Raw genomic sequence first — 144,179 nt, 5'->3', positions numbered from 1 at the left:
TATGTGCGCAATGACTTAACCTGCTCTCGTGCCCATGCTCTTGAATCTTCCGAGTTTTCCACCATCTGGCTACGACTACAGAGTCATTCTCATACTAAATTTATCTGTGCTGTATACCTCTCACCTAACTCCTCTGACTATAAGAAATTCTTTGACTACTTAACTTCCAAAGTGGAGCACATTCTGACCCTCTTCCCTTTTGCAGAGATCTCCATTCTTGGAGACTTCAATGTTCACCACCAGCTTTGGCTTTCCTCTCCCTTCACTGACCATCCTGGTGAACTAGCCTACAACTTTGCTATCCTCCATGACCTAGAGCAATTGGTGCAACACCCTACTCGTATTCCTGACCGTCTTGGAGATATGCCCAACATTCTTGACCTTTTCCTGACCTCTAATCCTTCTGCTTATGCTGTTACCCTTTCTTCTCCATTGGGCTCCTCCGATCACAATCTCATATCCTTATCTTGTCCTATCACTCCAATCCCTCCTCAAGATCCCCCTAAGCGAAGGTGCCTCTGGCGTTTTGCCTCTGCTATTTGGGGGGACCTGAGGAGGTATTTCGCTGATTTTCCTTGAAATGACTACTGCTTCTGTGTCAGAGACCCGTCTTTGTGTGCTGAGCGCATAACAGATGTGATAGTGTCTGGCATGGAGGCGTACATTCCTCACTCTTTTTCTCGTCCTAAACCTTGTAAACCTTGGTTTAACACAGCTTGTTCTCGTGCTATACATGATAGAGAGGTGGCCCACAAAAGGTACTTAAGCCTTCCATCACCAGAATCTCATGCACTTTATATTTCTGCCCGGAACCATGCCAAGTCTGTTCTCCAACTAGCCAAAAACTCCTTCATTAACAGAAAATGTTAAAACCTTTCAAGATCTAACTCCCATCGTGATTTCTGGCATCTAGCCAAAAATATCTCCAATAACTTTACTTCTTCTTCTTTCCCTCCTCTACTTCAACCAGATGGCACCACTATCACATCTATTTCTAAAGCTGAACTCTTTGCTCAAACCTTTGCTAAAAACACTACCTTGGACGATTCTGGGCTTGTTCCTCCTTCTCCTCCACCCTCTGACTACTTCATGCCACCTATTAAAATTCTTCGTAATGATGTTTTCCATGCCCTCGCTGGCCTAAACCCTCGGAAGGCTTATGGACCTGATGGGGTCCCTCCTATTGTTCTCCGAAACTGTGCCTCCGTGCTTGCACCTTGCCTAGTAAAACTCTTTCAGCTCTGTCTGTCAACATCTACCTTTCCTTCTTGCTGGAAGTTTGCCTACATTCAATCTGTTCCTAAAAAGGGTGACCGCTCTAATCCCTCAAACTACCGTCCTTTTGCTTTAATTTCCTGCTTATCTAAAGTTTTTGAATCTATCCTCAACAGGAAGATTCTTAAACATCTATCACTTCACAACCTTCTATCTGATCGCCAGTATGGGTTCCGTCAAGGCCGCTCTACTGGTGATCTTCTGGCTTTCCTTACTGAGTCTTGGTCATCCTCTTTTAGAGATTTTGGTGAAACTTTTGCTGTTGCCTTGGACATATCAAAAGCCTTTGATAGAGTCTAGCACAAAGCTTTGATTTCCAAACTACCCTCTTACGGTTTCTATCCTTCTCTCTGTAACTTCATCTCAAGTTTCCTTTCTGACCTTTTTATTGCTGCTGTGGTAGACGGTCACTGTTCTTCTCCTAAATCTATTAACAGTGGTGTTCCTCAGGGTTGTGTCCTGTCACCCACTCTCTTCTTATTATTAATTAATGATCTTCTAAACCAAACTTCTTGTCCTATCCACTCCTACGCTGATGATACCACCCTGCACTTTTCCACGTCTTTTCATAGACGTCCAACCCTTCAGGAGGTAAACATATCACGCAGGGAAGCCACAGAACGCCTGACTTCTGATCTTTCTAAAATTTCTGATTGGGGCAGAGCAAACTTGGTATTGTTCAATGCCTCAAAAACTCAATTCCTCCATCTATCAACTCGACACAACCTTCCAGACAACTATCCCCTCTTCTTCAATGACACTCAGCTCTTCCCCTCTTCTACACTGAACATCCTCGGTCTGTCCTTTACTTATAATCTGAACTGGAAACTTCACATCTCATCTCTAGCTAAAACAGCTTCTATGAAGTTAGGTGTTCTGAGACGTCTCCGCCAGTTTTTCTCATCCCCCCAGCTGCTAACTCTGTACAAGGGCCTTATCCGTCCATGTATGGAGTATGCTTCACATGTCTGGGGGGGTTCCACTCATACTGCTCTTCTAGACAGGATGGAATCAAAAGCTTTTCATCTCATCAACTCCTCTCCTCTAACTGACTGTCTTCAGCCTCTCTCTCACCGCCGCAATGTTGCATATCTAGCTGTTTTCTACCGCTATTTTCATGCTAACTGCTCTTTTGATCTTGCTAACTGCATGCCTCCCCTCCTTCCGCGGCCTCGCTGCACAAGACTTTTTTCTTTCTCTCACCCCTATTCTGTCCACTTCTCTAACGCAAGAGTTAACCAGTATTCTCAATCATTCATCCCTTTCTCTGGTAAACTCTGGAACTCCCTGCCTGCTTCTGTATTTCCACTTTCCTATGACTTGAATTCCTTCAAGAGGGAGGTTTCAAGACACTTATCCACCAATTTTTGACCACTGCTTTGACCCTTTTATGGGACTGGCATTTCAGTAGGCATTTTTTTTATTAAATTTTTGTTGTCTTGGCCAGTATCCCTCCTACATAAAAAATAAATTAATTAAAAAAAAAACGCTTAAATACATGCAAAGAACCTTATGCTTGCGAAACGAAAGAACATTACGAGAAATGTGTATTATAAGTGTTTTTAAGTTCCTTAAGTACCAAAAAGACCAAAACGATAATTCGCATGAATAGCGTTTTATATGGAAAAGGGAACAGCATTATCAAAAACATGTATTTTGAGTGTTGTTTCACTTTCTAGGGTTTAAAAACGCCAAAATTCATGTTAATCACCCTTTATTCGGATTTGAAAATCCATTTCCAGGAATATGTCTTTTGAGTGTGTTTTGATACTTGTTAGGCATGAAAACACTAAAACGCACGGAAGACACATTTTATATATATAAAAAAAAAAACAACTCTTTTGAGACGCTAAACAGCATACAAAAATAATATAGAGAAAACATTAACAAAAAAGTGTATTTTCAACGTTTTTAAGCTTGTTACGTACAAAACCGCAAATATGTATTGAAAGTACACAACATCGGTAAACAATAGAACATTACAAAAGACGTATATTTTTAATATTTTTTGAGCTTCTTAGTTACCAAAAACGCTAAAATGCATGACTGGAAAAACGAAACATTACAAAAAAATTGTATTTTGTGTGTTTTCATAATGTTAGACATCAAAATGCCAAAATGTACGCAAACCAACCTCTACGGTGAAATTAATCGAATTTTCAAGAAAAGTATCATATGAGTGTTTTTCTCCATATTTGACAACAAAACGCTAAAAAGCATCGAAAGCACCCTATATATGAAAACAAAACATTACCAAAAAAAAGTACTCTATGTGTGTATTTGAAGTACTTACCTACCCACAATGCTTAAACTCATGCCAAACTCCCTTTATTCAGATACAGGGTAACATTGCTAGAAACAAGTATTATGAGTGTTTTTTAAAGTTGTTACATAAATAAACGCCAAAATGCATGCAAAGTAATTTATATGGGAATAAGTAAGGACATTACGAAAAACGTTTATAAGGAGAGTTTTTTTTTTTAGCATTTTAGGTACCAAAAAACGTGAAAACGCGTTAAATAGCATGATATGAAGAAGCAGAAAAAAAAAAAAGAAAATTGAGTGTATTGAAGTATTTGAGTGTACCAAAACGCCAAAATGCATGCAATGTACCCTGTATTAGGAAACGAAACGATATTACAAGAAACGAGTGCTTCTGATCTTCTTCGGTCCCAAAGCTCTAAAATGCGTTAAAAACACTCTATATGGAGAAACAGATCAACATTACGAAAAAAGTGTGTTTTCATTGTTTTACACTTGTTAGGTAACAAAACGCCAAAATGCCTACAAATCAAATGATCCGAGAAATAGAACAATGTTACCAAAAGCGTGTATTGTGTGTTTGAACTGGTTAGATAATAAAACGCCAAAATGCATGTACACTGGGAATCTAAAAGACATTATAAAAAAAGTGTATAATGAGTGTTTCTAAACTTCTTTTTGTATCAAAACACAAAAAAAAAACGCGTGAAAAACTCCATATGAAAAAAAACATTAAAATAAAACGTATTTTGTGTTTTTCACAGTTAGGTACCAAATCGCTAAAATGCATGATAAGCACTCTATATGAGAAAACGAAATGACATTACCAGAAACAATTCGTTTTAGTTTTTGAGGGTTTCAGGCACCAAAACGTTGAAAAACATGGAAAACACTATACTGTATTTTGGAATTGAAAACAAAATTACCAAAAAATGAGTCTTTTGTGTGTTTTTTGAGCTTTTTTTTAAGTACCAAAACGCTAAAACACATTCAAAACTCATTTTAAGGAAAAACAAAAAGAACATTACCAGAAACGTCACTTTTCATTGCTTTGAAGGTAGTTACGTACCAAGACGCTCAAATGCATGCAAAACACTCTTTATGGAGACACATAATGAGAAAACGAAAGGATATTACGAGAAACGTGTATTTGGAATGTTCTTGAGCATCATCTTAATAGCACTCTATATGGAGGAACAGAAAATCATTAACAAAAACGTGTATTTTGATTTTTTTTTTTTTTTTTTACATTTTTAGGTACCAAAATGCTAAAATACATGCAAAGTTTCATATTTGGGAAAACTAAAAAGATATTACAAGAAACGTATTTTTTGAGTGTTTTATGCATGTTAGACAACAAAACGAAAAAAAAAAATGCATGGAAAGCACTCTATATGGGAAAACAAAAAACGTGTCTTTTGAGTGTTTTTTAGCTACTTACGTACAAAAACGGAAAAACACATTCAAAACACTCTTTATGGAGTAAAAGCTAACATTACCAAAAACAAAAATTTTAAGTATTTTGAGATTATGTACAAAAATGTCAAAAAAGATGCAAAATACTCAATAAGGGGAAATAAAAAGAAACTTTTAAAAACGTGATTTATGTATGTGTTTGAGCTTCTTAAGTACTAAAACGCTGAGAAGCATGAATAGGTCTTTATATAGAAAAACAGAACATTACCAAAAATATGCATTTTGATTGTATTTCACATTGTTAGGTTACATAACCTTATCTAAAGTTTTTGAATCTATTCTCAACAGGAAGATTCTTAAACATCTATCACTTCACAACCTTCTATCTGATCGCCAGTATGGGTTCCGTCAAGGCCGCTCTACTGGTGATCTTCTGGCTTTCCTTACTGAGTCTTGGTCATCCTCTTTTAGAGACTTTGGTGAAACTTTTGCTGTTGCCTTGGACATATCAAAAGCCTTTGATAAAGTCTGGCACAAAGCCTTGATTTCAAAACTACCCTCCTACGGTTTCTATCCTTCTCTCTGTAACTTCATCTCAAGTTTCCTTTCTAACCGTTCTATTGCTGCTGTGGTAGACGGTCACTGTTCTTCTCCTAAATCTATTAACAGTGGTGTTCCTCAGGGTTCTGTCCTGTCACCCACTCTCTTCTTATTATTCATTAATGATCTTCTAAATCAAACTTCTTGTCCTATCCACTCCTATGCTGATGATACCACCCTGCACTTTTCCATGTCTTTTCATAGACGTCCAACCCTTCAGGAGGTAAACATATCACGCAGGGAAGCCACAGAACGCCTGACTTCTGATCTTTCTAAAATTTCTGATTGGGGCAGAGCAAACTTGGTATTGTTTAATGCCTCAAAAACTCAATTCCTCCATCTATTAACTCGACACAATCTTCCAGACAACTATCCCCTCTTCTTCAATGACACTCAACTGTCCCCCCCTTTTACACTGAACATCCTCGGTCTGTCCTTTACTTATAATCTGAACTGGAAACTTCACATCTCATCTCTAGCTAAAACAGCTTCTATGAAGTTAGGTGTTCTGAGACGTCTCCGCCAATTTTTCTCACCCCCCTCAGCTGCTAACTCTGTACAAGGGCCTTATCCGTCCATGTATGGAGTATGCTTCACATGTCTGGGGGGGTTCCACTCATACTGCTCTTCTAGACAGGGTGGAATCAAAAGCTTTTCGTCTCATCAACTCCTCTCCTCTAACTGACTGTCTTCAGCCCCTCTCTCACCGCCGCAATGCTGCATATCTAGCTGTCTTCTACCGCTATCTTCATGCCAACTGCTCTTCTGATCTTGCTAACTGCATGCCTCCCTTCCTTTCGCGGCCTCGCTGCACAAGACTTTCTTCTTTCTTTCACCCCTATTCTGTCCACCTCTCTAACGCAAGAGTTAACCAGTATTCTCAATCATTCATCCCTTTCTCTGGTAAACTCTGGAACTCCCTGCCTTCTTCTGTATTTCCACCTTCTTATGACTTGAATTCCTTCAAGAGGGAGGTTTCAAGACACTTATCCACCAATTTTTGACCACTGCTTTGACCCTTTTATGGGACTGGCATTTCAGTGGGCATTTTTTTTTTTTATTAGATTTTTGTTGCCCTTGGCCAGTATCCTTCCTACATAAAAAAAAAAAAAAAATAACGCCAAAATTCATGCAAAGCACCCTATATAAGGAAACAAAAATACATTATGAAAAACGAGTTTATAAGTGTTTTTCAGTTTCTTAATTATCAAGACTCTAAAACTTGTAAATAGCACTATATCAATATATATCTATATCAATATATAGATATATATCTACATCTATAGCACTATATCAATCACTATATATTCTCTTCATTAGCATTGTTATTCTGTTTTTGCATAGAATGTGCTTTGCAAGCGTTTTAGGGTTTTGGTAAGTTAGAAGATCAAAAACACTCAAATAAAAAAGTTTTTGGTAGTTTTCTATTCTCGTACAGGATGATATCAATGTTTTTTTTAATTTTTTTAATTACGTTTTAGTGCCAAACACGTAAAAAAAAAAAAGACATGTTTCTAGTAATTTCGTTTCGTTTTCCAAAATGAAACAGATTTACAAGCATTTTTGAGTTTTCCTACCAAGCAATGTGAAATACACTTAAGATACACGTTTTTGGTAGTGTTCTGTTTCTCGATATTGAGTGATATTCATGAATTTTATCGTTCTGGTAGCTAAGATCAAAAACATTCAACACCTTTCTCGTAATGTCATACATACTCCTTTCTCGTAATGTCCTTTCGTTTTCCAGTATAAGGTACTTTCCATGCCTTGCCTTTTATACGTAAAAAAGTTCAAAAACATTCAAAATACTTCTTTTAGATAATATTATTGTCTTTTTTCCATAAAAGGCATTTTGCATGTGTTTTAGGGCTTTGGTACGTAAATTGCTAAAAAAAAAAAAAAAAGTTACGTTTTTCATGTTTTCTTTTACTGTATAGAGTGCTTTATGAATATTTGAAATACACTCAAAACACACGTTTTTGTTAATAATGTTATGTTTCTCTATATATTCATGCCTTTTAGCTTTTTGGTACCTAAAAAACAAAACAAAACAAAAAAACACTCATTATATACGATTCTCTTAATCACTTTTTGTTTTCCAATATAAGGTAAATTGCATTCATTTTAGCAATATAGTAATTAACAATGTGAAATTCACTCAAAATACAAGTTTTTTCGTAATGTTTTTTTCGTTTCTTGATATAGTGCTATTTACAAGTTTTAGAGTCTTGATAATTAAGAAACTGAAAACACTTATAAACTCGTTTTTCATAATGTATTTTTGTTTCCTTATATAGGGGGCTTTGCATGAATTTTGGCGTTATGTCACCTAACAATGTGAAATACAATCAAAATGCATATTTTTGGTAATGTTCTGTTTTTCTATATAAAGACCTATTCATGCTTCTCAGCGTTTTAGTACTTAAGAAGCTCAAACACATACATAAATCACGTTTTTAAAAGTTTCTTTTTATTTCCCCTTATTGAGTATTTTGCATCTTTTTTGACATTTTTGTACATAATCTCAAAATACTTAAAATTTTTGTTTTTGGTAATGTTAGCTTTTACTCCATAAAGAGTGTTTTGAATGTGTTTTTCCGTTTTTGTACGTAAGTAGCTAAAAAACACTCAAAAGACACGTTTTTTGTTTTCCCATAGAGAGTGCTTTCCATGCATTTTTTTTTTCGTTTTGTTATCTAACATGCATAAAACACTCAAAAAATACGTTTCTTGTAATATCTTTTTAGTTTTCCCAAATATGAAACTTTGCATGTATTTTAGCATTTTGGTACCTAAAAAAGTAAAAAAAAAAAAAAAAAAATCAAAATACACGTTTTTGTTAATGGTTTTCTGTTGCTCCATATAGAGTGCTATTAAGATGATGCTCAAGAACATTCCAAATACACGTTTCTCGTAATATCCTTTCGTTTTCTCATTATGTGTCTCCATAAAGAGTGTTTTGCATACATTTGAGCGTCTTGGTACGTAACTACCTTCAAAGCAATGAAAAGTGACGTTTTTGGTAATGTTCTTTTTGTTTATCCTTAAAAGGAGTTTTGAATGTGTTTTAGCGTTTTGGTACTTAAAAAAAAAGCCCAAAAAACACACAAAAGACTCATTTTTTGGTAATTTTGTTTTGAATTCAAAACACAGTATAGTGTTTTCCATGTCTTTCAACGTTTTGGTGCCTAAAACCCTCAAAAACTAAAACGAATTGTTTCTGGTAATGTCATTTTGTTTTCTCATATAGAGTGCTTCTCATGCATTTTAGCGATTTGGTACCTAACTGTGAAAAACACAAAATACGTTTTATTTTAATGTTTTTTTTTTTTCATATGGAGTTTTTCACGCGTTTTTTTTGTGTTTTGATACAAAAAGAAGTTTAGAAACACTCATTATACACTTTTCTCCTAATGTCTTTTAGATTCCCAATGTACATGCATTTTGGCGTTTTATTATCTAACCAGTTCAAACACACAATACACGCTTTTGGTAACATTGTTCTATTTCTCGGATCACTTGATTTGTAGGCATTTAAGCGTTTTTATAGATAACATGATCAAAAACACTCAAAATACAAGGTTTTGGTAATGTTATTCTGTTTCTCCATAAAGTGTGTTTTGCATGCCTTTTAGCAGTTTTGTATATAAGGAGATCAAAACACTTAAAGGCAAGTTCTTGGTAAAAAATGGTTTTATTCCAATGTAATGTGATTGCCTTGCTTTTGAGTGCTTTATAACCAATCACGCTGAAAAACACTCAAAAGACACTTTTCTGGTAAAGTTTTTTTTCCCAAAAAAGCTATTTTCGTATGTAATTTGGGGTTTTTGGTAAATAAGTATGTGAAAAGCACTCAAAATACACGCATTTAGTAAGGTTGTTCTGTTTTTCAATTAAGAGTGTTATTCATGAGTTTCAGCATTTTGGTATCTAGTAAATCTCTCCATATACACAAGTTTTTGCGTTGTTTGCTTTGTGGTTCTTTTGAATTATAAAAAAAACACTCATTATACACTTTCCTTGCAATTTCTTTTTGTATCCCAATATAGAGTGCTTTCCATAAATTTTCGCGTTTTAGTAGGTAAAAAGCTCAAAAACACTCAAAATATACCTTTTTGGTAACGTTTTTCTATTTCTTGATATTGGTTGGTTTGCATCCGTTTTAACGTTTTTCTACGGAAAACACTGAGAAGACACGTTTTCAATAACTTTGTTTTGGATTCCCAATTGATTCCCAATTCTTTTGGATTCCAATGGATTCTCAATTCTTTTAAAACTTTAAAACACTAATTATACACGTTTCTCGTAATGTTCTTTTGTTTCCTAATATAGAGTGCTTTACATCCATTTTTGCATTTTTTGTAGGTAACAAGCTCAAAAACACTCAAAATATATCTTTTTGGTAATGTTATTCTATTTCTTCATATAGGATGGTTTGCTTGCGCTTTAGCGCTTTTCTACGTAAAACACTGAAAAGACGTTTTCAGTAATTTTGTTTTGGATTCACATATTGACTGATTTTCATATTATTTATCGTATTGGTGCATAACATGCTGTAAAACACTGAAAACACAAGTTTCTGGTAAAGTCGTTTAACTTCCCTATATAGGTGGCTTTGCATGCACTTTGGGTTTTGGTACATAACAATCAGAAAAAAAGCTATAATTAACTTTCATGATAATGTTCTTTTTTCCACATAAATTCTCTGAATTTTGGCAGAATTTTGGCAATTCGGTACCTATAAAGATGAAAAAAAAAAAAAAAAAATTCCCATTATTTTTTAATTTTTTTATTTATTAATTTTTTTTTTAAAGTGCTATTTGTGGGTTTTAGCTTTTTGGTAGTGAAGGAACTTAAAAAAAAAAAACTCATAATACACGTTTTTTGTAATGTCCTTTCGTTTCCCAAACATAAGGTTCTTTGCATGTATTTAAGCGTTTTTATAGATAACATGATCAAAAACACTCAAAATACATGTATTTGGTAATGTTATTCTGTTTCTCCATCAAATGTATTTTGCATGCGTTTTAGCATGTAAGGAGCTCAAAAACACTTAAAGGCAAGTTCTTGGTAAAATTTGGTTTTATTCCCATGTAATGTGAATGCCCTGGCTTTTAGTGCTTTATTGCTTAACACGCTCAAAAACACTGAAAAGACATTTAAAGCTTCCCATATGAGGAAATTAAAGACCTTACCAGAAATTTGTCTTTTGAGTGTTTTTCAGGATGTTAGGCACCAAAACGATAAATAATAAGGAATTCACGCTATGTGGGAATCCAAAAGAAAATTACTGAAAACGTATTTTCTCAGTGTTTTACGTAGAAAAACGAAAAAAAACTGATACAAACCAACCAATATCAAGAAGCAGAAAAACATTACCAAAAATGTATATTTTGAGTGTTTTTTCAGCTTTTTACCTACAAAAAAAAACGCAAAAATTGATACAAAGCACTCTATATTGGGAAACAAAGGGACATTGCGAGAGTGTTATTTGTGGGTTTTAGCTTTTTTGGTACTTAAGGAACTTAAAAACACTCATAATACACGTTTCTCGTAATGTCCTTTCGTTTCCCCAAAATAGGGTTCTTTGCATATGTTTAAGCGTTTTTATTGGTAACATGATCAAAAACACTCAAAATACATGTTTTTGGTAATGTTCCTCTATTTGACCATAAAGTGTATTTTGCATGCGTTTTAGTGTTTTGGTATATAAGGAGCTCAAAAACACTTAAAGGCAAGTTCTTGTTAAAAAATTGGTTTTATTCCAATGTAATGTGTTTGCCCTGCATTTTAGTGTTTTATTGCCTAACACGCTCAAAAACACACAAAAGACATTTTTCTGGTAATGTAATTTTTTTCCCACATAAAGCTGGTTTCGCATGAAATTTGGGATTTTGGTAACTAAGAATGTGAAAAGCACTCAAAATACAGGCATTTAGTAAGATTGTTCTGTTTCTCAATTAAGAGTGTTGTTCCAGAGTTTCAGCATTTTAGAATGTAAGAAACTTCTCTATATACACGAGTTTTTGCGTTTTTTGCCCTCTAGTTCTTCTGAAACTATAAAACACTCATTATACATGTTTCTCGTAATATCCTTTTTCTTCCCAATATAGAGTTCTTTCCATCCATTTTCGCTTTTTTTGTAGGTAACAATTTCAAAAACACTCAAAATATACCTTTTTGGTAATGTTATTTTATTTCTTCATATTGGTTGGTTTGCATCCGTTTTAGCGTTTTTCTACGTAAAACACAGAAAAGACACGTTTTTAGTAATTTTAGTAATATAAGGAGCTTAAAAAACACTTAAAGGCAAGTTTTTTGTATAAATTGGTGTTATTCCAATGTAATATGATTGCCCTGCTTTTTAGTGGTTTATTGCCTATCACGCTCAAAAACACTTAAAAGACACTTGTCTGGTAATTTTTTCTCACATAAAGGTGGTTTCGCATGTTATTTTGGGTTTTGGTAACTAAGAATGTTAAAAGCACTGAAAAAACACGCATTTATTAAGGTTGTTCTGTTTCTCAATTAAGAGTTTTATTCATGAGTTTCAGCATTTTGGTATCTAGGAAGTCTCTCCATATACACGAGTTTTTGCGTTTTTTGCTTTATGGTTCTTTTCAACTATAAAACACTCATTATACACTTTTCTTGTAATGTCCTTTTCTTTCCTAATATTGAGTGCATCACATCAATTTTCGCGTTTTTTGAGCTTTTTAGCTCAAAAATAATCAAAATATATCTTTTTGGTAACGTTTTTCTATTTCTTGATATTGGTTGGTTTATATCCGTTTTAACGTTTTTCTACGTAATACACTGAGAAGACACGTTTTCAGTAACTTTGTTTTGGATTCCCAAATAGAGTGAGTTCCTTATTATTTATCGTTTTGGTGCCTAACTTGCTAAAAAACACTCAAAACACAGATTTCTGGTAAGGTCGTTTAATTTCCTCATATTGGAAGCTTTGCATTTATTCATTTTGGAATGTTAGAAATGTCTCTATATACACAATTTTTTTGGGTTGTGGTTCTTTTAAAACTATAAAGCACTCATTATACACGTTTTTCGTAATGTCCTTTTGTTTCCTAATATAAAGTTCTTTACATCCATTTTTGCATTTTTTGTAGGTAACAAGCTCAAAAACACTCAAAATATATCTTTTTGGTAATGTTATTCTATTTCTTCATATAGGATGGTTTGTATCCGCTTCAGCGTTTTTCTACGTAAAACAGTGAAAAGACACATTTTCAGTAATTTTCTTTTAAATACACATATTGACTGACTTCCATATTATTTATCGTTTTGGTGCCTAACATGCTGAAAAACACTGAAAAGACAGGTTTCTGGTAAAGTCGTTTAATTTCCCTATATACGTGGCTTTGCATGCACTTTAGGGTTTGGTACATAACAATCCGAAAAAAAAGCTTTTATGATAATGTTCTATTTTCCACATAAATTCCCTTACTTTTAGCAGAATTTTGGCATCTCGGTACCTATGAAGATGAATAACAAAAAAAAAAAAACATTTTTTTTTTTATTTATTTATTTTTTTCTAAACAGTGTTTTTTGTGGGTTTTAGCTTATTATTACTGAAGGAACTTAAAAATAAATCATAACAAACGTTTCTCGTAATGTCCTTTCGTTTCCGAAACATAAGGTTCTTTGCATGCATTTAAGCGTTTTTATAAATAACATGATCAAAAACACTCAAAATACATGTATTTGGTAATGTAGTTCTGTTTCTCCATAAAATGTATTTTCCATGCGTTTTAGCGTTTTGGTATGTAAGAAGCTCAGAAATATTTAAGGCAAGTTCTTGGTAAAATTTGGTTTTATTCCCATGTAATGTGATTACCCTGGCTTTTAGTGCTTTATTGCGTAACACGCTGAAAAACACTGAAAAGACATGGAAAGCCTCCCATTAGAGGAAATTAAAGACCTTACCAGAAATCTGTCTTTTGAGTGTTTTTCAGCATGTTAGGCACAAAAACGATATATAATAAGGAACTCATTCTATGTGGGAATCTAGAAGAAAAATACTGAAAACGTGTCTTCTCAGTGTTTTGCGTAGAAAAACGCTAAAACTGACGCAAACCAACCATTATCAAGAAGCAGAAAAACATTACCAAAAATATATATTTTGAGTGTTTTTGAGCTTGTTACCTATAAAAAAAAAACGCTAAAATGGATACAAAGCACTCTATATTGGGAAACAAGGGAATATTGCGAGAAAAGTGTATAATGAATGTTTTATAGTTCAAAGAAACCACAAAGCAAAAAACGTAAAAACTCGTGTATATGCTGAAACTCATGAATAACACTCTTAATTGACAAACAGAGGAACCTTACTAAATGCGTGTCAAAAACACTAAAAGAGGAGTTCTCCGTAAAAGTTGGTTTTATTCCCATGTAATGGAATTGCTCTGCTTTTTAGTGCTTTATTGCCTAACACGCTCAAAAACATTCAAAGACACTTTTCTGGTAATGTCATTTTTTTCCCACATAAAGCTAGTTTCGCATGGAATTTGCGGTTTTGGTAACTAAGAATGTAAAAAAAACACTCAAAATACACGCGTTTAGTAAGGTTGTTCTGTTTCTTGATTAAGAGTGTTATTCATGAGTTTCAGTATTTTCGTATCTTAGAAACTTCTCCATACAGTCGAGTTTTTGCGTTTTTTTCCTTGTGATTCTGGTGAAACTATAAAACACTCATTATACACGTTTCTCGTTATGTCCTTTTTTTCCCTTATATAGAGTGCTTTGCATCCATTTTTGCGTTTTTTTTTTTTTTTATGTAACAAGTTCAAGAACACACAAAATATATTTTTTGTGTAAGGTTATTCTATTTCTTCGTATTGGTTCGTTTGCATCCCTTTTAGCGCTTTTCTACGTAAATCTTTTAAAAGACACTTTTCAAGTAATTTTGTTTTGGATTTCCATATAGAGTGACTTTCATATTATTTATCGTTTTGGTGCATAACATGCTTTTTGGTGCCTTTTCCTTCCCAATATAGAGTGCTTTTCATCCATTTCCGCTTTTTTTGTAGGTAACAATTTAAAAAACACTTAAAATATACCTTTTTGGTAATGTTATTTTATTTCTTCATATTGGTTGGTTTGCATCCGTTTTAGCGTTTTTCTACGTAAAACACTGAAAAGACACGTTTTTAGTAATTTTGTTTTGGATTCCTTTATAGATTGATTTCCATGTTATTTATCGTGTTGGTTCCTTAGATGCTGAAAAACACTCATAAGACCGTTTTCTTGCAAAGACGTTTAATTTCCCCATATAAGTGGCTTTGCATGCACTTTAGGGATTTGGTACATAAATGTCCGAAGAAAAAAGCTAAATTTAACTTTTTTGATAATGTTTTCATTTCACATAATTTCCTGAATTTTGCCCGAATTTTGGCATCTCGGTACCTGTGAAGATGAATAAGAAAGAAAAAAAATATCGTATTTTTTTTTATTTATTTATTGTTTCTCAATAAAGTGTGTTATTTGTGGCTTTTAGCTTTTTGGTAATTAATGAACTTAAAAACACTATTAATACACGTTTCTCGTAATCTCCTTTCATTTCCCAAAAATAGTGTTCTTTACATGTATTTAAGCGTTTTTATTGGTAACATGATCAAAAAACACTCAAAATACATGTTTTTGTTAATGTTATTCTATTTCACCTTAAAGAGTGTTTTTGCATGCGTTTTAGTTTTTTGGTATATATGGAGCTCAAAAACACTTAAAGGCAAATTCTCTGTAAAAATTTGTTTTCCTCCAATGTACAGTGATTGCCCTCCTTTTTAGTGCTTTATTGCGTATCACACTCAAAAACACTCAAAAGACACTTATCTGGTAAAGTCTTTTTTTTTTTCCAGAAATCTATTTTCGCATGCAATTTGGGGTTTTGGTAACTATGAATGTGAAAAGCACTCAAAATACATGCATTTATTAAGGTTGTTCTATTTCTCAATTAGGAGTGTTATACATGAGTTTTAGCATTTTTGTATCTAGGAAACCTCTCCATATACACGAGATTTTGCGTTATTTGCCTTGTGGTTCTTTTGAACTATAAAACACTTATTATACACTTTTCTTGCAAAGTCCTTTTGTTTCCCAATGTAGAGTGCTTTTCATCAATTTTCGCGTTTTTTTGTAGGTAACAAGCTCAAAAACACTCAAAATATACCTTTTTAGTAACGTTTCTCTATTTCTTGATATTGGTTGCTTTTGATATTGGTTGCTTTTGATATTGGTTGCTACGTAAAACACTGAGAAGACACGTTTTCAGTAACTTTGTTTTGGATTCCCATATAGAGTTCCTTATTATTTATCGTTTTAGTGCCTAACATACTAAAAAACACTCAAAACATAGATTGCTGGTAAGGTCGTTTAATTTCATGATGCAAAGTGCTTTGCATGCACTTTAGGGATTGGTAAATAACAGTCGAAAAAAAAAGCTGAAATTAACTTTTTTGATAATATTCTTTTATCTTATGATTGCCCTGAATTTTCCCAGAATTTTGACATCTCGGTACCTATGAAGATGAATAACAAAAAGAAAAAAAATCTTATTTTTTTATGTTTTATTTGTGGGTTTTAGCTTTTTGGTACTTAAGGAACATTCCTCGTAATGTCCATTCATTCCCAAACATAGGGTTCTTTGCATGTATTAAAGCGTTTTTATTGGTAACAAGCTCAAAAACACTCAAAATACATGTTTTTGATAATGTTATTCCCATGTAATGTGATTGCCCTGCTTTTTAGTGCTTTATTGCCTAACACGCTGAAAAACACTAAAAAGTTACTTTTCTAGTAATTTCATTTTTTTCCACAGTTTAGCATGTTATTTGGGGTTGGACCACTAAGAATGTGAAAGAAAAACACTCAAAATACACTCATTTCCTATGATTGTTCTGTTTCTCAATTAAGAGTGTTATTCATGAGTTTCATCATTTTGGTATCTAAGAAACTTCTCCATATATACGAGTTTTTGCGTTTTTTCCCTTATGGTTCTTAAAAACTATTAACACATTCATTATACAATTTTCATGTAATATCCTTTTGTTTCCCAATATAGACTGCTTTGCATTCATTTTTTGCGTTTTTTGTAGGTAACAAGCTCAAAAACACAAGTTTTTTGTAATGTTATTCTATATCTTCATATTGATTGGTTTCCATCCGTTTTAGCGTTCTACGCTAAAACTGAAAACACACATTTTCAGTAATATTGTTGAAATTGCTGAAAACACCCAAAGACACGTTTCTTGTAAAGTCGTGTAATTTCCCCATATAGGTGGCTTTGCATGCACTGCCGGGTTTCGTACATAACTCCGGAAAAAGCTAAAATTATTTTTTTTTTTCACATAATTTCCCTGAATTTTCTCAGAATTTTGGCATCTCGGTACTTATGAAGATGAAAAACAAAAAAAAAATTTTTTTTTTCTCTATAAAAAGAAAATTTGTGGGTTTTAGATTTTTGGTACTTTAGGAACTTAAAAATACCTATAATACACGATTTTCGTTATGTCCTTTCGTTTCAGAAACATAGGGTTCTTTGCATGTATTTAAGCGATTTTATAGGTAACATGATCAAAAAAACTCAAAATACATGTTTTTGGTGATGTTATTCTGTTTCTCCATAAAGGTTGTTTTGCATGCGTTTAGCGTTTTGGTATGTAAGGAGTTAAAAAACACTTAACGGCAAGTTCTCGTAAAATTTGGTTTTATTCCAATGTAATGTAATTGTTCTGCTTTTTAGTGTTTTGTTGCATATAACGCTCAAAAACACTCAAAAGACACTTTTCTGGTAATGTCATTTTTTCACACATAAAGCTAGTTTTGCATGTATATAATTTGGGATTTTCGTAACTAAGAATGTGAAAAACACTCAAAATACACACATTTGGTAAGGTAGTTTTGTTTTTTAATTAAAAGTGTTATTCATGAGTTTTACCGTTTGGTATGTAGGAAACTTCTCTATATACACGAGTTTTTGCGTTTTTTGCCTTGTGGTTCTTGTGAAACTATAAAACATTCACGTTTCTCGTAATGTCCTTTTCCTTCCCAATATAGAGTGCTTTCCATCCATTTGCGCGTTTTTTGTAGGTAAAAAGCTCAAAAACACTTTTTGGTAATGTTATTCTATTTCTTCATATTTGTTGGTTTGCATCTGTTTTAGCGTTTTTCTACGTAAAACACTGAAAAGACACGTTTTCTGTAATTTTGTTTTGGATTCTCATATTGACTGACTTCCATATTATTTATCGTTTTGGTGCCTAACATGCTGAAAAACACTGAAAAGACAGGTTCCTGGTAAAGTCGTTTAACTTCCTTATATAGGTGGCATGCACTTTAGAGTTTCGTACATAAAATCCGAAAAAGAGCTATAATTAACTTTTTTGATAATGTTCTTTTTTCCACATAAATTCCCTTAATTTTGGCAGAATTTTGGCATCTTGGTACCTATGAAAATCAATATAAAAAAAAGTTTTTTTTTTGATTTATTTATATTTTTCTCTATAAAGAGTGTTATTTGTGGGTTTTAACGTTTTGGTACTTAAGGAACTTAAAAACGGTCCTAATACACGTTTCTCGTAATGTCTTTTCGTTTCTCAAGCATAGGGTTCTTTGCATGTATTTAAGCGTTTTTATAGGTAACATGACCAAAAACACTTAAAACACATTTTTTTAGTAATGTTATTCTGCTTTTCCATAAAGGAGTTTTTTGCATGCGTTTTAGCGTTTTGGTTTGTAAGGAGGTCAAAAATACTTCAAGGCAAGTTCTTCGTATAAATTGGTTTTATTTCCATGTAATGTGATTGCCCTGTTTTTTTTTTTTGTGTGATTTATTGCCTAACACGCTCAAAGACTCTCAAAAGACACTTCTGGTAATGTCATTTTTTTCCAACATTATTTCGCGTGCTATTTAATGTTTTGCTAAGCATGTGAAAAACACTCACAATACATGCATTTGGTAAGGTTGTTCTGTTTCTCAATTAATATTGTTATTCATGAGTTTCAGCCTTTTGGTATCTAAGAAACTTCTTCATATACACGAGTTTTTGCGTTTTTTGCCTTGTGGTTCTTGTGAACCAGAAGTTCGTTTGCTCAAAAATAATAAGACACTCATTATACACGTTTCTCGTAATGTCCTTTTCTTTCCCAATAGGGAGTGTTTTGCATCGATTTTCGCGTTTTTTGTAGGTAAGAAGCTCAAAAACACTCAAAATGTACCTTTTTGGTAATATTATTTTATTTCTTCTTATTGGTTATTTGCATCCGTTTTTTCTACGTAAAACACCGAAAAGACGCGTTTTCAGTAATTTTGATTTAGATTCCCAAATAGAGTGACTTGCATGTTATTTACCGTTAAGGTTCCTAACAAGCTGAAAACAATCATAAGACAGTTTTCTGGCAAAGATGTTTAATTTCCCCATATAGGTGGCTTTGCATGCACTTTAGGGTTTGGTACATAACAGTACAAAAAAAAAGCTAAAATTAACTTTTTTGATGATTGACTCATAATTTCCTAAATTTTGCCCAGATTTTGGCAAAATGTAAGGAGCTCAAAAACACATATTGGCAAGTTCTTGGTAAAAGTTGGTTTTATTCCCATGCAATGTGATTGCCCTGCTTTTTAGTATCGCAATGTCCCTTTGTTTCCCAATATAGAGAGCTTTGTATCAATTTTTGCGTTTTTTTTTGTAGGTAACAAGCTCAAAAACACTCAAAATATACCTTTTTGGTAATGATTTTTTTTTCATTTCTTGATATTAGTTGGTTTGCATCCATTGTTTTTCTACGTAAAACACTGGGAAGACACATTTTCAGTAATTTTGTTGTGGATTCCCATATAGAGTGAGTTCCTTATTATTTATCATTTTGGTGCCTAACATGCTGAAAAAAACACTCAAAAGACAGATTTCTGGTAAAGTCGTTTAATTTCCTTATATAGGAGGTTTTGCATGCAGTTTAGCGTTTGGTACATAACAATCCGAAAAAAAAGCTAAAATCAACTTTTTTTTGATAATATTCTCTTATCGTATAATTGCCTTGAATTTTTTCCAGAATTTTGGCATTTCGGTACCTATGAAGATGAATACCAAGAAAAAAAAATCCTATTTTTTTTTTATTTATTTATTTTTCTAAATAAAGAGTGGGTTTTAGGTTTTTATGTACTTAACAAACTTAAAAACACTCATAATATACGTTTCTCGTAATATCCTTTTGTTTCCCAAACATAAGGATCTTTGCATGTATTTAAACGTTTTTATAGATAACATGATCAAAAACACTCAAAATACATGTTTTTGGTAATTTTATTCTGTTTCTCCATAAAGTTTGTTTTGCATGCGTTTTAGCGGTTTAGTATATAAGTAGCTCAAAAACACTTAAAGGCAAGTTCTTAATAAAAATTGGTTTTATTCAAAATGTAATGTGATTGCTCTGCTTTTTAGTGCTTTATTGCCTATCAGGCTCAAAACCACTCAAAAGACATTTTTCTGGTAATGTCATTTTTTTCTCACATAAAGCTGGTTTCGCATGCAATTTGGGGTTTTGGTAACTAAGAATGTGAAAAGCTCTCAAAATACACGCATTTAGTAAGGTTGTTCTCTTTCTCAATAAGAAAAGTTATTCATGAGTTTCAGCATTTTGGTATGTAGAAAACTTCTCCATATCCACAAGTTTTTGCGTTTTTTGTCTTTTGGAAGAAAATAACAAAAATAAAAATCCTTTTTTTTATTTTTTATTTATTTTTCTAAATAAAGAGTGTTATTTGTGGGTTTTAGCTTTTTGGTACTTAAGAAACTAAAAAACACTCATAATTCATATTTCTCGTAATGTCCTTTCGTTTCCTAAACATAAGGTTCTTTGCATGTATTTAAGCGTTTTTATAGATAACATGATCAAAAACACTCAAAATACATGTTTTTGGTAATGTTATTTTGTTTGTCCATAAAAGGTGTTTTGAGTTTTTGAGTTTTTTGCCTTGTGGTTCTTGTGAAACTATAAAACACTCATTATACACGTTTCTCGTAATGTCCTTTTGCTTCCCAATATAGAGTGCTTTCCATCCATTTTCGCGTTTTTTTGTAGGTAACAATTACAAAAAACACTCAAAATATACCTTTTTGGTAATGTTATTCTACGAGTATATCTTCATTTTGGTTGGTTTGCATCCGTTTTACCGTTTTTCTACGTAAAACACCGAAAAGACACGTTTTCTTTTCTTTTTTTTTATGTAGGAAGGATACTGGCCAAGGGCAACAAAAATCTAATAAAAAAAAATGCCCACTGAAATGCCAGTCCCATAAAAGGGTCAAAGCAGTGGTCAAAAATTGGTGGATAAGTGTCTTGAAACCTCCCTCTTGAAGGAATTCAATCATAGGAAGGTGGAAATACAAAAGAAGGCAGGGAGTTCCAGAGTTTACCAGAGAAAGGGATGAATGATTGAGAATACTGGTTAACTCTTGCGTTAGAGAGGTGGACAGAATATGGGTGAGAGAAAGAAGAAAGTCTTGTGCAGCGAGGCCGCGGAAGGAGGGGAGGCATGCAGTTAGCAAGATCAGAAGAGCAGTTGGCATGAAAATAGCGGTAGAAGACAGCTAGATATGCAACATTGCGGCGGTGAGAGAGGGGCTGAAGACAGTCAGTTAGAGGAGAGGAGTTGATGAGACGAAAAGCTTTTGATTCCACCCTGTGTAGAAGAGCAGTATGAGTGGAACCCCCCCAGATATGTGAAGCATACTCCTTACATGGACGGATAAGGCCCTTGTACAGAGTTAGCAGATGGGGGGGTGAGAAAAACTGGCGGAGACGTCTCAGAACACCTAACTTCATAGAAGCTAGAGATGAGATGTGAAGTTTCCAGTTCAGATTATAAGTAAAGGACAGACCGAGGATGTTCAGTGGAGAAGAAGGGGACAGTTGAGTGTCATTGAAGAAGAGGGGATAGTTGTCTGGAAGATTGTGTCGAGTTGTTAGATGGAGGAATTGAGTTTTTGAGGCATTGAACAATAACAAGTTTGTTCTGCCCCAATCAGAAATTTTAGAAAGATCAGAAGTCAGGCGATCTGTGGCTTCTCTGCGTGATATGTTTACCTCCTGAAGGGTTGGACGTCTATGAAAAGACGTGGAAAAGTGCAGGGTGGTATCATCAGCATAGGAGTGGATAGGACAAGAAGTTTGGTTTAGAAGATCATTAATGAATAATAAGAAGAGAGTGGGTGACAGGACAGAACCCTGAGGAACACCACTGTTAATAGATTTAGGAGAAGAACAGTGACCGTCTACCACAGCAGCAATAGAACGGTCAGATAGGAAACTTGAGATGAAGTTACAGAGAGAAGGATAGAAACCGTAGGAGGGTAGTTTGGAAATCAAAGCTTTGTGCCAGACTCTATCAAAGGCTTTTGATATGTCCAAGGCAACAGCAAAAGTTTCACCAAAGTCTCTAAAAGAGGATGACCAAGACTCAGTAAGGAAAGCCAGAAGATCACCAGTACAGCGACCTTGACGGAACCCATACTGGCGATCAGATAGAAGGTAGTGAAGTGATAGATGTTTAAGAATCTTCCTGTTGAGGATAGATTCAAAAACTTTAGATAAGCAGGAAATTAAAGCAATAGGACGGTAGTTTGAGGGATTAGAGCGGTCACCCTTTTTAGGAACAGGTTGAATGTAGGCAAACTTCCAGCAAGAAGGAAAGGTAGATGTTGACAGACAGAGCTGAAAGAGTTTGACTAGGCAAGGTGCAAGCACGTAGGCACAGTTTCGGAGAACAATAGGAGGGACCCCATCAGGTCCATAAGCCTTCCGAGGGTTTAGACCAGCGAGGGCATGGAAAACATCATTACGAAGAATTTTAATAGGTGGCATGAAGTAGTCAGAGGGTGGAGGAGAGGGAGGAACAAGCCCAGAATCGTCCAAGGTAGTGTTTTTAGCAAAGGTTTGAGCAAAGAGTTCAGCTTTAGAAATAGATGTGATAGCAGTGGTGCCATCTGGTTGAAGTAGAGGAGGGAAAGAAGAAGAAGCAAAGTTATTGGAGATATTTTTGGCTAGATGCTAGAAATCACGAGGGGAGTTAGATCTTGAAAGGTTTTGACATTTTCTGTTAATGAAGAAGTTTTTGGCTAGTTGGAGAACAGACTTGGCATGGTTCCGGGCAGAAATATAAAGTGCATGAGATTCTGGTGATGGAAGGCTTAAGTACCTTTTGTGGGCCACCTCTCTATCATGTATAGCACGAGAACAAGCTGTGTTAAACCAAGGTTTAGAAGGTTTAGGACTAGAAAAAGAGTGAGGAATGTACGCCTCCATGCCAGACACTATCACATCTGTTATGCGCTCAGCACACAAAGACGGGTCTCTGACACGGAAGCAGTAGTCATTCCAAGGAAAATCAGCAAAGTACCTCCTCAGGTCCCCCCAACTAGCAGAGGCAAAACGCCAGAGGCACCTTCGCTTAGGGGGATCCTGAGGAGGGATTGGAGTGATTGGATAAGATAAAGATATGAGATTGTGATCGGAGGAGCCCAATGGAGAAGAAAGGGTGACAGCATAAGCAGAAGGATTAGAAGTCAGGAAAAGGTCAAGAATGTTGGGCGTATCTCCAAGACGGTCAGGAATACGAGTAGGGTGTTGCACCAATTGCTCTAGGTCATGGAGGATAGCAAAGTTGTAGGCTAGTTCACCAGGATGGTCAGTGAAGGGAGAGGAAAGCCAAAGCTGGTGGTGAACATTGAAGTCTCCAAGAATGGAGATCTCTGCAAAAGGGAAGAGGGTCAGAATGTGCTCCACTTTGGAAGTTAAGTAGTCAAAGAATTTCTTATAGTCAGAGGAGTTAGGAGAGAGGTATACAGCACAGATAAATTTAGTATGAGAATGACTCTGTAGTCGTAGCCAGATGGTGGAAAACTCGGAAGATTCAAGAGCGTGGGCACGAGAGCAGGTTAAGTCATTGCGCACATAAACGCAGCATCCAGCTTTGGATCGAAAATGAGGATAGAGAAAGTAGGAGGGAACAGAAAAGGGGCTACTGTCAGTTGCCTCAGACACCTGAGTTTCAGTGAGGAAAAAAAGATGAGGTTTAGAAGAGGAGAGGTGGTGTTCTACAGATTGAAAATTAGATCTTAGACCGCGAATGTTGCAGAAGTTAATGAAGAAAAAGTTGAGGGGGGTGTCAAGACACTTAGGGTCGTCGACGGAAAGGCAGTCCGACCTGGGGACATTTATGGTCCCCTCCCCAGATGGGGACTCCGAGGCTGGTGTAGGAGTCGCCATGATTTTAAAATTTTTGAGTGAAGGGTGTGTGTGTTATTAGGTGCTTGTAGTTTTGTGTGGAGGAAGAGAGTTGTCTTTAGAGGGCAGGCTGTGACTACCCCATTGTGTTGTGAGACACAAAGGGAAACGTTCAGTGAGGTCACAGCTGGGTTTAATGATAAGTTCACAGCACCCCCTGAACAGTGCTTTAGACCTCACTGGGAGTAATTATCGTTTCGGAAGGTGTCTACTGCCTCCTCAGTAATGTGTTTTGGATTCCCATATAGATTGACTTCCTTGGGTTTTATCGTGTTAGTAATTGTGTTTTGAATTCCCATATAGATTGACTTCCTTGGGTTTTATCGTGTTGGTTCCTAACATACTGAAAAACACCTATAAAACAGTTTTCTGGCAAAGAGGTTTAATTTCCCCATATAGGTGGCTTTGCATGCACTTTAGGGGTTTGGTACATAACAATCCGAAAAAAAAGCTAAATTTAACTTTTTTGATAATGTTCTTATTTCATATAATTTCCTGAACTTTGCTCCAATTTTGGCACCTCGTTACCTGTGAATATGAATAAGAATGAATAAAAAAAATATCGTATTTTTTTATTTATTTATTTATTTTTCTTAATAAAGAGTGTAATTTGTGGCTTTTTCCTTTTTCGTACTTAATGAACTTAAAAACACTCATAATACACATTTCTAGTAATGTCCTTTCCTTTCCCAAAAATAGGGTTTTTTGCATGTATTTAAGCGTTTTTATTGGTAACATGATCAAAAACACTCAAAATACATGTTTTTGGTAATGTTATTCTGTTTCACCATAAAGTGTATTTTGCATGCGTATTAGTGTTTTGGTATATAAGAAGCTCAAAAACACTTAAAGACAAGTTCTTATTAAAAATTGGTTTTATTCCTATGTAATGTGATTACCCTGCTTTTTAGTGGTTTACTGCCTAACACGCTCAAAAACACCCAAAAGACATTTTTCTGGTAATGTCATTTTTTTCCCACATAAAGCTGGTTTCACATGCAATTTGGGGTTTTGGTAACTAAGAATGTGAAAAGCACTCAAAATACACACATTTAGTAAGACTGTTCTGTTTCTCGATTAACAGTGTTCATGAGTTTCAGCATTTTCGTATCTAAGAAACTTCTTCATATACACTAGTTTTTTGCATTTTTTGCCTTGTGGTTCTTTTGAACTATAAAACACTCATTATGCACTTTTCTTGCAATGTCCTTTTCTTTCCCATTATAGAGTGCTTTGCATCAATTTTAGTGTTTTTTTATAGATAACAAACTCAAAAACACTCAAAATATACCTTTTTGGTAATGTTTTTCTATTTCTTTATATTGGTTTGTTTGCATCCATTTTAGTGTTTTTCTACGTAAAACACTGAGATGACACGTTTTCAGTAATTTTCTTTTGAATTCCCATATAGAGTGAGTTCCTTATTACTTATTGTTTTGGTGCTTAACATGCTGAACAACATTCAAAAGAGATATTTCTGATAATGTCGTTTAATTTCCTCATATAGGAGGCTTTGCATGCACTTTAGGGTTTGGTACATAACAGTCCGAAAAAAAAGCTAAAATTAATTTTTTTGATAATATTCTTTTATCATATAATTGTCCTGAATTTCGGTACCTGAAGATAAATAAAAAAAATCCTATTTTTCTATTTTTTATTTATTTATTTATTTTTCTCAATAAAGAGTGTTATTTGTGGGATTTACCTTTTTGGTACTTAAAGAACTTAAAAACACTCATAATACACGTTTCTCGTAATGTCCTTTCGTTTCCCAAACATAAGGTTCTTTGCATGTATTTAAGCGTTTTTATAGATAACATGATCAAAAACACTCAAAATACAAGGTTTTGGTAATGTTATCCTGTTTCTCCATAAAGTGTGTTTCGCATGCGTTTTAGCAGTTTTATATATAAGGAGCTCAAAACACTTAAAGGCAAGTTCTTAATAAAAAATGGTTTTATTCCAATGGAATGTGATTGCCTTGCTTTTGGGTGCTTTATTACCTATCACGCTGAAAAACACTCAAAAGACACTTTACTGGTAAAGTAATTTTTTTTTCCCCACAAAGCTATTTTCGCATGTAATTTGGGGTTTTTGGTAACTAAGAATGTGAAAAGCACTCAAAATACACGCATTTAGTAAAGTTGTTCTGTTTTTCAATTAAGAGTGTTATTCATGAGTTTCAGCATTTTGGTATCTAGTAAATCTCTCCATATACACAAGTTTTTACGTTGTTTGCTTTGTGGTTCTTTTGAACTATAAAACACTCATTATACACTTTTCTTGCAATGTTCTTTTGTTTCCCAATGTATAGTGCTTTCCATTAATTTTCGTGTTTTTGTAGGTAAAAAGCTCAAAAACAATCAAAATATACCTTTTTGGTAACGTTTTTCTAGTTATTGATATTGGTTGGTTTGTATCCGTTCTAACGTTTTTCTACGTAAAACACTGAGAAGACACGTTTTCAATAACTTTCTTTTGGATTCCCAATTATTATTATTTATCGTTTTGATGCCAAACATGCTAAAAAACACACAAAACACAAATTTCTGGAAAGGTCGTTTAATTTCCTCATATTGGAGGCTTTGCATACAGTTTAGGGTTTGGTACATAACAGTCCGAAAAAAAAGCTGAAATTAACTTTTTTTTTATAATATTGTTTTATCATATGATTGCCCTGAATTTACCTAGAATTTTGGCATCTCGGTACCTGTGGAAATGAATAACAAAAAAAAAAAAAAAAATTCCTATTTTTTATATTTTTTTATTTTTTTTATATTCTAAATAAAGAGTGTTAATTGTGGGTTTTAGCTTTTTGGTACTTAAGGAACTCATAAAAACACTCATAATACACGTTTCTCGTAATGTCCTTTTGTTTCCCAAACATAATGTTCTTTGCATGTACTTAAGCGTTTTTATAGATAACATGATCAAAAACACTCAAAATACATGTTTTTGGTAATGTTATTCTGTTTCTCCATAAAGTTTGTTTTGCATGAGTTTTAGCGGTTTGGTATATAAGGAGTTAAAAAACACTTAAAGGCAAATTCTTCGTAAAAGTTGGTTTTATTCCCATGTAATGTGATTGTTCTGCTTTTTAGTGCTTTGTTGCATATCACGCTCAAAAACACTCAAAAGAAACTTTTCTGGTAATGTCATTTTTTTTCTTTACATGAAGCTAGTTTCGCATGTAATTTGGCATTTTCGTAACTAAGAATGTGAAAAACACTCAAAATACACAATTTGGTAAGGTAGTTCTGTTTATCGATTAAAAGTGTTATTTATGCATATCATCATTTTGGTATGTAAAAATTTCTCTATATACACGAGTATTTGCGTTTATTGCCTTGTGGTTCTTTTAAAACTATAAAACACTCATTATGCACGTTTCTCGTAATGTCCTTTTGTTTCCTAATATAGACTGCTTTACATCCATTTTTGCATTTTTTGTAGGTAACAAGCTCAAAAACACTCAAAATTTATCTTTTTGGTAATGTTATTCTATTTCTTCATATAGGATGGTTTGCATCCGCTTTAACGTTTTTCTACGTAAAACACTGAAAAGACACGTTTTCAGTAATTTTGTTTTGAATTCACATATTGACTGATTTTCATATTATTTATCGTATTAGTGCCTAACATGCTGAAAAACACTGAAAAGACAGGTTTCTGGTAAAGTCGTTTAACTTCCCTATATAGGTGGCTTTGCATGCACTTTGGGTTTTGGTACATAACAATCAGAAAAAAATAGCTATAATTAACTTTCATAATAATGTTCTTTTTTCCACATAAATTCTCTGAATTTTATCAGAATTTTGGCTATTCGGTACCTATAAAGATGAAAAACAAAAAAAAAATCCCATTTTTTTTAAATTTTTTTATTTATTTATTTTTTCTAAAAAGTGTTATTTGTGGGTTTTAGCTTTTTGGTAATGAAGGAACTTAAAAAAACACTCATAATATACGTTTCTTGTAATGTCCTTTCGTTTCCTAAACATAAGGTTCTTTGCATGTATTTAAGCGTTTTTATAGATAACATGATCAAAAACACTCAAAATACATGTATTTGGTAATATTATTCTGTTTCTCCATAAAATGTATTTTGCATGCGTTTTAGCGTTTTGGTATGTAAGGAGCTCAAAAAAAATTAAAGGCAAGTTCTTGGTAAAATTTGGTTTTATTCCCATGTAATGTGATTGCTCTGGCTTTTAGTGCTTTATTGCGTAACACGCTCAAAAACACTGAAAAGACATTTAAAGCCTCCCATATGAGGAAATTAAAGACCTTACCAGAAATCTGTCTTTTGAGTGTTTTTCAGCACGTTAGGCACCAAAACGATAAATAATAAGGAACTCACGCTATGTGGGAATCCAAAAGAAAATTAATGAAAACGTGTCTTCTCAGTGTTTTACGTAGAAAAACGCTAAAAGTGATACAAACCAACCAATATCAAGAAGCTGAAAAACATTATCAAAAATGTATATTTTGAGTGTTTTTGAGCTTGTTACCTAGAAAAGAAAGGCAAAAATTAATAAAAAGCACTCTATATTGGGAAACAAAGGGACATTGCGAGAAAAGTGTAAAATGAATGTTTAATAATTCCAAAAAAAACACAAGGCAAAAAACGCAAAAACTCGTGTATATGGAGAAGTTTCCTATATACCAAAATGCTGAAACTCAAGAATAACACTCTTAATTGAGAAACAGAGCAACCTTACTAAATGCGTGTCAAAAACACTAAAAGGCAAGTTCTTTGTAAAAGTTGGTTTTATTCCCATGTATTGTGTTTGCCTTGCTTTTTAGTACTTTATTGCCTAACACGCTCAAAAACACTCATAGACACTTTTCTGGTAATGTCATTTTTTTCCCACATAAAGCTAGTTTCGCATAGAATTTGGGGTTTTGGTAATTAAGAATGTAAAAAAACACTCAAAATACACGCATTTAGTAAGGTTGTTCTGTTTCTTGATGAAGAGTGTTATTCATGAGTTTCAGTATTTTGCTATCTTAGAAACTTCTCCATACAGTCGAGTTTTTGCGTTTTTTGCCTTGTGATTCTGGTGAAACTACAAAACACTCATTATACACGTTTCTCGATATGTCCTTTTTTTTCCTTATATAGAGTGGTTTGCATCCATTTTCGCTTTTTTTTTTTTATGTAACAAGCTCAAAAATACACAAAATATACTTTTTTGGTAATGTTATTCTATTTCTTTATATTGGTTGGTTTTCATCCGTTTTAGCGTTTTTCTACGTAAATCTTTTAAAAGACACGTTTTCAGTAATTTTGTTTTGGATTTCCATATAGAGTGACTTTCATATTATTTATCGTTTTGGTGCCTGCAAAACATGCAAAAAAACACTCAAAAGACAGGTTTCTTGTAAAGTCGTTAAATTTCATCAGATAGGTGGCTTTGCATACACTTTATGGTTTGGAACATAACTCTGAAAAAATAGGTAAAATTAAGTTTTTCGATAATGTTTTTTCCACATAATTTCTCTGAATTTTGGCAGAATTTTGGCATGTTGGTAGATATGAACATCAATAACAAAAAAATAAAAATGCTATTTTTTTATTTATTTTTTTCTCTATAAAGAGTGTTATTTGTAGGTTTTAACGTTTTGGTACTTAAGGAACTTAAAAACATTCATAATATACATTTCTCGTAATGTCCTTTCGTTTCCCAAATATGGAGATCTTTGCATGTATTTAAGCGTTTTTATAGGTAACATGATAAAAAACACTCAAAACACTTGTTTTTGGTGATGTTATTCTCCTTCTCTATTAAGGAATGTTTTGCATGCGTTTTAGCAATTTGGTATGTAAAGAGCTCAAAAACACTTCAAGGCAAGTTCTTGGCAAAATTTGGTTTTATTCCAATGTAATATCATTGCCCTGCTTTTTAGTGCTTTATTGCCTAACACGGTCAAAAACACTGAAAAGACACTTCTGGTAATGTCATTTTTTTCCCACATCAAGCTAGTTTCGGATGTTATTTAGGGTTTTGCGAAGAATGCGAAAAAAAACACTCAAAATACACGCATTTGGTAATGTTGTTCTGTTTCTCAATTAAGATTGTTATTCAAGAGTTTCAGCGTTTTCGTATCTAAGAAACTTCTTTATATACACGAGTTTTTTGCGTTTTTTGCCTTGTGGTTCTTGTGAAGCACAAGTTATTTTGCCCGAAAATAATAAGACACTCATTATACATAATTCTCGTAATGTCCTTTTCTTTCCCAATAGGGAGTGCTTTGCATGAATTTTCGCGTTTTATGTAGGTAACAAGCTCATAAACACTCAAAATATACCTCTTTGGTAATGTTATTCTATTTCTTCATATTGGTTGGTTTTCATCTGTTTTAGCGTTTTTCTACGTAAAACACCGAAAAGACACGTTTTCAGTAATTTTGTTTTCGATTCCCAAAGAATATTGCCAGAATTTTGGCATCTTAGTACCTATAAAGATGAATAACAAAAAAAAAAAAATTATATTTTATTTTATTTTACTTTATTTTTTTCTAAATAAAGAGTGTTATTTGTGGGTTTTAGCTTTTTTGGTACTTAAGGAACTTAAAAACACTCATAATACACGTTTCTCGTAATGCCCTTTCGTTTCCCAAAAATAGGGTTCTTTGCATGTATTTAAGTGATAACATGATCAAAACCACTCAAAATACATGTTTTTGGTAATGTTCTTCTGTTTCACCATAAAGTGTATTTTGCATGCGTTTTAGTGTTTTGGTATATAAGGAGCTCAAAAACACTTAAAGGCAAGTTCTTGTTAAAAATTGGTTTTATTCCAATGTAATGTGTTTGCCCTGCTTTTTATTGCTTTATTGCCTAACACGCTCAAAAATATTCAAAAGACATTTTTCTGGTAATGTAATTTTTTTCCCACATAAAGCTGGTTTCGCATGAAATTTGGGATTTTGGTAACTAAGAATGTAAAAAGCACTCAAAATACAGGCATTTAGTAAGATTGTTCTGTTTCTCAATTAAGAGTGTTCTTCCAGAGTTTGAGCATTTTAGAAAGTAAGAAACTTCTCTATATACACGAGTTTTTTGCGTTTTTTGCCCTGTAGTTCTTGTGAAACTATAAAACGCTCATTATACATGTTTCTCGTAATGTCCTTTTGCTTCCCAATATGCTTTCCATCCATTTTCGCATTTTTTGTAGGTAACGATTTCAAAAACACTCAAAATTTTGGTAATGTTATTTTATTTCTTCATATTGGTTGGTTTGCATCCGTTTTAGCGTTTTTCTACGTAAAACACCGATGAGACACGTTTTTAGTAATTCTAGTAATATAAAGAGCTTAAAAACACTTAAAGGCAAGTTTTATGTATAAATTGGTGTTATTCCAATGTAATATGATTGCCCTGCTTTTTTTTCAGAGCCTATCACGCTCAAAAACACTTAAAAGAAACTTTTCTGGAATGTCATTTTTTTCTCACATAATGGTGGTTTCGCATGCAATTTGGGGTTTTGGTAACTAAGAATGTGAAAAGCACTCAAAATACACGCATTTATTAAGGTTGTTTTGTTTCTCAATTAAGAGTTTTATTCATGAGTTTCAGCATTTTGGTATCTAGGAAATCTCTCCATATACACGAGTTTTTGCGTTTTTTGCTTTGTGGTTCTCTTGAACTATAAAGCACTCATTACACACTTTTCTTGCAATATCCTTTTGTTTCCTAATATAGAGTGCTTCGCATTAATTTTCGCGTTTTTTGTAGGTAAAAAGCTCAAAAACAATCAAAATATACCTTTTTGGTAACGTTTTTGTATTTCTTGATATTGGTTGGTTTCCATCCGCTTTAACGTTTTCAGTAACTTTGTTTTGGATTCCCAAATAGAGTGAGTTCCTTATTATTTATCGTTTTGGTGCCTAACATGCTAAAAAATACTGAAAACACAGATTTCTGGAAAGGTCGTTTAATTTCCTCATATTGGAGGCTTTGCATTTATTCATTTTGGAATGTTAGAAATATCTCTATATACACGAGTTTTTGCGTTGTGTTTCTTTTAAAACTATAAAACACTAATTATACATGTTTTTCGTAATGTCCTTTTGTTTCCTAATATAGGGTGCTTTATATCCATTTTTGCATTTTTTGTAGGTAACAAGCTCAAAAACACTCAAAATATATCTTTTTGGTAATGCTATTCTATTCCTTCATATAGGATGGTTTGTATCCGCTTCAGCGTTTTTCTACGTAAAACAGTGAAAAGACACGTTTTCAGTAATTTTCTTTTGAATTCACATATTGACTGACTTCCATATTATTTATCGTTTTGGTGCCTAACATGCTGAAGAACACTGAAAAGACAGGTTTCTGGTAAAGTCGTTTAACTTCCCTATATACGTGGCTTTGCATGGACTTTAGGGTTTGGTACATAAGAATCCGAAAAAAAGCTATAATTATTTTTTATGATAATGTTCTTTTTTTTCACATAAATTCCCTGAATTTATTTTATAAAGATAAATAAAAAAAAAATAAAAAAAATCCTATTTTTTATATTTTTTTTAATTTTTTATTTATTTTTTCTAAAGAGTGTTATTTGTGCATTTTAGCTTTTTGTTACTGAAGGAACTTAAAAATCACTCATTATAAACGTTTCTCGTAATGTCCTTTCGTTTCCCAAACATAATGTTCTTTGCATGTATTTATGCGTTTTTATAGATAACATGATCAAAAACACTCAAAATACATGTATTTGGTAATGTTTCTCCATAAAATGTATTTTGCATGCGTTTTAGCGTTTTGGTATGTAAGGAGCTCAAAAACACATAAAGGCAAGTTCTTGGTAAAATTTGGTTTTATTCCCATGTAATGTGATTGCCCTGGCTTTTAGTGCTTTATTGCGTAACACGGTGAAAAACACTGAAAAGACATGGAAAGCCTCCCATATGAGGAAATTAAAGACCTTACCAGAAATCTGTCTTTTGAGTGTTTTTCAGCAAGATAGGCACCAAAACGATATATAATAAGGAACTCACTCTATGTGGGAATCCAAAAGAAAATTACTGAAAACGTGACTTCTTAATGTTTTACGTAGAAAAACGCTAAAACTGATACAAACCAACAAATATCAAGAAGCAGAAAAACATTACCAAAAATATATATTTTGAGTGCTTTTGAGCTTGTTACCTACAAAAAAAAAAAACAAAAAAAAAACGCTAAAATGGATACAAAGCACTCTATATTGGGAAACAAGGGAACATTGCAAGAAAAGTGTATAATGAATGTTTTATAGTTCAAAAAAAACAAAAGGCGAAAAACGCAAAAACTCGTGTATATGCTGAAACTCATGAATAACATTCTTAATTGAGAAACAGAGCAACCTTACTAAATGCGTGTCAAAAACACTAAACCAAGTTCTCCGTAAAAGTTGGTTTTATTCCCATGTAATGAGATTGTCTTGCTTTTTAGTGCTTTATTGCCTAACACGCTGAAAAACACTCAGACACTTTTCTGGTAATGTCATTTTTTTCTCACATAAAGCTAGTTTCGCATGGAATTTGGTAACTAAGAATGTAAAAAAATACTGAAAATACACGCATTTAGTAAGGGTGTTCTGTTTCTTGATTAAGAGATTAAGAGTTTCAGTATTTTCGTATCTTAGAAACTTCTCCATACAGTCGAGTTTTTGCGTTTTTTGCGTTGTGATTCTGGTGTAACTATAAAACAATCATTATACACGTTTCTCGTTATGTCCTTTTTTTCCTTATATAGATTGCTTTGCATCCATTTTCGCGTTTTTTTATGTAACAAGCTCAAGAACGCACAAAATATACATATATTTTTTTAAGGTTAGTCTATTTCTTCATATTGGTTGGTTTGCATCCCTTTTAGCGTTTTTTCTACGTAAATCTTTTAAAAGACACGTTTCCAGTAATTTTGTTTTGGATTTCCATATAGAGTGACTTTCATATTATTTATCGTTTTGGTGCCTAACATGCTTTTTGGTGCCTTTTGCTTCCCAATATATAGTGCTTTCCATCCATTTTCGCGTTTTTTGTAGGTAACAATTTCAAAACACTCAAAATATACCTTTTTGTTAATGTTATTCTATATCTTCATTTTGGTTGGTTTGCATCCGTTTTAGTGTTTTCTACGTAAAACACCGAAAAGACACGTTTTCATTAATTTTGTTTTCGATTCCCATATAGATTGACTTCCTTGGGTTTTATCGTGTTGGTTCCTAACATGCTGAAAAACACTTATAAGACCGTTTTCTGGCAAAGACGTTTAATTTTCCCATATAGGTGGCTTTGCATGCACTTTAGGGGTTTGGTACATAAGTCCGAAAAAAAAGCTAAATTTAACTTTTTTTGATAATGTTCTTATTTCATATAATTTAATGAACTTTTCCCGAATTTTGGCACCTCGTTACCTGTGAAGATGAATAAGAATGAAAAAAAAATACCGTATTTTTTTATTTATTTATTTTTTATTTTTTTTTCTCAATAAAGAGTGCAATTTGTGGCTTTTAGCTTTTTCGTACTCAATGAACTTAAAAACACTCATAATACACGTTTCTCGTAATGTCCTTTCGTTTCATAAAAAAATGGTTCTTTGCATGTATTTAAGCGTTTTTATTGGTAACATGATAAAAAACACTCAAAATACATGTTTTTGGTTATGTTATTCTGTTTCACCATAAAGTGTATTTTGCATGCATTTTAGTGTTTTGGTATATCAGGAGATGAAATACACTTAAAGGCAAGTTCTTGTTAAAAATTGGTTTTATTCCAATATAATGTGATTGCCCTGTTTTTAGTGCTTTATTGCCTAACATGCTCAAAAACACTCAAAGGACATGGTAATGTCATATTTTTCCCACTTAAAGCTGATTACGCATGCAATTTGGGGTTTTGGTAACTAAGGATGTGAAAAGCACTCAAAACACACGCATTTAGTAAGATTGTTCTTTTTCTCAATTAAGAGTGTTGTTCCAGAGTTTCAGTAATTTGGAATGTATGAAACGTCTCTATATACACGAGTTTTTTGCGTTTTTTGTCCTGTAGTTGTTGTGAAACTATAAAACACTCATTATACATGTTTCTCGTAATCTCCTTTTGCTTCCCAATATAGAGTGCTTTCCATCCATTTTCGCTTTTTTTGTAGGTAACAATTTCAAAAACACTCAAAATATACTTTTTTTGGTAATGTTATTCTATTTCTTCATATTGGTTGGTTTCCATCCGTTTTAGCGTTTTTCTACGTAAAACACCGAAAAGACACGTTTTTAGTAATTTTGTTTTGGATTCCTATATAGATTGATTTCCATGTTATTTATCGTGTTGGTTGCTAAGATGCTGAAAAACACTCATAAGACCGTTTTCTTGCAAAGACGTTTAATTTCCCCATATAAGTGGCTTTGCATGCACTTAAGGGGGTTTGGTCCGAAAAAAAAGGTAAATTTAACTTTTTTGATAATATTTTTATTTCTCATAATTTCCTTAATTTTGCCCGAATTTTGGCGTCTCGGTACCTGTGAAGATGAATAAGATAGAAAAAAAAAATCATTTTTTTTTATTGATTTATTGTTTCTTAATAAAGTGTGTTATTTGTGGCTTTTAGCTTTTTGGTAATTAATGAACTTAAAAACACTATTCATACACGTTTCTCGTAATATCCTTTCATTTCCCAAAAATAGTGTTTTTTACATGTATTTAAGCGTTTTTATTGGTAACATGATCAAAAACCACTCAAAATACATGTTTTTGGTAATGTTATTGTTTAACCATAAAGAGTGTTTTGCATGCGTTTTAGTTTTTTGGTATATAAGGAGCTGAAAAACACTTTAAGACAAATTCTTGTGATTGCCCTCCTTTTTAGTGCTTTATTGCCTATCACACTAAAAAACACTCAAAAGGCACTTTTCTGGTAAAGTCATTTTTTTTTCCCAGAAATCTATTTTCGCATGCAATTTGGGGTTTTGGTAACTATGAATGTGAAAAGCACTCAAAATACATGCATTTATTAAGGTTGTTCTGTTTCTCAATTAGGAGTGTTTTACATGAGTTTTAGCATTTTTGTATCTAGGAAACCTCTCCATATACACGAGATTTTGTGTTATTTGCCTTGTGGTTCTTTTGAACTATAAAACACTTATTATACACTTTTCTTGCAATGTCCTTTTCTTTCCCAATGTAGATTGCTTTGCATCAATTTTCGCGTTTTTTGTAGGTAACAAGCTCAAAAACACTCAAAATATACCTTTTTAGTAACGTTTCTCTATTTCTTGATATTGGTTGTTTTTTATCCGTTTTAGCGTTTTTCTACGTAAAACACTGAGAAGACACGTTTTCAGTAACTTTGTTTTGGATTCCCATATAGAGTGAGTTCCTTATTATTTATCATTTTAGTGCCTAACATGGTAAAAAATAACACTCAAAACATAGATTTCTGGTAAGGTCGTTTAACTTCCTCATGCAAAGTGCTTTGCATGCACTTTAGGGTTTGGTACATAACAGTCCGAAAAAAAAAGCTGAAATTAACCTTTTTGATAATATTGTTTTATCATATGATTGCCCTGAATTTTCCCAGAATTTTGGTTTCTCGGTACCTATGAAGATGAATAACAAAAAAAAAAAAAAATCCTATTTTTTTTATTTTTTATTTGTGGGTTTTAGCTTTTTGGTACTTAAGGAACTAATAAACACTCATAATACACATTCGTCGTAATGTCCTTTCATTCCCAAACATAGGGTTCTTTGCATGTATTTAAGCGTTTTTATTGGTAACAAGCTCAAAAACACTCAAAATACATGTTTTTGATAATGTTATTTTTCCATAAATGGTGTTTTGCATGGGTTTTAGCGTTTTGGTATGTAAGGAGCTCAAAAAAACTTAAAGGCAAGTTCTTGGTAAAAGTTTGTTATATTCCCATGTAATGTGATTGCCCTGCTTTTTAGTCCTTTATTGCCTAACACGCTGAAAAACACTAAAAAGTTACTTTTCTAGTGATTTCATTTTTTTTCTAGTTTCGCATGTAATTTGGGGTTGGACCACTAAGAATGTGAAAAAAACACTCAAAATACACTCATTTCCTATGATTGTTCTGTTTTTAAATTAAGAGTTATTCATGAGTTTCATCATTTTGGTATCTAAGAAACTTCTCCATATATACGAGTTTTTGCGTTTTTTGCCATATGGTTCTTAAAAACTATTAAAACATTCATTATAAAATTTTCATGTAATATCCTTTTGTTTCCCAATATAGACTGCTTTCCATTCATTTTTGCGTTTTTTTGTAGGTAACAAGCTCAAAAACACAACTTTTTTGTAATGTTATTCTATATCATCCATTTTCGCGTTTTTTATTGGTAACAAGCTCAAAAACACTCAAAATATACATTTTTTTGGTAATGTTATTCTATTTCTTCATATTTGTTGGTTTGCATCCGTTTTAGCGTTTTTCTACGTAAAACACCGAAAAGACACGTTTTCAGTAATTTTGTTTTCGATTCCCAAAGAATATTGCCAGAATTTTGGCATCTTAGTACCTATGAAGATGAATAACAAGAAAAAAATATTATTTTTATTTTATTATTTTTTTCCTATAAAGAGTGTTATTTGTGGGTTTTAGCTTTTTTGGTACTTAAGGAACTATAAAACACTCATAGTACACGTTTCTCGTAATGTCCTTTCGTTTCCCAAACATAAGGTTCTTTGGATGTATTTAAGCGTTTTTATAAATAACATGATCAAAAACACTCAAAATATATGTTTTTGGTAATGTTATTCTGTTTCTCCATAAAGTGTGTTTTCCATTTGTTTTAGCGTTTTGGTATATAAGGAGCTCAAAAACACTTAAAGGCAAGTTCTTGGTAAAAATGTTTTTTTTTTCGAATTTAATGAGATTACCCTGCTTTTTAGTGCTTTATATCCTATCACGCTCAAAAACACTCAAAAGACACTTTTCTGGTAATGTCATTTTTTCCCACATAAATTTTGTTTCGCATGCAATTTAGGGTTTTGGTAACTAAGAATGTGAAAAGCTCTCAAAATACACGCATATAGTAAGGTTGTTCTGTTTCTCAATTAAGAGTGCTATTCATGAGTTTCAGCATTTTGGTATCTAAGAAACTTATCCATATATACGAGTTTTTACGTTTTTTGCCTTGTGGTTCTTGTGAAACCATAAAACGTTATACACGTTTCTCGTAATGTCCTTCTGTTTCCCTATATGGAGTGCTTTGCATCCATTTTCGAGTTTTTTTGTGGTTAACAGGCTCAAAAACACTCAAAATATACCTTTCTGTTAATGTTATTGTATTTCTTCATATTGGTTGGTTTGCATCCGTTTTAGCGTTTTTCTACGTAAAACACGGAAAAGACACGTTTTCAGTAATTTTGTTTTGCATTCCCATATTGAGTGACTTCCATATTATTTATACTTTTGATGCCTAACATGCTAAAAAAGAAAACACTCAAAAGAGAGGTTTCTGGTAAAGTCGTGTAATTTCTCCATATAGTGCTTTGGATGCACTTTAGGGTTTGGTACATAACAGTACAAAAAAAAAAAGCTAAAATTAACTTTTTTTGATAATGTTTTTTTCACATAATTTCCCTGAATTTTGCCAGACTTTCAGCGTTTCAATACCTATGAATATGAATAACAAAAAAAATTGCTATTTTTTTCTTTATTTATTTTTTTTATTTTTTTTTTCGAAAAAGAGTGTTATTTGTGGCTTTTAGCTTTTTGTTACTTCAGAAACTTAAAAACACTCATAATACACGTTTCTCGTAATGTTTTTTTTTCGTTTTCCAAACATGTATTTAAGTGTTTTTATAGGTAACATGATCAAGGATTCACATGTTGACTGACTTCCATAATATTTATCGGTTTGGTGCCTAACTTGCTGAAAAACACTGAAAAGACAGGTTTCTGGTAAAGGCGTTTAATTTCCTCATATAGGTGGCTTTGCATGTACTTTAGGGTTTGGTAAATAACAATCCGAAAAAAAGCTATAATTAACTTTTTTGATAATGTTCTTTTTTCCACATAAATTCCCTGAATTTTAGCAGAATTTTGGCATCTGGTACTTATGACAATCTATAAAAAAAAATGCTATTTTTTTTTATTTATTATTTGTATTTTTTTTATTTCTCTTTAAAGAGTGTTATTTGTGGGTTTTAACGTTTTGGTTCTTAACTTAAAAACAGTCATGATACACGTTCCTAGTAATGTCCTTTCGTTTCCCAAAGATAGGGTTCTTTGCTGGCAATTAAGCGTTTTTATACGTAACAGATCAAAAACACTGAACATTCATGTTTTTCGTAATGTTATTTTGTTTCTCCATAAAGGGTGTTTTGCATGCATTTTAGCTTTTTTGTATGTAAGGAGCTGAAAAACACTTAAAGACAAGTTCTTGGTAAATGTTGGTTATATTCCCATGTAATGTCATTGCCCTGCTTTTTTGTGCTTTATTGCCTAACACGCTCAAACACACTCAAAAAACACTTTTTTTTTTGGTAATGTCATTTATTTCCCACATAAAGCTAGTTTTGCATGTAGTTTCGGGTTTTGGTAACTAAGGATGCAAAAAAAAAACACTCAAAATACCCGCTTTTGGTAAGGTTATTTTTTTATTTTGAATTTTTTTTTAAATTTTTTAAATTTTTGAATTTTTGATTTTTTTTTTAATATTTTTGTTATTTATGAATTTCAGCATTTTGGTATCTAAAAAATATCTCCATATACACGAGTTTTTGCTTGTTTTGCCTTGTGGTTCTTGTAAAACTATAAAACACTCATTATAAACGTTTCTCGTAATGTCCTTTTGTTTCCAAATATAGAGAGATTTGCATCCATTTTCGCTCAAAAACACAAAAAATACCTTTTTGGTAATATTATTCTATTTCATGATATTGGTTGATTTGCATTCGTTTTAGCGTTTTTCTACGTAAAACACTGAAAAGACACGTTTTCAGTAATTTTGTTTTGGATTGCCATACAGAGTGACTTCCATATTATTTATTGTTTTGGTGCTTAACATACTGAAAAACAGGCAAAAGATAGGTTTCAGGTAAAGTCGTTTAATTTCCAAATATAGGTGGCTCTATATGCACTTTAGGGTTTGGTACATAACGGTCTGAAAAAAAAAAGGTAAAATTAACTTTTTTGATATTCTTTATTCACATAATTTCCAGAATTTTGCCAAAATTTTGGCATCTCGGTACCTAAGAAGATCAATAACAAAAAAAAGCTGTTTTTTTCATTTATTTATTTATTTTTTCCCCATAAAGAGGGTTATTTGTGGGTTTAAGCTTTTTGGTATTTAAGGAACGTAAAACACTCATAATACTCGTTTCTCGTAATGTTCTTTTGTTTCCTAAAGATAAGATCCTTTGCATGTATTTAAGCGTTTTTATAGGTAACATGATCAAAAACACTCAAAATATACCTTTTTTGTAATGTTACTCTATTTCTTCATATTTGTTGGTTTCCATCCGTTTTAGGGTTTTTCTACGTAAACCACAGAAAAGACACGTTTTCAGTAATTTTGTTTTGGATTCCCATATAGAGTGACTTCCATGTTATTTATCGTTTTGATGCCTAACATGCTGAAAAACACTCAAAAGACAGGTTTCTTGTAAAGTCGTATAATTTCCCCATATAGGTGTCTTTGCATACACTTTAGGGTTTTGTACATAATAGTCCGAAAAAAAGCTGAAATTAACCTTTTTCATAATATTCTTTTTTTTTCACGTAATTTTCCTGAATTTTGCCAGAATTTTGGCATCTCGGTACCTATGAAGATCAATAAAAAAAATGTTATTTTTTATTAATTTTATTTTTTTTTTCTCTGTAAAGAGTGTTATTTGTGGGTTTTAGCTTTTTGGTTCTTAAGGAACTTATAAACACTCATAATACACATTCCTCGTAATGTCCTTTCATTCCTAAACATAGGGTTCTTTGCATGTATTTAAGCGTTTTTATTGGTAACAAGCTCAAAAACACTCAAAATACATGTTTTTGATAATATTATTCTGTTTTTCCATAAAGGGTTTTTTGCATGGGTTTTTGCGTTTTGGTACGTAAGGAGCTCAAAAAAACTTAAAGGCAAGTTCTTGGTAAAAGTTGGTTATATTCCCATGTAATGTGATTCCCCTACTTTTTAGTGCTTTATTGCCTAACACGCTGAAAAACACTAAAAAGTTACTTTTCTAGTAATTTAATTTTTTTCCACATTTTCGCATGTAATTTGGGGTTGGACCACTAAGAATGTGAAAAAACACTCAAAATACACTCATTTCCTATGATTGTTCTGTTTCTCAATTAAGAGTGTTATTCATGAGTTTCAGCATTTTGGTATCTAAGAAACTTCTCCATACGAGTTTTTCCGTTTTTTTGCCTTATGGTTCTTAAAAAATTTAAAACATTCATTATACAATTTTCTTGTAATATCCTTTTGTTTCCCAATATAGAGTGCTTTGCATTTATTTTTGCGTTTTTTGTAGGTAACAAGCTCAAAAGCACTCAACTTTTTTGTAATGTTATTCTTTTTCTTCATATTGAATGGTTTGCATCTGTTTTAGCGTTTTACGCTAAAACTGAAAAGACACGTTTTTAGTAATATTGTTGAAATTGCTGAAAACACCCAAAGACACGTTTCTTGTAAAGTCATGTAATTTCCCGATATAGGTGGCTTTTCATGCACTTTCGGGTTTTGTACATAACTCCGGAAAAAGCTAAAATCATTTTTTTGTTTTTTTTTTCACATAATTTCCCTGAATTTTCTCAGAATTTTGGCATCTCGGTACCTATGAAGATGAATAAGAAAAAAAAATCTATTTAAAAATTTTTTTTTTCTCTATAAAGAGAAAATTTGTGGGTTTTAGATTTTTGGTACTTAAGGAACTTAAAAATACCCATAATACACGATTTTCGTAATGTCCTTTTGTTTCACAAACATAGGCTTCTTTGCATGTATTTAAGTGATTTTATAGGTAACAAGATCAAAAACTCTCAAAATACATGTTTTTGGTAATGTTATTCTGTTTCTCCATAAAGATTGTTTTGCATGCGTTTAACGTTTTGGTATGTAAGGAGTTAAAAAACACTTAAAGACAAGTTCTTCGTAAAATTTGGTTTTATTCCAATGTAATGTGACTGTTCTGCTTCTTAGTGTTTTGTTGCATATAACGCTCAAAAACACTCAAAAGACACTTTTCTGGTAATGTCATTTTTATTCCCACATAAAGCTAGTTTCGCTTGTAATTTGGGATTTTCGTAACTAAGAATGTGAAAAACACTCAAAATACACACATTTGGTAAGGTAGTTCTGTTTTTCAATTAAAAGTGTTATTCATGAGTTTTAACGTTTTGGTATGTAAGAAACTTCTCTATATACACGAGTTTTTGCGTTTTTTGCCTTGTGGTTCTTCTGAAACTATAAAATACTCATTATACACGTTTCTAGTAATGTCCTTTTCCTTCCCAATATAGACTGCTTTCCATCCATTTGCGCGTTTTTTTTTGTTGGTAAAAAGCTCAAAAACACTTTTTGGTAATGTTATTCTATTTCTTCATATTTGTTGGTTTGTATCCGTTTTAGCGTTTTTCTATGTAAAACACTGAAAAGACAAGTTTTCAGTAATTTTGTTTTGGATTCACATATTGACTGACTTCCATATTATTTATCGTTTTGGTGCCTAACATGCTGAAAAACACTGAAAAGACAGGTTTCTGGTAAAGTCGTTTAACTTCCTTATATAGGTGGCATGCACTTTAGAGTTTGGTACATATAAATCCGAAAAAGAGCTATAATTAACTTTTTTGATAATGCTCTTTTTTTTTACATAAATTCCCTTAATTTTGGCAGAATTTTGGCATCTTGGTACCTAAGAAAATCAATATAAAAAAATGTTTTTTTTATTTATTTATTTTTTTCTCTATAAAGAGTGTTATTTGTGGGTTTTAACGTTTTGGTACTTAAGAAACTTAAAAACGGTCCTAATACACGTTTCTCGTAATGTCCTTTCGTTTCCCAAACATAGGGTTCTTTGCATGTTTTTAAGCATTTATATAGGTAACATGATCAAAAACACCTAAAACACATGTTTTTAGTAATGTTATTCTGCTTTTCCATAAAGAAGTTTTTTTGCATGCGTTTTAGCGTTCTGGTTTGTAAGAAGGTCAAAAACACTTCAAGGCAAGTTCTTGGTGAAAGTTGGTTTTATTCCCATGTAATGTGATTGCACTGTTGTTTTGTTATTTATTGCCTAACACACTCAAAAACACTGAAAAGACACTTCTGGTAATGACATTTTTTTCAACATAGTTTCGCGTGCTATTTGGGGTTTTGCTAAGAATGTAAAAAACACTCAAAATACACGCATTTGGTAAGGTTGTTCTATTTCTCAATTGATATTGTTATTCATGAGTTTCAGCATTTTGGTATCTAAGAAACGTCTTTATATACACGAGTTTTTGCGTTTTTTGCCTTGTGGTTCTTGTGAACCACAAGTTCGTTTGCTCAAAAATAATAAGACACTGATTATACACGTTTCTCGTTATGTCCTTTTGTTTCCCAATAGGGAATGTTTTACATCTATTTTTGCGTTTTTTGTAGGTAAGAAGCTCAGAAACACTCAAAATGTACCTTTTTGGTAATGTTATTTTATTTCTTCTTATTGGTTATTTGCATCCGTTTTATCGTTTTTCTACGTAAAACACCGAAAAGACACGTTTTCAGTAATTTTCTTTTAGATTGCCATATAGAGTGACTATTATTATATATATAATATATACCCATATAGAGCATGTTATTTACCGTTAAGGTGCCTAACAAGCTCAAAAAAACTCATAAGACAGTTTTCTGGCAAAGAAGTTTAATTTCCCCATATAGATGGCTTTGCATGCACTTTAGGGTTTCGTACATAACAGTACGAAAAAAAAAAGGAGCTAAAACTAACTTTTTTGATAATTGACTCATAATTTCCTGAATTTTGCCCAAATTTTGGCATCTTGGTACCTGTGAATATGAAACAAAGAAAAAAAAAAATCGTATTTTTTTTTTATTTATTTATTGTTTCTCAATAAAGAGCTTTTTGGTAATTAATGATCATAAAAAACACTCATTATTACGTTTCTCGTAATGTCCTTTCGTTTCCCAAAAATAGGGTTCTTTGCATGTATTTAAGCGTTTTTATTGGTAACATGATCAAAAACACTCAAAAATATATGTTTTTGGTAATGTTATTATTCTCTTTCTCCATAAAGTGTGTTTTGCATGTGTTTTAGCGTTTTGGTATATAAGGAGCTTAAAAACACTTAAAAGCAAGTTCTAGGTAAAATTTGGTTTTATTCCCATGTAATGTGATTGCCCTGGCTTTTAGTGCTTTATTGCGTAACACGCTCAAAAAACAGTGAAAAGACATGCAAAGCCTCCCATATGAGGAAATTAAAGACCTTACCAGAAATCAATCTCTTGAGTGTTTTCAGCATGTTAGGCACCAACACGATAAATAATAAGGAACTCACTCTATGTGGGAATCCAAAAGAAAATTACTGAAAACGTGTCTTCTCAGTGTTTTACGTAGAAAAACGCTAAAACTGATACAAACCAACCAATATCAAGAAGCAGAAAAACATTACCAAAAATGTATATTTTGAGTGTTTTTGAGCTTGTTACCTACAAAAAAAAAAAAAAAAACGCGAAAATGGATACAGAGCACTCTATATTGGGAAACAAAGAGACATAATACACATTTCTCGAAATGTTCTTTCGTTTCGCAAACATAAGATTCTTTGCATGTATTTAAGCGTTTTTATAGATAACATGATCAAAAACACTCAAAATATATGTTTTTGGTAATTTTATTCTGTTTGTCCATAAAAGCGTTTTTGGTATGTAATGAGCTCAAAAACACTTAAAGGCAAGTTCTTGGTAAAGGTTGTTTTTATTCCCATGTAATGTGATTGCCCTGCTTTTTAGTGCTTTATTGCCTAACACGCTCAAAAACACACAAAAGACACTTTTCTGGTAATATCATTTTTTTTTCCCACATGAAGCTAGTTTTGCATGGAATTTGAGATTTTGGTAACTACGAATGTGAAAAAAAACTCAAAACACAGGCATTTAGTAAGGTTGTTCTATTTCTTAATTAAAAGTGTTATTCATGAGTTTCAGCATTTTGGTATGTAAGAAACTTTTCTAATACACACATTTGGTAAGGTATTTATGTTTCAAAATTAAAAGTGTTTTTCGTGAGTTTCAGCTTTTTGGTATGTAAGAAAATTCTTTATGTACACGAGTTTTTGAGTTTTTTACCTTGTGGTTCTTGTCAAACTATAAAACACTGATACACGTTTCTCGTAATGTCCATTGCTTTGATAATATAAAGTGCTTTCCATCCATTTTTTTTTTTTTTTTTTTTAGGTAACAAGCTCAAAAACTCATCAAAATATATCTTTTTGGTAATGTTATTCTATTTCTTCATATCGGTTGGTTTACATCCGTTTTAGCGTTTTTCTACTTAAATCACTGAGAAGACACGTTTTTAGTAATATTGTTGAAATTGCTGAAAAACACTCAAAAGACAGGTTTCTGGTAAAGTCGTGTAATTTCCCCATATAGGTGGATTTGCATGCACTTCAGGGTTTGTACATAACTCCGGAAAAAAGCTAAAATTTTTTTTTATAATGATTTTTTTTTTACAAAATTTCCATGAATTTTGCCAGAATTTAGGCATCTCCGTACATATGAAGATGAATAACAAAAAAAAAAAATTTTCTCGCTATAAAAAGTGTTATTTGTGTTTTTTTAGCTTTTTGGTATTTAAGGAACTTAAAAACACTCATAATACACGATTTTCGTAATGTCCATTTGTTATACAAACATAGGGTTCTTTACATGTATTTAAGCGTTTTTATAGGTTACATGATCAAAAACACTCAAAATATTTGTTTTTGGTAATGTTATTCTGTTTCTCCATAAAGGGTGTTTTGCATGCGTTTTAGCGATTTAGTATCTAAGGAGTTAAAAAACACTTAAAGGCAAATTCTTCGTAAAAGTTGGTTTTATTGCCATGTAAGGTGAGTGTTCTGCTTTTTAGTGCTTTGTTGCATATCACGCTCAAAAACACAAAAGACACTTTTTTGATAATGTCATTTTTTTTTCCCACGTGAAGGTAGTTTCGCATGTAATTTGGCATTTTCGTAACTAAGAACATGAAAAACACTCAAAATACAAAATTTGGTAAGGTAGTTCTGTTTATCGATTAAAAGTGTTATTAATGCATTTTATCATTTCGGTATGTAAGAAATTTCTCTATATACGCGAGTTTTTGCGTTTATTGTTTTGTGGTTCTTTTAAAACTATAAAACACTCATTATACACGTTTTTCGTAATGTCCTTTTGTTTCTTAATATAGAGTGCTTTACATCCATTTTTGCATTTTTTTGTAGGTAACAAGCTCAAAAACACTCAAAATATATCTTTTTGGTAATGTTATTCTATTTCTTCATATAGGTTGGTTTGGATCCGCTTTAGCCTTTTTCTACGTAAACACTGAAAAGACACGTTTTCAGTAATTTTGTTTTGTATTCACATATTGACTGACTTCCATATTATTTATCGGTCAGGTGCCTAACATGCTGAAAAAACACTGAAAAGACAGGTTTCTGGTAAAGTCGTTTAATTTCCTCATATAGGTGGCTTTGCCTGCACTTTAGGGTTTGGTAAATAACAGTCCGAGAAAAAGCTATAATTAACTTTTTTGATAATATTCTTTTTTCCACAGAAATTCCCTGAATTTTGGCAGAATTTTGGCATCTCGGTACTTATGACAAAAAAAAATGCTATTTTTTTATTAATTTTTTATTTATTTTTTTTCTCTTTAATGAGTGTTATTTGTGGGTTTTAACGTTTTGGTACTTAAGGAACTTAAAAACAGTCATAATACACGTTTCTCGTAATGTCCTTTCATTTCCAAAAGATAGGGTTCTTTGCATGTATTTAAGCGTTTTTATACGTAACAGATCAAAAACACTGAAAATTCATGTTTTTCGTAATGTTATTTTGTTTCTCCATAAAAGGTGTTTTGCATGCATATATGCGTTTTGGTATATAAGGAGCTGAAAAACACTTAAAGACAAGTTCTTGGTAAATGTTGGTTTTACGAGTATTCCCATGTAATGTCATTGCCCTGCTTTTTTGTCCTTTATTGCCTAACACGCTCAACCACACTCAAAAGACACTTTTTTTTCTGGTAATGTCATTTATTTCCCACATAAAGCTAGTTTCGCATGTAATTTCGGGTTTTGGTAACTAAAAATGTAAAAAACACTCAAAATACACGCATTTGGTAAGGTTGTTCTGTTTTTCAATTAAGAGTGTTATTTATTAATTTCAGCATTTTGGTATCTAAGAAACATCTCCATATACACGAGTTTTTGCTTGTTTTGCCTTGTGGTTCTTGTGAAACTATAAAACACTCATTATAAACGTTTTCTCGTAATATCCTTTTGTTTCCCAATATAGAGAGATTTGCATCCATATTCGCTCAAAAACACAAAAAATACATTTTTGGTAATATTATTTTATTTCATGATATTGGTTGATTTGCATTCGTTTTAGCGTTTTTCTACGTAAAACAGTGAAAAGACACGTTTTCAATAATTTTTTTTTTTTGGGATTCCCATACAGAGTGACTTCTATATTATTTATTGTTTTGGTGGCTAACATGCTGAAAAACAGGCAAAAGACAGGTTTCAGGTAAAGTCGTTTAATTTCTCCATATAGGTGGCTCTAAAGTGCATATACATGCACTTTAGGGTTTGGTACATAACGGTCTGAAAAAAAGCTAAAATTAACTTTTTTGATATTCTTTTTTTAAATAAATTCCCTGAATTTTGCCAGAATTTTGGCATCTAGGTACCTATGAAGATCAATAACAAAGAAAAACCTATTTCTTCATTTATTTATTTTTTCTCTATAAAGAGGGTTATTTGTGGGTTTAAGCTTTTTTGTACTTAAGGAACGTAAAAACACTCATAATACTCGTTTCTCGTAATGTCCTTTTGTTTCCTAAAGATAAGATCCTTTGAATGTATTTAAGCGTTTTTATAGGTAACATGATCAAAAACACTCAAAATATACCTTTTTTGTAATGTTACTCTATTTCTTCATATTTGTTGGTTTCCATCCGTTTTAGCGTTTTTCTACGTAAACCACAGAAAAGACACGTTTTCAGTAATTTTGTTTTGGATTCCCATATAGAGTGACTTCCATGTTATTTATCGTTTTGATGCCTAACATGCTGAAAAACACTAAAAACACAGGTTTCTTGTAAAGTCGTTTAATTTCCCCATATAGGTGTCTTTGCATACACTTTAGGGTTTTGTACATACGAGTAACAGTCCGAAAAAAAGCAAAAATTAATCTTTTTCATAATATTCTTTTTTTCACGTAATTTTCCTGAATTTTGCCAGAATTTTTGCATCTCAGTACCTATGAAGATCAATATCTTCATAGGTATCGATGTAATGAAACTCTATAAAAAGTGTTATTTGTGGGTTTTAGCTTTTTGGTACTTAAGGAACTTATAAACACTCATAATACTCATTCCTCGTAATGTCCTTTCATTCCCAAACATAAGGTTCTTTGCATGTATTTAAGCGTTTTTATTGGTAACAAGCTCAAAAACACTCAAAATACATGTTTTTGATAATGTTTTTCTGTTTTTCCATAAAGGGTGTTTTGCATGGGTTTTAGCGTTTTGGTATGTAAGGAGCTTAAAAAAACTCAAAGGCAAGTTCTTGGTAAAAGTTGGTTATATTCCCATGTAATGTGATTGCCCTGATTTTTAGTGCTTTATTGCCTAACATGCTGAAAAACACTAAAAAGTTACTTTTCTGGTAACTTCATTTTTTTCCACAGTTTCGCATGTAATTTGGGGTTGGACCACTAAGATTGTGAAAAAAAAACACAAAATACACTTATTTCCTATGATTGTTCTGTTTCTGAATTAAGAGTGTTATTCATGAGTTTCATCATTTTGGTATCTAAGAAACTTCTCCATTTATACGAGTTTTTGCGTTTTTTCCCTTATGGTTCTTAAAAACTATTAAAACATTCATTATACAATTTTCATGTAATATCCTTTTGTTTCCCAATATAGACTGCTTTGCATTCATTTTTGCGTTTTTTGTAGGTAACAAGCTCAAAAACACAACTTTTTTTAATGTTATTCTAAATCTTCATATTGGTTGGTTTGCATCCGTTTTAGCGTTCTACGCTAAAACTGAAAAGACACGTTTTCAGTTATATTGTTGAAATTGCTGAAAACACCCAAAGACACGTTTCTTGCAAAGTCGTGTAATTTCCCCGTATAGGTGGCTTTGATGCACTTCCGGGTTTCGTACAAAACTCCGGAAAAAAGCTAAAATGATTTGTTTTATGTTTTTTTTTCACATAATTTCCCTGAATTTTTTCAAAATTTTGGCATCTCGGTTCCTATGAAGATGAGTAACAAAAAAAATCTATTTTTTTATTATTTTTTTTCTCTATAAAGAAAAAAATTGTGGGTTTTAGATTTTTGGTACTTTAGGAACTTAAAAATACCCATAATACACGATTTTCGTAATGTCATTTCGTTTCAGAAACATAGGGTTTTTTTGCATGTATTTAATCGATTTTATAGGTAACATGATCAAAAAAACTCAAAATACATGTTTGTGGTAATGTTATTCTGTTTCTCCATAAAAGTTGTTTTGCATGCGTTTAGCGTTTTGGTATGTAAGGAGTTAAAAAACACTTAAAGGCAAGTTCTTCGTAAAATTTGGTTTTATTCCAATGTAATGTGATTGTTCTGCTTTTTAGTGTTTTGTTGCATATAACGCTCAAAAACACTCAAAAGACACTTTTCTGCTAATGTCATTTTTTTCCCACATAAAGCTATTTTCGCATGTAATTTGGGATTTTCGTAACAAAGAATGTGAAAAACACTCAAAAAACACACATTTGGTAAAGTACTTTTGTTTTTCAATTAAAAGTGTTATTCATGAATTTTAGCGTTTTGGTATGTAGGAAACTTCTCTATATACACGAGTTTTTGCGTTTATTGCCTTGTGGTTCTTGTGAAATTATAAAACACTCATTATACATGTTTCTCGTAATGTCCATTTCCTTCCCAATATAGAGTGCTTTCCATCCATTTGCGCGTTTTTTATATGTAAAAAGCTCAAAAAACACTTTTTGGTAATGTTATTCTATTTCTTCATATTTGTTGGTTTGCATCCGTTTTAGCGTTTTTCTACGTAAATCACTGAAAAGACACGTTTTCAGTAATTTTGTTTTGGATTCACATATTGACTGACTTCCATATTATTTATTGTTTTGGTGCCTAACATGCTGAAAAACACTGAAAAGATAAGTTTCTGGTAAAGTCGTTTAAAAAAGAGCTATAATTAACTTTTTTGATTATGTTCTTTTTTCCACATAAATTCCCTTAATTTTGGCAGAATTTTGGCATCTTGGTATCTAATAAAATCAATATAAAATAAAGCTATTTTTTTATTTACTTCTTTTTTTCTCTATAAAGAGTGTTATTTGTGGGTTTTAACGTTTTCGTACTTAAGGAACTTAAAAACGGTCCTAATACACGTTTCTCGTAATGTCCTTTCGTTTCGCAAGCATAGGGTTCCTTGCATGTATTTAAGAGTTTTTATAGGTAACATGACCAAAAACACTTAAAACACATTTTTTTAGTAATGTTATTCTGCTTTTTCCATAAAGGAGTTTTTTGCATGCGTTTTAGCGTTTTGGTTTGTAAGGAGGTTAAAAATACTTCAAGGTAAGTTCTTCGTAAAAGTTGGTTTTATTCCCATGTAATGTGATTCCCCTGTTTTTTTTTTTTTTGTGATTTATTGCCTAACACGCTAAAAAAAAACACTCAAAAGACACTTCTGGTAATGTCATTTTTTTCCAACATTGTTTCGCGTGCTATTTGGTGTTTTGCTAAGAATGTGAAAAACACTCAAAATACACGCATTTGGTAAGGTTGTTCTGTTTCTCAATTGATATTGTTATTCATGAGTTTCAGCATTTTGGTATCTAAGAAATTTATACACGAGTTTTTGCGTTTTTTGCCTTGTAGTTCTTGTGAACCAGAAGTTCGTTTGCTCAAAAATAATAAGACACTCATTATACACGTTTCTCGTAATGTCCTTTTCTTTCGCAATAGGGAGTGTTTTGCAACGATTTTCGCGTTTTTTTGTAGGTAAGAAGCTGAAAAACACTCAAAATGTAACTTTTTGGTAATATTATTTTATTTCTTCTTATTGGTTATTTGCATCCGTTTTTCTACGTAAAACACCGAAAAGACACGTTTTCAGTAATTTTGTTTTAGATTCCCATATAGAGTGACTTGCATGTTATTTACTGTTAAGGTGCCTAACAAGCTGAAAAACACTCATAAGACAGTTTTCTGGCAAAGACGTTTAATTTCCCCATATAGGTGGCTTTGCATGCACTTTAGGGTTTCGTACATAACAGTACAAAAAAAAAAGCTAAAATTAACTTTTTTTGATAATTGACTCATAATTTCCTGAATTTTGCCCAAATTTTGGCATCTCCGTACCTGTGAAGATGAAAAAGAAAGAAAAAAATTATCGTATTTTTTAATTTTTTTATTTTTTTGTCAGTAAAGAGTGTTATTTGTGGCTTTTAGCTTTTTGGTAAATAATGATCTTAAAAACACTCATAATACACGTTTTTCGTAATGTCCTTTCGTTTCCCAAATATAGGGTTCTTTGCATTTATTTATGCGTTTTTATTAGTAACATGATCAATAACACCCCAAAATATATGTTTTTGGTAATGTTATTCTCTTTCTCCATAAAGTGTGTTTTGCATGCGTTTCAGCGTTTTTGTATATAAGGAGCTCAAAACACTTAAAGGCAAGTTCTTGGTAAAATTTGGTTTTATTCCTATGTAATGTGATTGCCCTGGCTTTTAGTGCTTTATTGCGTAACACGCTCAAAAACACTGAAAGGACATGCAAAGCCTCCCATATGAGGAAATTAAAGAGCTTACCAGAAATCTGTCTTTTGAGTGTTTTTCAGCATATTAGGCACCAAAACGATAAATAATAAGGAACTCACTCTATGTGGGAAACCAAAAGAAAATTACTGAAAACCTGTCTTCTCAGTGTTTTACGTAGAAAAACGCTTAAAACTTATACAAACCAACCAATATCAAGAAGCAGAAAAACATTACCAAAAATTTATATTTTGATTGTTTTTGAGCTTGTTACCTACAAAAAAAACGGGAAAATGGATACAAAGCACTCTATATTGGGAAAGAAAGAGACATTGCGAGAAAAGTGTATAATGAATGTTTTATAGTAAAAAAAAAACACACACAAGGCAAAAAACGCGAAAACTCGTGTACATGCTGAAACTTATGAATAACACTCTTAATTGAGAAACAGAGCAACCTTACTAAATGCGTGTCAAAAACACTAAAAGGCAAGTTCTTCGATAAAGTTTGTTTTATTCGCATGTAATGTGATTGCCCTGCTTTTTAGTGCTTTATTGTCTAACACGCTCAAAAACACTCAAAGACACTTTTTTGGTTATGTCATTTTTTTCACCCATAAGGCTAGTTTCGCATAGAATTTGGGGTTTTGGTAATTAAGAATGTAAAAAAAAAAAACACTCAAAATACACGCATTTAGTAAGGTTGTTCTGTTTCTTGATTAAGAGTGTTTATTCATGAGTTTCAGCATTTTGGTATCTTAGAAACTTCTCCATATAGTCGAGTTTTTGCCTTTTTTACCTTGTGATTCTGGTGAAACTATAAAACACTTATTATACACGTTTCTCGTTTTGTCTTTTTTTTTCCTTATATCGAGTGCTTTGCATCCATTTTCGCGTTTTTTTTTTATGTAACAAGCTCAAGAATACACAAAATATATTTTTTTGGTAATGTTATTCTTTTTCTTCATATTCGTTGGTTTGTATCCGTTTTAGCGTTTTTCTACGTAAATCTTTTAAAAGACACGTTTCCAGTAAGTTTGTTTTGGATTTCCATATAGAGTGACTTTTATATTATTTATCGTTTTGGTGCTTAAAATGCTTTTTGGTGCCTTTTGCTTCCCAATATAGAGTGCTTTCCATCCATTTTCGCGTTTTTTGTAGGTAACAATTTCAAAAACACTCAAAATATACATTTTTGGTAATTTTTGGTAATTTCTTCATTTTGGTTGGTTTGCATCCGTTTTAGCATTTTCTACGTAAAACACCGAAAAAACACGTTTTCACTAATTTGGATACCCATATAGATTGACTTCCTTGGGTTTTATCGTGTTGGTTCCTAATATGCAGAAAAACACTCATAAGACAGTTTTCTGGCAAAGACGTTAAATTTCCCCATATAGGTGGCTTTCCATACACTTTAGGGGTTTTGTTCATAACAGTCCGAAAAAAAAAGCTATATTTACTTTTTTTATATAATTTCATATGATTTCCTTAACTTTGCCCAAATTTTGCCACCTCGTTACTTGTGAAGATGAATAAGAATGAAAAAAAAAATATCGTATTTATTTTATTTATTTATTTATTTTTTTTTTTCAATAAAGAGTGTAATTTGTGGCTTATAGCTTTTTCGTACTTAATGAACTTAAAAACACTCATAATACACGTTTCTCGTAATGTACTTTCGTTTCCCAAAAATAAGGTTATTTGCATGTATTTAAGCGTTTTTATTCGTAACATGATCAAAAACACTCAAAATACATGTTTTTTGGTAATGTTATTCTGTTTCACCATAAAGTGTATTTTGCAAGCATTTTAATGTTTTGGTATATATGGAGCTCAAATACACTTAAAGGTAAGATCTTGTTAAAAATTGGTTTTATTCCAATGTAATGTGATTGCCCTGCTTTTAATGCTTTTTTGCGTAACACGGTCAAAAACACTCAAAAGACATTTTTCTAGTAATATCATTTTTTTCCCACATAACGCTGGTTTCGCTTGCAATTTGGGGTTTTGGTAACTAAGGATGTGAAAAGCACTCAAAATACACGCATTTAATAAGATTATTCTGTTTCTCAATTAATAGTGTTGTTCCAGAGTATCAGCATTTTGGAATGTAAGAAATTTCTGTATGTACACGAATTTTTGCGTTTTTTGCCTTGTAGTTCTTGTGAAACTATAAAACACTTATTATATACGTTTATCGTAATGTCCTTTTGCTTCCCAATATAGAGTGCTTTCCATCCATTTTCGCGTTTTTTGTAGGTAACAATTACAAAAACACTCAAAATATATCTTTTTGGTAATGTTATTCTGTTTCTTCATTTTGGGTTTTTTGCATGTATTTAAGCTTTTTTATCGATAACATAATCAAAAACACTCAAAATACATGTTTTTGGTAATGTTATTCTGTTTCTCCATAAAGTTTGTTTTGCATGAGTTTTAGGGGTTTGGTATATAAGGAGCTCAAAAAACACTTAAAGGCAAGTTTTTTGGTGTAAATTGGTGCTATTCCAATGTAATATGATTGCCCTGCTTTTTAGTGATTTATTGCCCATCACGCTCAAAAACACTTAAAAGAGACTTTTCTGGCAATGTCATATTTTTCTCACGTAAAGGTGGTTTCGCATGCAATTTGGGGTTTTGGTAACTAAGAATGTGAAAAGCAATCAAAATACACGCATTTAGTAAGGTTCTTCTTTTTCTCAATTAAGAGTGTTGTTCATGAGTTTCAGCATTTTGGTATCTAGGAACCTTCTCAATATACACGAGTTTTTGTGTTTTTTGGCTTTTGGTTCTTTTGAACTATGAAACACTCATTATACACTTTTCTTGCAAAGTCCTTTTGTTTTCTAATATAGAGTGCTTTGCATCAATTTTCGCTTTTTTTTTTTTTGTAGATAAGCTCAAAAACACTCAAAATATACATTTTTGGGAATATTTTTCTAATTCTTAATATTGGTTGGTTTGCATCCGTTTTAGTGTTTTTCTACGTAAAACACTGAGAAGACACGTTTTCAGTAATTTTGTTTTGGTTTGCCATATAGAGTGAGTTCCTTATTATTCATCATTTTGGTGCCTAACATGCTGAAAAACAGTCAAAACAGAGATTTCTGGTAAGGTCGTTTAATTTCCTCATATGGGAGGCTTTGCATGCACTTTTGTGTTTGGTACATGACAGTTCAAAAAAAAAAGCTAATATCAACTTTTTATATATTTTCGTATCATATAATTGCCCTAATTTTTAACAGAATTTTGGCATCTCGGTACCTATGAAGGTGAATAACAAAAAAAAAAAAAGGAAAGTCATTTTATTTTTTTTTTTTTTATTTTTTTTTATTTTTTCTAAATAACGAGTCTTATTTGTGGGTTTTAGCTTTTTGGTAGTTAAGGAAATTAAAAACACTCATAATACACGTTTCTCGTAATGTCCTTATGTTTCCCAAACATAAGGTTCTTTGCATGTATTTAACCGTTTTTATAGATAACATTATCAAAAACACTCAAAATACATGTTTTTGGTAATGTTACTCTGTTTTTCCATAAAGTTTTTTTTTTTTCCATGCGTTTTAGCGGTTTGGTATGTAAGGAACACAAAAACACATATTGGCAAGTTCTTGGTAAAAGTTGGTTTTATTCCCATGTAATGTGATTGCCCTGCTTTTTAGTACTTCATTGCCTAACACGTTCAAAAACAGTTAAAAGACACTTCTATTAAAAATACACTCATTATACACTTTTCTCGCAATGTCCCTTTGTTTCCCAATATAGAGTGCTTTGTATCAATTTTAGCGTTTTTTTTTTTTGTATGTAACAAGCTCAAAAACACTAAAAATATACCTTTTTGGTTATGTTTTTTTTATATTTCTTGATATTAGTTGGTTTGCATCCATTTTAGCGTTTTTCTACGTAAAACACTGGGAAGACATGTTTTCAGTAATTTTTTTGTGGATTCCGATATAGAGTGAGTTCCTTATTATTTATCATTTTGGTGCCTAACATGCTGAAAAAACACTCAAAAGACAGATTTCTGGTAAGGTCGTTTATTTTCCTTATATAGGAGGTTTTGCATGCAGTTTAGCGTTTGATACATAACAATCCGAAAAAAAAAGTTAAAATCAACTTTTTTGTTAATATTCTCTTATCGTATAATTGCCTTGAATTTTCCCAGAATTTTGGCATTTCGGTACCTATGAAGATGAATACCAAGAAAAAAAAAATCCTATTTTTTTATTTTTTTATTTATTTATTTTTCTGAATAAAGAGTGGCTTTTAGGTTTTTGGTACTTAACAAACTTAAAAACACTCATAATATACGTTTCTCGTAATGTCCTTTTGTTTCCCAAACATAAGGTTCTTTGTATGTATTTAAGCGTTTTTATAGATAACATGATGAAAAACATTCAAAATACATGTTTTTGGTAATTTTATTCTGTTTCTCCATAACGTTTGTTTTGCATGCGTTTTAGCGGTTTAGTATATAAGGAGCTCAAAAATATTTAAAGGCAAGTTCTTTATAAAAATTGGATTTATTCAAAATGTAATGTGGTTGCCCTGCTTTTTAGTGCTTTATTGCCTATCAGGCTCAAAACCACTCAAAAGACATTTTTCTGGTAATGTCATTTTTTTCTCACATAAAGCTGGTTTCCCATGCAATTTGGGGTTTTGGTAACTAAGAATGTGAAAAGCTCTCAAAATACACGCATTTAGTAAGGTTGTTCTCTTTCTCAATTAGAAAAGTTATTCATGAGTTTCAGCATTTTGGTATGCAGAAAACTTCTCCATATCCACAAGTTTTTTGCGTTTTTTGCCTTTTGGTTCTTTTGAACTATAAAACACTCATTATACACTTTTCTTAGAATGTCCTTTTATTTCCTAATATAGAGTGCTTAGCATCAATTTTCGCGTTTTTTTATATTAAACAAGCTCAAAAACACTCAAAATATACCTTTTTGTTAATGTTTTTCTATTTTTTTTTTAATATTGGTTGGTTTGCATCCGTTTTAGCTTTTTTCTACGTAAAACACTGAGAACACACGTTTCAAGTAATTTTGTTTTCGATTCCCATATAGAGTGAGTTCCTTATTTATTGATCGTTTTGGTGCCTAACATTCTGAAAAACACTCAAAAGACAGATTTCTTTTAAGGTCGTTTACTTTCCTCATATAGAAGGCTTTGCATGCACTTTAGGGTTTGGTATATAACAGTCCGAAAAAAAAGCTAAAATTAACTTTTTTTTATAATTTTCTTTTATCATATAATAGCCCGGAATTTTCCCAGAATTTTGGCATCTCAGTACCTATGAAGAAAAATAACAAAAATAAAAATCCTTTTTTTTACTTTTTATTTATTTATTTTTCGAAATAAAGAGTGTTATTTGTGGGTTTTAGCTTTTTGGTACTTAAGGAACTAAAAAAACACTCATAATACATATTTCTCGTAATGTCCTTTCGTTTCCCAAACATAAGGTTCTTTCCATGTATTTAAGCGTTTTTATAGATAACATGTTTTTGGTAATGCTATTCTGTTTGTCCATAAAAGGTGTTTTGAGTTTTTGAGCTTTTTGCCTTGTGGCTCTTGTGAAACTATAAAACACTCAATATACACGTTTCTCGTAATGTCCTTTTCTTTCCTAATATAGAGTGAGTTTCATCCATTTTCGCATTTTTTTGTAGGTAACAAAAACATCAAAATATACAATTTTGGTTATGTTATTCTATTTCTTCATATTGGTTGGATTGCATCCGTTTTAGCGGTTTTTCTACGTAAATCACTGAAAAAAAAATGTTTTTAGTAATATTGTTGAAATTGCTGAAAAAACACTCAAAAGACAGGTTTCTGGTGAAGTCGAGTAATTTCTCCATATAGGTGGCTTTGCATGAACTTCAGGGTTTGGTACGTAACTCCGGAAAAAAAAAAGCTAAAATTATTTTTTTATAATAATTTTTTTTTTACAAAACTTCTCTGAAATTTTCCAGAATTTTGGTATCTCGGTACCTATGAATAACAAAAAAAAAATTTCTCTCTATAAAGTGTTATTTGAGAGTTTTAGCTTTTTGGTACTTAAGGAACTTAAAAACACTCATAATACACGATTTTCGTAATGTCCTTTTCTTATACAAACAGAGGTTCTTTACATGTATTAAAGCGTTTTTATAGGTAACATTATCAAAAACACTCAAAATACATATTTTTGGTAATGTTATTCTCTTTCTCCATAAAGGATGTTTTACATGCGTTTTAGCATTTTAGTATATAAGGATTTAAAAAACACTTAAATTTAGGCAAGTTCTTCGTAAAAGTTGGTTTTATTCCCAAGTAATGTGATTGTTCTGCTTTTTAGTGCTTTGTTGCATATCACGATCTAAAACACTTAAAAGACACTTTTCTGGTAATGTCGTTTTTTCCCACGTAAAACTAGTTTTGCTTGTAATTTCGGATTTTTGTAACTAAGAATGTGAAAAGCACTCAAAATACACGCATTTAGTAAAGTTGTTCTGTTTGTCAATTAAAAGTCTTATTCATAAGTTTCAGCATTTTGGAATGTAAGAAACTTCTTTATATACACGAGTTTTTGCGTTTTTTGCCTTGTGGTTCTTGTGAAAATATAAAACACTTTAATACTATAAACTATAAAACTATAAAACACTATAATACACGTTTCTCGAAATGTCCTTTTGCTTCCCAATATAGTGTGCTTTCCAATCATTTTCGCGTTTTTTCTAGGTAACAATTACAAAAAACACTCAAAATATACCTTTTTGGTAATGTTATTCTATTTCTTCATTTTGGTTGTTTTGCACCCGTTTTAGCGTTTTTCTACGTAAAACACCGAAAAGACACGTTTTCAGTAATTGTGTTTTCGATTCCCATATAGATTGACTTCCTTGGGGTTTATCGTGTTGGTTCCTAAAATACTGAAAAACACTCATAAAACAGTTTTCTGGCAAAGAGGTTTAATTTCCCCATATAGGTGGCTTTGCATGCACTTTAGGGGTTTGGTACATAACAGTCCGAAAAAAAATGATAATGATAATGTTGTTAATGTTGATAATGTTTTTATTTCATATAATTTCCTGAACTTTGCCCCAATTTTGGCACCTCGTTACCTGTGAATATGAATAAGAATGAAAAAAAAATTATCGTATTTTTTTATTTATCTATTTATTTTTCCTCAATAAAGAGTGTAATTTGTGGCTTTTAGCTTTTTCGTACATAATGAACTTAAAAAACACTCATAATACACGTTTCTAGTAATGTTCTTTCGTTTCCCCAAAATAGGGTTCTTTGCATGTATTTAATCGTTTTTATTGGTAACATGATCAAAAACACTCAAAATACATGTTTTTGGTAATGTTATTCTGTTTCACCATAAAGTGTATTTTGCATGCGTATTAGTGTTTTGGTATATGAGGAGCTCATGATGATTACCCTTCTTTTTAGTGCTTTATTGCCAAACACGCTCAAAAACACTCAAAAGACATTTTTCTGGTAATGTCATTTTTTTTCCCACATAAAGCTGGTTTCACATGCAATTTGGGATTTTGGTAACTAAGAATGTGAAAAGCAATCAAAATACACGCATTTAGTAAGACTGTTCTGTTTCTCAATTAAGAGTGTTGTTCATGAGTTTCAGCATTTTCGTATCTAAGAAACTTCTTCATATACACTAGTTTTTTTGCATTTTTTGCCTTGTGGTTCTTTTGAACTATAAATCACTCATTATACACTTTTCTTGCAATGTCCTTTTCTTTCCCATTATAGAGTTCTTTGCATCAATTTTCGTGTTTTTTTTAAAGGTAACAAGCTCAAAACACTCAAAATATACCTTTTTGGTAAAGTTTTTCTATTTCTTGATATTGGTTTGTTTGCATCAGTTTTAACGTTTTTCTACGTAAAACACTAAGAAGACACGTTTTCAATAATTTTGTTTTGAATTGCCATATAGAGTCAGTTCCTTATTATTTATTGTTTTGGTGCCTAACATGCTGAACAACACACAAAAGAGAGATTTCTGATACGGTCGTTTAATTTCCTCATATAGGAGGCTTTGCATGCACTTTAGGGTTTGGTAAATGACAGTCCGAAAAAAAGCTAAAATTAACTTTTTTGATAATATTCTTTTATCATAAAATTGTCCTGAATTTTCCCAGAATTTTGGCATCTCGGTACCTATGAAGATAAATAAAAAAAAAATCCTTTTTATTTTTTATTTTTTTATTTATTTTTTCTCAATAAAGAGTGTTATTTTTGGGATTTACCTTTTTAGTACTTAAGGAACTTAAAAACACTCATAATACACGTTTCTCGTAATGTCCTTTCGTTTCCCAAATATAAGTTTCTTTGCATGTATTGAAGCGTTTTTATAGATAACATGATCAAAAACACTCAAAATACAAGGTTTTAGTAATGTTATTCTGTTTCTCCATAAAGTGTGTTTTGCATATATATATATATATATATATATATATATATATATATATATATATATATATATATATATATATATATATATATATATATATATATATATATATATATATATATATATATATATATATATATATATATATATATATATATATATATATATATATATATATATATATATATATATATATATATATATATATATATATATATATATATATGTATATGAGGAGCTCAAAACACTTAAAGGCAAGTTCTTGGTAAAAAATGGTTTTATTCCAGTGTAATGTGATTGCCCTGCTTTTGAGTGCTTTATTACCTCTCACGCTGAAAAACACTCAAAAGACACTTTTCTGGTAAAGTAATTTTTTTCCCCACAAAGCTATTTTCGCATGTAATTTGGGGTTTTTGGTAACTAAGAATGTGAAAAGCACTCAAAATACAAGCATTTAGTAAGGTTGTTCTGTTTTTCAATTGAGAGTGTTATTCATGAGTTTCAGCATTTTGGTATCTAGTAAATCTCTCCATATACACAAGTTTTTGCATTGTTTGCTTTGTGGTTCTTTTGAACTATAAAAAACACTCATTATACACTTTTCTTGCAATGGACTTTTGTTTCCCAATATAGAGTGCTTTCCATCAATTTTCGCGTTTTTGTAGGTAAAGAGCTCAAAAACACTCAAAATATACCTTTTTGGTAACGTTTTTCTATTTCTTGATATTGGTTGGTTTGCATCCGTTTTAACGTTTTTCTACGTAAAACACTGAGATGACACGTTTTCAATAACTTCGTTTTGTGTTCCCAATTTTAGTGAGTTCCTTATTATTTATCGTTTTGGTGCCTAACATGCTAAAAAATACACAAGACACAAATTTCTGGTAAGGTCGTTTAATTTCCTCATATTGGAAACTTTGCATGCACTTTAGGGTTTGGTACATAAGAGTCCGAAAATTTTTTTTTTTTATAATATTGTTTTATCATATGATTGCCCTGAATTTACCTAGAATTTTGGCATCTAGGTACCTATGAAAATGAATAACAAAAAAAAAAAAAATCCTTTTTTTCTAAATAAAGTGTTATTTGTAGGTTTTAGCTTTTTGGTACTTAAGGAACTCATAAAACATAATGTTCTTTGCATGTACTTAAGCGTTTTTATAGATAACATGATCAAAAACACTTAAAATACATGTTTTTGTAATGTTATTCTGTATCTCCATTAAGTTTATTTTTCATACGTTTTAGCGGTTTGATATATAAGGGGTTAAAAAACACTTAAAGGCAAATTCTTCGTAAAAGTTGGTTTTATTCCCATGTAATGTGATTGTTCTGCTTTTTAGTGCTTTGTTGCATATCACGCTCAAAAACACTCAAAAGACACTTTTTTGGTAATATCATTTTTTTCCCCACATGAAGCTAGTTTCGCATGTAATTTGGCATTTTCGTAACTAAGAATGTGAAAAACACTCAAAATACACAATTTGGTAAGGTATTTCTGTTTATCGATTAAAAGTGTTATTCATGCATTTCATCATTTTGGTATGTAAAAAATTCTCTATATACACGAGTATTTGCGTTTATTGCCTTGTGGTTCTTTTAAAACTATAAAACACTCATTATACGCGTTTCTCGTAATGTCCTTTTGTTTCCTAATATAGAGTGCTTTACATCCATTTTTGCATATTTTGTAGGTAACAAGCTCAAAAACACTCAAAATATATCTTTTTGGTAATATTTTTCTACTTCTTCATATAGGGTGATTTGCATCCGCTTTAGCGTTTTTCTACGTAAAACACTGAAAAGGCACGTTTTCAGTAATTTTGATTTGGATTCACGTATTGACTGATTTTCATATTATTTATCATATTGGTGCCTAACATGCTAAAAAACACTTTAAAGACAGGTTTCAGGTAAAGTCGTTTAACTTCCATATATAGGTGGCTTTGCATGCACTTTAGGTTTTGGTATATAACAATAAAAAAAAAAGCTATAATTAACTTTCATGATAATGTTCTTTTTTCCACATAAATTCTCTGAATTTTGGCAGAATTTTGGCAATTCGGTACCTATGAAGATGAAAAACAAAAAAAAAAAAATTCCATTTTTTTAAATTTTTGAAGGAACTTAAAAAAAACACTCATAATACACGTTTCTTCTAATGTCCTTTCGTTTCCCAAACATAAGGTTCTTTGCATGTATTTAAGCGTTTTTATAGATAACATGATCAAAAACACTCAAAATACATGTATTTGGTAATGTAATTCTGTTTCTCCATAAAATGTATTTTGCATGCGTTTTAGCGTTTTGGTATGTAAGAAGCTCAAAAACTCTTAAAGAGAAGTTCTTGGTAAAATTTGGTTTTATTACCATGTAATGTGATTGCCCTGGCTTTTAGTGCTTTATTGCCTAACACGCTGAAAAACACTGAAAACACATGGAAAACTTCCCATATGAGGTAATTAAAGACCTTACCAGAAATCTGTCTTTTGAGTGTTTTTCAGCATGTTAGGCACCAAAACGTTATATAATAAGGGACTCACTCTATGTGGGAATCCAAAACAAAATTACTGAAAACGTGTCTTCTCAGTGTTTTACGTAGAAAAACGCTAAAACTGATACAAACCAACCAATATCAAGAAGCAGAAAAACATTACTAAAAATATATATTTTGAGTGTTTTTGAGCTTGTTACCTACAAAAAAAAACGCTAAAATGGATACAAAGCTCTCTATATTGGGAAACAAGGGAACATTGCGAGAAAAGTGTATAATGAATGTTTTATAGGTAAAAAAAAACAATACAAAAAACGTAAAAATTCGTGTATATGCTGAAACTCATGAAAAACACTCTTAATTGAGAAACAGAGCAACCTTACTAAATGCGTGTCAAAAACACTAAAAGGCTAGTTCTCCGTAAAAGTTGGTTTTATTCCCATGTAATGGGATTGCCCTGCTTTTTAGTGCTTTATTGCCTAAAAAGCTCAAAAACACTCAAAGACACTTTTCTGGTAATGTCATTTTTTTCCCACATAAAGCTAGTTTCGCATGGAATTTGGGGTTTTGGTAACTAAGAATGTAAAAAAAACACTTAAAATACACGCATTTAGTAAGGTTGTTCTGTTTCTCGATTAAGAGTGTTATTCATGAGTTTCAGTATTTTGGTATCTTAGAAACTTCTCCACACAGTCGAGTTTTTGCGTTTTTTCCCTTGTGATTCTGGTGAAACTATAAAACACTCATTATACACGTTTCTCGTTATGTGCTTTGCATCCATTTTCGCATTTTTTTATGTAACAAGCTCAAGAACACACAAAATATATATATATTTTTTTAAGGTTATTCTATTTCTTCATATTGGTTGGTTTGCATCTCTTTTAGCGTTTTTCTACGTAAATCTTTTAAAAGACACGTTTCCAGTAATTTTGTTTTGAATTTCCATATAGAGTGACTTTCATATTATTTATCGTTTTGGTGCCTAACATGCTTTTTGGTGCCTTTTGCTTCCCCATATAGAGTGCTTTCCATCCATTTTCGCGTTTTTTGTAGGTAACAATTTCAAAACACTCAAAATATACCTTTTTGGTAATGTTATTCTATATCTTCATTTTGATTGGTTTGCATCCGTTTTAGCGTTTTTTACGTAAAACACCGAAAAGACACGTTTTCAGTAATTTTGTTTTGGATTCCCATATAGATTGACTTCCTTGGGTTTTATCGTGTTGGTTCCTAACATGCTGAAAAACACTCATAAGACAGTTTTCTGGCAAAGACGTTTAATTTTTGCATATAGGTGACTTTGCATGCACTTTAGGGGTTTGGTGCATAAGTCCGAAAAAAAAAAAGCCAAATTTAATTTTTTGATAATTTCATATAATTTAATAAACTTTGCCCAAATTTTGGCACCTCGTTACCTGTGAAGATGAATAAGAATGAAAAAAAAAATATCGTGTTTTTTTTATTTTCTTATTTTTTTTCTCGATAAAGAGTGTAATTTGTGGCTTTTAGCTTTTTCGTACTTAATGAACTTAAAAACACTCATAATACACGTTTCTCGTTTCCCATAAATATGGTTCTTTGCATGTATTTAAGCGTTTTTATTGGTAACATGATCAAAAACACTCAAAATACATGTTTTTGGTAATGTTTTTCTGTTTCACCATGAAGTGATTTTGCATGCATTTTAGTGTTTTGGTATATAAAGAGCTCAAATACACTTAAAGGCAAAATATATTTAAAAATTGGTTTTATTCCAATGTAATGTGATTGCCCTGCTTTTTAGTGCTTTAGTGCCTAACACGCTCAAAAACACTCAAAGGACATTTTTCTGGTAATGTCATTTTTTTCCCACATAAAGCTGGTTTCGAATGCAATTTGAGGTTTTGGTAACTAAGGATGTGAAAAGCACTCAAAACACACACATTTAGTAAGATTGTTCTTTATCTCAATTAAGAGTGTTGTTTCAGCAATTTGGAATGTAAGAAACGTCTGTATATACACGAGTTTTTGCGTTTTTTGCCCTGTAGTTCTTGTGAAACTATAAAACACTCATTATACATGTTTTTCGTAATGTCCTTTTGCTTCCCAATATAGAGTGCTTTCCATACATCTTCGCTTTTTTTGTAGGTAACAATTTCAAAAACACTCAAAATATACCTTTTTGGTAATGTTATTTTATTTCTTCATATTGGTTGGTTTGCATCCGTTTGAGCGTTTTTCTACGTAAAACAACGAAAAAACACGTTTTTAGTAATTTTGTTTTGGATTCCTATATAGATTGATTTCCATGTTATTTATCATGTTGGTTTCTAAGATGCTGAAAAACACTCATAAGACCGTTTTCTTGCAAAAACGTTTAATTTCCCCATATAAGTGGCTTTGCATGCACTTTATTGGTTTGGTACATAACAGTCCGTAAAAAAAGCTAAATTGAACTTTTTTGATAATGTTTTTCTTTAACATAATTTCCTGAATTTTGCCTGAATTTTGGCTTCTCGGTACCTGTGAAGATGAATAAGAAAAAAAAAATATCGTATTTTTTTTTTATTTATTTATTGTTTCTCAATAAAGTGTGTTATTTGTGGCTTTTAGCTTTTTGGTAATTAATTAACTTAAAAACACTATTTATACACGTTTCTCGTAATCTCCTTTCATTTCCCAAAAATAGTGTTCTTTACATGTATTTAAGCGTTTTTATTGGTAACATGATCAAAAACACTCAAAATACATGTTTTTGTTATTGTTATTGTGTTTCACCTTAAAGAGTGTTTTGCATGCATTTTAGTTTTTTGGTATATAAGGAGCTCAAAAACACTTAAAGGCAAATTCTTGGTAAAAATTCGTTTTTCTCCAATGTAATGTGATTGCCCTCCTTTTTAGTGCTTTATTGCCTATCACACTCAAAAAAACTCAAAAGACACTTTTCTGGTAAAGTCATTTTTTTTCCCAGAAATCTATTTTCGCATGCAATTTGGGGTTTTAGTAACTATGAATGTGAAAAGCATTCAAAATACATGCATTTATTAAGGTTGTTCTGTTTCTCAATGAGTTTTAGCATTTTTGTATCTAGGAAACCTCTCCATATACACGAGATTTTGCGTTATTTGCCTTGTGGTTCTTTTGAACTATAAAACACTTATTATACACTTTTCTTGCAATGTCCTTTTGTTTCCCAATGTAGAGTGCTTTTCATTAATTTTCGCGTTTTTTGTAGGTAACAAGCTCAAAAACTCTCAAAATATACCTTTTTAGTAACGTTTCTCTATTTCTTGATATTGGTTGCTTTTTATCCGTTTTAGCGTTTTTCTACGTAAAACACTGAGAAGACACGTTTTCAGAAACTTTGTTTTGGATTCCCATATAGAGTGAGTTCCTTATTATTTATCGTTTTAGTGCCTAACGTGCTAAAAAAAATACTCAAAACATAGATTTCAGGTAAGGTCGTTTAACTTCCTCATGCAAAGTGCTTTGCATGCACTTTAGGGTTCGGTACATAACAGTCCGAAAAAAAAGCTGAAATTAATTTTTTTTATAATATTCTTTTATCATATGATTGCCCTGAATTTTCCCAGAATTTTGGCATCTCGGTACCTATGAAGATGAATAACAAAAAGAAAAGAAAATTCTTATTTTTTTAATTTTTTATTTGTGGATTTTAGCTTTTTTTTACTTAAGGAACTTATAAACACTCATAATACACATTCCTCGTAATGTCCTTTCATTCCCAAACATAGGGTTCTTTGCATATATTAAAGCGTTTTTGTTGGTAACGAGCTTAAAAATACTCAAAATACATGTTTTTGATAATATTATTCTGTTTTTCCATAAAGGGTGTTTTACATGTGTTTTAGCGTTTTGGTATGTAAGGAGCTCAAAAAAACTTAAAGGCAAGTTCTTGGTAAAAGTTAGTTATATTCCCATGTAATGTGATTGCCCTGCTTTATAGTACTTTATTGCCTAACACGCTGAAAAACACTAAAAAGTTACTTTTCTAGTAATTTCATTTCTTTTCCACAGTTTAGCATGTAATTTGGGGTTGGACCACTAAGAATGTGAAAAAAAAACACTCAAAATACACTCATTTCCTATGATTGTTCTGTTTCTGAATTAAGAGTGTTATTCATGAATTTCATCATTTTGGTATCTAAGAAACTTCTCCATATCTACGAGTTTTTGCGTTTTTTCCCATATGGTTCTTAAAAACTATTAAAACATTTATTATACAATTTTCATGTAATATCCTTTTGTTTCCCAATATAGACTGCTTTGTATTCATTTTTGCGTGTTTTATAGGTAACAAGCTCAAAAACACAAACTTTTTATAATGTTATTCTATATCTTCATATTAGTTAGTTTGCATCGGTTTTAGCGTTCTACGCTAAAACTGGAAATACACGTTTATTTTTTTTCTCGATAAAGAGTGTAATTTGTGGCTTTTAGCTTTTTCGTACTTAATGAACTTAAAAACACTCATAATACACGTTTCTCGTTTCCCATAAATATGGTTCTTTGCATGTATTTAAGCGTTTTTATTGGTAACATGATCAAAAACACTCAAAATACATGTTTTTGGTGATGTTTTTCTGTTTCACCATGAAGTGATTTTGCATGCATTTTAGTGTTTTGGTATATAAAGAGCTCAAATACACTTAAAGGCAAAATATATTTAAAAATTGGTTTTATTCCAATGTAATGTGATTGCCCTGCTTTTTAGTGCTTTAGTGCCTAACACGCTCAAAAACACTCAAAGGACATTTTTCTGGTAATGTCATTTTTTTCCCACATAAAGCTGGTTTCGAATGCAATTTGAGGTTTTGGTAACTAAGGATGTGAAAAGCACTCAAAACACACACATTTAGTAAGATTGTTCTTTATCTCAATTAAGAGTGTTGTTTCAGCAATTTGGAATGTAAGAAACGTCTGTATATACACGAGTTTTTGCGTTTTTTGCCCTGTAGTTCTTGTGAAACTATAAAACACTCATTATACATGTTTTTCGTAATGTCCTTTTGCTTCCCAATATAGAGTGCTTTCCATACATCTTCGCTTTTTTTGTAGGTAACAATTTCAAAAACACTCAAAATATACCTTTTTGGTAATGTTATTTTATTTCTTCATATTGGTTGGTTTGCATCCGTTTGAGCGTTTTTCTACGTAAAACAACGAAAAAACACGTTTTTAGTAATTTTGTTTTGGATTCCTATATAGATTGATTTCCATGTTATTTATCATGTTGGTTTCTAAGATGCTGAAAAACACTCATAAGACCGTTTTCTTGCAAAAACGTTTAATTTCCCCATATAAGTGGCTTTGCATGCACTTTATTGGTTTGGTACATAACAGTCCGTAAAAAAAGCTAAATTGAACTTTTTTGATAATGTTTTTCTTTAACATAATTTCCTGAATTTTGCCTGAATTTTGGCTTCTCGGTACCTGTGAAGATGAATAAGAAAAAAAAAATATCGTATTTTTTTTTTATTTATTTATTGTTTCTCAATAAAGTGTGTTATTTGTGGCTTTTAGCTTTTTGGTAATTAATTAACTTAAAAACACTATTTATACACGTTTCTCGTAATCTCCTTTCATTTCCCAAAAATAGTGTTCTTTACATGTATTTAAGCGTTTTTATTGGTAACATGATCAAAAACACTCAAAATACATGTTTTTGTTATTGTTATTGTGTTTCACCTTAAAGAGTGTTTTGCATGCATTTTAGTTTTTTGGTATATAAGGAGCTCAAAAACACTTAAAGGCAAATTCTTGGTAAAAATTCGTTTTTCTCCAATGTAATGTGATTGCCCTCCTTTTTAGTGCTTTATTGCCTATCACACTCAAAAAAACTCAAAAGACACTTTTCTGGTAAAGTCATTTTTTTTCCCAGAAATCTATTTTCGCATGCAATTTGGGGTTTTAGTAACTATGAATGTGAAAAGCATTCAAAATACATGCATTTATTAAGGTTGTTCTGTTTCTCAATGAGTTTTAGCATTTTTGTATCTAGGAAACCTCTCCATATACACGAGATTTTGCGTTATTTGCCTTGTGGTTCTTTTGAACTATAAAACACTTATTATACACTTTTCTTGCAATGTCCTTTTGTTTCCCAATGTAGAGTGCTTTTCATTAATTTTCGCGTTTTTTGTAGGTAACAAGCTCAAAAACTCTCAAAATATACCTTTTTAGTAACGTTTCTCTATTTCTTGATATTGGTTGCTTTTTATCCGTTTTAGCGTTTTTCTACGTAAAACACTGAGAAGACACGTTTTCAGAAACTTTGTTTTGGATTCCCATATAGAGTGAGTTCCTTATTATTTATCGTTTTAGTGCCTAACGTGCTAAAAAAAATACTCAAAACATAGATTTCAGGTAAGGTCGTTTAACTTCCTCATGCAAAGTGCTTTGCATGCACTTTAGGGTTCGGTACATAACAGTCCGAAAAAAAAGCTGAAATTAATTTTTTTTATAATATTCTTTTATCATATGATTGCCCTGAATTTTCCCAGAATTTTGGCATCTCGGTACCTATGAAGATGAATAACAAAAAGAAAAGAAAATTCTTATTTTTTTAATTTTTTATTTGTGGATTTTAGCTTTTTTTTACTTAAGGAACTTATAAACACTCATAATACACATTCCTCGTAATGTCCTTTCATTCCCAAACATAGGGTTCTTTGCATATATTAAAGCGTTTTTGTTGGTAACGAGCTTAAAAATACTCAAAATACATGTTTTTGATAATATTATTCTGTTTTTCCATAAAGGGTGTTTTACATGTGTTTTAGCGTTTTGGTATGTAAGGAGCTCAAAAAAACTTAAAGGCAAGTTCTTGGTAAAAGTTAGTTATATTCCCATGTAATGTGATTGCCCTGCTTTATAGTACTTTATTGCCTAACACGCTGAAAAACACTAAAAAGTTACTTTTCTAGTAATTTCATTTCTTTTCCACAGTTTAGCATGTAATTTGGGGTTGGACCACTAAGAATGTGAAAAAAAAACACTCAAAATACACTCATTTCCTATGATTGTTCTGTTTCTGAATTAAGAGTGTTATTCATGAATTTCATCATTTTGGTATCTAAGAAACTTCTCCATATCTACGAGTTTTTGCGTTTTTTCCCATATGGTTCTTAAAAACTATTAAAACATTTATTATACAATTTTCATGTAATATCCTTTTGTTTCCCAATATAGACTGCTTTGTATTCATTTTTGCGTGTTTTATAGGTAACAAGCTCAAAAACACAAACTTTTTATAATGTTATTCTATATCTTCATATTAGTTAGTTTGCATCGGTTTTAGCGTTCTACGCTAAAACTGGAAATACACGTTTATTTTTTTTCTCGATAAAGAGTGTAATTTGTGGCTTTTAGCTTTTTCGTACTTAATGAACTTAAAAACACTCATAATACACGTTTCTCGTTTCCCATAAATATGGTTCTTTGCATGTATTTAAGCGTTTTTATTGGTAACATGATCAAAAACACTCAAAATACATGTTTTTGGTGATGTTTTTCTGTTTCACCATGAAGTGATTTTGCATGCATTTTAGTGTTTTGGTATATAAAGAGCTCAAATACACTTAAAGGCAAAATATATTTAAAAATTGGTTTTATTCCAATGTAATGTGATTGCCCTGCTTTTTAGTGCTTTAGTGCCTAACACGCTCAAAAACACTCAAAGGACATTTTTCTGGTAATGTCATTTTTTTCCCACATAAAGCTGGTTTCGAATGCAATTTGAGGTTTTGGTAACTAAGGATGTGAAAAGCACTCAAAACACACACATTTAGTAAGATTGTTCTTTATCTCAATTAAGAGTGTTGTTTCAGCAATTTGGAATGTAAGAAACGTCTGTATATACACGAGTTTTTGCGTTTTTTGCCCTGTAGTTCTTGTGAAACTATAAAACACTCATTATACATGTTTTTCGTAATGTCCTTTTGCTTCCCAATATAGAGTGCTTTCCATACATCTTCGCTTTTTTTGTAGGTAACAATTTCAAAAACACTCAAAATATACCTTTTTGGTAATGTTATTTTATTTCTTCATATTGGTTGGTTTGCATCCGTTTGAGCGTTTTTCTACGTAAAACAACGAAAAAACACGTTTTTAGTAATTTTGTTTTGGATTCCTATATAGATTGATTTCCATGTTATTTATCATGTTGGTTTCTAAGATGCTGAAAAACACTCATAAGACCGTTTTCTTGCAAAAACGTTTAATTTCCCCATATAAGTGGCTTTGCATGCACTTTATTGGTTTGGTACATAACAGTCCGTAAAAAAAGCTAAATTGAACTTTTTTGATAATGTTTTTCTTTAACATAATTTCCTGAATTTTGCCTGAATTTTGGCTTCTCGGTACCTGTGAAGATGAATAAGAAAAAAAAAATATCGTATTTTTTTTTATTTATTTATTGTTTCTCAATAAAGTGTGTTATTTGTGGCTTTTAGCTTTTTGGTAATTAATTAACTTAAAAACACTATTTATACACGTTTCTCGTAATCTCCTTTCATTTCCCAAAAATAGTGTTCTTTACATGTATTTAAGCGTTTTTATTGGTAACATGATCAAAAACACTCAAAATACATGTTTTTGTTATTGTTATTGTGTTTCACCTTAAAGAGTGTTTTGCATGCATTTTAGTTTTTTGGTATATAAGGAGCTCAAAAACACTTAAAGGCAAATTCTTGGTAAAAATTCGTTTTTCTCCAATGTAATGTGATTGCCCTCCTTTTTAGTGCTTTATTGCCTATCACACTCAAAAAAACTCAAAAGACACTTTTCTGGTAAAGTCATTTTTTTTCCCAGAAATCTATTTTCGCATGCAATTTGGGGTTTTAGTAACTATGAATGTGAAAAGCATTCAAAATACATGCATTTATTAAGGTTGTTCTGTTTCTCAATGAGTTTTAGCATTTTTGTATCTAGGAAACCTCTCCATATACACGAGATTTTGCGTTATTTGCCTTGTGGTTCTTTTGAACTATAAAACACTTATTATACACTTTTCTTGCAATGTCCTTTTGTTTCCCAATGTAGAGTGCTTTTCATTAATTTTCGCGTTTTTTGTAGGTAACAAGCTCAAAAACTCTCAAAATATACCTTTTTAGTAACGTTTCTCTATTTCTTGATATTGGTTGCTTTTTATCCGTTTTAGCGTTTTTCTACGTAAAACACTGAGAAGACACGTTTTCAGAAACTTTGTTTTGGATTCCCATATAGAGTGAGTTCCTTATTATTTATCGTTTTAGTGCCTAACGTGCTAAAAAAAATACTCAAAACATAGATTTCAGGTAAGGTCGTTTAACTTCCTCATGCAAAGTGCTTTGCATGCACTTTAGGGTTCGGTACATAACAGTCCGAAAAAAAAGCTGAAATTAATTTTTTTTATAATATTCTTTTATCATATGATTGCCCTGAATTTTCCCAGAATTTTGGCATCTCGGTACCTATGAAGATGAATAACAAAAAGAAAAGAAAATTTTTATTTTTTTAATTTTTTATTTGTGGATTTTAGCTTTTTGGTACTTAAGGAACTTATAAACACTCATAATACACATTCCTCGTAATGTCCTTTCATTCCCAAACATAGGGTTCTTTGCATATATTAAAGCGTTTTTGTTGGTAACGAGCTTAAAAATACTCAAAATACATGTTTTTGATAATATTATTCTGTTTTTCCATAAAGGGTGTTTTACATGTGTTTTAGCGTTTTGGTATGTAAGGAGCTCAAAAAAACTTAAAGGCAAGTTCTTGGTAAAAGTTAGTTATATTCCCATGTAATGTGATTGCCCTGCTTTATAGTACTTTATTGCCTAACACGCTGAAAAACACTAAAAAGTTACTTTTCTAGTAATTTCATTTCTTTTCCACAGTTTAGCATGTAATTTGGGGTTGGACCACTAAGAATGTGAAAAAAAAAACACTCAAAATACACTCATTTCCTATGATTGTTCTGTTTCTGAATTAAGAGTGTTATTCATGAATTTCATCATTTTGGTATCTAAGAAACTTCTCCATATCTACGAGTTTTTGCGTTTTTTCCCATATGGTTCTTAAAAACTATTAAAACATTTATTATACAATTTTCATGTAATATCCTTTTGTTTCCCAATATAGACTGCTTTGTATTCATTTTTGCGTGTTTTATAGGTAACAAGCTCAAAAACACAAACTTTTTATAATGTTATTCTATATCTTCATATTAGTTAGTTTGCATCGGTTTTAGCGTTCTACGCTAAAACTGGAAATACACGTTTATTTTTTTTCTCGATAAAGAGTGTAATTTGTGGCTTTTAGCTTTTTCGTACTTAATGAACTTAAAAACACTCATAATACACGTTTCTCGTTTCCCATAAATATGGTTCTTTGCATGTATTTAAGCGTTTTTATTGGTAACATGATCAAAAACACTCAAAATACATGTTTTTGGTAATGTTTTTCTGTTTCACCATGAAGTGATTTTGCATGCATTTTAGTGTTTTGGTATATAAAGAGCTCAAATACACTTAAAGGCAAAATATATTTAAAAATTGGTTTTATTCCAATGTAATGTGATTGCCCTGCTTTTTAGTGCTTTAGTGCCTAACACGCTCAAAAACACTCAAAGGACATTTTTCTGGTAATGTCATTTTTTTCCCACATAAAGCTGGTTTCGAATGCAATTTGAGGTTTTGGTAACTAAGGATGTGAAAAGCACTCAAAACACACACATTTAGTAAGATTGTTCTTTATCTCAATTAAGAGTGTTGTTTCAGCAATTTGGAATGTAAGAAACGTCTGTATATACACGAGTTTTTGCGTTTTTTGCCCTGTAGTTCTTGTGAAACTATAAAACACTCATTATACATGTTTTTCGTAATGTCCTTTTGCTTCCCAATATAGAGTGCTTTCCATACATCTTCGCTTTTTTTGTAGGTAACAATTTCAAAAACACTCAAAATATACCTTTTTGGTAATGTTATTTTATTTCTTCATATTGGTTGGTTTGCATCCGTTTGAGCGTTTTTCTACGTAAAACAACGAAAAAACACGTTTTTAGTAATTTTGTTTTGGATTCCTATATAGATTGATTTCCATGTTATTTATCATGTTGGTTTCTAAGATGCTGAAAAACACTCATAAGACCGTTTTCTTGCAAAAACGTTTAATTTCCCCATATAAGTGGCTTTGCATGCACTTTATTGGTTTGGTACATAACAGTCCGTAAAAAAAGCTAAATTGAACTTTTTTGATAATGTTTTTCTTTAACATAATTTCCTGAATTTTGCCTGAATTTTGGCTTCTCGGTACCTGTGAAGATGAATAAGAAAAAAAAAATATCGTATTTTTTTTTTATTTATTTATTGTTTCTCAATAAAGTGTGTTATTTGTGGCTTTTAGCTTTTTGGTAATTAATTAACTTAAAAACACTATTTATACACGTTTCTCGTAATCTCCTTTCATTTCCCAAAAATAGTGTTCTTTACATGTATTTAAGCGTTTTTATTGGTAACATGATCAAAAACAATCAAAATACATGTTTTTGTTATTGTTATTGTGTTTCACCTTAAAGAGTGTTTTGCATGCATTTTAGTTTTTTGGTATATAAGGAGCTCAAAAACACTTAAAGGCAAATTCTTGGTAAAAATTCGTTTTTCTCCAATGTAATGTGATTGCCCTCCTTTTTAGTGCTTTATTGCCTATCACACTCAAAAAAACTCAAAAGACACTTTTCTGGTAAAGTCATTTTTTTTCCCAGAAATCTATTTTCGCATGCAATTTGGGGTTTTAGTAACTATGAATGTGAAAAGAATTCAAAATACATGCATTTATTAAGGTTGTTCTGTTTCTCAATGAGTTTTAGCATTTTTGTATCTAGGAAACCTCTCCATATACACGAGATTTTGCGTTATTTGCCTTGTGGTTCTTTTGAACTATAAAACACTTATTATACACTTTTCTTGCAATGTCCTTTTGTTTCCCAATGTAGAGTGCTTTTCATTAATTTTCGCGTTTTTTGTAGGTAACAAGCTCAAAAACTCTCAAAATATACCTTTTTAGTAACGTTTCTCTATTTCTTGATATTGGTTGCTTTTTATCCGTTTTAGCGTTTTTCTACGTAAAACACTGAGAAGACACGTTTTCAGAAACTTTGTTTTGGATTCCCATATAGAGTGAGTTCCTTATTATTTATCGTTTTAGTGCCTAACGTGCTAAAAAAAATACTCAAAACATAGATTTCAGGTAAGGTCGTTTAACTTCCTCATGCAAAGTGCTTTGCATGCACTTTAGGGTTCGGTACATAACAGTCCGAAAAAAAAGCTGAAATTAATTTTTTTTATAATATTCTTTTATCATATGATTGCCCTGAATTTTCCCAGAATTTTGGCATCTCGGTACCTATGAAGATGAATAACAAAAAGAAAAGAAAATTCTTATTTTTTTAATTTTTTATTTGTGGATTTTAGCTTTTTTTTACTTAAGGAACTTATAAACACTCATAATACACATTCCTCGTAATGTCCTTTCATTCCCAAACATAGGGTTCTTTGCATATATTAAAGCGTTTTTGTTGGTAACGAGCTTAAAAATACTCAAAATACATGTTTTTGATAATATTATTCTGTTTTTCCATAAAGGGTGTTTTACATGTGTTTTAGCGTTTTGGTATGTAAGGAGCTCAAAAAAACTTAAAGGCAAGTTCTTGGTAAAAGTTAGTTATATTCCCATGTAATGTGATTGCCCTGCTTTATAGTACTTTATTGCCTAACACGCTGAAAAACACTAAAAAGTTACTTTTCTAGTAATTTCATTTCTTTTCCACAGTTTAGCATGTAATTTGGGGTTGGACCACTAAGAATGTGAAAAAAAAACTCAAAATACACTCATTTCCTATGATTGTTCTGTTTCTGAATTAAGAGTGTTATTCATGAATTTCATCATTTTGGTATCTAAGAAACTTCTCCATATCTACGAGTTTTTGCGTTTTTTCCCATATGGTTCTTAAAAACTATTAAAACATTTATTATACAATTTTCATGTAATATCCTTTTGTTTCCCAATATAGACTGCTTTGTATTCATTTTTGCGTGTTTTATAGGTAACAAGCTCAAAAACACAAACTTTTTATAATGTTATTCTATATCTTCATATTAGTTAGTTTGCATCGGTTTTAGCGTTCTACGCTAAAACTGGAAATACACGTTTATTTTTTTTCTCGATAAAGAGTGTAATTTGTGGCTTTTAGCTTTTTCGTACTTAATGAACTTAAAAACACTCATAATACACGTTTCTCGTTTCCCATAAATATGGTTCTTTGCATGTATTTAAGCGTTTTTATTGGTAACATGATCAAAAACACTCAAAATACATGTTTTTGGTAATGTTTTTCTGTTTCACCATGAAGTGATTTTGCATGCATTTTAGTGTTTTGGAATATAAAGAGCTCAAATACACTTAAAGGCAAAATATATTTAAAAATTGGTTTTATTCCAATGTAATGTGATTGCCCTGCTTTTTAGTGCTTTAGTGCCTAACACGCTCAAAAACACTCAAAGGACATTTTCCTGGTAATGTCATTTTTTTCCCACATAAAGCTGGTTTCGAATGCAATTTGAGGTTTTGGTAACTAAGGATGTGAAAAGCACTCAAAACACACACATTTAGTAAGATTGTTCTTTATCTCAATTAAGAGTGTTGTTTCAGCAATTTGGAATGTAAGAAACGTCTGTATATACACGAGTTTTTGCGTTTTTTGCCCTGTAGTTCTTGTGAAACTATAAAACACTCATTATACATGTTTTTCGTAATGTCCTTTTGCTTCCCAATATAGAGTGCTTTCCATACATCTTCGCTTTTTTTGTAGGTAACAATTTCAAAAACACTCAAAATATACCTTTTTGGTAATGTTATTTTATTTCTTCATATTGGTTGGTTTGCATCCGTTTGAGCGTTTTTCTACGTAAAACAACGAAAAAACACGTTTTTAGTAATTTTGTTTTGGATTCCTATATAGATTGATTTCCATGTTATTTATCATGTTGGTTTCTAAGATGCTGAAAAACACTCATAAGACCGTTTTCTTGCAAAAACGTTTAATTTCCCCATATAAGTGGCTTTGCATGCACTTTATTGGTTTGGTACATAACAGTCCGTAAAAAAAGCTAAATTGAACTTTTTTGATAATGTTTTTCTTTAACATAATTTCCTGAATTTTGCCTGAATTTTGGCTTCTCGGTACCTGTGAAGATGAATAAGAAAGAAAAAAAATATCGTATTTTTTTTTATTTATTTATTGTTTCTCAATAAAGTGTGTTATTTGTGGCTTTTAGCTTTTTGGTAATTAATTAACTTAAAAACACTATTTATACACGTTTCTCGTAATCTCCTTTCATTTCCCAAAAATAGTGTTCTTTACATGTATTTAAGCGTTTTTATTGGTAACATGATCAAAAACACTCAAAATACATGTTTTTGTTATTGTTATTGTGTTTCACCTTAAAGAGTGTTTTGCATGCATTTTAGTTTTTTGGTATATAAGGAGCTCAAAAACACTTAAAGGCAAATTCTTGGTAAAAATTCGTTTTTCTCCAATGTAATGTGATTGCCCTCCTTTTTAGTGCTTTATTGCCTATCACACTCAAAAAAACTCAAAAGACACTTTTCTGGTAAAGTCATTTTTTTTCCCAGAAATCTATTTTCGCATGCAATTTGGGGTTTTAGTAACTATGAATGTGAAAAGCATTCAAAATACATGCATTTATTAAGGTTGTTCTGTTTCTCAATGAGTTTTAGCATTTTTGTATCTAGGAAACCTCTCCATATACACGAGATTTTGCGTTATTTGCCTTGTGGTTCTTTTGAACAATAAAACACTTATTATACACTTTTCTTGCAATGTCCTTTTGTTTCCCAATGTAGAGTGCTTTTCATTAATTTTCGTGTTTTTTGTAGGTAACAAGCTCAAAAACTCTCAAAATATACCTTTTTAGTAACGTTTCTCTATTTCTTGATATTGGTTGCTTTTTATCCGTTTTAGCGTTTTTCTACGTAAAACACTGAGAAGACACGTTTTCAGAAACTTTGTTTTGGATTCCCATATAGAGTGAGTTCCTTATTATTTATCGTTTTAGTGCCTAACGTGCTAAAAAAAATACTCAAAACATAGATTTCAGGTAAGGTCGTTTAACTTCCTCATGCAAAGTGCTTTGCATGCACTTTAGGGTTCGGTACATAACAGTCCGAAAAAAAAGCTGAAATTAATTTTTTTTATAATATTCTTTTATCATATGATTGCCCTGAATTTTCCCAGAATTTTGGCATCTCGGTACCTATGAAGATGAATAACAAAAAGAAAAGAAAATTCTTATTTTTTTAATTTTTTATTTGTGGATTTTAGCTTTTTTTTACTTAAGGAACTTATAAACACTCATAATACACATTCCTCGTAATGTCCTTTCATTCCCAAACATAGGGTTCTTTGCATATATTAAAGCGTTTTTGTTGGTAACGAGCTTAAAAATACTCAAAATACATGTTTTTGATAATATTATTCTGTTTTTCCATAAAGGGTGTTTTACATGTGTTTTAGCGTTTTGGTATGTAAGGAGCTCAAAAAAACTTAAAGGCAAGTTCTTGGTAAAAGTTAGTTATATTCCCATGTAATGTGATTGCCCTGCTTTATAGTACTTTATTGCCTAACACGCTGAAAAACACTAAAAAGTTACTTTTCTAGTAATTTCATTTCTTTTCCACAGTTTAGCATGTAATTTGGGGTTGGACCACTAAGAATGTGAAAAAAAACACTCAAAATACACTCATTTCCTATGATTGTTCTGTTTCTGAATTAAGAGTGTTATTCATGAATTTCATCATTTTGGTATCTAAGAAACTTCTCCATATCTACGAGTTTTTGCGTTTTTTCCCATATGGTTCTTAAAAACTATTAAAACATTTATTATACAATTTTCATGTAATATCCTTTTGTTTCCCAATATAGACTGCTTTGTATTCATTTTTGCGTGTTTTATAGGTAACAAGCTCAAAAACACAAACTTTTTATAATGTTATTCTATATCTTCATATTAGTTAGTTTGCATCGGTTTTAGCGTTCTACGCTAAAACTGGAAATACACGTTTATTTTTTTTCTCGATAAAGAGTGTAATTTGTGGCTTTTAGCTTTTTCGTACTTAATGAACTTAAAAACACTCATAATACACGTTTCTCGTTTCCCATAAATATGGTTCTTTGCATGTATTTAAGCGTTTTTATTGGTAACATGATCAAAAACACTCAAAATACATGTTTTTGGTAATGTTTTTCTGTTTCACCATGAAGTGATTTTGCATGCATTTTAGTGTTTTGGTATATAAAGAGCTCAAATACACTTAAAGGCAAAATATATTTAAAAATTGGTTTTATTCCAATGTAATGTGATTGCCCTGCTTTTTAGTGCTTTAGTGCCTAACACGCTCAAAAACACTCAAAGGACATTTTTCTGGTAATGTCATTTTTTTCCCACATAAAGCTGGTTTCGAATGCAATTTGAGGTTTTGGTAACTAAGGATGTGAAAAGCACTCAAAACACACACATTTAGTAAGATTGTTCTTTATCTCAATTAAGAGTGTTGTTTCAGCAATTTGGAATGTAAGAAACGTCTGTATATACACGAGTTTTTGCGTTTTTTGCCCTGTAGTTCTTGTGAAACTATAAAACACTCATTATACATGTTTTTCGTAATGTCCTTTTGCTTCCCAATATAGAGTGCTTTCCATACATCTTCGCTTTTTTTGTAGGTAACAATTTCAAAAACACTCAAAATATACCTTTTTGGTAATGTTATTTTATTTCTTCATATTGGTTGGTTTGCATCCGTTTGAGCGTTTTTCTACGTAAAACAACGAAAAAACACGTTTTTAGTAATTTTGTTTTGGATTCCTATATAGATTGATTTCCATGTTATTTATCATGTTGGTTTCTAAGATGCTGAAAAACACTCATAAGACCGTTTTCTTGCAAAAACGTTTAATTTCCCCATATAAGTGGCTTTGCATGCACTTTATTGGTTTGGTACATAACAGTCCGTAAAAAAAGCTAAATTGAACTTTTTTGATAATGTTTTTCTTTAACATAATTTCCTGAATTTTGCCTGAATTTTGGCTTCTCGGTACCTGTGAAGATGAATAAGAAAAAAAAAATATCGTATTTTTTTTTTATTTATTTATTGTTTCTCAATAAAGTGTGTTATTTGTGGCTTTTAGCTTTTTGGTAATTAATTAACTTAAAAACACTATTTATACACGTTTCTCGTAATCTCCTTTCATTTCCCAAAAATAGTGTTCTTTACATGTATTTAAGCGTTTTTATTGGTAACATGATCAAAAACAATCAAAATACATGTTTTTGTTATTGTTATTGTGTTTCACCTTAAAGAGTGTTTTGCATGCATTTTAGTTTTTTGGTATATAAGGAGCTCAAAAACACTTAAAGGCAAATTCTTGGTAAAAATTCGTTTTTCTCCAATGTAATGTGATTGCCCTCCTTTTTAGTGCTTTATTGCCTATCACACTCAAAAAAACTCAAAAGACACTTTTCTGGTAAAGTCATTTTTTTTCCCAGAAATCTATTTTCGCATGCAATTTGGGGTTTTAGTAACTATGAATGTGAAAAGAATTCAAAATACATGCATTTATTAAGGTTGTTCTGTTTCTCAATGAGTTTTAGCATTTTTGTATCTAGGAAACCTCTCCATATACACGAGATTTTGCGTTATTTGCCTTGTGGTTCTTTTGAACTATAAAACACTTATTATACACTTTTCTTGCAATGTCCTTTTGTTTCCCAATGTAGAGTGCTTTTCATTAATTTTCGCGTTTTTTGTAGGTAACAAGCTCAAAAACTCTCAAAATATACCTTTTTAGTAACGTTTCTCTATTTCTTGATATTGGTTGCTTTTTATCCGTTTTAGCGTTTTTCTACGTAAAACACTGAGAAGACACGTTTTCAGAAACTTTGTTTTGGATTCCCATATAGAGTGAGTTCCTTATTATTTATCGTTTTAGTGCCTAACGTGCTAAAAAAAATACTCAAAACATAGATTTCAGGTAAGGTCGTTTAACTTCCTCATGCAAAGTGCTTTGCATGCACTTTAGGGTTCGGTACATAACAGTCCGAAAAAAAAGCTGAAATTAATTTTTTTTATAATATTCTTTTATCATATGATTGCCCTGAATTTTCCCAGAATTTTGGCATCTCGGTACCTATGAAGATGAATAACAAAAAGAAAAGAAAATTCTTATTTTTTTAATTTTTTATTTGTGGATTTTAGCTTTTTGGTACTTAAGGAACTTATAAACACTCATAATACACATTCCTCGTAATGTCCTTTCATTCCCAAACATAGGGTTCTTTGCATATATTAAAGCGTTTTTGTTGGTAACGAGCTTAAAAATACTCAAAATACATGTTTTTGATAATATTATTCTGTTTTTCCATAAAGGGTGTTTTACATGTGTTTTAGCGTTTTGGTATGTAAGGAGCTCAAAAAAACTTAAAGGCAAGTTCTTGGTAAAAGTTAGTTATATTCCCATGTAATGTGATTGCCCTGCTTTATAGTACTTTATTGCCTAACACGCTGAAAAACACTAAAAAGTTACTTTTCTAGTAATTTCATTTCTTTTCCACAGTTTAGCATGTAATTTGGGGTTGGACCACTAAGAATGTGAAAAAAAAACTCAAAATACACTCATTTCCTATGATTGTTCTGTTTCTGAATTAAGAGTGTTATTCATGAATTTCATCATTTTGGTATCTAAGAAACTTCTCCATATCTACGAGTTTTTGCGTTTTTTCCCATATGGTTCTTAAAAACTATTAAAACATTTATTATACAATTTTCATGTAATATCCTTTTGTTTCCCAATATAGACTGCTTTGTATTCATTTTTGCGTGTTTTATAGGTAACAAGCTCAAAAACACAAACTTTTTATAATGTTATTCTATATCTTCATATTAGTTAGTTTGCATCGGTTTTAGCGTTCTACGCTAAAACTGGAAATACACGTTTATTTTTTTTCTCGATAAAGAGTGTAATTTGTGGCTTTTAGCTTTTTCGTACTTAATGAACTTAAAAACACTCATAATACACGTTTCTCGTTTCCCATAAATATGGTTCTTTGCATGTATTTAAGCGTTTTTATTGGTAACATGATCAAAAACACTCAAAATACATGTTTTTGGTAATGTTTTTCTGTTTCACCATGAAGTGATTTTGCATGCATTTTAGTGTTTTGGTATATAAAGAGCTCAAATACACTTAAAGGCAAAATATATTTAAAAATTGGTTTTATTCCAATGTAATGTGATTGCCCTGCTTTTTAGTGCTTTAGTGCCTAACACGCTCAAAAACACTCAAAGGACATTTTTCTGGTAATGTCATTTTTTTCCCACATAAAGCTGGTTTCGAATGCAATTTGAGGTTTTGGTAACTAAGGATGTGAAAAGCACTCAAAACACACACATTTAGTAAGATTGTTCTTTATCTCAATTAAGAGTGTTGTTTCAGCAATTTGGAATGTAAGAAACGTCTGTATATACACGAGTTTTTGCGTTTTTTGCCCTGTAGTTCTTGTGAAACTATAAAACACTCATTATACATGTTTTTCGTAATGTCCTTTTGCTTCCCAATATAGAGTGCTTTCCATACATCTTCGCTTTTTTTGTAGGTAACAATTTCAAAAACACTCAAAATATACCTTTTTGGTAATGTTATTTTATTTCTTCATATTGGTTGGTTTGCATCCGTTTGAGCGTTTTTCTACGTAAAACAACGAAAAAACACGTTTTTAGTAATTTTGTTTTGGATTCCTATATAGATTGATTTCCATGTTATTTATCATGTTGGTTTCTAAGATGCTGAAAAACACTCATAAGACCGTTTTCTTGCAAAAACGTTTAATTTCCCCATATAAGTGGCTTTGCATGCACTTTATTGGTTTGGTACATAACAGTCCGTAAAAAAAGCTAAATTGAACTTTTTTGATAATGTTTTTCTTTAACATAATTTCCTGAATTTTGCCTGAATTTTGGCTTCTCGGTACCTGTGAAGATGAATAAGAAAGAAAAAAAATATCGTATTTTTTTTTATTTATTTATTGTTTCTCAATAAAGTGTGTTATTTGTGGCTTTTAGCTTTTTGGTAATTAATTAACTTAAAAACACTATTTATACACGTTTCTCGTAATCTCCTTTCATTTCCCAAAAATAGTGTTCTTTACATGTATTTAAGCGTTTTTATTGGTAACATGATCAAAAACACTCAAAATACATGTTTTTGTTATTGTTATTGTGTTTCACCTTAAAGAGTGTTTTGCATGCATTTTAGTTTTTTGGTATATAAGGAGCTCAAAAACACTTAAAGGCAAATTCTTGGTAAAAATTCGTTTTTCTCCAATGTAATGTGATTGCCCTCCTTTTTAGTGCTTTATTGCCTATCACACTCAAAAAAACTCAAAAGACACTTTTCTGGTAAAGTCATTTTTTTTCCCAGAAATCTATTTTCGCATGCAATTTGGGGTTTTAGTAACTATGAATGTGAAAAGCATTCAAAATACATGCATTTATTAAGGTTGTTCTGTTTCTCAATGAGTTTTAGCATTTTTGTATCTAGGAAACCTCTCCATATACACGAGATTTTGCGTTATTTGCCTTGTGGTTCTTTTGAACTATAAAACACTTATTATACACTTTTCTTGCAATGTCCTTTTGTTTCCCAATGTAAAGTGCTTTTCATTAATTTTCGCGTTTTTTGTAGGTAACAAGCTCAAAAACTCTCAAAATATACCTTTTTAGTAACGTTTCTCTATTTCTTGATATTGGTTGCTTTTTATCCGTTTTAGCGTTTTTCTACGTAAAACACTGAGAAGACACGTTTTCAGAAACTTTGTTTTGGATTCCCATATAGAGTGAGTTCCTTATTATTTATCGTTTTAGTGCCTAACGTGCTAAAAAAAAATACTCAAAACATAGATTTCTGGTAAGGTCGTTTAACTTCCTCATGCAAAGTGCTTTGCATGCACTTTAGGGTTCGGTACATAACAGTCCGAAAAAAAAGCTGAAATTAACTTTTTTTATAATATTCTTTTATCATATGATTGCCCTGAATTTTCCCAGAATTTTGGCATCTCGGTACCTATGAAGATGAATAACAAAAAGAAAAGAAAATTCTTATTTTTTTATTTTTTTATTTGTGGATTTTAGCTTTTTGGTACTTAAGGAACTTATAAACACTCATAATACACATTCCTCGTAATGTCCTTTCATTCCCAAACATAGGGTTCTTTGCATATATTAAAGCGTTTTTGTTGGTAACGAGCTTAAAAATACTCAAAATACATGTTTTTGATAATATTATTCTGTTTTTCCATAAAGGGTGTTTTACATGTGTTTTAGCGTTTTGGTATGTAAGGAGCTCAAAAAAACTTAAAGGCAAGTTCTTGGTAAAAGTTAGTTATATTCCCATGTAATGTGATTGCCCTGCTTTATAGTACTTTATTGCCTAACACGCTGAAAAACACTAAAAAGTTACTTTTCTAGTAATTTCATTTCTTTTCCACAGTTTAGCATGTAATTTGGGGTTGGACCACTAAGAATGTGAAAAAAAACACAAAATACACTCATTTCCTATGATTGTTCTGTTTCTGAATTAAGAGTGTTATTCATGAATTTCATCATTTTGGTATCTAAGAAACTTCTCCATATCTACGAGTTTTTGCGTTTTTTCCCATATGGTTCTTAAAAACTATTAAAACATTTATTATACAATTTTCATGTAATATCCTTTTGTTTCCCAATATAGACTCCTTTGTATTCATTTTTGCGTGTTTTATAGGTAACAAGCTCAAAAACACAAACTTTTTATAATGTTATTCTATATCTTCATATTAGTTAGTTTGCATCGGTTTTAGCGTTCTACGCTAAAACTGGAAATACACGTTTTTAGTAATATTGTTGAAATTGCTGAAAACACCCAAAGACACGTTTCTTGTAAAGTCGTGTAATTTCCCCATATAGGTGGCTTTGCATGCACTTCTGGGTTTCGTACATAACTCCTGAAAAAGCTAAAATTATTATTTATTTTTTTTTTCACATAATTTCCCTGAATTTTTTCAAAATTTTGGCATCTCGGTACCTATGAAGATGAATAACAAAAAAAAAATCTATTTTTTTAAATTATTTTTTTTTCCATATAAAGAGAAAATATGTGGGTTTTAGATTTTTGGTACTTTAGGAACTTAAAAATATCCATAATACACGATTTTCGTAATGTCCTTTCGTTTCAGAAACATAGGGTTCTTTGCATGTATTTAAGCGATTTTATAGGTAACATGATCAAAAAACTCAAAATACATGTTTTTGGTAATATTATTCTGTTTCTCCATAAAGGTTTTTTTGCATGCGTTTAGCGTTTTCGTATGTAAGGAGTTAAAAAACACTTAAAGGCAAGATCTTCGTAAAATTTGGTTTTATTCCATTGTAATGTGATTGTTCTGCTTTTTAGTGTTTTGTTGCATATAACGCTCAAAAACACTCAAAAGACACTTTTCTGGTAATGTCATTTTTTTCCCACATGGAGCTAGTTTCGCATGTAATTTGGGATTTTCGTAACTAAGAATGTGAAAAACACTCAAAATGCACACATTTGGTAAGGTAGTTTTGTTTTTTAACTAAAAGTGTTATTCATGAGTTTTAGCGTTTTGGTATGTAAGAAACTTCTCTATATACACGAGTTTTTGCATTTTTTGCCTTGTGGTTCTTGTGAAACTATAAAGCACTCATTATACACGTTTCTCGTAATGTTCTTTTTCTTCCCAATATAGAGTGCTTTCCCTTCATTTGCGCGTTTTTTGTAGGTAAAAAGCTCAAAAACACTTTTTTGGTAATGTTATTTTATTTCTTCATATATGTTGGTTTGCATCCGTTTTAGCGTTTTTCTACGTAAAACACTGAAAAGACACGTTTTCAGTAATTTTGTTTTGGATTCACATATTGACTGACTTCCATATTATTTATTGTTTTGGTGCCTAACATGCTGAAAAACACTGAAAAGACAGGTTTCTGGTAAAGTCGTTTAACTTCCTTATATAGGTGGCATGCACTTTAGAGTTTCGTACATAAAATCCGAAAAAGAGCTATAATTAACTTTTTTGATAATGTTCTTTTTTCCACATAAATTCCATTAATTTTGGCAGAATTTTGGCATCTTGGTACCTAAGAAAATCAATATAAAAAAAAAGCTATTTTTTTATTTATTTATTTTTTTCTCTATAAAGAGTATTATTTGTGGGTTTTAACGTTTTAATACTTAAGGAACTTAAAAACGGTCCTAATACACGTTTCTTGTAATGTCTTTTCGTTTCCCAAACATAGGGTTTTTTGCATGTATGTAAGCGTTTATATAGGTAACATGACCAAAAACACTTAAAACACATTTTTTTAGTAATGTTATTCTGCTTTTTCCATAAAAAAGTTTTTTGAACGCGTTTTAGCGTTTTGGTTTGTAAGGAGGTCAAAAATACTTCAAGGCAAGTTCTTCGTAAAAGTTGATTTTATTCCCATATAATGTGATTGCCCTGTTTTTTTTTTTTTGTGATTTGTTGCCTAACACGCTCAAAAACACTCAAAAGACATTTCTGGTAATGCCATTTTTTTCCAACATTGTTATTTGGTGTTTTGCTAAGAATGTGAAAAACACTCAAAATACACGCATTTGGTAAGGTTGTTCTGTTTCTCAATTGATATTGTTATTCATGAGTTTCAGCATTTTGGTATTTAAGAAACTTCTTCATATACACGAGTTTTTGCGTTTTTTGCCTTGTGATTCTTTTGAACCAAAAGTTCGTTTGTTCAAAAATAATAAGACACTCATTATACACGTTTCTCGTAATGTCCTTTTCTTTCGCAATAGGAAATGTTTTGCATCGATTTTCGCGTTTTTTGTAGGTAAGAAGCTCAAAAACACTCAAAATGTACCTTTTTGGTAATGTTATTTTATTTCTTTTTATTGGTTATTTGCTTCTGTTTTTCTACGTAAAACACCGAAAAGACACGTTTTCAGTAATTTTGTTTTATATTCCGATATAGAGTGACTTGCATGTTATTTACCGTTAAGTTCCTAAAAAGCTGAAAAACACTCATAAGACAGTTTTCTGGCAAAGACGTTTAATTTCCCCATATAGGTGGCTTTGCATGCACTTTAGGGTTTGCTACATAACAGTACAAAAAAAAACCTAAAATTAACTTTTTTGATAATTGACTCATGAAAAAGAAAGAAAAAAAATATCGTATTTTTTTATTTATTTATTTTTTTTCTCAGTAAAGAGTGTTACTTGTGGGTTTTAGCTTTTTGGTAAATAATGATCTTAAAAACAATCATAATACACGTTTCTCGTAATGTCCTTTCGTTTCCCAAATATAGGGTTCTTTGCATGTATTTAAGCGTTTTTATTGGTAACATGATTAAAAACACCCAAAATATATGTTTTTTTCTCCATAAAGTGTGTTTTGCCTGCGTTTCAGCGTTTTTTTATATAAGGAGCTCAAAAACACTTAAAGGCAAGTTCTTGGTAAAATTTGGTTTTTATTCCCATGTAATGGGATTGCCCTGGCTTTTAGTGCTTTATTGCGTAACACGCTCAAAAACACTGAAAATACATGCAAAGCCTCCCATATGAGGAAATTAAAGACCTTACCAGAAATCTGTCTTTTGAGTGTTTTTCAGCATGTTAGGCACAAAAACGATAAATAATAAGGAACTCACTCTATGTGGGAATCCAAAAGAATATTACTGAAAATGTGTCTTCTCAGTGTTTTACGTAGAAAAACGCTAAAACTGATACAAACCAACCAATTTCAAGAAGCAGAAAAACATTACAAAAAAATTTATATTTTGAGTGTTTTTGAGCTTGTTACCTACAAAAAAAAAAACGCGAAAATGGATACAAAGCACTCTATATTGGGAAACAAAGAGACATTGCGAGAAAAGTGTATAATGAATGTTTTATAGTTCAAAAAAAGACCACAAAGCAAAAAACGCAAAAAACTCGTGTATATGCTGAAACTCATGAATAACACTCTTAATTGAGAAACAGAGCAACCTTACTAAATGCGTGTCAAAAACACTAAAAGGCAAGTTCTTCGAAAAAGTTTGTTTTATTCGCATATAATGTGATTGCCCTGCTTTTTAGTGCTTTATTGCCTAACACCCTCAAAAACTTTCAGACACTTTTTTGGTAATGTCATTTTTTTCCCACATAAAGCTAGTTTCGCATAGAATTTGGGGTTTTGGTAACTAAGAATGTAAAAAAAGCACTCAAAATACACGCATTTAGTAAGGTTTTTCTGTTTCTTGATTAAGAGTGTTTATTCATGAGTTTCAACATTTTGGTATCTTAGAAACTTCTCCATATAGTTAAGTTTTTGCCTTTTTTGCGTTGTGATTCTGGTGAAACTATAAAAACACTCATTATACACGTTTCTCGTTATGTCCTTTTTTTTCCTTATATCCAGTGCTTTGCATCCATTTTCGCGTTTTTTTTTTATGTAACAAGCTCAAGAACACACAAAAATATTTTTAGTGGTAATTTTATTATATTTCTTCATATTCGTTGGTTTGCATCCATTTAGCGTTTTTCTACTTAAATCTTTTAAAAGACACGTTTCCAGTAATTTTGTTTTGGATTTCCATATAGAGTGACTTTCATATATTTTATCGTTTTTCTGCCTAAAATACTTTTTGGTGCCTTTTGCTTCCCAATATAGAGTGCTTTCCATCCATTCTCGCGTTTTTTGCAGGTAACAATTTCAAAAACACTCAAAATATACCTTTTTGGTGATGTTATTCTATTTCTTCCTTTTGGTTGGTTTGCATCCGTTTTAGCGTTTTCTACGTAAAACACCGAAAAGACACGTTTTCAGTAATTTTGTTTTGGATTCCCATATAGATTGACTTCCTTGGGTTTTATCGTGTTGGTTCCTAACATGCTGAAAAACACTCATAAGACAGTTTTCTGGCAAAGACGTTTAATTTTCCCATATAGGTGGCCTTGCATGCACTTTAGGGGTTTGGTACATAAGTCCGAAAAAAAAAAACTAAATTTAACTTTTTTGATAATGTTCTTATTTCATATAATTTAATGAACTTTGCCCGAATTTTGCCACCTCGTTACCTGTGAAGATGAATAAGAATGAAAAAAAAATATCGCATTTTTTTATTTATTTATTTATTTTTCTCAATAAAGAGTGTAATTTGTGGCTTTTAGCTTTTTCATACTTAAAGAACTTAAAAACACTTATAATACACATTTCTCGTAATGACCTTTCGTTTCCCAAAATTAGGGTTCTTTGCATGTATTTAAGCGTTTTTATTGGTAACATAATCAAAAACACTCAAAAAACATGTTTTTGGTAATGTTCTATTGTTTCACCATAAAGTGTATTTTGCATGTGTTTTAGTGTTTTGGTAGTAAGGAGCTCAAAAACACTTAAAGGCAAGTTCTTGTTAAAAATTGGTTTTATTCCAATGTAATGTGTTTGCCCTGCTTTTAATTGTTTTTTGCCTAACACGCTCAAAAACACTCAAAAGACATTTTTTCTGGTAATGTCATTTTTTTCCCACATAAAGCTGGTTTCGCATGCAATTTGGGGTTTTGGTAACTAAGAATGTGAAAAGCACTCAAAATACACGCATTTAGTAAGATTGTTCTTTTTCTCAATTAAGAGTGTTGTTCCAGAGTTTTAGCATTTTGGAATGTAAGAAACTTCTCTATATACACGAGTTTTTACGTTTTTTGCCTTGTAGTTCTTGTGAAACTATAAAACACTCATTATACACGTTTCTCGTAATGTCCTTTTTCTTCCCAATATAGAGTGCTTTCCATCCATTTACGCGTTTTTTGTAGGTAAGAATTTAAAAAACACTCAAAATATACTTTGTTGGTAATGATATTTTATTTCTTCATATTGGTTTGTTTGCATCCGTTTTAGCGTTTTTTCTACGTAAAAAAACGAAAAGACACGTTTTTAGTAATTTTGTTTTGGATTCCCATATAGATTGACTTCCATGTTATTTATTTTGTTGCTTCCTAATATGCGAAAAAACACTCATAAGACCGTTTTCTGGCAAAGATGTTTAATTTCCCCATATAGGTGGCTTTGCATGCACTTTAGGGGTTTGGTACATAAGTCAGAAAAAGAGCTAAATTTAACTTTTTTTATAATGTTTTTATTTCACATAATTTCCTGAATTTTGCCCGTATTTTGGCATCTCTGTACCTGCGAATATGAATAAGAAAGAAGAAAAAATTTCGTATTTTTTTTATTTATTTATTGTTTCTCAATAAAGAGTGTTATTTGTGGCTTTTAGCTTTTTGGTAATTAATGAATTTAAAAACACTCTTAATACACTTTTCTCGTAATCTCCTTTCATTTCCCAAAAATTGTGATCTTTGCATGTATTTAAGCGTTTTTATTGGTAACAAGATTAAAAACACTCAAAATACATGCTTTTGGTAATGTTATTCAGTTTCACCATAAAGAGTGTTTTGCATTCGTTTTAGTGTTTTGGTATATAAGGAGCTCAAAAACACTTAAAAGCAAGTTCTTGGTAAAAATTCGTTTTCCTCCAATGTAATGTGATTGCCCTCCTTTTTAGTGCTTTATTGCCTATCACGATCAAAAACAATGAAATGACACTTTTCTGGTAGTCATTTTTTTTTCCCACAAATCTAATTTCGGATGCAGTTTGGGGTTTTGGTAACTAAGAATGTTAAAAGCCCTCAAAATACACGCATTTATTAAGGTTGTTCTGTTTCTCAATTAGGAGTGTTATACATGAGTTTTAGCATTTTTGTATCTAGGAAATCTCTCCACATACACGAAATTTTGCGTTTTTTGCCTTGTTCTTTTAATCTATAAAACACTTATTTTATACTTTTCTTGCAATGTCCTTTTGTTTCCCAATATAGAGTGCTTTGCATCAATTTTCGCGTTTTTTATACATAACAAGCTCAAAAACACTCAAAAAATACCTTTTTAGTAACGTTTTTCTATTTCTTGATATTGGTTGCTTTGCATCCGTTTTAGCGTTTTTCTACGTAAAACACTGAGAAGACTTGTTTTCAGTAACTTTGTTTTGGATTCTCATATAGAGTGAGTTCCTTATTATTTATCGTTTTAGTGCCTAACATGCAAAAAAACACTCAAAACACAGATTTCTGGTAAGGTGGTTTAATTTCTTCATATAGGAGGCTTTGCATGCACTTTAGGGTTTGGTACATAACAGTCCGAGAAAAAAAAAGCTTTTTTGATAATATTTTTTTATTGATTGCCCTGAATTTTCCCAAAATTTTGGCATCTCGTAACCTATGAAAATAAATAACAAAAAAAAAAAAAAAAAATAAAAAAAAAAATAAATAAATAATAAAATTTCCTATTTTATTTATTTATTTATTTTTTTATTTTTCTAAATAAAAAGTGTTATTTGTGAGTTTTAGCTTTTTGGTACTTAAGAAACTTAAAAAACACTCATAATACACGTTTCTCGTAATGTCCTTTTGTTTCTCAAACATAATGTTCTTTGCATGTACTTATGCGTTTTTATAGATAACATGATCAAAAACACTGAAAATACATGTTTTTGGTAATGTTATTCTGTTTCTCCATAAAGTGTGTTTTCCAAGCGTTTTAGCAGTTTTATATATAAGGAGCTTAAAAACACTTAAAAGCATGTTTTTGGTATAAATTGGCGTTATTCCAATGTAATATGATTGCTCTGCTTTTTATTGCTTTATTACCTATCACGCTCAAAAACACTTAAAAGACACTTTTCTGGTAATGTCATTTTTTTCTCACATAAAGGTGGTTTCGCATGCAATTTGGGGTTTTGGTAACTAAGAATGTGAAAAGCACTAAAAAATACACGCATTTAGTAAGGTTGTTCTGTTTCTCAATTAAGTGTGTTATTCATGAGTTTCAGCATTTTGGTATCTAGGATCCTTCTCCATATACACAAGTTTTTGTGTTTTTTGCGTTTTGGTTCTTTTGAACTATAAAAAAAACTCATTATACACTTTTCTTGCAAAGTCCTTTTGTTTTTTTTAATATAGAGTGCTTTGCATCAATTTTTGCGTTTTTTTTGTAGGTAACAAGCTCAAAAACACTCAAAATATACCTTTTTTGGTAAGTTTTTCTAGTTCTTTATATTGGTTGGTTTGCATCCGTTTTAGCGTTTTTCTAAGTAAAACACTGAAAAGACACTTTTTCAGCAATTTTGTTTTGGAATCTCATATAGAGTGAGTTCCTTATTATTTATCGTTTTGGTGCCTAACATGAAAAAAAAACACTCAAAAATAAAAAAAACTCTGAAAAAACTGAAAAACACTCAAAAAACAGATTTCTCGTAAGGTCGTTTAATTTCCTCATATAGGAGTCTTTGGATGCACTTTAGGGTTTGGTACATAAGTCCGAAAAAAAAGCTAAAATTAACTTTTTTGATAATTTTCTTTTATCATATAATAGCCCTGAATTTTCACAGAATTTGGCATCTCGGTACCTATGAAGATGAATAACAAAAAAAATCCTATTTTTTTTATTTTCTTACTTAATTTTCTAAATAAAGAGTGTTATTTGTGGATTTTAACTTTTTGGTACTTGAACTTAAAAACATTTATAATACACATTTCTCGTAATGTCTTCTCGTTTCGCAAACATAAGGTTCTTTGCATGTATTTAAAAGTTTTTATAGATAACATGATCAAAAACAATCAAAATATATGTGTTTGGTAATTTTATTCTGTTTCTCTATAATAGGTGTTTTGCATGCGTTTTAGCGTTTTGGTATGTAATGAGCTCAAAAACACTTAAAGGCAAGTTCTTCGTAAAATTTGTTTTTATTCCCATGTAATGTGATTGCCATGCTTTTTAGTGTTTTATTGCCTAACACGCTGAAAAATACTCAAAACACACTTTTCTTGTAATACCTTTTTTTTTCACATAATGCTAGTTTTGCATGGATTTTGGGGTTTTCGTAACTAAGAATGTGAAAAAAAAACTCAAAACACAGGCATTTAGTAAGGTTTTTCTTATTCTTAATTAAAAGTGTTATTTATGAGTTTCAGCTTTTTGGTATGTAAGAAACTTGTCTAATACACACATTTGGTAAGGTATTTCTGTTTCAAAATTAAAAGTGTTATTCATGAGTTTCAGCTTTTTGGTATGTTAGAAAGTTCTTTATATACACAAGTTTTTGAGTTTTTTACCTTGTGGTTCTTCTCAAACTATAAAACTCTCAAACACGTTTCTCGTAATGTCCTTTTCTTTGCTATTATAAAGTGCTTTCCATCCATTTTTGCATTTTTTGTAGATAACAAGCTGAAAAACACATCAAAATATATCTTTTTGGAAATGTAATTCTATTTCTTCATATTGGTTGGCTTACATACGTTTTAGCGTTTTTCTACGTAAATCACTGAAAAGACACGTTTTCAGTAATATTGTTGAAATTGCTGAAAAACACTCAAAAGACAGGTTTCTGGTAAAGTCGTGTAATTTCCTTATATAGGTGGACTTCAATGCACTTCAAGGTTTGTACATAACTCCAGAAAAAAAGCTAAAATTATTTTTTATAATGATTTTTTTTACAAAATTTCCATGAATTTTGCCAGAATTTTGGCATCTCGGTACCTATGAAGATGAATAACAAAAAAAAAAAAATTTTCTTTATAAAGAGTGTTATTTGTGGGATTTAGCTTTTTGGTACTTAAGGAACTTAAAAACACTCATAATACATGATTTTTGTAGTGTCCTTTTGTTATACAAACATAGGGGTTTTTACATGTATTTAAGCGTTTTTATTGGTTATATGATCAAAAACACTCAAAATACATGTTTTTGGTAATGTTATTCTGTTCCTCCATACAGGGTGTTTTGCATGCGTTTTAGCGATTCTGTATGTAAGGAGTTAAAAACACTTAAACAAATGTTCTTCGTAAAAGTTGGTTTTATTCCCATGTAATGTGATTGTTCTGCTTTTTAGTGCTTTGTTGCATATCACGCTCAAAAACACTAAAAAGACACTTTTTTTTCCCACATGAAGGTAGTTTTTGCATGTAATTTTGCATTTTCGTAACTAAGAATGTGAAAACACTCTAAATACACAATTTAGTAAGGTAGTTCTGTTTATCGATTAAAAGTGTTATTCATGCATTTCATCATTTCGGTATGTAAGAAATTTCTCTATATACACGAGTTTTTGCGTTTATTGCCTTGTGGTTCTTTTAAAACTATAAAAGACCCATTATACACTTTTCTCGTAATGTCTTTTTCTTTCCTAATATAGAGTGCTTTCAATCCATTTTTGCATTTTTTTGTAGGTAAGCTAAAAAACACTCAAAATATAACTTTTTGGTAATGTTAATTCTATTTCATCATATAGGTTGGTTTGCATCCGCTTTAGCGTTTTTCTACTTAAAACACTGAAAAGACAAGTTTTCAGTAATTTTGTTTTGGATTCACATATTGACTGATTTTCAAATATTATTTATCGTTTTGATTCCTAACATCCTGAAAAACAGTGAAAAGACAGGTTTCTTGTAAAGTCGTTTAACTTCCCTATAGAAGTGGCTTTGCATGCACCTTAGGGTTTGGTACATAACAATCCGAAAAAAAAGCTATAATTAACTTTTTTGGTAATGTTCTTTTTTCCACATAAATTCCCTGAATTTTTTCAGAATTTTGGCATCTCGGTACCTATAAGGATGAAAAAAATAAATCAATAAAAAAAAATCCCATTTTTTTTTGTTTATTATTATTTTTTTCTAAATAAAGAGTGTTAATTTTTGGGTTTTAGCTTTTTGGTACTAAAGGAACTTAAAAAAAAACACTCATAATACACGTTTCTCGTAATGTCCTTTCGTTTCCCAAACATAAGGTTCTTTGCATGTATTTAAACGTTTTTATAGATAACATGATCAAAAACACTCAAAATACTTGTATTTGGTAATGTTATTCTGTTTCTCCATAAAATGTATTTTGCATGCGTTTTAGCGTTTTGGTATGTAAGGAGCTCAAAAACACTTAAAGGCAAGTTCTTGGTAAAATTTCGTTTTATTCCCATGTAATGTGATTGCCCTGGCTTTTAGTGCTTTATTGCGTAACACGCTCAAAAACACTGAAAAGACATTTAAAGCTTCCCATATGTGGAAATTAAAAACCTTACCAGAAATCTGTCTTTTGAGTGTTTTTCAGCATGTTAGGCACCAAAACGATAAATAATAAGGAACTCACTCTATGTGGGAATCCAAAAGAAAATTACGGAAAACGTGTCTTCTCAGTGTTTTACGAAGAAAAACGCTAAAACTGATACAAACCAACCAATATCAAGAAGCAGAAAAATATTACCAAAAATGTATATTTTGAGTGTTTTTGAGCTTGTTACCTACAAAAAAAAAACTCGAAAATAGATACAAAGCACTCTATATTGGGAAAGAATGGGACATTGCGAGAAAAGTGTATAATGAATATTTTATAGTTCACAAAAAACACAAGGCAAAAACGCAAAAACTCGTGTATATGGAGAAGTTTCCTGTATACCAAAATGCTGAAATTCATGAATAACACTCTTAATTAACAAACAGAGCAACATTACTAAGTGCGTGTCAAAAACACTAAAAGGCAAGTTCTTCGTAAAGTTGGTTTTATTCCCATGTATTGTGTTTGCCTTGCTTTTTAGTGCTTCATTGCCTAACACACTCAAAAACACGCAAAGACACTTTTCTGGTAATGTCATTTTTTTTCCCACATAAAGCTAGTTTCGCATGGAATTTGGGGTTTTGGTAACTAAGAATGTAAGAAAACACTCAAAAAACACGCATTTAGTAAGGTTTTTCTGTTTCTTGATTAAGAGTGTTATTCATGAGTTTCAGTATTTTGGTATCTTAAAACTTCTCCACACAGTCGAGTTTTTGCGTTTTTTGCCTTGTGATTCTGGTGAAACTATGAAACACTCATTATACACGTTTCTCGTTATGTCCTTTTTTATCCTTATATAGAGTGGTTTGCATCAATTTTCGCGTTTTTTTTTTATGTAACAAGCTCAAAACACACAAAATATACTTTTTTGGTAATGTTATTCTGTTTTTTCATATTGGTTGCTTTGCATCCGTTTTAGCGTTTTTCTACATAAATCTTTTAAAAGACACGTTTTCAGTAAGTTTGTTTTGGATTTCCATATAGAGTGACTTTCATATTATTTATCGTTTTGGTGCCTAACATGCAGAAAAACACTCAAAAGACAGGTTTCTTGTAAAGTTGTTAAATTTCATCAGATAGGTGGGTTTGCATACACTTTATGGCTTAGAACATAACTCCGAAAAAAAAATTTATCTTTTTCGATAATGTTTTTTCCACATAATTTCTCTGAATTTTGGCAGAAGGTTGGTATGTTGGTACCTATGAATATGAATAACAAAAAAATAAAAATGCTATTTTTTTATTTTTTTTTTCTCTATAAATAGTGTTATTTGTAGGTTTTAACGTTTTGGTACTTAAGGAACTTAAAAACATTCATAATACACATTTCTCATAATGTCCTTTCGTTTCCTAAATATTTGGATCTTTGCATGTATTTAAGAGTTTTTATAGACAACATGATAAAAAACAATCAAAACACTTGTTTTTGGTATTGTTATTCTGCTTCTCTATAAAGGAGTGTTTTGCATGCGTTTTAGCGATTTGGTATGTAAGGAGCTGAAAAATACTTCAAGGCAAGTTCTTGGTAAAAGTTGGTTTTATTCCAATGTAATATGATTGCCCTGCTTTTTAGTGCTTTATTGCCTAACACGGTCAAAAACACTGAAAAGACACTTCTGGTAATGTCATTTTTTTCCCACATAAAGCTAGTTTCGCATGCTATTTAGGGTTTTGCGAAGAATGTGAAAAAGCACTCAAAATACACGCATTTGGTAATGTTGTTCTGTTTCTCAATTAAGATTGTTATTCATGAGTTTCAGCATTTTGGTATCTAAGAAACTTCTTTATATATACGAGTTTTTGCGTTTTTTGCCTTGTCGTTCTTGTGAACCATAAGTTCTTTTGCCCGAAAATAATAAGACACTCATTATACATGTTTCTCGTAATGTCCTTTTCTTTCCCAATTGGGATTGCTTTAAATCAATTTTTGCGTTTTTTGTAGGTAACAAGCTCAAAAACACTCAAAATATACCTCTTTGGTAATGTTTTTCTATTTCTTCATATTTGTTGGTTTTCATCTGTTTTAGCGTTTTTTCTACGTAAAACACCGAAAAGACACGTTTTCAGTAATTTTGTTTTCGATTCCCAAAGAATATTGCCAGAATTTTGGCATCTTAGTACCTATGAAGATGAATAGCAAAAAAATATATATATATTTTCTTTTCTTTGATTTTTTTTATATATAAAGAGTGTTATTTGTGTTTTTAAGCTTTTTTGGTACTTAAGGAACTTAAAAACACTCATAATAAACGTTTCTTGTAATGTCCTTTCGTTTCCCCAAAATAGGGTTCTTTCCATGTATTTAAGCGTTTTTATTGGTAACATGATCAAAAACACTCAAAATACATGTTTTTGGTAATGTTCTTCTGTTTCACCATAAAGTGCATTTTGCATGCGTTTTGGTATATAAAGACCTCAAAAACACTTAAAGGCAAGTTCTTGTTAAAAATTGGTTTTATTCCAATGTAATGTGTTTGCCCTGCTTTTTAGTGTTTTATTGCCTAACACGCTGAAAAACACTCAAAAGACATTTTTTTGGTAATGTCATTTTTTTCCCACATAAAGCTGGTTTCGCATGCAACTTGGGATTTTGGTAACTAAGAATGTGAAAAGCACTCAAAATACACGCACTTAGTAAGATTGTTCTCTTTTTCAATTAAGAGTGTTGTTCCAGAGTTTCAGCATTTTGGAATGTAAGAAACTTTTCTATATACACGAGTTTTTGCGTTTTTTGCCTTGTAGTTCTTGTGAAACTATAAAACAATCATTATACTCGTTTCTGGTAATGTCGTTTTGCTTCCCAATATAGAGTGCTTTCCATCCATTTTCGCGTTTTTTGTAGGTAACAATTTCAAAAACACTCAAAATATACCTTTTTGGTAATGTTATTTTATTTCTTCATATTAGTTTGTTTGCATCCATTTTAGCGTTTTTCTACGTAAAACATCAAAAAGAGATGTTTCTAGTAATTATGTTTTGGATTCCCATATAGATTGGCTTCCATGTTATTTATCGTGTTGGTTCCTAATTTGCTGAAAAACACTCATAAGAACGTTTTCTGGCAAACACGTTTAATTTCCCTTTAGAGGTGGCTTTGCATGCACTTTCGGGGTTTGGTATATAACAGTCCGAAAAAAAGATAAATTTAACTTTTTTGATAAAGTTCTTATTTCATATTTCCTGAATTTTGCCCGAATTTTGGCATATCGGTACCTGTGAAGATGAATAAGAAAGAATAAAAATATCGTATTTTTTTTTTTCATTTATTTATTGTTTCTCAATAAAGAGTGTTATTTGTGGCTTTTAGCTTTTTGGTAATTAATGAACTTAAAAACACTATTAATACACGTTTCTCGTAATCTCCTTTCGTTTCCCAAAAATAGTGTTCTTTGCATGTATTTAAGCGTTTTTATTGGTAACAAGATCAAAAACACTCAAAATACATGTTTTTGGTAATGTTATTCTGTTTCAACATAAAGTGTGTTTTGCATGCGTTTTAGTGTTTTGGTATATAAATAGCTCAAAAACACTTAAAGGCATGTTCTTTGTAAAAATTCGGTTTACTCCAATGTAATGTGATTGCCCTCCTTTTTAATGCTTTATTGCCTATCACGCTCAAAAACAGTCAAAAGACACTTTTCTGGTAAAGTCTTTTTTTTTCTACAATCTATTTTCGCATGCAATTTGGGGTTTTGGTAACTAAGAATGTTAAAAGCACTCAAAATACACGCATTTAGTAAGGTTGTTCTGTTTCTCAATTAAGAGTGTTATACATGAATTTTAGCATTTTGGTATCTAGGAAACCTCTCTATATACGAGAGATTTTGCGTTTTTTGCCTTGTGGTTTTTTTGAACTATAAAACACTCATTATACACTTTTCTTGCAATGTCCTTTTGTTTCCCAATATAGAGTGCTTTGCATCAATTTTCGCGTTTTTTGTAGGTAACAAGCTCAAAAACACTCAAAATATACCTTTTTAGTAACGTTTTTCTATTTCTTGATATTGATTGCTTTGCATCCGGTTTAGCGTTTTTCTACGTAAAACACTGAGAAGACACGCTTTCAGTAACTTTGTTTTGGATTCCCATATAGAGTGAGTTCCTTATTATTTATCGTTTTGGTGCCTAACATGTTAAAAAAAACACTCAAAACACAGATTTCTGGTAAGGTCGTTTAATTTCCTCATATTGGAGGCTTTGCATTTATTCATTTTGGTATGTAAGGAATTTCTCTATATACACGAGTTTCAGCGTTTATTGCCTTTTGGTTCTTTTAAAACTATAAAACACTCATTATACACGTTTCTCGTAATGTCCTTTTGTTTCCTAATATAAAGTGCTTTACATCCATTTTTGCATTTTTTGTAGGTAACAAGCTCAAAAACACTCAAAATATATCTTTTTTGTAATGTTATTCTATTTCTTCATATAGTATGGTTTGTACCCGCTTTAGCGTTTTTCTATACTGAAAAGACACATTTTCAGTAATTTTCTTTTAGATTCACATATTGACTGACTTCCATATTATTTATCGTTTTGGTGCCTAACATGCTGAAAAACACGGAAAAGACAGGTTTCTGGTAAAGTCGTTTAACTTCCCTATATAGGTGGCTTTGCATGCACTTTAGGGTTTGGTACATAATCCGAAAAAATAGCTATAATTAACTTTTATGATAATGTTCTTTTTTCCACATAAATTCCCTAAATTTTGGCAGAATTCTGGCATCTCGGTACCTATGAAGATAAATAAAAAAAAAAAAAAATCCCATTTTTTTATTTTTTTATTTATTTATTTTTTCTTTTTCTAAAGAGTGTTATTTGGGGGTTTTAGCTTTTTGTTACTGAACTTAAAAATCACTCATAATACACGTTTCTCGTAATGTCCTTTCGTTTCCAAAACATAAGGTTCTTTGCATATATTTAAGCGTTTTTATAGATAACATGCACCTCGTTACCTGTAAATATGAATAAGAATGTAAAAAAAAAATATCGTATTTTTTTGTTGATTTATTTATTTTTTTCTCAATAAAGAGTGTAATTTGTGGGTTTTAGCTTTTTCGTACTTAATGAACTTAAAAACACTCATAATACACGTTTCTAGTAATGTCCTTTCGTTTCCCAAAAATAGGGTTCTTTGCATGTATTTAAGCGTTTTTATTGGTAACATGATCAAAAACACTCAAAATACATGTTTTTGGTAATGTTATTCTGTTTCACCATAAAGTGTATTTTCCATGCGTATTAGTGTTTTGGTATATAAGGAGCTCAAAAACACTTAAAGGCAAGTTCTTATTAAAAATTGGTTTTATTCCTATGTAATATGATTACGTTTCTTTTTAGTGTTTTATTGCCTAACACGCTGAAAAACACTCAAAAGACATTTTTCTGGTAATGTCATTTTTTTCCCACATAAAGCTGGTTTCACATGCAATTTCGGGTTTTGGTAACTAAGAATGTGAAAAGCACACAAAATACACACATTTAGTAAGACTGTTCTGTTTCTCAATTAAGAGTGTTGTTCATGAGTTTCAGCATTTTCATATCTAAGAAACTTCTTCATATACACTATTTTTTTGCATTTTTTGCCTTGTGGTTCTTTTGAACTATAAAACACTCATTATACAGTTTTCTTGCAATGTCCTTTTCTTTCCCATTATAGAATGCTTTGCATCAATTTTCGTGTTCTTTTATAGGTAACAAGCTCAAAACACTCAAAATATACCTTTTTGGTAATGTTTTTTTCTATTTCTTTATAGTTTTTTTTTGCATCCGTTTTAGCGTTTTTCTACGTAAAACACTGAGAAGACACGTTTTCAGTAATTTTGTATTGAATTCCCATATAGAGTGAGTTCCTTATTATTTATTGTTTTGGTGCCTAAGATGGTGAACAACACTCAAAAAAGAGATTTCTGATAAGGTCGTTTAATTTCCTCATATAGGAGGCTTTACATGCACTTTAGGGTTTGGTACATAACAGTCCGAAAAAAAAGCTAAAATTAACTTTTTTTATTATATTCTTTTATCATACAATTGTCCTGAATTTTCCAAGAATTTTGGGATCTCGGTACCTATGAAGATAAATAATTTTTTTTTTTTTTTATTTATTTATTTTTTTTTTCTCAATAAAGAGTGTTATTTGTGGGATTTACCTTTTTGGTACTAAAGGAACTTAAAAACACTCATAATGCACGTTTCTCGTAATGTCCTTTCGTTTCCCAAACATAAGGTTCTTTGCATGTATCTAAGCGTTTTTATAGATAACATGATCAAAAACACTCAAAATACAAGGTTTTGGTAATGTTATTCTGTTTGTCCATAATGTGTGTTGTGCATGCGTTTTAGCAGTTTTATATATAAGGAGCTCAAAACACTTAAAGGCAAATTCTTGGTAAAAAATGGTTTTATTCCAGTGTAATGTGATTGCCCTGCTTTTGAGTGCTTTATTACCTATCACGCTGAAAAACACTCAAAAGACAGTTTTCTTGTAAAGTCATTTTTTTTTCCCCACAAAGCTATTTTCGCATGTAATTTGTGGTTTTTGGTAACTAAGAATGTGAAAAGCAATCAAAATACATGCATTTAGTAAAGTTGTTCTGTTTTTCAATTAAGAGTGTTATTCATGAGTTTCAGCATTTTGGTATCTCCATATACACAAGTTTTTGCGTTGTTTGCTTTGTGGTTGTTTTGAACTATAAAAAACACTCATTATATACTTTTCTTGCAATGTCCTTTTGTTTCCCAATATAGACTGCTTTCAATGAATTTTCGCGTTTTAGTAGGTAAAAAGCTCAAAAACACTAAAAATATACCTTTTTGGTAACGTTTTTCTATTTCTTGATATTGGTTGGTTTGCATCCGTTTTAACGTTTTTCTACGTAAAACACTGAGAAGACACGTTTTCAATAACTTTGTTTTGGATTCCCAATTTGAGTGAGTTCCTTATTACTTATCGTTTTGGTGCCTAACATGCTAAAAAAAACACACAAAACACAAATTTCTGGTAAGGTCGTTTAATTTCCTCATATTGTAGGCTTTGCATGCACTTTAGGGTTTGGTACATAAGAGTCCGAAAAAAAAAGCTGAAATTAACTTTTTTTATAATATTGTTTTATCATATGATTGCCCTGAATTTACCTAGAATTTTGGCATCTCGGTACCTATGAAAATGAATAACAAAAAAAAAAAAAAAAAAATCCTATTTTTTTATATTTTTTATTCTTTATTTTCTAAATAAAGAGTGTTATTTGTGGGTTTTAGCTTTTTGGTACTGAAGGAACTTATAAAAACACTCATAATACACGTTTCTCGTAATGTCCTTTTGTTTTCCAAACATAATGTTCTTTGCATGTACTTAAGCGTTTTTATAGATAACATGATCAAAAACAATCAAAAGACATGTTTTTGGTAATGTTATTCTGTTTCTCCATAAAGTTTGTTTTGCATGTGTTTTAGTGTTTTGGTATATAAGGGGTTAAAAAACACTTAAAGACAAATTCTTCGTAAAAGTTGGTTTTATTCCCATGGAATGTGCTTGTTCTACTTTTTAGTGCTTTGTTGCATATCACGCTCAAAAACACTCAAAAGACACTTTTCTGGTAATGTCATTTTTTTCCCCACATGAAGCTAGTTTCGCATGTAATTTGGCATTTTCGTAACTAAGAATGTGAAAAACACTCAAAATACTTCTCAAAATGTTCTTTTTTCCACATAAATTCTCTGAATTTTGGCAGAATTTTGGCAATTCGGTACCTATGAAGATGAAAATTGTCATATGGGTTGTATGACAATTTTCTGGTAATGTCGTTCCGTTACTGCATCGAGGGTTTTTTGCATGTATTTTGGCATTTTGGTACTTATGAAGTTCAAAAACACTCAAAATACACGTTTTTGGCAATGTTGTCCTGTTTCTCCATTACACGTTATTTCGTATGCGTTTTAACGTGTTTGTACATAAGAAATAGAACAATTTTTTTTTTTTTTTTCCCCATATAGGGTGCTTTGCTTGCACTTTGTCATTTTGGTACCTAACAAGCTCCAAAATTTTCATAACACACGATATTGGTAATGTTGTTCTGTTTCTTCATTTAGGGTTCTTTGTATGCATTTTGTCGTTTTGGTACCTGACATGGGGAATATCGTTAATATCGTTTCGTTTCCCTATATAAGGTATTTTGCATGAATTTTGGCGTTTTATCACCTAATAAGCTCAAGAAAAAAAAATCAAAACAAACTTTTTTCCTAACGTTCTTCTGTTTCTTTAATAAAGAGTGGTTTCGACGCATTTTAGAGTTTCGGTAAGTAATAAGCTCAAAACACACACAAAAAAGTTTTTTGATAAAGTTGTTTTTGTTTTCCTATATAGAGTATTTTCCATGTCTTTTTTTTTTTTCTAGCGTTAGGTGCGTACTATGCTTAAAAGTAACAAAACAACACGTTTCCGGGAATGTCGTTTCGTTGCCCGAAATAGGGTGCTTTACATATATTTTGAAAATTTTGATTATAACAAGCTGGAAAACACTCAAAGCACACGTTTTTTGGTAATGTTCTGTTTCTCAATAAAGGGCGTTTTGTATGCGTTTTAGCGTTATTGGTGATCTTGTTTTCTTTTCCCATTTAAGGTGCCTCTCATGCTCTTGGGCGTTTGAGTACCTAACAAGTAAAAAATAAAAAAACACTCGATATACACGCTTTTTGGTAATGTTGTTTCTCCGCATAGAGTACTATACGCTTGTTTTAGCGTTTTGTTACCCAAGAAGCTGAAAAAGACTCATAATACACGTTTCCGTTAATAATGTTTCATTTACTCATATCAAGTACTTTGCATGCGTTTCGATCTTTTACTAAAAAGCTAAGAGAAAAAAAATCAAAACATGTTTTTGTATTTTTTTTTTTTTCTGTTTCTCCATAAAAGGTGTTTTGCACGCGTGTTACCGATTTCGTACGTAAGAAGCTCATAAACACTCAAAAGACACGTTTTTGATAATACGTTTCTTAATGCCAGATGCTTTGTCTGCATTTTGGCGTTTTGTTGCCTAAGATTTGGAAAAAAAATCTCATAAAACACGTTTTTGGTAAAGTTCTTGCTTCTCGATATAGAGTGCTCTTCACGTGTTTTAGAGGTTTAGTACGTAAGAGACTGGAAAAGATTCATAACACAATTTTCTGTCAATATCGTTTCATTTCCCCATATCGGGTACTTTGCTTTGGCTTTTTTTTTTTTTTTGGTACCTAACAAATTCAAAATCACATAAAACGCAGTTTTTTTTTTTGCTAATTTTGCTCTGTTTCTAAATAAAGGGTGTTTTGGACGCATTTTAACATTTTGGTCCATAAGCTTAAAAACAAAAGACACGTTTCTGATAATGTTTTGTTTCCCTATTTAGCGTGTTTTCCATTATTTTAAACAAAAACACCCAAGTGACACATTTCATTTAAAGCTGTTTTGTTACCCCATAGAGGGTGATTTGAATGTATTTTGGCGTTTTCGTAACTAGGAAGTTCAAAAACAGTGTTGTCCTGTTTCTATATAAAAGCTGTTTTGCATGTGTTTTAGCGTTTGGTACATAAGAAGAGTAATTTTTTTTTCTTTTTTTTTCTCAAAAATACCCATAATACAAATTCTTTGGTAATATTGGTATGCTTCTTTATATAGGCTGCTTTGTATGTATGTTAACGTTTTTGTACCTAACATGAGGACAAACAGTATAAATACTCGTTCTTTTTCTCCATATAGATATCTCTTCATGTGATTTAGCATTTTGGTACGTAAGAAGCTAAAAAAAATACTCATAATACACTTTTTCTTTTAATATAATTTCGTTTCCCCATACCCCGCGTGTTCTTTGCATGCATTTTGGCGTTTTTTTTTTTTTACCTAAAAGCTCAAAAACTTTCAAAACACCCTTTTTGCTAATGTTGTTCTGTTTCTATATAAAAATCGTTTCAGTCGCGTTTTAGCTATTAAGTACGTAAGAAGATCAAAAACACTCAAAAGACAAGTTTTTCATAGTTATTTTCCCCCATATATAATATTTTGCATTCTTTTTAGCGTTTTGGAGCATAATGTGCTCATAACACAAAATAACACGTTTTTGTTAAAGTCCTTTCCTTTCCCTATATAAAATACCTTGCATGCCTTCTGGGGTCTTATATAAGAAGCTCTTATGTAAGAAGCTCAGAAACACATACAAGACCTTTTTTTTTTTTTTAAATATTGTTTGATTTCCCAAGTAGGGTGTTTTCCATGCTTTTTTTTATCGTTTTAGTGCCTATTACGCATAAAATAAAAACATGTTTTTGGTAATGTGTATGGTGAAATATGATGTTTTACATATATTTTGACATTTTGGTACCTATTAAGATCAAAAACTCTCAAAATGCACGTTTGGGGTAATGTTATTATTATCCTTAATAAAGTGTGTTTGGAATGCGTTTTAGAGTTTTGGTATGAAAGAAACTGAAAAAAAAAACTCAAAAGACACGTTTTTAATAATGTTGTCTTCTTTTCCCATATAGGGTACTTAAGCAAACACTTTGGCGATTTGGTACCTAAAAAGCTCAAAAACACACAGAAGACACTTTTCCCATATGCCTCTCATTGAATTTTGGTATGTAACAAGTTTTAAAAGATACAATATAAACGTTTTTTGGTAATGTTTTGTTTTTCCATACAGGGTGCTATTCGTGTGTTTTAGCATTTTATTATCTAAGAAGCTAAAAAGCACTAATATAAAGCATTCCTGTTAATATCGTTTCGTTTCCTCAAATAGGGTCTTTTGCATGGATTTTGGTGTTTTTGTACATGACAAGGTAGGAAACACTCTAATCATACACTTTTTGGTAATTTTTATGCACTTTTCCACGTCTTTTCATAGACGTCCAACCCTTCAGGAGGAAAACATATCACGCAGGGAAGCCACAGAATGCTTGACTTCTGATCTTTCTAAAATTTCTGATTGGGGCAGAACAAACTTGTTATTGTTCAATGCCTCAAAAACTCAATTCCTCCATCTATCAACTCGACACAACCTTCCAGACAACTATCCCTTCTTCTTCGATGACACTCAACTGTCCCCCTCTTCTACACTGAACATCCTCGGTCTGTCCTTTACTTATAATCTGAACTGGAAATTTCACATCTCATCTCTAGCTAAAACATCTTCTATGAAGTTAGATGTTCTGAAACGTCTCCGCCAGTTTTTCTCACCCCCCCCCCAGCTGCTAACTCTGTACAAGGGCCTTATCCGTCCATGTATGGAGTATGCTTCACATGTCTGGGGGGGGTTCCACTCATACTGCTCTTCTAGACAGGGTGGAATCAAAAGCTTTTCGTCTCATCAACTCCTCTCCTCTAACTGACTGTCTTCAGCCTCTCTCTCACCACCGCAATGTTGCATAGCTAGCTGTCTTCTACCGCTATTTTCATGCTAACTGCTCTTCCGATCTTGCTAACTGCATGCCTCCCCTCCTTCCGCGGCCTCGCTGCACAAGACTTTCTTCTTTCTCTCACCCCTATTCTGTCCACCTCTCTAACGCAAGAGTTAACCAGTATTCCCAATCAGTCATCCCTTTCTCTGGTAAACTCTGGAACTCCCTGCCTGCTTTTGTATTTCCACCTTCCTATGACTTGAATTCCTTCAAGAAGAAGGTTTCAAGACACTTATTCATCAATTTTTGACCACTGCTTTGACCCTTTTATGGGACTGGCATTTCAGTGGGTATTTTTTTTTTATTAGATTTTTGTTGCTCTTGGCCAGTGTCTTCCTACATAAAAAAGAAAAAAAAAATACTAAAACTCATGCAAAACACCAATTATGGAAAATAGAACATCATTGCCAAAAAAAAACGTGTATATTGAGTGTTTTTTTTTTTTTCAGATTCTTAGGTATTAAAATGCGAAAATGGATGCAAAACACCATCTATGGGGTAACAGAACGACATTACCAGAAAAAAAATTTCATAATATACGTTTTTGGTAATGTTGTGTTTCTCGATATTGACTGCTGTTCATGTATTTTAGGATTTGGGTAAAAAAAAAGAAGCTAAAAAAAAACATTAATAATACACTTTTCTGTTAATATCTTTTCGTTTCCCAAAGTTGGGTAAGGTTTTGTTCTCCCATATAGAGTGTTTTCCATACTTTCTAGCGCTTTGACTACTAATATACTGAAAAACACCCAAATGACAAGTTTGTGGTAATGTTGTTCCGTTATCCCAAACAGGGTGGTTTGCCTGCATTTTTTTGGTTTTGCCATATAACAAGATGAAAAACATTTAAAACACACGTTTTTAGTAATGTCATTCTGTTTCTTCATATATGATTTATATGCGTTTTGCCGATTTGGTATCTAACATGGGGATAAACACTCATAATACACATTTTTAATAATGTTATTCCGTTTCTCAATGCAGACTGGTATTCACAAGTTTTAGCCTTTTGGTACATAAGAAGCTGAAAAAAGCTCATAATACAAGTTTTCGTTAATATCCTTTAATTTCCAAATATCATGTGATTTGCATAGATTTTTGCATCTTGGTACCTAACAAGCTCAATGTATTAAAGATATTAAAATGCGAAAATTGATGTAAAACACCGTCTATCGGGTAACGGAACGACATTACCAGAAACATGTCATTCGGGTGTTTTTTTTTTTTAGCTTCTTACGTACCAAAATGCTAAAACGCGTCCACTGTATATTGAGATACATAACAATATTGCCAAAAAACGTGGATTTTAAGTGTTTTGAGCTTCTTAGGGACCAAAACACCAAAATGGTAAAGGTACATTTTTTTTTCTTTTTACTTGTTAGGTACCAAAATCCCAAAGTGAATGCAAGACACCTTCTATGGGAAAAGAATACAACATTATTATCAACGTCTTTTTTTTCGGAGGTGTCCTTCAAAGGTATTAAATCGCCAAACTGCATGCAAAGTACCCTATATCGGAAGAAAACAACTTTATTAAAAACGTCAATTTTGAATGTTTTGTTTTTAGTTCCTTACGTAACAAAACGCTAAAACGCATGGAAAATAACCTTTATGGAGAAAAAGAACATTACCAAAAACATGCATTTTTAGAGTTTCTAAGCTCCTTAGGTAACAAAACACCAATAAGCATGCAAAACACCCTCAATCGGGTAACGGAATGACTTTAACAGAAACGTGTTATTTGGGAGTTTTGAGCATATTAGATTAAATCCTTGGAGAACACTCCATTTGGGAAAAGAAGAGAACATTATTAAAAATGTGTCTTTTGAAACTTTTTTTGAGTTTCTTACGTACCAAACGTGTTAAAACGCACGAATAACACCATTTATGAAGAAACAGAACAGCATTACCAAAAACGGGTGTATTGAAAGTTTTGAGCTTGTTAGTTACGAGAACGCCAAAATACATGCAATACATACTGAGAAACGAAACGATATCACATAAATATGTATTATAAGTGTTTTTGAACTTCATTGGTAAGAAAATGCTAAAATACGTGAATAGCACAATATATGGAAAAACAGAACAATATCACCAATAACGTGTATTATGAATATTTTTGAGTTTGTAAGGTACCAAAACGGTAAAGTTCATGCAAAGCACCCTATATGAAGAACAACATTACCAAAAATGTGTACTAACAATAATTTTGAGCTTGTTAGGTATCAAAATGCTAAAGTGCATGCAGAGCATCCTGTATGGGAAAAGCAAACATTACAAAAAAATTGTGTTTTGAGTATCTCTCAGCTTCTTACTTACCAAAACACTGAAACTCATACAAAACACTGTTCATGGAGAAACAGAAAAACATTAGCAAAAAAGTGTACTTTGAGATTTTTTAGAGCATGTTAGTTAACAAAACACCAAAATGCATGAAAATCACCGGACATTGGGAAACAAAACGATATTAACAGAAACTTCTATTATGAGTGTTTTTCAGATTTTTATGTACCAGCACGCTTAAACACGTGAATAGCACTCTATATATAGAAATAGAACATTACAAAAACTTTTATTATAGGTGTTTTTCCTCATATTAGGTACCAAAATGCAAAAATGCTTACAAAGCACCCTATATGAAGAAACAAAGCAACATTACCAAAAATGTGTATTGAGTATTTTTGAGGTTGTTAGGTACCAAAACGCTAAAGGGCATTATTATAAGTGTCTTTTAAGTGTCTTTTCAGGTATTTTGCACGCGTTTTAACTTTTTGATACAAAGAGGCTTTTTGAGCCTCTTACTTACCAAAGAGTTAAAACGCGTGCAAAATACCCTGTATGAGGAAAAAGAATTACATTACTAAAAATGGAAGTTTTGAAAATTTTGAGCTTGTTAGGTAACACAACGCCAAAATGCATGCAAATTAACTGATATTGGGAAGCGAAACGATATTAACACAAAAGTGTTTTATGATTGTTTTACAGCTTATGTAGCAAAACGATAGAACGCTAGAAGCTTTATTCAGCTTATGTGCCAAAAGACTAAAACTTGTGAATATCAGTCTATATGAAGAAACCGAATAACAATACCAAAAAATGTTTATTATGAGTTTTCCCCCCTATTGCGTACCAAAACGACGAAATACATGCAAAGAACTCTATGAAAAAAAAAAAAAAGTATCAAATACGTGTATCATGAATGTTTTTGATCTTGTTAGGTACCACAAATTCCAAGGTGCATGCAAAGCACCCGATATGGGAAAAGAAGAGAACATTGCCAAAAACGTGTCTTATCAGTGGTTTTTTTTTTTTCCTTTTTAGCTTCTTACGTACCAAAACGCTAAAACGCATGGAAAACACCCTTTAAGGAGAATCAGAACAACATGACCAAAAAACATGTGTTTCGAGTTTTTTCTTGCTTGGTATTTACCAAAACTCCAAAATGCTTGCAAAACACCCTATTTGGGGTAACGAAAGGACTTTACCGGAAACGTGTCATTTGGGTGTTTTTGAGCGTATTAGGCAACAAAACTCAGAATAGTATATAAAACACTATATGGGAAAAAGAAAACATTAAAATAAACGTGACTTTTGAGTATTTTTCAGCTTCTTACGAGTACGTACCAAAACAATAAAACGCGGGCAAAATATCCTTTATGGGGAAACTTTACCCATAACATAAGTGTTTTCCAGCTTAATAGGTACCAAAACGCAAAAATGCATGCAAATGTCCCGATATGGGGAAACGAAACGATATTAACAGAATTTTGTTTTATGAGTATTTTCGACCTTCTTAGGTAACAAACCGATAAAACATATGAATAGTAATCTACAGGGAGAAACAGAAAAACCTTACGAAAAACGTGTTATTTTCTTAGGTACGAAAACGCAACTGTTCATGCAAGGCATTTTATATGGGAAAAGAGAACAGCATTACTAAAAAGGTGTCTTTTCAGTGTTTTTATATGCAAAGCACCTTATATGTAAAAATAAAAAAATAAAAAAATAAATAAATAAAAACATGTTTTTGAGTGTTTTTTGTTTTGTTTTTATCTTACGTACTAAAGCGCTAAAACGTATTCAAAACATCCTTTATGAGGAAAATATTTTTTTTTTTTTACAAAAGCGTGTACTTTGAGATTTTTCAGCTTATTAAATAACAACACGTTAATATGCATGCAAACCACTCTATTTGGGGTAACAACGTGTAATTGAGGTGTTTTTGAGCGTATTAACCATCAAACGCTAAAATGCATTAATGCAACATTAGCAAAAAATGTGTGTTTTAATTGTTTTGAGGCTCTTAGATAACAAAACGCCAAAATCCATGCAAAGGGCCCGATATGAGGAAACGAAACGATTCTAACAGAAATGTGTATTATGATACCAAAACCCCAAAACACTCTATATGGAGGAGCAGCATTACATAAAACGTGTATTATGAGAGTTTTTCCTGTTATTCCAAAACGCCAAAATGCAAACAATGTACCCTATAAAAAGAATTACAACAACCTTACCAAAAACGTATAAGTGTTTTCGAATTTCTTAGGTACCAAAACGTCAAAGTGCATGCAAAGCATCCTATATGGGAAAAGAAATAAAACATTACCTAAAACGTGTGTTTTTAATGCTTTCAGCTTCTTAGGTACAAAAACGTATGTAAAACATCCATCATGGAGAAACAGAACAGCCTTACCAAAAACGTATGTTTCGAGTGTTTCCCAGCTTGTTAGGATCAAAACGCTAAAATGCTTGCAAAGCACGCTAATTTGGACAACGAGACGATATTACCAAAAACGTGTCATATGGGTGTTTTTGACCATATTAGGCACAAAAACGCCAAAAAAAACATAGAAAACACTATACATGGGAAAACAAAACATTATCAAAATGTGTCGATTTTTTTTATTTTTTTGAGCTTCTAATGCACCAAAACCCTAAAACGTTTGCAAAATACCCTTTATGGAGAAACAGAATAGCATAACCAATAACGGGTGTTTTGAGTATGCATGCAAAAATGCATGCAAATCACATGATATTTAGAAATTAAACGATATTAACGAAAACAAGTATTATGAGCTTTTTTCAGCTTCTTATGTGCCAAAAGGCTAAAACTTGTGAATACCAGTCTGCATTGAGAAACAGAACAACATTGCCAAAAATGTGTATTATGAGTGTTCATCCCTATGTTACATACCAAATCGGCAAAACGCATATAAAGCATATATGAAGAAACAGGACGACATTATTAAAAACGTGTGTTTTAAGTGTTTTTCATCTTGTTATATAGCAAAACCAAAAAATGCATGCAAACCACCCTGTTTGGGATAACGGAACATCACCACAAACTTGTCATTTGGGTGTTTTTCAGTATATTTTTAATCTAAGCGCTAGAAAGTATGGAAAACACTCTATATGGAAAAAGAAAACACTACCCAACTTCGGGAAACGAAAAGATATTAACAAAAAAGTGTATTGTTATTGTTGTTGTTTTTAAGCTTCTTTTTTACCAAAATCCTAAAATACATGAACAGCAGTCAATATCGAGAAACACAACATTACCAAAAACGTTTATTATGAGATTTTTTTTTCCCGATGTTAAATATTAAAGCTCCAAAATACATACAAAGTACCTTATATGAAGAAACAGAAGAATATTACCAAAAAACAAAAAAAAATATTATCAAAAAACATGTACTCTTTTTAAGGTTGTCAGGTACCAAAACGCCAAACTGCATGCAAAAGAATCTGTATTGAAAAAGAAAAGAACTTTACCGAAAACTCTTATGAATATTTTTTTTACTCATTTTCTTACGTACGAAAACTCTAAAACGCATGCAAAACGTCTTTATTGACAAATAACGTGTGTTTTGAGTGTTTTTTCAGCTTATTAGGTACCAAAATGACAAAATACATGCAAAACACCCTACTTTGTGTAATGAAACGACATTACCTGAAACGCCCCATTTGAGTTTTTTTGCATATTAGACATCAAAAGGGTAAAAAAAATATAAAACTTATATTACCGGAAAAGAAAAGAAACCAACATTATCAAAAACGTGTCTTTTGAGTGTTTTGAGTTTATTACGTACCAAATCGCTAAAACGCTCAAAAACTCAATGGGAAAACAGAACATCAATACCAAAAACTGGTATTTTGAGTGTTTTTGAACTTGTTAGGTACTAAAACGCTAAAATGCATGCAAATTAAATGATATTGGGAAATGAAAAGATATTATTATTTTTCTGCTTGTTACTTAACAAAACACTAAAGTGCATGCAAAGAACCGTATTTGGGACAATCAAACATTATAAAAACTTCTTTTGTGTGTTTTCTGCTTCTTATGTACCAAAACGTTACAACGCGTGGAAAACACCACTTATGAAAAAACAGAACAACATTAACAAAATCATGAGTTTTTTATTTTTTCCACAAAGTTAAGAAGCAAAACCCGAAAATGCATGCAAATCACCTTATTTGGGGTAAGAAAATAACATTACCAGAAATGTGCTTTTTATTATTATTATTATTATATAAGGCATCAAATGCTAAAAAAAAAAAAAAAAAAATCGTGGAAAACACTCTATATGGAAAAATAAAAATGGTTGATTAAAAACGTGTCATTTGAGTGCTTCTTACGCACCAAACTGCTAAAACACATCCAAAACACCGTTTATGGAGGAACAAAAACATCAGCAAAAAATATTTCTTTTGAGTGTTTTTGAGCTTGTTAGGTACCAAAACACCAAAATCCATGCAAATTACCAGATATTGGGAAAAGAAACGATTTTAACAGAAATGTTAAGTCTTTTCAACTTCTTATGCAATAAAATGCTAAAATACATGAATAACACTCTATATGGAGAAACGGAGTAACATTTTGAAAAACTTGTATTATGAGGGTTTTTCCACATATTAGATACTAAAACTCGAAAATGCATTCAAAGAACCATATATAAAGAAGCAGAACAACATTACCTATGTTGTAATGTACTATGTAATGTACGTGTACTATGAGTGTTTTTTTCTCATGTTAGGTACGAAAACGCCAAAATACATACATGAAGAAGCTGTACATGAAGAAAAAAATGAACATTAACCAAAAACGTGTATTAAAAGTTTTTTGAGCTTGTTAGGTACAAAAGCGCCAAAGTGCATGCAATACATCCTTTATGGGAAAAGAAAAGAACATTACTAAAACTTGTCTATTGAGTGTTTTACGACTTCTTGCGTACCAAATCGCTATAACGCATGCAAAGCGCTTTTTTTTTTTATGGAGAAATAGAACATTACCAAAAATGTGTATTTTGAGTGTTATCCAGCTTTTTAGGAACTAAAACGCCAAAATGCACATAAAGCACTCTATTTGGGGTAACGAAATGACATTACAGGAAACCTGAGTATTTTCTAGCTTATTTTTACCAAAACGCTAAAGTGGATGCAAATCACCCTATTTGGGGAAAACAAACAACATTGTAAAAAACGTGTCATTTGAGTGTTTTTCTTCTTACGTATCAAAACGCTAAAATGCATGCAAAACATCCTTTATGGAGAAACAGAACAAGATTACCAAACCTGTGTTATAAGTGTTTTACAGCTAGTTAGCAAAACTCCAAAATGCATGCAAAGCAACTTATTTGGGTTAAAGAAACGACACCACCAGAAACATGTTACATGCGTGTTTTTTAGCATATTAGGCAACAAACAATAAAGAGCATGGAAAACAATCTATATTTGAAAACAAAACATTATGAAAAACATGTCTTTTGAGTGGTTTTTTTTTTAGTTTCTTACGTACCAAAACGCTAAATCGCGTCCAAAACACCTTTTATTGGAAAAAAAACAGTAAAAATGTTTTTTTTCTTTTTTTTTTAGCTTGTTAGTTAACAAAACGCCAAAAATGCAAGCAAAGAAACCGATATGGGGAAACGAAACGATATTAACAGAAACGTGTATTAGGAATTTTTTTCGGATTTTTAGGTGAGAAAAGGCTAAGACAAGTTTATGGCATTCTATATGGATAAGCAAAACAACATAAAAGAAAAAAAAATGTGTATATTGAATGTACTTAAAGGCCAAATTCCATGCACGACACATTTAATGGTAAAAGAAAACAACGTTACCAAAAACGTGTCTTTTCAGTTATTTTTTTCTTTTCTTTTTTTTTAAGGTTGTTTGGTACCAAATCACCGGTGTATGCAAAAATTCCCTTTATAGAGGAAGAAAACACAATACAAAAAAAAGTATCTTTTCTTTGTTTTTTTTCAGCATATTACATATTAAAACGTTAAAACGCATGCAAAACGCCCTTCATGGAGAAATAGAACAGCATTCCCAAAAACGTGTGTTTTGAATTTTTTTTTTAACATTGTTAGGCACTAAAACGCAAAAAAATACATGCAAAGCACTCTATTTAACGGTAATGAAACGATATAACAAGGAACGTGTCATCTGGGTGTTTTGAACATATTATGCACCAAAAAACTAAAAAGCACGGAAAGCACGCGAAAACAAAACATCATTATAAAATATATATATATATATATATATATATATATATATATATATATATATATATATATATATATATATATATATATATATATATATATATATATATATATATATATATATATATATATATATATATATATATGTATGTATGTATGTATGTATGTATGTATTTTGAGTGTTTTCAGCTTCATATGTACCAAAACGTTAATGCACGTTTCGTTTCCTTTCCACATATAGAATGGTTTGGATGCACTGAAAATACATGTTTTTGGAAATGGTGTTCGGTTTTTCCACATAGCAGGTATTCACACGTTCTTTTTGGTAATGTTATTCTATTTCTTCATATTGGTTGGTTTACATCCGTTTTAGCGTTTTTCTACTTAAATCACTGGAAAGACACGTTTTTAGTAATATTGTTGAAATTGCTGAAAAACACTCAAAAGACAGATTTCTGGTAAAGTAGTGTAATTTCCCCATATAGGTGGATTTGCATGCACTTCAGGGTTTGTACATAACTCCAGAAAAAAGCTAAAATTATTTTTTATAATGATTTTTTTTTACAAAATTTCCATGAATTTTGCCAGAATTTTGGCATCTCCGTACATATGAAGATGAATAACAAATTTTTTTTTTTTCTAGCTATAAAAAGTGTTATTTGTGTGTTTTAGATTTTTGGTATTTCAAGAACTTAAAAACACTCATAATACACGATTATCGTAATGTCCATATGCTATACAAACATAGGGTTCTTTACATGTATTTAAGCGTTTTTATAGGTTACATGATCAAAAACACTCAAAATATATGTTTTTGGTAATGTTATTCTGTTTCTCTATAAAGGGTGTTTTGCATGCGTTTTAGCGATTTAGTATCTAAGGAGTTAAAAAACACTTAAAGGCAAGTTCTTCGTAAAAGTTGGTTTTATTGCCATGTAATGTGAGTGTTCTGCTTTTTAGTGCTTTGTTGCATATCACGCTCAAAAACACACAAAAAAAAAACAATTTTTTGGTAATGTCATTTTTTTTTCCCACATGAAGGTTGTTTCGCATGTGATTTGGCATTTTCGTAAATAAGAATATGAAAAACACTCAAAATACAAAATTTGGTAAGGTAGTTCTGTTTATCGATTAAAAGTGTTATTCATGCATTTTATCATTTCGGTATGTAAGAAATTTCTCTATATACACGAGTTTTTGCGTTTATTGCCTTGTGGTTCTTTTAAAACTATAAAACACTCATTATACACGTTTTTCGTAATGTCCTTTTGTTTCCTAATATAGAGTGCCTTACATCCATTTTTGCATTTTTTTGTAGGTAACAAGCTCAAAAACACTCAAAATATATCTTTTTGGTAATGTTATTCTATTTCTTCATATAGGTTGGTTTGGATCCGCTTTAGCGTTTTTCTACGTAAACACTGAAAAGACACGTTTTCAGTAATTTTGTTTTGTATTCACATATTGACTGACTTCCATATTATTTATCGGTCTGGTGCCTAACATGCTGAAAAAACACTGAAAAGACAGGTTTCTGGTAAAGTCATTTAATTTTGTCATATAGGTGGCTTTGCCTGCACTTTAGGGTTTGGTAAATAACAATCCGAAAAAAAGCTATAATTAACTTTTTGATAATATTCTTTTTTTCCACATAAATTCCCTAAATTTTGGCAGAATTTTGGCATCTCGGTACTTATGACAATCAAAAAAAAAAAATATTTTTTTATTTATTTTTTATTTATTTTTTTCTCTTTAATGAGTGTTATTTGTGAGTTTTAACGTTTTGGTACTTAAGGAACTTAAAAACAGTCATAATACACGTTTCTCGTAATGTCCTTTCGTTTCCCAAAGATAGGGTTCTTTGCATGTATTTAAGCGTTTTTATACGTAACAGATAAAAAACACTGAAAATTCATGTTTTTCGTAATGTTATTTTGTTTCTCCATAAAGGGTGTTTTGCATGCATTTTAGTGTTTTGGTACATAACGAGCTGAAAAACACTTAAAGACAAGTTCTTGGTAAATGTTGGTTTTATTCCCATGTAATGTAATTGCCCTGCTTTTTTGTGCTTTATTGCCTAACACGCTCAACCACACTCAAAAGACACTTTTTTTTCTGGTAATGTCATTAATTTCCCACATAAAGCTAGTTTCGCATGTAATTTCGGGTTTTGGTAACTAAAAATGTAAAAAACATTCAAAATACACGCATTTGGTAAGGTTGTTCTGTTTTTCAATTAAGAGTGTTATTTATGAATTTGAGCATTTTGGTATCTAAGAAACATCTCCATATACACGAGTTTTTGCTTGTTTTGGCTTGTGGTTCTTGTGAAACTATAAAACTCTCATTATAAACGTTTTCTCGTAATCTCCTTTTCTTTCCCAATATAGAGAGATTTACATCCATATTCGCTCAAAAACACAAAAAATACCTTTTTGGCATTATTATTCTATTTCATGATATTGGTTGATTTGCATTCGTTTTAGCGTTTTTCTACGTAAAACAGTGAAAAGACACGTTTTCAGTAATCTTTTTTTTGGATTCCCATACAGAGTAACTTCCATATCATTTATTGTTTCGGTGGCTAACATACTGAAAAACAGGCAAAAGACAGGTTTCAGGTAAAGTTGTTTAATTTCTCCATATAGGTGGCTCTACATGCACTTTAGGGTTTGGTACATAACGGTCTGAAAAAAAAGCTAATATTAACTTTTTTGATATTATTTTTTTACATAATTTCCCTGAATTTTTGCCTGAATTTTGGCATCTCGGTACCTATGACGATGAATAACAAAAAAAAAAGCTATTCATTTATTTATTTTTTTCTCTATAAAGAGGGTTTTTTGTGGGTTTAAGCTTTTTGGTACTTAAAGAACGTAAAAACACTCATAATACTCGTTTCTCGTAATGTCCTTTTCTTTCCTAAAGATAATATTCTTTGCATGTATTTAAGCGTTTTTATAGGTAACATGATCAAAAACACTCAAAATATACCTTTTTGGTAATGTTACTCTATATCTTCATATTGGTTGGTTTCCATCCGTTTTAGCGTTTTTCTACGTAAAACACAGAAAAGATACGTTTTCAATAATTTTGTTTTGGATTCCCATATAGAGTGACTTCCATGTTATTTATCGTTTTGATGCCTAACATGCTGAAAAATACTAAAAACACAGGTTTCTTGTAAAGTCGTTTAATTTCCCCATATAGATGTCTTTGCATACACTTTAGGGTTTTGTACATAACAGTCCGAAATAAAAGCAAAAATTAATCTTTTTCATAATATTCTTTTATTCATGTAATTTTCCTGAATTTTGCCAGAATTTTGGCAGCTCGGTACTTATGAAGATCAATATCTTCATAGGTACCGAGGTAATCAAACTCTATAAAGAGTGTTATTTGTGGGTTTTAGCTTTTTGGTACTTAAGGAACTTATAAACACTCATAATACTCATTCCTCGTAATGTCCTTTCATTCCCAAACAAAGGGTTCTTTGCATGTATTTAAGCGTTTTTATTGGTAACAAGCTGAAAAACACTCAAAATACATGTTTTTGATAATGTTATTCTGTTTTTCCATAAAGGGTGTTTTGCATGGGTTTTAGCGTTTTGGTAGGTAAGGAGCTGAAAAAAACTTAAAGGCAAGTTCTTGGTAAAAGTTGGTTATATTCCCATGTAATGTGATTGCCCTGCTTTTTAGTGCTTTATTGCCTAACACGCTGAAAAATACTAAAAAGTTACTTTTCTAGTAATTTCATTTTTTTTCCACAGTTTCGCATGTAATTTGGGGTTGGACCACTAAGAATGTGAAAAAAAAACACTTAAAATACACTAATTTCCTATGATTGTTCTGTTTCTGAATTAAGAGTGTTATTCATGAGTTTCATCATTTTGGTATCTTCTCCATATATACTTCTCCATATATACGAGTTTTTGCATTTTTTCCCTTATGGTTCTTAAAAACTATTAAAACATTCATTATACAATTTTCATGTAATATCCTTTTGTTTCCCAATATAGACTGCTTTGCATTCATTTTTGCGTTTTTTGTAGGTAACAAGCTCAAAAACACAACTTTTTTGTAATGTTATTCTAAATCTTCATATTGGTTGGTGTGCATCCGTTTTAGCGTTCTATGCTAAAACTGAAAAGACACATTTTCAGTAATATTGTTGAAATTCCGGTAAACACCCAAAGACACGTTTGTTGTAAAGTCGTGTAATTTCCCCATATAGGTGGCTTTGCATGCACTTCCAGGTTTCGTACATAACTCCAGAAAAAGCTAAAATTATTTTTTTTATGTTTTTTTTCACATAATTTCCTTGAATTTTTTTCAAAATTTTGGCATCTCGGTACCTATGAAGAGGAGTAACAAAAAAAAATCTATTTTTTTAATTATTTTTTTTCTCTATAAAGAGAAAAATTGTGGGTTTTATATTTTTGGTACTTTAGGAACTTAAAAATACCCATAATACACGATTTTCGTAATGTCCTTTCGTTTCAGAAACATAAGGTTCTTTAAGCGATTTTATAGGTAACATGATCAAAAAAACTCAAAATACATGTTTTTGGTAATGTTATTCTGTTTCTAAATAAAAGTTGTTTTGCATACGTTTAGCGTTTTGGTATGTAAGGAGTTAAAAAACACTTAAAGGCAAGTTCTTTGTAAAATTTGGTTTTATTCCAAATGTGACTGTTCTACTTTTTAGTGTTTTGTTGCATATAACGCTCAAAAACACTCAAAAGACACTTTTCTGGTAATGTCATTTTTTTTTCCCACATAAAGCATGTAATTTGTGATTTTCGTAACTAAGAATGTGAAAAACACTCAAAATACACAAATTTGGTAAGGTAGTTTTGTTTTTCAATTAAAAGTGTTATTCATGAGTTTTAGCGTTTTGGTATGTAGGAAACATCTCTATATACACGAGTTTTTGCGTTTTTTACCTTGTGGTTCTTGTGAAACTATAAAACACTCATTATACATGTTTCTCGTAATGTCCTTTTCCTTTCCAATATAGAGTGCTTTTCATCTATTTGCGCGTTTTTTGCAGGTAAAAAGCTCAAAAACACTTTTTGGTAGTTATTCTATTTCTTCATATTTGTTGGCTTGCATCCGTTATAGCGTTTTTCTACGTAAAACACTGAAAAGACACGTTTTCAGTAATATTGTTTTGGATTCACATATTGACTGACTTCCATATTATTTATCGTTTTGGTGCCTAACATGCTGAAAAACACTGAAAAGACAGGTTTCTGGTAAAGTCGTTTAACTTCCTTATATAGGTGGCATGCACTTTAGAGTTTCGTACATAAAATCCGAAAAACAGCTATAATTAAATTTTTTTTTAATGTTCTTTTTTCCACATAAATTCCCCTAATTTTGGCAGAATTTTGGCATCTTGGTACCTAAGAAAATCAATATAAAAAAAAGCTATTTTTTTAATTATTTTTTTTTTCTATAAAGAGTGTTATTTGTGAGTTTTAACGTTTTCGTACTTAAGGAACTTAAAAACGGTCCTAATACACGTTTTTCATAATGTCCTTTCGTTTCTCAAGCATAGGGTTCTTTGCATGTATTTAAGCGTTTTTATAGGTAACATGACCAAAAACACTTAAAACACATTTTTTTTAGTAATGTTATTCTGCTTTTCCATAAAGGAGTTTTTTGCATGCGTTTTTGCGTTTTGGTTTGTAAGGAGGTCAAAAATACTTCAAGGCAAGTTCTTCGTAAAAGTTGGTTTAATCCCATGTAATGTGATTGCCATGTTTTTTTTTTTTTTTTTTTTTGTGATTTATTGCCTAACACGCTCAAAAACACTCAAAAGACACTTCTGGTAATGTTATTTTTTTCCAACATTGTTTCGCGTGCTATTTGGGGTTTTGTTAAGTATGTGAAAAACACTCAAAATACACGCATTTGATAAGGTTGTTCTGTTTCTCAGTTGATATTGTTATTCATGAGTTTCAGCATTTTGGTATCTAAGAAACTTCTTCATATACACGAGTTTTTGCGATTTTTGCCTTGTGGTTTTTGTGAACCAGAAGTTCGTTTGCTCAAAAATAATAAGACACTCATTATACACGTTTCTCGTAATGTCCTTTTCTTTCGCAATAGGGAGTGTTTTGCATCGATTTTCGCGTTTTTTTAGGTAAGAAGCTCAAAAACACTAACAATGTACCTTTTTGCTAATGTTATTTTATTTCCTCTTATTGGTTATTTGCATCCGTTTTTCTACGTAAAACACTGAAAAGACACGTTTTCAGTAATTTTGTTTTAGATTCCCATATAGAGTGACTTGCATGTTATTTACCGTTAAGGTGCCTAACAAGCTGAAAAACACTCATAAGACAGTTTTATGGGAAAAACGTTTAATTTCCCCATATATGTGGCTTTGCATGCACTTTAGGGTTTCGTACATAACAGTCAAAAAAAAAAGCTAAAATTAACTTTTTTGATAATTGACTCATAATTTCCTGAATTTTGCCCAAATTTTAGCATCTCGGTACCTGTGAAGATGAAAAAGAAAGAAAAAAAATATCGTATTTTTTTATTTATTTATTTTTTTCTCAGTAAAGAGTGCTATTTGTGGCTTTTAGCTTTTTGGTAAATAATGATCTTAAAAACACTCATAATACACGTTTCTCGTAATGTCCTTTCGTTTCCCAAATATAGGGTTCTTTGCATGTATTTAAGTGTTTTTATTGGTAACATGATCAAAAACACACAAAAATGTTTTTGGTAATGTTATTCTCTTTCTCCATAAAGTGTGTTTTGCATGCGTTTCAGCGTATTTGTATATAAGGAGCTCAAAAACACTTAAAGGCAAGTTTTTGGTAAAATTTGGTTTTATTCCTATGTAATGTGATTGCCCTGGCTTTTAGTGCTTTATTGCGTAACACGCTCAAAAACACTGTAAAGACATGGAAAGCCTCCCATATGAAGAAATTAAAGACCTTACCAGAAATCTGTCTTTTGAGTGTTTTTCAACATGTTAGGCACAAAAACGATAAATAATAAGGAACTCACTCTATGTGGGAATCCAAAAGACAATTACTGAAAACGTGTCTTCTCAGTGTTTTACGTAGAAAAACGCTTAAAACTGATACAAACCAACCAATATCAAGAAGCAGAAAAACATTACCAAAAATTTATATTGAGCATCTTACCTACAAAAAGCTGAGTTGAGCTGTTTATATTGAGCTTGTTACGTACAAAAAAAACGCGAAAATGGATACAAAGCACTCTATATTGGGAAACAAAGGGACATTACGAGAAAAGTGTATAATGAATGTTTTATAGTTCAAAAAAAAAAAAAAAAAAACACAAGGCAAAAAACGCAAAAACTCGTGTATATGCTGAATCTCATGAATAACACTCCTAATTGAGAAACAGAGTAACCTTACTAAATGCGTGTCAAAAACACTAAAAGGCAAGTTCTTCGATAAAGTTGGTTTTATTCGCATGTAATGTGATTGCCCTGCTTTTTAATGCTTTATTACCTAACACGCTCAAAAACACTCAAAGGCACTTTTTTGGTAATGTCATTTTTTTTCCCACATAAAGCTAGTGTCGCATAGAATTTGGGGTTTTGGTAACTAAGAATGTAAAAAAAAACACTCAAAATACACGCATTTAGTAAGGTTATTCTGTTTCTTGATTAAGAGTGTTTATTCATAAGTTTCAGCATTTTGGTATCTTAGAAACTTCTCCATATAGTCGAGTTTTTGCCCTTTTTACCTTGTGATTCTGGTGAAACTATAAAACACTCATTATACACGTTTCTCGTTATGTCCTTTTCTTTTTCCTTATATCGAGTGCTTTGCATCCATTTTCGCGTTTCTTTTATGTAACAAGCTCAAGAACACACAAAATATATTTTTTGGGGTAATGTTATTCTATTCGTTGGTTTGCATCCATTTTAGCGTTTTTCTACGTAAATCTTTTAAAAGACACGTTTTCAGTAAGTTTGTTTTGGATTTCCATATAGAGTGACTTTCATATTATTTATCGTTTTGGTGCCTAAAATGCTTTTTCGTGCCTTTTGCTTCCCAATATAGAGTGCTTTCCATCCATTTTCGCGTTTTTTGTAGGTAACAATTTCAAAAACACTCAAAATATACCTTATTGGTATTCTATATCTTCATTTTGGTTGGTTTGCATCCGTTTTAGCGTTTTTTTTTACGTAAAACACCGAAAAGACGCGTTTTCACTAATTTTGTTTTGGATACCCATATAGATTGACTTCCTTGGGTTTTATCGTGTTGGTTCCTAACATGCTGAAAAACACTCATAAGACAGTTTTCTGGCAAAGACGTTTAATTTCCCCATATAGGTGGCTTTCCATACACTTTAAGGGTTTTGTTCATAACAGTCCGAAAAGAAAAGCTATTATTACTTTTTTTATAATGTTCTTTTTTCATGAACTTTGCCCGAATTTTGCCACCTCGTTACTTGTGAAGATGAATAAGAATGAAAAAAAATATCGTATTTATTTATTTATTTATTTATTTTTTTTTCAATAAAGAGTGTAATTTGTGGCTTTTAGCTTTTTCGTACTTAATGAGCTTAAAAACACTCATAATACACGTTTCTCATAATGTACTTTCGTTTCCCAAAAATAGGGTTCTTTGCAGGTATTTAAGCGTTTTTATTGGTAACATGATCAAAAATACTCAAAATACATGTTTTTTGGTAATGTTATTCTGTTTCACCATAAAGTGTATTTTGCATGCATTTTAATGTTTTGCTATATAAAGAGCTCAAACACACTTAAAGGTAAGTTCTTGTTAAAAATTGGTTTTATTCCAATGTAATGTGATTGCCCTGCTTTTTAGTGCTTTTTTGCCTAACACGGTCAAAAACGCTCAAAAGACATTTTTCTAGTAATGTCATTTTTTCTCCCACATAAAGCTGGTTTCGCATGCAATTTGTGGTTTTGGTAACTAAGGATGTGAAAAGCACTCAAAATACATGCATTTAGTAAGATTTTTCTGTTTCTCAATTAAGAGTGTTGTTCCAGAGTTTCAGCACTTTGGAATGTAAGAATTTTCTCTATATACACGAGTTTTTGCGTTTTTTGCCTTGTAGTTCTTGTGAAACTATAAAACACTCATTATATACGTTTCTCGTAATGTCCTTTTTGCTTCCCAATATAGAGTGCTTTCCATCCATTTTCGCGTTTTTTATAGGTAACAATTACAAAAACACTCAAAATATACCTTTTTGGTAATGTTATTCTGTTTCTTCATTTTGGGTTTTTTGCATGTATTTAAGCGTTTTTATAGATAATATGATCAAAAACACTCAAAATACATATTTTTGGTAATGTTATTCTGTTTGTCCATAAAAGGTGTTTTGAGTTTTTTAATTTTTTGCCTTGTGGTTCTTGTGAAACTATGAAACACTCATTATACATGTTTCTCGTAATGTCCTTTTCTTTCCTAATATAGAGTGCATTTCATCCATTTTCGCATTTTTTTGTAGGTAAGAAACACATCAAAATATATAATTTTGATAATGTTATTCTATTTCTTCATATTGGTTGGTTTGCATCCGTTTTAGCGTTTTTCTACGTAAATCACTGAAAAAAAACATGTTTTCAGTAATATTGTTGAAATAGCTGAAAAAAAAAACACTCAAAAGACAGGTTTCTGGTGAAGTCGAGTAATTTCTCCATATAGGTGGCTTTGCATGAACTTCAGGGTTTGGTACATAACTCCGGAAAAAAAAGCTAAAATTATTTTTTTATAATAATTTTTTTTACAAAATTTCTCTTAATTTTTCCAGAATTTTGGTATCTCGCTACATATGAATAAATTTTTTTTTTCTCTCTATAATGTGTTATTTGTGAGTTTAAGCTTTTTGGTACTTAAGGAACTTAAAAACACTCATAATACACGATTTTCGTAATGTCCTTTTCTTATACAAACAGAGGGTTCTTTACATGTATTAAGGCGTTTTTATAGGTAACATTATCAAAAACACTCAAAATACATATTTTTGGTAATGTTATTCTCTTTCTCCATAAAGGGTGTTTTACATGCGTTTTAGCGTTTTGGTATATAAGGATTTACAAAACACTTAAATTTAGGAAAGTTCTTCGTAAAAGTTGGTTTTATTCCCATGTTATGTGATTGTTCTGCTTTTTAGTGCTTTGTTGCATATCACGCTCAAAGACACTCAAAAGACACTTTTATGTTAATGTCATTTTTTTTCTCCACAAATGACATGTAATTTGGCATTTTCGTAACTAAGAATGTGAAAAACACTCAAAATACACAATTTGGTAAGGTAGTTCTGTCTATATACACGAGTATTTGCGTTTATTGCCTTGTGGTTCTTTTAAAACTATAAAACAATCATTATACACGTTTCTCGTAATGTCCTTTTGTTTCCTAATATAGAGTGCTTTACATCCATTTTTGCATTTTTTGTACGTAAGAAGCTCAAAAAAACTCAAAATATATCTTTTTGGTAATGTTATTCTATTTCTTCATATAGGATGGTTTGCATCCACTTTAGCGTTTTTCTACGAAAAACACTCAAAAGACACGTTTTCAGTAATTTTGTTTTGGATTCACTGATTTTTTTGATTCACTGATTTTCATATTATTTATCGTATTGGTGCCTAACATGCTGAAAAAACACTGAAAAGAAAGGTTTCTGGTAAAGTCTTTTAACTTCCCTATATAGGTGGCTTTGCATGCACTTTGGGTTTTGGTACATAAGAATCAGAAAAAAAACCTATAATTAACTTTCATGATAATGTTCTTTTTTTCACATAAATTTTCTGAATTTTGGCAGAATTTTGGCAATTCGGTACTTATGACGATGAAAAAAAAAAAATTCCATTTTTTTTTTTTAAGTGTTATTTGTGGGTTTTAGTTTTTTGGTAGTGAAGGAACTTAAAAAAACACTCATAATACACGTTTCTTGTAATGTCCTTTTGTTTCCCAAACATAAGGTTCTTTGCATGTATTTAAGCGTTTTTATAGATAACATGATCAAAAACACTCAAAATACATGTATTTGGTAATGTTATTCTGTTTCTCCATAAAATGTATTTTGCATGCGTTTTAGCGTTTTGGTATGTAAGGAGCTCAAAAACACTTAAAGACAAGTTCTTCGTAAAATTTGGTTTTATTCCCATGTAATGTCATTGCCCTGGCTTTTAGTGCTTTATTGCGTAACACGCTTAAAAACACTGAAAAGACATTTAAAACCTACCATATGAGGAAATTAAAGACCTTACCAGAAATCTGTCTTTTTAATGTTTTTCAGCATGTTAAGCACCAAAACGATAAATAATAAGGAACTCACGCTATGTAGGAGTCCAAACGAAAATTACTGAAAACGTGTCTTCTTAGTGTTTCACGGAGAAAAACGCTAAAACTGATACAAACCAACCAATATAAAGAAGCAGAAAAACATTACGGAAAATGTATATTTTGAGTGTTTTTGAGCTTGTTACCTACAAAAAAAAAAAACGCAAAAACTGATACAAAGCACTCTATATTGGGAAACAAAGGGACAATGCGAGAAAAGTGTATAATGAATGTTTTTTAGTTAAAAAAAAAAAACACAAGGCAAAAACTGCAAAAACTCGTGTATAAGGAGAAGTTTCCTATATACTAAAATTCTGAAACTGAAGAATAACACTATTAATTGAGAAACAGAGCAACCTTACTAAATGCGTGTCAAAAACACTAAAAGGCAAGTTCTTCGTAAAAGTTGGTTTTATTCCTATGTATTGTGTTTGCCTTGCTTTTTAGTGCTTTATTGCCTAACACGGTCAAAAACACTCAAAGACACTTTTCTGGTAATGTCATTTTTTTCCAACATAAAGCTAGGTTCGCATGGAAATTGGGGTTTTGGTAACTAAGAATGTAAAAAAAAACTCAAAATATACGCATTTAGTAAGGTTGTTCTGTTTCTTGATTAAGAGTGTTATTTATGAGTTTCAGTATTTTGATATCTTAGAAACTTCTCCATACAGTCGAGTTTTTGCGTTTTTTGCCTTGTGATTCTGGTGAAACTATAAAACACTCATTATACACGTTTCTCTATATGTCTTTTTTTTTCCTTATATAGAGTGGTTTGCATCCATTTTCATTTTTTTTTCATGTAACAAGCTCAAAAACACACAAAATATACTTTTTTGGTAATGTTATTCTATTTCTTCATATTGGTTGGTTTGCATCCGTTTTAGCGTTTTTCTACGTAAATCTTTTAAAAGACACGTTTTCAGTAATTTTGTTTTGGATTTCCATATAAAGTGACTTTCATATTATTTATCGTTTTGGTGCCTAACATGCAGAAAACACTCAAAAGACAGGTTTCTTGTAAAGTCGTTAAATTTTATCAGACTTTGCATACACTTTATGGTTTGAAACATAACATTTTGAAAAATGTTTTTTTCCACATAATTTCTCTGAATTTTGGCAGAATTTTGGCATATTGGTACCTATGAACATCAATAACAAAAAAGTAAAAATGCTATTTTTTTTATTTATTTTTTTCTCTATAAAGTGTTATTTTTAGGTTTTAACGTTTTCGTACTTAAGGAACTTAAAACATTCATAATACACTTAAAAACATTCATAATACACATTTCTCGTAATGTCCTTTCGTTTCCCAAATATGGGGATCTTTGCATGTATTTAAGCGTTTTTAAAGGTAACATGATAAAAACACTCAAAACACTTGTTTTCGGTATTGTTATTCTGCTTCTCTATAAAGGAGTGTTTTGCATGCGTTTTAGCAATTTGGTATGTAAGGAGCTAAAAAACATTTCAAGGCAAGTTCTTGGTAAAAGTTGGTGTTATTCCAATTTAATATGATTGCCCTGCTTTTTAGTGCTTTATTGCCTAACACGGTGAAAAACACTGAAAAGACACTTCTGGTAATGTCATTTTTTTCCCACATAAAGCTAGTTTCGCATGCTATTGAGGGTTTTGCGAAGAATGTGAAAAAAACACTCAAAATACACACATTTTGTAATGTTGTTCTGTTTCTCAATTAAGATTGTTATTCATGCGTTTCAGCATTTTCGTATATACACGAGTTTATATACACGAGTTTTTGCGTTTTTTGCCTTGTGGTTCTTTTGAACCACAAGTTCTTTTGCCCGAAAATAATAAGACATTCATTATACATAATTCTCGTAATGTCCTTTTCTTTCCCAATAGGGAGTGCTATCAATTTTCACGTTTTATGTAGGTATCAAGCTCAAAAACACTCAAAATATACCTCTTGGATAATGTTATTCTATTTCTTCATGTTGGTTGGTTTTCATCTGTTTTAGCGTTTTTCTACGTAAAACACCGAAAAGACACGTTTTCAGTAATTTTGTTTTCGATTCCCAAAGAATATTGCCAGAATTTTGGCATCCTAGTACCTATGAAGATGAATAATAAATAAAAAAAATTAGATTTTATTTTCTTTCATTCTTTTTCTCTATAAAGAGTGTTATTTGTGTGGTTTAGCTTTTTTGGTACTTAAGGAACTTAAAAACACTCATAATACACGTTTTTCGTAATGTTCTTTCGTTTCCATAGAATATGGTTCTTTGCATGTATATAAGCGTTTTTATTGGTAACGTGATAAAAAACAATCAAAATAAATGTTTTTGGTAATGTTCTGTTTCACCATAAAGTGTATTTTGCATGCGTTTTAGTGTTTTGGTATATAAGGAGCTCAAAAACACTTAAAGGCAAGTTCTTGTTAAAAATTGGTTTTATTCCAATGTAATGTGTTTGCCCTGCTTTTTAGTGCTTTATTGCCTAACACGCTCAAAAACACTCAAAAGACATTTTTCTCTTAATGTCATTTTTTTCCCACATAAAGCTGGTTTTGCATGGAATTTGGGATTTTGGTAACTAAGAATGTGAAAAGCACTCAAAATACAGGCATTTAGTAAGATTGTTCCGTTTCTCAATTAAGAGTGTTGTTCCAGTGTTTCAGCATTTTAGAATGAAAGAAACTTCTCTCTATATACACGAGTTTTTGCGTTTTTTGCCCTGTAGTTCTTGTGAAACTATAAAACACTCATTATACATGTTTCTCGTAATGTCCTTTTCCTTCCCAATATAGAGTTCTTTCCATCCATTTTCGCTTTTTTTTGTAGGTAACAATTTCAAAAACACTTAAAATATACCTTTTTGGTAATGTTATTTTATTTCTTTATATTGGTTGGTTTGCATCCGTTTTAGCGTTTTTCTACGTAAAACACCGAAAAGACACGTTTTTAGTAATTTTAGTAATATAAGGAGCTTAAAAACAATTAAAGGCAAGTTTTTTGTATAAATTGGTGTTATTCTAATGTAATATAATTGCCATGCTTTTTAGTGGTTTATTGCCTATCACGCTCAAAAACACTTAAAAGACACTTATCTGGTAATGTCATTTTTTTCTCACATAAAGGTGGTTTCGCATGTTATTTGGGGTTTTGGTAACTAAGAATGTGAAAAGCACTCAAAATACACGCATTTATTAAGGTTGTTCTGTTTCTCAATTAAGAGTTTTATTCATGAGTTTCAGCAATTTGGTATCTAGGAAATCTCTCCTTATACACGAGTTTTTGCGTTTTTTGCTTTTTGGTTCTTTTGAACTATAAAACACTCATTATACACTTTTCTTGCAATGTCCTTTTGTTTCCTAATATACAGTGCTTCGCATCAATTTTCCCGTTTTTTGTAGGTAAAAAGCTCAAAAACAATCAAAATATACCTTTTTGGTAACGTTTTTCTATTTCATGATATTGGTTGGTTTCCATCCGTTATAACATTTTTTCTACGTAATACACTGAGAAGACACGTTCAGTATCTTTATTTTGGATTCCCAATTAGAGCGAGTTCCTTATTATTTATCGTTTTGGTGCCTAACATGCTAAAAAACACTCAAAACACAGATTTCTGGTAAGGTCGTTTAATTTCCTCATATTGTAGGCTTTGCATTTATTCATTTTGGAATGTTAGAAATTTCTCTATATACACGAGTTTTTGCGTTGTGGTTCTTTTAAAACTATAAAACACTCATTATACACGTTTCTCGTAATGTCCTTTTGTTTCCTAATATAGGGTGCTTTACATCCATTTTTGCATTTTTTGTAGGTAACAAGCTCAAAAACACTCAAAATATATCTTTTTGGTAATGTTATTCTATTTCTTCATATAGGATGGTTTGTATCCGCTTCAGCGTTTTTCTACGTAAAACAGTAAAGAGACACGTTTTCAGTAATTTTCTTTTCAATTCACATATTGACTGACTTCCATATTATTTATCGTTTTGGTGCCTAACATGCTGAAAAACACTGAGAAGACAGGTTTCTGGTAAAGTCGTTTAACTTCCCTATATACGTGGCTTTGCATGCAATTTAGGGTTTGGTACATCCGAAGAAAAGTTTTTTTGATAATGTTCTTTTTTCCACATAAATTCCCTGAATTTTGGCAGAATTTTGGCATCTCGGTACCTCTGAAGATGAATAACAAAAAAAAAAAAATCCAATTTTTTATTTTTTTTTTATTTATTATTGATTTTTTTTCTAAAGAGTGTTATTTGTGGGTTTTAGCTTTTTGTTGCTGAAGGGACTTAAAAATCACTCATAATAAACGTTTCTCGTAATCTACTTTCGTTTCCCAAACATAAGGTTCTTTGCATGTATTTAAGCGTTTTTATAGATAACATGATCAAAAACACTCAAATAATGTATTTGGTAATGTAGTTCTGTTTCTCCATAAAATGTATTCTGCATGCGTTTTAGCGTTTTGGTATGTAAGAAGCTCAAAAACACTTAAAGGCAAGTTATTGGTAAAATTTGGTTTTATTCCCATGTAATGTGATTGCTCTGGCCTTTAGTGCTTTATTCCGTATATTGGGAAACAAGGGAACATTGCGAGAAAAGTGTATAATGAATGTTTTATAGTTAAAAAAAAAAAAACACAAGGCAAAAAACGTAAAAACTCGTGTATATGTTGAAAGTCATGAATAACACTCTTAATTGAGAAAGAGAGCAACCTTACTAAATGCGTGTCAAAAACACTAAAAGGCAAGTTCTCCGTAAAAGTTAGTTTTATTCCCATGTAATGGGATATCCTTGCTTTTTAGTGCTTTATTGCCTAGCACGCTCAAAAACACTCAAAGACACTTTTCTGGTAATGTCATTTTTTTTCCACATTTAGTAAGGTTGTTCTGTTTCGTGATTAAGTGTGATATTCATGAGTTTCAGAATTTTGGTATCATAGAAACTTCTCCATACAGTCGAGCTTTTGCGTTTTTTGCCTTGTAATTCTACTGAAACTATAAAACACTCATTATACACGTTTCTCGTTATGTCCTTTTTCTTCCTTATATAGAGTGCTTTGCATCCATTTTCGCGTTTTTTTATGTAACATGCTCAAGAACACACAAAATTTTTTTTTTTTCTAAGGTTATTCTATTTCTTCATATTGGTTGGTTTGCATCCCTTTTAGCGTTTTTCTACGTAAATCTTTTAAAAGACACGTTTCCAGTAATTTTGTTTTCGATTTCCATATAGAGTGAATTTCATATTATTTATCGTTTTGGTGCCTAACATGCTTTTTGGTGCCTTTTGCTTCCCAATATAGAGTGCATTCCATCCATTTTCGCGTTTTTTGTAGGTAACAATTTCAAAACATTCAAAATATACCTTTTTGATAATGTTGTTCTATATCTTCATTTTGGTTAGTTTGCATCCGTTTTAGCGTTTTCTACGTAAAACACCGAAAAGACACGTTTTCAGTAATTTTGTTTTGGATTCCCTTACAGATTGACTTCCTTGGGTTTTATCGTGTTGGTTCCTAAAATGCTGAAAAACACTCATAAGACAGTTTTCTGGCAAAGACTTTTAATTTTCCCATATAGGTGGCTTTGCATGCACTTTAGGGATTTGGTACATAAGTCCGAAAAAAAAAAGCTAAATTTAACTTTTTTGATAATGTTCTTATTTCATATAATTTAATGAACTTTGCCCGAATTTTGGAACCTCGTTACCTGTGAAGATGAATAAGAATGAAAAAAAATGTTTTTTTTTATATATTTTTTTCTCAATAAAGAGTGTAATTTGTGGCTTTTAGCGTTTTCGTACTTAATGAATATAAAAACACTCATAATACACGTTTCTCGTAATGTCCTTTCGTTTCCCAAAAATATGGTTCTTTGCATGTATTTAACCGTTTTTATTGGTAACATGATCAAAAACACTCAAAATACATGTTTTTGGTAATGTTATTCTGTTTCACCATAAAGTGTATTTTGCATGCATTTTAGTGTTTTGTTATAAAAGGAGCTCAAATACACTTAAAGGCGAAATCTTATTAAAAATTGGTTTTATTCCAATGTAATGTGATTACCCTACTTTTTAGTGCTTTATTGCCTTACACGCTCAAAAACACTCAAAGGACATTTTTCTGGTAATGTCATTTTTTTTCCCAAACAAAGCTGGTTTCGCATGCAATTTGGAATTTTTGGTAACTAAGGATGTGAAAAGCACTCAAAACACTTTTTCTCAATTAAGACTGTTGTTACAGAGTTTCAGCAATTTGGAATGTAACAAACGTCTCTATATACACGAGTTTTAGAGTTTTTTGCCCTGTAGTTGTTGTGACACTATAAAACACTCATTATACATGTTTTCTCGTAATGTCCTTTTGCTTCCCAATATAGAGTGCTTTCCATCCATTTTCGCTTTTTTTGTAGGTAACAATTTCAAAAACACTCAAAATATACCTTTTTGGTAATGTTATTTTATTTCTTCATATTGGTTGGTTTGCATCCGTTTTAGCGTTTTTCTACGTAAAACACCGAAAAGACACGTTTTTAGTAATTTTGTTTTGGATTCCTATATAGATTGATTTCCATGTTATTTATCATGTTGGTTTCTAAGATGCTGAAAAACACTCATAAGACCGTTTTCTTGCAAAGACGTTTAATTTCCCCATATAAGTGGCTTTGCATGCACTTTAGGGGTTTGGTACATAACAGTCCGAAAAAAAGCTAAATTTAACTTTTTTGATAGTGTTTTTATTTCACATAATTTCCTGAATTTTGCCCGAATTTTGGCATCCCGGTACCTGTGAAGATGAATAAGAAAGAAAAATAATATCGTATTTTTTATTTATTTATTTATTGTTTCTCAATAAAGTGTGTTATTTGTGGCTTTTAGCTTTTTGCTAATTAGTGAAATTAAAAACACAATTAATACACGTTTCTCGTAATCTCCTTTCATTTCCCAAAAATAGTGTTCTTTACATGTATTTAAGCGTTTTTACTGGTAACATGATCAAAAACACTCAAAATACATGTTTTTGTTAATGTTATTCTGTTTCACCTTAAAGAGTGTTTTGCATGCGTTTTAGTTTTTTGGTATATATGGAGCTAAAAAACACTTAAAGGCAAATTCTTGGTAAAAATTCGTTTTCCTCCAATGTAATGTGATTGCCCTCCTTTTTTCTTTTTTTTTCTTTTTGCTTTATTGCGTATCACACTCAAAAACACTCAAAAGACACTTTTCTGGCAGTCATTTTTTTTTTCCCAGAAATCTATTTTCGCATGCAATTTGGGGTTTTGGTAACTATGAATGAAAAAAGCACTTAAAATACATGCATTTATTAAGGTTGTTCTGTTTCTCAATTAGGAGTGTTATACATGAGTTTTAGCATATTTGTATCTGGGAAACCTCTCCATATGCACGAGATTTTGCGTTATTTGCCTTGTGGTTCTTTTGAAGTATAAAACACTTATTATACACTTTTCTTGCAATGTCCTTTTGTTTCCCAATGTAGAGTGTTTTTCATCAATTTTTGCGTTTTTTGTAGGTAACAAGCTCAAAAACACTCAAAATATACCTTTTTAGTAACGTTTCTGTATTTCTTGAAATTGGTTCATTTTTATTCGTTTTAGCGTTTTTCTACGTAAAAGACTGAGAAGACACGTTTTCAGTAACTTTGTTTTGGATTCCCATATAGAGTGAGTTCCTTATTATTTATCGTTTTAGTGCCTAACATGCTAGAAAAAACACTCAAAACATAGATTTCTGGTAAGGTCGTTTAATTTCCTCATGCAAAGTGCTTTGTATGCCTTTTAGGGTTTGGTTCATATGAGTCCGAAAAAAAAGGCTGAAATTAACTTTTTTGATAATATTCTTTTATCATATGATTGCCCTGAATTTTCCCAGAATTTTGGCATCTCGGTACCTATGAAGATGAATAACAAAAAGAAAAAAAGATTCTTATTATTTTTATTTTTTATTTGTGGGTTTTAGCTTTTTGTTACTTAAGGAACTTATAAACACTCATAATACACATTCCTCGTAATGTCCTTTCATTCCCAAACATAGGGTTCTTTGCATGTATTAAAGCGTTTTTATTAGTAACAAGCTCAAAAACACTCAAAATACATGTTTTTGATAATGTTATTCTGTTTTTCCGTAAAGGGTGTTTTGCATGGGTTTTAGCGTTCTGGTATGTAAGGAGCTCAAAAAAACTTAAAGGCAAATTCTTGGTAAAAGTTGGTTATATTCCCATGTAATGTGATTGCCCTGCTTTTTAGTGCTTTATTGCCTAACACGCTGAAAAACACTAAAGAGTTACTTTTCTAGTAATTTCATTTTTTTCCACAGTTTAGCATGTAATTTGGGGTTGGACCACTAAGAATGTGAAAAAAAATCACTCAAAATACACTCATTTCCTATGACTGTTCTGTTTCTCAATTAAGAGTGTTATTCATGAGTTTCATCATTTTGGTATCTAAGAAACTTCTCCATATATACGAGTTTTTGCGTTTTTTCCTTTATGGTTCTTAAAAACTATTAACACATTCATTATACATTTTTCATATAATATACTTTTGTTTCCCAATATAGACTGCTTTGCATTCATTTTTGCGTTTTTTGTTGGTAACAAGCTCAAAAACACAACTTTTTTGTAATGTTATTCTATATCTTCATATTGGTTGGTTTGCTTCCGTTTTAGCGTTCTACGCTAAAACTGAAAAGACACGTTTTCAGTAATATTCTTGAAATTGCTGACAACACCCAAAGACATGTTTCTTGTAAAGTCGTGTAATTTCCCCATATAGGTGGCTTTGCATGCACTGCCGGGTTTCGTACATAACTCCGGAAAAAGCTAAAATTATTTTTTTTTGTTTTTTTTTCACATGATTTAACTGAATTTTCTCAGAATTTTTGCATCTCGGTACATATGAAGATGAATAACAAAAAAAAAATCTATTTTTTAAATTTTTTTTTCTTTATAAAGAGAAAATTTGTGGGTTTTAGATATTTGGTACTTTAGGAATTTAAAAATACCCATAATACACGATTTTCGTAATGTCCTTTCGTTTCAGAAACATAGGGTTCTTTGCATGTATTTAAGCAATTTTCTACGTAACATGATCAAAAAACTCAAAATACATGTTTTTGGTAATGTTATTCTGTTTCTCCATAAAGGTTGTTTTGCATGCGTTTAGCGTTTTGGTATGTAAGGAGTTAAAAAAAAACAGTTAAAGGCAAGTTCTTTTCTTTTCTGGTAATGTCATTTTTTTCCCACATAAAGCTAGTTTCACATGTAATTTGGGATTTTCTTAACTAAGAATGTGAAAAACACTCAAAATACACACATTTCGTAAGGTAGTTTTGTTTTTCAATTAAAAGTGTTATTCATGAGTTTTAGCGTTTTGGTATGTAGGAAACTTCTCTATATACACGAGTTTTTGCGTTTTTTGCCTTGTGGTTCTTGTGAAACTATAAAACACTCATTATACACGTTTCTCGTAATGTCTTTTTCCTTCCCAATATAGAGTGATTTCCATCCATTTGCGCGTTTTTTTTAGGTAAAAAGCTCAAAAACACTTTTTGATAACGTTATTCTATTTCTTCATATTTGTTGGATTGCATCCGTTTTAGCGTTTTTCTACGTAAAACACTGAAAAGACACGTTTTCAGTAATTTTGTTTTGGATTAGATTAAATTAAATTAAATTTGGATTAGATTAAAGTCGTTTAACTTCCTTATATAGGTGGCATGCACTTTAGAGTTTCGTACATAAAATCCGAAAAAGAGCTATAATTAACTTTTTTGATAACATAACATAAATTCCCTTAATTTTGGCAGAATTTTGGCATCTTGGTACCTATGAAAATCAATATAAAAAAAGCTATTTTTTTATTTATCTTTTTTTTCTCTATAAAGAATGTTATTTGTGGGTTTTAACGTTTTGGTACTTAAGGAACTTAAAAACGGTCCTAATACACGTTTCTCGTAATGTCTTTTCGTTTCCCAAGCATAGGGTTCTTTGCATGTATTTAAGCGTTTTTTATAGGTAACATGACCAAAAACACTTAAAACACATTTTTTTAGTGATGTTATTCTGCTTTTCCATAAAGGAGTTTTTTGCATGCGTTTTAGCGTTTTGGTTTGTAATGAGGTCAAAAATACTTCAAGGCAAGTTCTTCGTAAAAAATTGGTTTTATTTCCATGTAATGTGATTGCCCTGTTTTTTTTTTTTTTGTGTGATTTATTGCCTAACACGCTCAAAAACACTCAAAAGACATTTCTGGTAATGTCATTTTTTTCCAACATTGTTTCGCGTGCTATTTAATGTTTTGCTAAGAATGTGAAAAACACTCAAAATACACGCATTTGGTAAGGTTGTTCTGTTTCTCAATTAATATTGTTATTCATGAGTTTCAGCATTTTGGTATCTAAGAAACTTCTTCATATACACGAGTTTTTGCGTTTTTTGCCTTGTGGTTCTTGTGAACCAGAAGTTCGTTTGCTCAAAAATAATAAGACACTCATTATACATTTCTCGTAATGTCCTTTTCTTTCCAAATAGGGAGTGTTTTGCATCGATTTTCGCGTTTTTTGTAGGTAAGAAGCTCAAAAACACTCAAAATGTACTTTTTTGGTAATGTTATTTTATTTCTTGTTATTGGTTATTTGCATCCGTTTTTCTACGTAAAACACCAAACAGACACGTTTTCAGTAATTTTGTTTTAGATTCCCATATAGAGTGACTTGCATGTTATTTACCGTTAGGGTGCCTAACAAGCTGAAAAACACTCATAAGACAGTTTGGCAAAGACGTTTAATTTCCCCCGTATAGGTGGCTTTGCATGCACTTTAGGGTTTGGTACATAACAGTACAAAAAAAGCTAAAATTAACATTTTTGTTGATTGACTCATAATTTCCTGAATTTTTCCCAAATTTTGGCATCTCGGTACCTGTGAAGATGAAAACAAAGAAAAAAAATATCGTTTTTTTTTCCTCAGTAAAGTGTTATTTGTGGCATTTAGCTTTTTGGTAAATAATGATCTCAAAAACACTCATAATACACGTTTCTCGTTATGTCCTTTCGTTTCCTAAAAATAGGGTTTTTTGCATGTATTTAAGCGTTTTTATTGGTAACATGATCAAAAACACCCAAAATCTATGTTTTTGTTAATGTTATTCTCTTTCTCCATAAAGTGTGTTTTGCATGCCTTTCAGCGTTTTTGTATATAAATAGCTCAAAAACACTTAAAGGCAAGTTCTTGGTAAAATTTGGTTTTGTTCACATATAATGTGATTGCCCTGGCTTTTAGTGCTTTTTTGCGTAACACGCTCAAAAACACTGAAAAGATATGCAAAGCCTCCTATGTGAGGAAATAAAAGACCTTACCAGAAATTTGTCTTTTGAGTGTTTTTCAGCATGTTAGGCACCAAAACGATAAATAATAAGGAACTCACTCTATGTGGGAATCCAAAGGAAAATTACTGAAAACGTGTCTTCTCTGTGTTTTACGTAGAAAAACGCTAAAACTGATACAAACCAACCAATATCAAGAAGGAGAAAAACATTACCAAAAATTTATATTTTGATTGTTTTTGAGCTTGTTACCTACAAAAAAACACGAAAATGGATACAAAGCACTCTATATTGGGAAACAAAGGGACATTGCCAGAAAAGTGTATAATGAATGTTTTATAGTTCAAAAAAAAAAACACAAGGCAAAAAACGCAAAAACTCGTATATGCTGAAACTCATGAATAACACTCTTAATTGAGAAACAGAGGAACCTTACTAAATGCGTGTCAAAAACACTAAAAAGAAAGTTCTACGAAAAAATGGTTTTATTTGCATGTAATGTGATTGCCCTTCTTTTTAGTGCTTTATTGCCTAACACGCTTAAAAACACTCAGACACTTTTCTGGTAATGTCATTTTTTTCCCACATAAAGCTAGTTTCGCATAGAATTTGGGGTTTTGGTAACTAAGAATGTAAAAAAAGCACTCATAATACACGCGTTTAGTAAGGTTGTTCTTTTCTTGATTAAGAGTGTTTATTCATGAGTTTCAGCATTTTGGTATCTTAGAAACTTCTCCATATAGTCCAGTTTTTGCCTTTTTTGCCTTGTGATTCTGATGAAACTATAAAACACTCATTATACACGTTTTTCATTATGTCCTTGTTTTTTCCTTATATCGAGTGCTTTCCATCCATTTTCGCGTTTTTTTTTATGTAACAAGCTCAAGAACACACAAAATATATTTTTTGGTAATGTTATTCTATTTCTTCATATTCGTTGGTTTGCATCCGTTTTAGCGTTTTTCTACGTAAATCTTTTAAAAGACACGTTTCCAGAAATTTTGTTTTGGATTTCCATATAGAGTGACTTTCATATTATTTATTGTTTTGGTGCCTAAAATGCCTTTTGGTGCCTTTTGCTTTCCAATATAGAGTGCTTTCCATCCATTTTCGCGTTTTTTTTAGGTAACAATTTCAAAAACACTCAAAATATACCTTTTTGGTAATGTTATTCTATTTCTTCATTTTGGTTGGTTTGCATCCGTTTTAGCGTTTTCTACGTAATACACCGAAAAGACACGTTTTCAGTAATTTTGTTTTAGACTCCCATATAGATTGACTTCCTTGGGTTTTATCGTGTTGGTACCTAACATGCTGAAAAACACTCATAAGACAGTTTTCTGGCAAAGACGTTTAATTTCCCCATATAGGTGGCTTTGCATACACTTTAGGGGTTTGGTTCATAACAGTCCGAAAAAAAAGCTAAATTTACTTTTTTTATAATGTTCTTATTTCATATAATTTCCTGAACTTTGCCTAAATTTTGCCACCTCGTTACCTGTGAAGATAAATAAGAATGAAAAAGAAAAATATCGTATTTTTTTATTTTGTTTATTTATTTTTTTAATAAAGAGTGTAATTTGGGGCTTTTAACCTTTTCGTACATAATGAACTTAAAAACACTCATAATACACGTTTCTCGTAATGTACTTTCGTTTCCCAAAAATAGGGTTCTTTGCATGTATTTAAGCGTTTTTATTGGTAACATGATCAAAAACACTCAAAATACATGTTTTTTTGGTAATGTTATTCTGTTTCACCATAAAGTGTATTTTGCATGCATTTTAATATTTGGTATATAAGGAGCTCAAATACACTTAAAGGCAAGTTATTGTTAAAAATTGGTTTTATTCCAATGTAATGTGATTGCCCCGCTTTTTAGTGCTTTTTTGCCTAAAACGGTCAAAAAAGCTCAAAAGACATATTTCTGGTAATGTCATTTTTTTCCCACATAAAGCTGGTTTAGCATGTAATTTGGGGTTTTGGTAACTAAGGATGTTAAAAGCACTCAAAATACACGCATTTAGTAAGATTATTCTGTTTCTCAATTAAGAGTGTTGTTCCAGAGTTTCACCATTTTGGAATGTAAGAAATTTCTCTATATACACAAGTTTTTGCGTTTTTTGCCTTGTAGTTCTTGTGAAACTATAAAACACTCATAATGTCCTTTTGCTTCCCAATATAGAGTGCTTTCCATCCAATTTAGCTTTTTTTGTAGGTAACAATTACAAAAAACACTTAAAATATACCTTTTTGGTAATGTTATTCTATTTCTTCATTTTTGGTTTATTTTCCATCCGTTTTAGCTTTTTTTTACGTAAAACACCGAAAACTTTTTTGATAATGTTCTTATTTCATATAATTTCCTGAACTTTGCCCGAATTTTGGCACCTCGTTATCTGTGAATATGAATAAGAATTAAAAAAAAAAAAATCGTATTTTTTTATTTATTTATTTACTTTTTCTCAATAAAAAGTGTAATTTGTGGCTTTTAGCTTTTTCGTACTTAATGAACTTAAAAACACTCATAATACACGTTTCTAGTAATGTCCTTTCGTTTCCCCAAAATAGGGTTCTTTGGATGTAATTAAGCGTTTTTATTGGTAACATGATCAAAAACACTCAAAATACATGTTTTTGGTAATGTTATTCTGTTTCACTATGAAGTGTATTTTGCATGCGTATTAGTGTTTTGGTATATAAGGAGCTCAAAAACACTTAAAGGCAAGTTCTTATTAAAAATTTGTTTTATTCCAATGTAATGTGATTACCCTGCTTTTTAGTGCTTTATTGCCTAACACGCTCAAAAACATTCAAAAGTCATTTTTCTGGTAATGTCATTTTTTTCCCACATAAATCTAGTTTCACATGCAATTTGGGGTTTTGGTAACTAAGAATGTGAAAAGCACTCAAAATACACACATTTAGTAAGACTGTTCTGTTTCTCGATTAAGAGTGTTGTTCATGAGATTCAGCATTTTCGTATCTAAGAAACTTTTTCATATACACTAGTTTTTTTTGCATTTTTTGCCTTGTGGTTCTTTTGAATTATAAAACACTCATTATACACTTTTCTTGCAAAATCCTTTTCTTTCCCATTATAGAGTGCTTTGCATCAATTTTCGTGTTTTTTTTATAGGTAACAAGCTCAAAAACACTCAAAATATACCTTTTTGGTAATGTTTTTCTATTTCTTGATATTGTTTGGTTTGCATCCGTTTTAGTGTTTTTCTACGTAAAACACTGAGAAGACACGTTTTCAGTAATTTTGTTTTGAATTCTTATAAAAAGTGAGTTCCTTATTATTTATTGTTTTGGTGCTTAACATGCTGAACAACACTCAAAAGAGAGATTTCCGATAAGGTCGTTTAATTTCCTCATATAGGAGGTTTTGCATGCACTTTAGAGTTTGGTAGATAACAGTTCGAAAAAAAAGCTAAAATTGACTTTTTTTATAATATTCTTTTATCATATAATTGTCCTGAATTTTCCCAGAATTTTGGCATCTCGGTACCTATGAAGATAAATAAAAAAAAATCCTATTTTTTTTTTCTTTTTTTATTTATTTATTTTTCTCAATAAAGAGTGTTATTTGTGGGATTTACCTTTTTGGTACATAAGGAACTTAAAAACACTCATAATACACGTTTCTCGTAATGTCCTTTCGTTTCCCAAACATAAGGTTCTTTGCATGTATTTAAGCGTTTTTATAGATAAGATGATCAAAAACACTCAAAATACAAGGTTTTGGTAATGTTATTCTATTTCTCCATAAATTGTATTTTGCATGCGTTTGAACAGTTTTGTATATAAGGAGCTCAAAACACTTAGAGGCAAGTTCTTGGTAAAAAATGGTTTTATTCCAATGTAATGTGATTGCCTTGCTTTTAAAAGAGTGCTTTATTACTTATCACGCTGAAAAACACTCAAAAAATACTTTTTTGGTGGTCTTTTTTTTTTCCCCACAAAGGTATTTTCGCATGTAATTTGGGGTTTTTGGTAACTAAGAATGTCAAGAGCACTCAAAATACACGCATTTAGTAAGGTTGTTCTGTTTTTCAATTAAGAGTGTTATTCATGAGTTTTAGCATTTTGGTATCTAGTAAATCTCTCCATATACACAAGTTTTTGCGTTGTTTGCTTTTGTTTTATTGTTCTTTTGAACTATAAAGCACTCATTATACACTTTTCTTGCAATGTCCTTTTCTTTTTCAATATAGAGTGCTTTCCATCAATTTTCGCGTTTTTGTAGGTAAAAAGCTCAAAAACACTCAAAATATACCTTTTTGGTAACGTTTTTCTATTTCTTGATATTGGTTGGTTTGTATCCGTTTTAACGTTTTTCTACCTAAAACACTGAGAAGACACGTTTTCAATAACTTTGTTTTAAATTCCCAATTTCAGTGAGTTCCTTATTATTTATCGTTTTGGTGCCTAACATGCTAAAAAACACACAAAACACAAATTTCTGGTAAGGTCGTTTAATTTGCTCATATTGGAGGCTTTGCATGCACTTTAGGGTTTGGTACCTAACAGTCCGAAAAAAAAAAGCTGAAATTAACTTTTTTTTTATAATATTCTTTTATCATATGATTGCCCTGAATTTACCTAGAATTGTGTCATCTCGGTACCTATGAAAATGAATAACAAAAAAAAAAAAAAAAATACTATTTTTTGTTTTTTTTATTTTTTATTTTCTAAATAAAGCTTTTAGCTTTTTGGTACTTAAGGAACTCATAAAAACACTCATAATACACATTTCTCGTCATGTCCTTTTGTTTCCGAAACATAATGTTCTTTGCATGTATTTAAGCGTTTTTATAGATAACATGATCAAAAACACTCAAAATATGTGTTTTCTGTAATGTTATTCTGTTTCTTCATAAAGTTTATTTTTCATGCTTTTTAGCGGTTTGGTATATAAGGGGTTAAAAAACACTTAAAGGCAAATTCTTCGTAAAAGTTGGTTTTATTCCCATGTAATGTGATTGTTCTGCTTTTTAGTGCCTTGTTGCATATCACGCTCAAAAACACTCAAAAGACACTTTTCTGATAATGTCATTTTTTTCCTCACATGAAGCTACTTTCGCATGTAATTTGGCATTTTCGTAACTAAGAATGTGGAAAACACTTAAAATACACAATTTGGTAAGGTAGTTCTGTTTATCGAATAAAAGTGTTATTCATGCATTTCATCATTTTGGTATGTAAAAATTTCTCTATATACACGAGTATTTGCGTTTATTGCCCTGTGGTTCTTTTAAAACTATAAAACACTCATTATACGCGTTTCTCGTAATGTCCTTTTGTTTCCTAATATAGACTGCTTTACATCCATTTTTGCATTTTTGTAGGTAACAAGTTCAAAAACACTCAAAATATATCTTTTTGGTAATGTTATTCTATTTCTTCATATAGGATGGTTTGCATCCGCTTTAGTGTTTTTCTACGTAAAACACTGAAAAGACACCTTTTCAGTAATTTTGTTTTCCATTCACATATTGACTGATTTTCATATTATTTATCGTATTGGTGCCTTTCATGCTGAAAAACACTGAAAAGACAGGTTTTTGGTAATGTCGTTTAACTTCCCTATATAGGTGGCTTTGCATGCACTTTGGGTTTTGGTATATAACAATCAGAAAAAAAAGCTATAATTAACTCTGAATTCTCTGAATTTTGGCAGAATTTTGACAATTCGGTGCCTATGAAGATGAAAAAAAAAATTCCCATATAAAATTTTTTTTTATTAATTTTCTCTGGAAAGTGTTATTTGTGGGTTTTAGCTTTTTGGTACTGAAGGAACTTAAAAAAGCACTCATAATACACGTTTCTCGTAATATCCTTTTGTTTCCCAAACATAAGGTTCTTTGCATGTATTTAAGCGTTTTTATAGATAACATGATAAAAAACACTCAAAATACATGTATTTCGTAATGTTATTCTGTTTCTCCATAAAATGTATTTTGCATGCGTTTTAGCGTTTTGGTATGTAAGGAGCTCAAAAACACTTAAAGGCAAATTCTTGGTAAAATTTGGTTTTATTCCCATGTAATGTGATTGCCCTGGCTTTTAGTGTTATATTGAGCAACACGCTCAAAAACACTGAAAAGACATTTAAAGCCTGCCATATGAGGAAATTAAAGACCTTAACAGAAATCTGTCTTTTGAGTGTTTTTCAGCATGTTAGACACCAAAACGATAAATAATAAGGAACTCACGCTATGTGGGAATCCAAAAGAAAATTACTGAAAACGTGTCTTCTCAGTGTTTTACGTAGAAAAACGCTAAAACTGATACAAACCAACCAATATCAAGAAGCAGCAAAACATTACCAAAAATGTATTTTTTGAGTGTTTTCGAGCTTGTTACCTAGAAAAAAACGCAAAAATTGATATAAAGCACTCTATATTGGGAAACAAAGGGACATTGCGAGAAAAATGTATAATGAATGTTTTATAGTTAAAAAAACAAAAGGCAAAATACGCAAAAACTCGTGTATATGGAGAAGTTTCCTATATACCAAAATG

Source organism: Scylla paramamosain, chromosome 31 (genome assembly GCF_035594125.1).
Source record: "Scylla paramamosain isolate STU-SP2022 chromosome 31, ASM3559412v1, whole genome shotgun sequence".
Lineage (NCBI taxonomy): Eukaryota > Metazoa > Arthropoda > Malacostraca > Decapoda > Portunidae > Scylla > Scylla paramamosain.
Note: the sequence above shows the minus strand (reverse complement) of the source record.